Source organism: Gouania willdenowi, chromosome 17, assembly GCF_900634775.1.
Source record: "Gouania willdenowi chromosome 17, fGouWil2.1, whole genome shotgun sequence".
NCBI lineage: Eukaryota > Metazoa > Chordata > Actinopteri > Blenniiformes > Gobiesocidae > Gouania > Gouania willdenowi.
The window spans coordinates 23682196-23826374 of NC_041060.1; the positions used below are offsets into that span (position 1 = coordinate 23682196).

Genomic DNA, 144179 nt, shown 5'->3' on the forward strand with positions numbered 1-144179 from the left:
ATAATAATATTACTCTTACTTTTATGTCTTTAGGAATTATTATTATTATTATTATTATTTGCCATGCGTGTTATTTAAAATAGTAGCTTTTGTATTTTGTTGTTGTGTGGTTTTGAGACCGAAAACAATTTAAAAGTTGTCTAATTTGTGATTCCCAAATATAAAAACTATTGTAATGTATTTTAATGAAAAACAAAACCAAATATAAATCTACAACATATATAATTTCAAGGAATTTCTTCCGTTTTAATTTGTCACTTTATTTACGTATTAAGGTCTTCGGTTAGTTGTTGAACATTTATTTTTTTTTTGTGGAGACTTTTTAAAATGCAACAGTGTTTTGTTTGTTTTGTAGTGGTTTGTAGCAACAGGAAATACCAACCGGTTTCAAAATAAAAGCTGTAAAACCATTTAATTGCTTCATGGCTGTCTTTATTTTTCTTTATTTATTTTTTTTTGTAGTACAGCTGCTCTCTGATGGAGAATGTTTGGTTAGGTGAGGCCCGCTAATGGAGAGAGATATAGGACATACTTATCCAGCTTCAAAGTGCAGGCAAGAGAGTGTGAAAAACAACTGTAATGATAAATAGCTGACCCTCTATCTATCTATCAGTGCTTGGAAGAAAATGAAACAAATGACACAGAAACATCTGGAAGTGCATAAATAGTTTACAGTACTGTATATATTATATGTTCAGTTCCAGTACATGCTGCAATATTGTTTACAGTTGTGCACAGCTCTACCCACAGGGTGTTTATATTTGTTGTAAATAAGGAGGTTTGCACTGTGAACAAATTTGAATTTGTAGAGCATGTGCCAATATACATATTCAATGTTTTGTACTTCGTTACGTTATTACCTCAAACAGCAGTGTGTAACTTGACTGTAATTTACAAATGGCTGTGTAAATAGCATATAATGCTATTTTAAGCATTTTCTGGAACCGAGATCTGACTTCGTTTTGTATTGGAAAATACTTACAGAGTAAATTGTTATAATGAAAACATGAAAGAAAAGAAAAACATTTAACTATCTTGTATATAAACAACAGTTAATCTTGATGATTGTTGTTCTTATTAGATAGATAGATGCTTAATTGTCATTGTACAGCATATACAACAATAAATATAAATATATAATACAATAATACTCAGCACACTATATGCAACATAAAAATGTAAAACTGACTGTTGGTGAGATAAATAACTCAGATGTGAAGTATTGCACATATTGTACAACCAGGTTTTGCAATTTGTACTAATTGTTTTGACACGTGCATTAACTGTTGTGCACATGTAAATACTGATGTGAGAAATGCACCAAAGTGACTGTGAAAAACTGTGATGTATTCCTATCTTTGTCTCTATAGCTGTATCATATTTGTATATAATTTGTACATTTGTATTATAAATATTATTATTAGTATCATCTATCTTACTTTATTTTTTACTACTGTAATGTGTGTGTATCCGATCCTTATTTTTAACAGTCTTTTACTTAAAGGTGCAGTCCACAACTCTCAGATCCCTCTCTCCCCCCCCTCCCCCTCCCTCTTCCCCTGCCTCCAAACTTTCCAAAGTCCCTCCCTCAGAGAAGCGAACAAGCTAACGTTAGTCCGACAGCAACATCACAGTAATATGACATGCACTGTTAAAAGCATATTAATGCAACACTTCTCTCTCTCAATGTGCACACACCTCAGCAGCAGCAGCAGCAACAACACAGTGTCACTTACAGCAGCCCACACGGAGGCTGCTGCGCACACATGAACAACACATGCACCACAGAGTTCTAGTGTAACGATTACAAATTAAACATAATGTAAATCAAGCAACAGTAATTATCTTTCAAACAGAAAAGTCACTCATTCCATGTTCTACTCCTCCAGACCATACACTTGTGACAGGTGTTAGGTAGGTGCACTAATTAAGAACACTACAAATAGTGACCTGCAGGAAGAACACAGGTTGTTTAGCCATTGGTATGAGGACAGTGGAATAGGGCAGGTGCACACCTCATTCCACATGAGCATACAGAAGGTGCAGGAAAAGCTGGAAGGAAATTCTGTTTGGTGTGTGTATGGTATGTTGTGTTGGTGTCTTGCACATGACATTTACCATCTTTATTATTTCAGATGTGCTTCCCTGCTTGTTCTCTGCTTGAGTGGAATACAGCTGGTTGTTGGCAGACTACCGACAGACCAGGTATTTTAAAGTTTGTTTGTAGTTCATCTTTTATTGATATGTTTTTATGTTTTTTTGTATTAAAGTGTTTTTTATGGTTATTAATGTTTTCTTTGCAGAGCATCGGGGTCCATACGCTGCTCTTGCTGAGAATAATTTGTTTGTTTTGTTTATTAGTTCGGCTTTGTTTCCTTTGTTCTAGTCCGCCCTGACACGTGAGCCGGTCAGGTGCAAATAGCTGGGTTTTGCCCGTGAGGCTAGTTCCTATTTTTTTCTTCTCTTTATTCATTTTTTGTTTTGCGTTTTATTTGAACTTGTGCTCCCCCCTTGTCACCAATACCCGGTAAACTCTCAGTCAGGCATTCAGGTGGGGCCTTAAGGGTGTAAGTGTGCCGTGCATATTCATGTGTGTAAACTCGTTGAGAGAAATATTTGAATTGCAGTGTGTAATTGCTGTGAAACCATATCCCCCCCCCTCAATCCTGTTACCATAATTGAGAGTTGAACTGGGAGTCTGGTATGGTGAGGCTTATTAATCTTTATGAACTGGTTTTAATAATAAAGATTCTATCTCCCTACCTATTTGACTGCTTCTTTTGTATTGCTAAATCCTTAAGTGGGTGTAACACTGAGCCTGTTTTTTTCACACAAACTACTAGTTTGATGTAAAGCTGTCCTTACATAGTGACAACTTTAGCAAATATGACAAAAAGCCACTTTTATAAGAGTTGCAGACTGCACCTTTAATTATACACTTATTTAACGTTAATTCTTTTTTTCTTCTTTGTTAAACGTTTTTATTCTTATGTGATTTTAATTTTCATAAAGTGGCTGTAACAAAAGCAATTTCCACCTGGGATTAACAAAGAAACTCTGATTTTTCTCTAAAACTGAATGACTGAATGGAGCTCGTGCAGTTGCACACAGTGACCACAGGGTGGCGATGTCTGACGGTAAACTTCCAGGAATGAACACATGAGAACACTTCCAGGAAATGTCACATTACTGAGAGCTGTGAGGATCCAAAGTTCAGACTGACCAGCTGATATCTGTGATGATCACTGGTTGTTTTACGGGTTATCACTGCTGATAGATTACTGAAACATCTAAGGTCAAAGGTCAGGAAAAACCAGTCAAACAAACACAAACCAGCTTAACTACTACTTAGAATACAATGAATGGAGAAACAAACCAAAACTGGTCTGAACAAAAAGAAAGTATAAGTGAAAAACTAAGTGTTAAACCAGTCAAAAGACCAACAGCCAACTAGAAACCAGTAGTTTAATGGTGAGAAAACTGTCAAATAAGAAACAAACTGGCCAGTAGAAAATAACTCAATAGTATAACTGGTTACTGGTCAGCAATCAATCAAAAATAGTAATTGACTGTCCAAGCTCGTGATTAAACTGTCAAACTGGTCAATAAATAATCCGTTCAGCTGGCAAGTAACAGGTCAGCTAATATTCAGATAAGTATTTTTTTTTACATCAAACTAGTCAATATCACTGGTCAGTAACCAGTTCAAATGGTCAGCCATCAGTCAACACTGGTCAGGAAAAGGTCAAACCAGTGTGTCCAGTTCGGTTCTACACAGTTAAACCGGTCGATTAAGTCTATTTACACTGACAGCGCGCGTGCAGGTGACGTATCCCGACGTAAACATTCATTCATGCTGAGTGGTGGGCGGGGCTAAAACAATACCACGTGACCAGTGCGCTGGTCTGAGTGGCCCACGAGGGGGCGGCGTGCGTGACGTCAGGGAGTCCGATACAAAACAGAGCGCGAGAGCAACCTCCGCGTGAGAGCGGTGACAGCAGCCTGACAGGCACACACATACAAATACACACCCACAGACACACACTGACTCACAGAGTGTGAGACAGCGAGGCGCCTGCGCACACACACAGGATACCTGAGCACGAGGAGCTGTCATACCTGAGGGTGGCTCTCTTTACTCAGCACGCGGGGCCGTGGACAGGGTCCATGTGTGACACCTACAGCCGGGACTCCCGCTGCGTGTCCCCGCCGGCCTGGGCCCTGGAGCCGGCCAACTTCTACGAGAGCTCCGGGCTGTGCGCCCAGCAGCTCGGGCTCTGCAAACCGGCCGGAGCCCCGGAGGGTGGCGGCGGCATGGCGGAGCTCAGCGCCCCGGCCATGTACGACGACGAGAGTGCCATTGACTTCAGCCAGTACATCGAGTCCATGACGGCAGTGCCGAACCTGGAACTGTGCAACGACGAGTTGTTTCTGGACCTTTTCAACACAGTGAAGCAGGAGAAAATGGAGCTGTTGAACCTGCAGCCCATCAAGCAGGAGTCGGACTGGAGCGACAGCGACGCGTCCTCGTCTCTGCATTCCCAGATCCAAACCTGCGCCCAGACCTCCGTCAGCCTCCCCACCGGGCAGCCCACTCCACCCTCCACTCCAGAGCCCTCCGCCGGGTGCACGCCCCGAGCGTCCCCGCGGAAGTCGGGCCGGGAGAAGTCGGGGAAGAAATCAGTGGACCGGCTGAGCGTGGAGTACCGACAGCGGCGGGAGAGGAACAACATCGCGGTGCGTAAAAGTCGGGACAAGGCGAAGCAGAGGAACCTGGATATGCAGCAGAGGTTGGTGGAGCTGAGCAACGACAACGAGAAGCTCCATAAAACCATCGAGCAGCTCAGCCGGGAGCTCAGCGGCCTCAGAGACTTCTTCAAGCGGGCCCCCGGGGCCTCGTTCCCGCCCGGGGAGAGCCGGTGACCCCCGGAGGTCTTTGGCGGACACATACCTCAGAGACGTTTGCCATCTGTACCAGATGTGATGTAAGCTGACTGTGATGGCACTGGAATTATGGACATTTGTTGATGTTGCTGCCATGTTTTTGTGTATTAAATTATTTCTAAAGCGGTACCTGTTTTATAATCTTACCTTTGTATGAGAGCATGAGAACTTTTCTATGTTGTTACCACAGTGTCTGTTTTTAGAGCCTGGAATAAATACAGCTGGAAAACTATCTTTGTTTATGTTCTCCACACTGTAAACACACCTCAGTGTGTATCTTTAGTAATAACTATATACTTAATGGATTTGTAGGAAGTAAAGTAAAAGTTGACTAAACTGAGAGGTACATGCTTATTAAATCGCATTTATTCATATTTTGTCTCCTAAAAAAAACTGTTAAATAGTCTGGTGTTTGGTCCCCACATTGTTTACACCTGACAGTATAATAAGTTATGATCTTCATTCAAGAGCAGCTTAAAAACACAACCTGGTGTTTGGTCCCCAAACTACACATTGTGGGGATTACTTTTATAGTAAAGAGTAAAATACAAGTACATTTGATATTATGTGGGAATGTAGTGGCGTTAAAGTATCAGTTGTCTTCAGAAAGTGTGACATAAATCAACTAAAAATAAAATGCACATTTTAGAAGCTACTTATGTACTGTAAAGTATTTCTACTGGTATCTATTTCTAGTATCACTCCACTACTTAAACGGGTAAGAGTTATCAACTAAACCTAGCTTTAAAACTCTTAAAATCTCAACCAATCTGTGAATTTGAAGAATAGGAAACACTTTAAAATGTGAGTATTATTAGTACGTCATAACTGTTTATTGGTTCCTGTCATATAATCCCAGTTTACAATGTTACCAGAAGCTTCCAGACACTGTAACCTGCAAATTTAACTACTCTTGAAGCTCTGTATCCTGATTTTATGGCTTAATCCAAATGTTTTACCCCTTGTATCATCAATTAAATATCAATCAATCATAATCCCAATAATGTGTATTCTGTTATCTTCAATTCTAATATTCAAACTGCTTTCCTACCTATTCATTTCTCATCCTGATTTAAAGCCTTCATCTACCCTTTAATCTAGAAATTTTAAAGCCATTAAAATACCCGTAGAGATAATCTGCTATAATTCCCACTTTGTCTTTAAGACTAGTCTGCAAACGTAATTTCACACTTAGAATCTGGACCGTCAAACTGCAAAATCAATACTTGGACTCCTTTCATATCAAGTTCAAACCAAATATTCAGATTCATTCTCAATTTTGACTTTTACCTCAATCTAGCACTAATCCTGAGAAGTAAGATCATTATTGTTTTTAATTCTTAAAAGTCTTCTTTGATAGTAATCCCCACAACTTTACTTTGGCATTATTAGCACAATTTTTGAGTGATAAGTTTAAATATTGACACATTACACTTTTTTTTAATAAACCCAATAAGTAATAAACAACTTTGATCCAATATCATTGATTTATCTCAACTTTCTCACTAAAAATTTGCACCAAAATGACTTTTTTAACAGATTTAAAGCCACGAGTCTCCTCTGAGGGCTGTGTGGGATCTACTCCTGATGGGGTCTCTGATATGAACCCCACCCACTTTTATTTTACAGTAATCCTTACATTTCCTTTTAATTTCAGTGTGCTGACAAAAATGACTTTACACTTTATCATTGACTAATGATTTTATTCCTAAACGACAACATTTGGAGTGTAATCACTTGAAGGTTTTCACTCTCGTCACGTGAGACCTTGTTGAAACTGAACATCTTTAAACCCAAACGTTCCCCCTTCGTTTCCTGAACACAGGACGAACTCTTCCTCCTGCCAAGGTCTGAATCCAGAGCAGCAGGTCATGTTGACGGGCGCCGGTCCAGCCTCGGCCCAGGCCCGCCAGCAGGATCACGTATCAACACAAACATGCCGAGGCTGGCCTCAGAGGGACACGACCTCGTCCAGGCCGATCCACAGCGATGGCGTCCTGCTGAGTGCACGAACGAAGACGGGGAGAGGGCCGAGCTCCTTCCCCAGGACGCTGTCCACGTCTAACCCTGAGAACTGGGACAGACGGCAGACACGAACCAGACACAGAGACATTGGTTTTCACATCTGGGACAAAGTCTACATAAGGAGTGTCAGTACATTTCATTTTTATCCACTAAGGTTTAGAATAGCTACACAAACTAGAAGAGAATGAGTAAACAAACCTCAGGGCTGTGCACTGCTGCATCACTTAAAACAGACAGGATGGTCGTCTGCTGCAGCTGGACGAGGACATTTCAAAATAAAACTATTAGATTAGGCCAAATACTACTGGAGAAATTTCCAAAATAAAAGCATCAAGTTAGGCCAAATACTGGAGAGCATTCCTGTCTTTACACTTCTTTATGTTCACCTTCACTTTCACTATGCAGTCGGTCAGAGAAGGACATCTCAGAAACACCTCCAGTTGAATGTTTGTCTGCGGCTCATCCATCGATGAACGGCAGGAGACACAGTGAAAGTTCTGACTGAGGACAGGAAACATGTGAGGAGGAAAGGCCCTCAAAGTGTGCTTGTGTCAAATATCATGTTGACCTTATTTAAAGGTCTGCACAGCTCAAAATACTGGCTTTAAACCTGCAGCTCCTGAGCCACATGCGGCTCTTCAGCTCCTCTGCTGAGGCTGCACTTATTGTCCCTCCCTTTGAACCAACTATTTTGTGGAATCGCTGAATTTTCTTGTACTTTTTTTTACCAACCACTGTGTTATTCCTTCATGTGCTGAAACCTCAGTGGAAAACCTCAGCACTGAAAGAGGACATGCAGCATAATCCTACATTAATATAGGATCTTTGGCAGACACTGCAGCGCAACTGGTGTTGTTGAGTAGCAACTAGTTTGCCAAAATCTCCATAAAGTAGTTGACAGAGAAACAAACACGAGCAGAACTGCTGATGAGTGATAGTTGAAATCCAACTGGTGATCATGTTAACTGGTGACTAAGTGTGAGTGTTAACTGGTTGTGCACAGAAGTCAGTCATTACTTAAAATGGACACCAGTTTCACCAAAACACCAGTGAAACTCTGATTTGTTCATTATGTTTCACTGCAAAAATAACCCACGGTGTGAACGCTTTCCTCTCCATTAATGGCAGACATTATTAAACTAGTGATATCCCTCAGGAAATATGGCTTTAAAGCTGATATCTGGAGTTTCTGAGAAATCTATGTTTATGTATCATTCTTTTGAAATGCAAAAAAATACCTAACTAGTATTTTACTTTGGTCTACTGCCGGTGGTCAAACAAGGCCGCGCCTCACAACTATAAACAGGTAAATATGATTTTGGCTCTTACCTGACCCATAGACCTATATCAATGTGACCCAATGCAACCTTATTATGTCCATGATGCATGTGCAGAAAAGTAGAGGCGTAACTTCTGGTAGATTGGGAGAGGCAGGGGGAGGAAGTGAGGCTGTTTAGGGCAGGACATTGAGATGTTTCTTAGAAACTCCAGATATCAGCTTTAATGTTTATAGTGGTTTTACTGGTGTTCGTCAGTAAATCGGACACCCATGAAGAAAGGTTGATGACGTTTTGTGATGACGGTCTAAGAAAGTTGTGGCTGTATTTGTTATTTAATGCTTCAGTGATACATGATGAGCTTTTACAACCACCAGGCTAATCAACAGCACCCAGCAACACTCAGCACTACAGCTCATCCTTTATATTTATCATTATTATTATTATTGTTGCTGGGTTGTTTCTTTGTTTTGCTGGCTTGTTCCTTTGTTCTTGTTTTCTTTGTTTTTTGTTTCGCGCACCGACTCCCAAGCCAAAAAAACTGTACTTAGCCATTAAAACATTTCTGATTCTGATGTGTAGGTTACATATTATCATGTATATCATTGGAAAAACCCTCATTTCTGCACATGGTGGAACTTAACCAAATGAAACAAGCGTACAGTGTTTCAGTCGACATCTTCAAGTCCTCGCTACCACAGTGGCTGCACACCGACCATGAGAAGGCTGTGCTCTCGTCCACGCCCACCACCACTCCTGCACACACGTAAAAAATAAATAAAAAAAACCCAGCTTCAGTACAAACTGCTGTGGTCGCTACACAGACATCATCAACAGATCTCGATATTTTTAAGCTCTAAACGAAAAAAGGAGCTGTGTGTAACAGAGATAAACTCATCCTGTTCAGTGTTATCTCAGATGGAAACAGATTAAAGTAGCAGCACATGCTGAACTTCTATGACACGCACCCACACGTGCCACATACATTAAAGCTACAGATTTAGTCAAATGTTAAACATCATACACTAGACCAGGGGTGTCGAACTACTCGGCCCCTTGAACTAAAATGAGCTTGAGTGAAAGTGGAAAACAGATAACAAATGAAAAAACGAGTGATCTCAACAACATTGTGCCCTAGTTTGTATTTGCATCTGAGAAAGATAAGTATGTAAGGCACCGACAATAACCAAGCACACGACAGACATTGTTCCCTGCAGCATCTCCATGTCAAAATATTCTTGATTTTTTTGACCAATTTTAATTTCATTTGAAGTTATTTTCTGGAATAGTTTATAGAGAAAATATGAGAGAGATTTCAAAATCATTACTATTGTGTGATTTAAGCACGGGAAAACTTAGAGCCCTGCAAATATTGTGGAGTTTCATTAAACGTGTGTATTTGGAGGAGCTGAGATGTCGACAACTGAACTAGTTGGTCATTTACACAATGATTCATGGTTTTTTCTTTTAGTTTTTACTTACTCCTGTGGGCCACATTCGATGCTCATAAGGGCCAAATTTGGCCTCCGGGCCTTGAGTTTGACACGTGCACTAGACAAACTGCACTTCCTGGGAAAATGCAAGTGAGAATGACGTATGTACCTCGGTGGGCGGAGCAACCTTGTCAAACCCTACATGGGGAAATCAGGGCAGAAAACACCTTGTTGTTCCAGTCACTTTAAATGCATTAGTTGGCCAAATTTATACAGTGTTGCCATGGCAAAAGCTATATCATTTGATGTAGAATGATGCAGGGGCAGCATCCTCAGTAGGGAGGCCCAGACTTCCCTCTCCCCGGCCACTTCCTCCAGCTCTTCCGGGGGGACCCCGAGACGTTCCCAGGCCAGCCGAGAGATATAGTCTCTCCATCGTGTCCCGGGGCCTCCTTCCGGAGGGACGTGCCCTGAACGCCTCACTAGGGAGGCATCCAGGGGGCATCCTAATTAGGTGCCCGAGCCACCTCATCTGGCTCTTCTCGATGCGGAGGAGCAGCGACTCTACTTTGAGCCCCTCCCGAATGACTGAGCTTCTCACCCTATCTCTAAGGGAGAGCCCAGCCACCCTACGGAGGAAACTCATTTCGGCCGCTTGTACCCGCGATCTTGTGAACATTTAATGAACATTTAATTAGAAATATAAAACTTTAAGACGCCAAAAGACAGAAAATATACATTTAGATTTTTCTTTTACTTTTTGACGCCCTAATAGTTAAAATTAGTCTAAAACTGTGGGAAGAGTTACACGGAGAAAAATGTACGAAAAAAGAACAAGGGAGGAAAACTTCAAGTCAAGTTGCGTCAATTAAGCTCCCAGAGTGCTTACAGACATGTGTGTGCAATTTGTGTAGAGATATGGTTATATGGTTGTGTGTGTGTGTGTGTGTATTAATACATTGAACTAAACTGAACTGAACACCCGGAGCTGCCCGAGAGTGTTTCCCTCAGGTGCACCAGAGCAAAACACCATGAGAGTGTTTTATTTTGAAGGGCCACCTGAGACAACATGTCCACACACAGAGGGTCACAGCTTGACCTTTGACCTGAAGGCAGCAGATGCTCTTGTTATCGGCACCGCGGCTTCACTCCGACATTACGAGGGAGGTCGTACGTTTGAAGCATCAGAAACAGATTCAGCCTGAAAGATTCTAAATGTACTTATTAGACGATCTTTATTAATAAATGTCTTTTATTGACCCATAATCCTTACTATCTTTTAAAGATACGTTTTATTTAGAATTAAAGAGGCAGGAGGTTGCCATATTGAATGGCTCGTAAAGCATGATAGGTTGATGAAGGCCTTGAAGCACTGGGAAGACATTCAGAGACCTTCACCCTGTTCGTACTGCTGAAAATCAAATCCTCACTATTATCAGAGGTATGGTGCATCAAAAACAAGCAGCTCTGTAAGTGTGGGGGAGCGGATCAAAAAGTGTGCTGTGGACACAAATCAAACCATATCAAGGTGATAAAAATATCAGCTGTTTGTCGCTTATTTGGCCTGAATCTGGGGCTGTGTTCAAAATCCCATACTAACATACTAAATCAAATCAAATCCATCTTCATTTATTAAAAAAAAAAGTGCTTTTCATACAATAAAATGCAGCTCAAAGTGCTTTTACAGAGTTTAAAAAAAAATAAAAACCCACCCACCCCATACAAACCCCGTCCACCGCACACAGACACACAGGTTAAAATAAGGACAATGGCACATGGCTGGGTACTCATACCAAGTCAATCAAAATGAGTATGTAGTGCATTCACATTAGATAGTATGCAAAGATAGAGTACGTGAGAAACACCCAGATGTATACTATATACAGTAGCAGTGTTTCACAATCTTCTTTGTGCCATGTACCCCTTCTTAAGTACCCTCTCCATAATTTGACATGCTTTTTCATTTGTGGAACAGTGGGCTCCCCTAAACCCTTAACTGTGTCTAGAACATTGGTTCCCAAAGGCTTCATCTATGAATTTAAATTTGTGGAATTTAAAGTCAAATTTATATATATATGGTAGTTTGTGGTGAATTTGTCCAAATAAGAATTAGGAACATTTCCACATTATTTTAATTAGCTGTTAAATCTTTCCGAGTACCCATGCAATGTGCTCCTGTACCCCTAGGGATACACGTACCCCTGTTTGGAAACCACTGCTATATAGGGGCATTTTTGCACAGTGAGCACACTAGTCATACTCAACCGCCCCATGATGCATTGCGAGAGGAACGTAAAATCGTCTTGGGACCGGCTTCAAGCTAAAAGTCAAGCATCCCCCTTTTCAAAATAAAAGCATCTCTTCTTGTCTTCCATTAGTTTTTAACAGTTTTTGTAAATAGGGCTCTTGTTTTGAAGTTAACCAGAAGTTTTGTCAGCAGCACAATGTTGGTGTGAAATGTTTTTTTCTGTGAGTTTTATGGATGAAATGACCACATGTTGATATTCTACTTGGTCACTTTCTCACTTAAATTGTTTTCAGAGCTTTCAAAGGTGGAGAATCAACTCAGATATTTAGCCTCAGTGTTCTTCAGGTTTTTATTGTTGTAGGTTTGAAATGCATCTTGTGAAACTTGGAAGTATACTTCAGTGGGAACAGACATCATCCTAATAGTATATGGTAGACCAGGTTCCCCAACATGGTGCCCGCGGGCTCTAGTCACCAATGAGCTCCATCCAAAATCTGATTTACTTTCCAGGATTCAGACTCACAAAGATAAATACAGATGTAATTAGTATTTAGTAGAGTAAAATACTGCCATACTTGATAAAGTTCTTGTATTAAATTAACCATCTTTAAATGTTTATTATCACTGAAACATTGTGACAAATGTTATTAATTGCTGCGCATTTGGTGTATGGTCAGTGGTATATAGGCTATGTTAAATAGAATATGATTATATACTGTATATATATATATATATATAATGATTATATACTGTATATATATATATATATATAATATGATTATATACTGTATATATATATATATATATATAATATGATTATATACTGTATATATATAGATATATACATGTATTTTTAAAAACACAAGGTGGATTTTGGTAAAATGATGTCATTGTTACATTTTACAACGATTAGGTAAAAGCTGTTTGTTGCTTGCCAGTAAAATAGGAAGATGATAATTTTCTATGAAATCAAAACAATTGCAAAAATTAGGAGAAATAAAGTGTTTAATGTTGAAACTAAAACATTTCCAACCTTTTAAAGTTACTGCTAGACTCACTTATGATCTTAGCCTCTATTTAAAGAGAAACAGTGAAAATTTAATACTGAAAAAGTGCTTTTCTAATTCCTAATTTCAGACTATTCAGTACCTATGAAGTAGCTCACAGTTTCAGAAAGGTAGTGTACAGTATTTACTCACTGAGTGTGTGGTGTACAGTAAGTAAGTATGTGATTTTGAACACAGTCTGGGACTATAGTGGTATGAGAGATGTTCCTCACTAGGAGCTCATCTAGCTATCTCACAAGGACAACCACTGTGCTCGGACCGTGCCGATCCACTGTCAACTGTTACTTTTACGCCAAGGCTACACCATGCCTGATTTAGGGACACGCCTACAACAGTGCAGGGAAGTGACACTGAAGTATGCACGATCCCTATCGCTCTGATAAAAGCGTTTGTAAAGATAAGTAGACCTGATAACATTGACCCACCTCATTACCCTTTGACCCTGCTCAGCCAGCGCTGATATGTACTGTAAGACTGGTCACTTGTAAATGTTTTATGGAAATTAATATTTAAAAAATAAATAGCTGAACAAATAAGAAATATATGAAAAAAATATATTTAAAAGACAAAAAATAGTGGTATAGTAAATTCAAAGGAATATATCTGTTAATTATTCTTATAAAAAATATACAGTATAAATATAAAATAAAATAAAAAATTTCAATATAAAAATAGATAATGTTAACTACAATTGAAAATAATAGTGCATGATTCAAGTTACAGCAAACATTAACAGTGTATCTAATCTAAATTAATATATATATTCACTTGAATTATTTTGTTGAAAATAATATAAATCTGAAATGAATATACATTTATTTAAAAATTGAAAGGACAAAAACCATTGGTGCACACTTGAGAGCAAATATCAATACAATTTTGATAAATTTACCTAATTTATTTTAGAAAAAATATGTATCTCGAGAAAATAAAAACTAAACATGACAAAAATAACAGTAGTATCCATAAAATGTAATAAACTTTAAATATTATATGCACTTTACTTTTGTTACAGGACAAAATATAAATTAAAAAATATGATGAGAAACAAGTATTATTAATTAAGACAAATAGTGCATGAAGCTTGGAGAGTTTGAGAAGGTTTGGCACCCCTTGATCTCCCATTTTTAAAAGGTTGAAACTAATAATTAGTTAAATTTGGTGGATACCAACAGGTAGCACTCCTGTTTTGTTTTTGCTTTTTATTTCCCTTTGTATTCAGTCCAAAAAAAAAAAGAAAATAATGTAATGAAGGAATTGTTAGTTGATTGTCATGCTTCAAAGATTTAATAAAAATATTAGAATAATAGTGCATGATTAATGAAAATAGCGCAGTCAGACCTTTGACGGTGCAGAGCGAGCAGGGCGAGGCCTGCGGGCTGAGAGGATCCAGTCTCACAGGTAAAGGAAGGACGGGGGCTTCAGAGTCTGATACACAGAGATGGACCACTGACTGCTCAGTGCAGAGGAGAAGACCTGAGGAGACACACACACACACACTAAAGCTGTGATGGTGGCCACACACACACATTCCCACACAGAGGAGGGAAAACATCTTCCATTATCTGTCACCATAGAAACCACTTAAGGAATATCAAACAGCCACTGCACAGAGTGAAAACATATGAATAACCTTTTTTCACAATACTTCATGCTTATTTTTGTCAATTTAACCACATTCACAGTTTGTCATGCCCAATATTTGCCAGTTTCAACTCATTGTTCCAATAATAACACTCTGAACCCTTTTTTCATCACTTTTTTTGTCTGTTTTTGGCCACTCCAAGTTGCAATTTTAACTAATTTCTGTGGTTTTTCACCATTAATGGTCACTTTTAACCCATTTTATTTCTGATTAATACAAGGATTTACAATTTTAGGATGATTAGATGACTGGATAACAGTGGATATTATTTTTCTGACTTTATTCATCCTTATGGCCCTGTCTCCACATGACTGTTCTTCAAACGTTGTCTGTGTTCAACCACCTTCAGGTACAGTGGGGGTCCCCGGTCTCTGGAGCCTTTATTTTGGGGGTCATGGGCAGAAAAGGTTGAGAACCACTGGTTTGAAAAGTGTTTTTTATTGCATTGTGTAAACAAGTGGTTCAGAATAATCTAAACACTGAGTGACAGCAATACAGCAGACACCTGTTATAATGATCACAAAGTAAACCAATACACCCCATCCCACATAAACTAATTTTTTATCTCCTTCCCTCTTTGTGTCATCACATCTAGGGACAAAAATAGTCCTACAAAGATGCTGTAAGCATGTTGTTGCAATTGTCCTGCAAACTGTGGCTTTGTGCATAGATCTAACCAAGGTAGTGATGCTTAGTGAGTGAACAGTGTATACCGTGTTCTGTGAAAGCGTCTCTGAACACCATGTGGTGAACGGCGGTGGAGTGGAGTGCAACGAGGACGCTGGACGTCACCACGCAGGACGGTTTGATGCAGAGAGGCAGCGTCCGACGTGTCGGAGCATCGCTGTGATCTTCCTGCAGGCTAGAGTCTGTCAGCACCAACCACGCCTCAACACGGCCTACCTCTGACCTCTGACCCCCCCCACACACACACATGCAGAAAACCACACACACACACACACACATACATGCAGAGTTAACAAAAACAGTGTGACACAGAAACAGGAAACATTACACAACAGCTGCTTACAAAGCAGAAACCAGGAGGAAACACTTGTGTTCAAGAAGGAACAATTGTGTGAGTGCGTGTGTATGTGTGCGTGTGTATGTGTGCGAAAGACAAAGTCCAGCTCTTTAATGGGTGATGCTATCTGCTGCTGGTCAACGTTTCAAGGTCTGAGCGATTATACGAGTCTCTGACGTCAGAGCTGCAGCTTGTGGGTCACTGCAGGACAAAGTGAGTTTGTGTTCCACTGATAACGCCTGGTTTATGTTCACCTGAGAGCCAACACGCCCAGCAGCCATAACATTATGACCATTATGAATCAGACTTGTTGTGTTTGTCTTTTATCAGCAAACTCAACATGAACAACATGAGGAACACGGTCACCAGTTGAATCTCAACACCAATTCGTCCGACTGTTGAATACAACCAATTATCAATGTTTTCCAGGTTAAAACAATACAGGAGAAGGACGACAGACACATTTGAAGTGTTTCGGATGTTTCAGTGGTTTTGATGACCGGGTGTTTCAGATCACGCCATTACACGCGCGCGCGCGCACACACACACAGAGACAGAGAGAGAGAGAGACAGAGAGAGAGAGGGGGGAACTGTTTGCAGTGATAATTTTAGGACCAGAAAATAATACAAGTGAAAAGCAGGTGCAAACACACGCAGAGATCATCACTGCAGTAAATGTGGACAGAAAACACAGCGGAGATGAAAAAAGGCTCCAGTTGTGTGTGTGTGTGTGTGTGAGAGAGAGAGAGAGAAAAAAGCTCCTCCTCGGGTCACTGTCTCACACACACGTACGTGATCAGCCGCACACATGCACCCATCAGTCACATCCATGCACATTTCTCCACTGCGGGATGAATAAAGAATATCTATCTATCTACTGTAATTCATCCATTTTTTTTTATTTGTTTCCTCTACTAACACCTCAAATTCTGCTGCTTCACATTTTTAATTTTGCTTCCAAACACTCATGTTCACCCTCCATGTTCACGTACAAAATGTTTATTTAAATAAGGGCGGTCTGCACCAGTTCTGCACGTGCACTAATCATTGCTGCAATCTCAGTGAATTCCGCGTCGCAGTTGAGGAAAGTGCATCACTAAAGGATTTAGGGAAGCAACTGACTAGATCCTTTATTTTAGATGTTAGTGAATCCACCCCTCAGTGTTCACTTTAATCTGAACCACTTCCATTCATCCATCCATTTTTTCCATCCGCTTGCTCCTTTTTTCAGGGTTGCGGGAAATAAAAACCCACGACAGATGACAGACATGCATTAATTTCCAGTTTTTACAATATCTGTCATGACAGAATAATCACAAGTTGAACCATAACACCAACTGGTATAATTGCTCAACGTAATCAAAGGTCAGCGTTGGATGTGAGAACATGCATATCGCACCAATGACTCTGTCTGTCACTTCTTCCACAGTTTCACCACAGTTTCTTCTAGAAACTGACCACTGCAGACCAGTAACACCACCCAGGAGCTGCAGCTCCGGAGATTCTCTCACCATCACACTGAGGTCCTTCATTTAAATTGTTAGATTTGTGTTTTATTAAACTTTCAGAAAGACACGTGCACATGTTGTCTACAACGTAATTCAGCAGATCAGTTACCTTCATCCTCGTGTATAAAACAGTTGCCACAAAGCTGCAGCAGCGAGGTGTTTCCCCGTCGCCCTGAAAGAGAAAACCAATGTGAGATTTTAGATTTGCGTGTGCGTACTGAACGAGTGGCGTGATCTGACACACCCAGTAATAAAAACACCGTTAGACTTTGTTAGTCAAAGTAAAGTTTGATTAGTGATCATGTTATTTGTTGACAGATGTTTGAAAAATGAATGCAGAGCTGTCATTTGACATGTGTTTGTTGTATTGGCACTGACCTGCTGTTTTTGAGTACAACCTAAAGCGAGCCTTACCTGCAGGAGATCTCTGAGGTTTAGCTCTTCAGGGTGTCGGTACAGAGGCGATGTTGTCTGATCGTCCAGCAGCTGCACTGAGCTCTGGTGACCCGACAGCAGGTAACAGAAACTCGGTGCTGAACACGGAGAACACTGAGGAGAAAAAGCATCAGTTTTTAAATGAAAAGTTACAACAAAATAAATACCTTTGAAGGCAGAAAATAGCAAAAACAAATACAGGTTAAAGGCGTAGGTTGGCATGTGTGTGTATAGATTTTGTGCAGAAAATAAGGAATTTTGGTTGGAGAACAGGTGATAACTGTCTGTGGTCAAGTCGTAGAGGACGAGGAGTAAAGGAAGATAAAGGTTAGAGGTAAAAACCCACCGTTGAGGAACCGAGGGAGTCCCCGTGGGATCTGAGGGACGTCAGTGGAGGCCACAGGCTGTCAATAAGGCAGAAGAGACGACAGCTCCTGTGAGGGAAACGTTATGAAGCACCTTAGAATAGAATAAAATGAGCTTTATTATCACATACTGTTTGTACAGGTACGTACACAAAATATGCTCTCTGCTTGTGCCCCATCCCTGAGGATGGGTTAAGATTACGATTAATGCAAGTTTGAATGATTAACACCTGTAACAATTATGAACAGAGGTCAGTTTATGCTGTTGCCATTTTGGTGCAACCTTAAATTATGATGCATGGGAAGTGGAGGCCCAACATGTCTGGGAAGTGTAGACGTCTAGTTTAACACTGACCTAGCAGTGGCTACAAATGACCTGGTTTAAATCACGTTCAGATTTTCAAGGAGGAAACAGTAATAGATATTTGCTTCTTTGTAAAAAAAAAAAAAGATTTATTTCAGATATAAAATATAACAATATAAAAATATTAAATGCTTGACAGCACTAATATATATATATATAGGAAGGTATATGTGAAACTGCATTAGTTAGACTTTGTTAAAGCCGTTAAAGAGTTAATATGAAACACATTTGGTTTAAACAATGTGTGCGTGTACAGTATATATATAGACAAATACAACTTCCCATTCAGCTGACCAGCAACTGCCAGTTTCACCAGTCATCCATCAATCTGCTGGTCTCGCTCTCCTCCATGCCACTAAAATGTCACTGGTTTTAGTCGCCCAGTGCGCTTTCTCAGAAAAACTAACCAACACCTGATTTAACTCCAAGCCACGTGTTTTCCTGGTGCAGAGATAACACCATTCGTCACCCTCCGACTGTGGTGAGCCTCGGGTTGTAAACATAACCTGAATGTTCTACTGGCTGCTGCTAATCTGGGAAGCCTTAGCTCCGGATCACTTTACAAGTAAACAGTGTCGCTGCAGTAGGACGGCACAATCACACGTGGATTCCTTTGTGTTGGAGATGGGCTGCTGGTGTTTAGTCGGGTGCATAAGGTTTAACAGCGTGTAGCACCAACGCAAAACAAGGAAAAGCAGGCCCTTTAAAATCAGTCATACCTGGTTTTAAAAGTTGTCCTGAACAGAAATATTGTTCTAAACTAAGCTTTTTTTTAGCTCTGTGCCCTGATGAACAATAAAGATATTCATTTTTGCAATATATGCATTTTACCTGAAGTTGTAGAAATAAAAGTGGACCTATAGAGGAGCCCTGGGGAGCACTGATCTCAAAACTTTATTTAAGTAGCTCTCGTGAGTTGATTTGAATTATCATTAAGACTAAAAACATATCAATAAAATTGTAATGTGTACAACAACTTCAGGAGGAGGTTTTTAACTAAAGGGTATTTTGCTGGACAAAGATTGAGATAAAAATTCAGATTTTATTTTGAAAGAAGTAATTAAATACCCATTTATTGTTGGAGCAAAACATTTTTCTTTGATAAAATGCACATCACTTTAAAATTGTCTTTTGAATAATTTTCTTTGTGTGTCGCACAAAGACAGCAGGGGCAGTAGAAACAACCACAAAAAAACTCAGGTCTTTGATGTTTAATCATTCCTTTAGGTTGTTCTAAACAATATGAAGTGACGTAATCTTTATTTACATGCGTTTTATTTTAAAAAGCTGTAGATGCTAATATTGGGCCTGATTTATCAACCGTTGGTATACTCAGATCAGTGCGTACGACGTTACGCATCTACGCAACCTTCGATATTTATCAAAATCTCACGTCATGGATTTGTGCTGCAGCGGTAAATAATTAATAAACAAATCTCAGCTGTCATTTAAGCATAATTAGACACATTCAGAACAGATGAATGCAGATTATTAAAATGAAATTAAGAAGAAAAAAAAAAACACATTATTGATACCACTTTTTTGGTTTTCCTTTCACGGAATACTTAACCCCTTATGGTCCACCCAGATTTTGGAAAAACGCCTGTCCAAGAGATTCCCAAATTTGAATGATAACTGTGTTAGAAGCCTTTGGTGCACATGCATGGGGATGGTCCCTTTTATAACATTCTGAAGTTTGCTAGAATAATTTTGAGTTATTATAGTATGAACATGAGAGCACACATATTTCTATCCTCGCCTGGGTTATTTCATCATAAACAGTTAAAAGTGAATTGTGCGTATTGGCTTGAAAACCAGAGGAGAGCAGAGTTAAGGTGTTACTCCTTCTTAAACAACCATTAGGCATTGTTGAAGTTATTAATTGAGAATTTAATTCAAACCTCAGCCAGAGTCTGTTCCAATACGGAAAAGCTATTCACTGCCTCAGTTATTTTTTCTTCTTTAAATTAGTTTAGTAAGTTAGTTTAATTCCAGTTTCTACACAGCTGAAAAGCACATCTTTGTTTTGCTCAATTTTCATGTCGTAAAACTTTCTTTTCCTGCCAGTGTTTGTTTGAACTCAGTGGATGAGGCCTCCGAACCAGAAATATTTGAGAAATAATGACGATCAAATTCAGCCGCCACAGTTATCAACGCCTGGATTGGTGAGATGTGTCCTGTCGTACAACCAAATTTGCACTGTTTTCACATGAGACTGATAAATAGGGCCATTATGCCTATTAATTATGCATAATAATGAAGCGTCAGTGTGAACCTGGTTTGTTGTGCGTGTGGGGGACTCACCTCTCTCTGGTGAGCCTCTGCAGCACCTTAATGCCCCTCAGCGTGCAGCTCTTACCCTGCCACAAGCGACAGTACTGATGCACGTCCTCAGACCCAGACAGAATGTGGAGCTGGACCACACTGAACGTCCCGAAGTCATCCTGGACCAGTGCACACAGCCTGAGGAACCAGAAGCAAAGACAGGAAACACTGTTTAGAATCGGGTCAAGAGTTTGGAACAAGTGACTGAGACTAGTCCTGGACTCCTCCTAATCTAACCTGATAGGGTTCTTCTAATGTGGTGTGACGAGAACAATAGTCTAAAGTTAGTCTTTGTTTTATCAGAAGATACTGTTTTAAGTCTGACTGGTTTCAAGTAGTTATGTAACCGAAACAAAACTAATTACTTGTAACTTGGCACAGATTATGCCTATTAGTGGTTGGACTCGATTAAAAAATAATCTAATTGATTAAAGACTGTAATTAATGAATTTCAAATAATCTAAATTAATCACAATATATGACACGAGAAGCAACGTTTTTCCAATTTAAATGGATTTTGGTATATGACTGAACACAACTGGGCTTTCCATCAGGTGTTTTTAGAAACTAAAATTAACACTCCTCAGGTTCTCCCATTTCTTGTATTGTAGTCTGTGCATCAGTATTATGGGTATACTGTACTGAGAACTCGTGAAATGATGACAAAAAAAAGCGATTAACAGAGTTATTTTTCTGAAACTAATTAATCACAATTAACGCGTTAAAGTCCCAGCCTTAATTTATTATCGGCAGTGGCTGTCCGTACGGTTGCCGTATCAATATACCAATATTATATCCGTATGCAGCGCCCCTATTTGGCCAGTTTAGGTCACGTGACTAAATCTAAACCTTACCCTGAACTTAACTCTAACCCTAATATTTGTTGCGATATTGGGTTATAACCTAACCCTAACCCCAACCCTTTGTACGGCAACCATACAAATAGACACTTCATTAAATTATATCATATGCCTAATGAATGATATATTAATACTTATATATATATAACTAATCTGTTTTAACCAAGATTTTACAGTCAGATTAAAAATCTCTTTTGCAGGAAATGCCTGGACATGACAGCAGCAAAATACATATTCATATACAGCAATAATGCAAGATTATACACACATTTTCCCAGTAAAACCAGTACATTTACATGGTACAAGTGTATTTGGTGCACACATACAGTGAGAACATGAAGAGCTGCCTAAGTATTTGGGCTTCAGTGCTGAAGCCAACAGCTTTGACTCTGTTTAAGTAGTGGCTGGTTTGACAGGCTGTGGCTGTCAGAGGTGAACTTTGGCCCACAAAGAGGTGAAGCTGTGTGTGTTGGAGCGTGCTGCTCTCAGCCCGACCGGTCAGTCTGCTTCTGTCACAGCTGAGGCTCCTCTTTCACAGAATAACAGACTCCAACAGACTCTAAACTGCTCACAGACACTCGAAATAAGAAGGAAAGATCAAACTCTAGCACCAAACAGAAACCAACACACAAACAGGTTTTATAGAACCTAAAGGTGATATAAAAGTACAAAAATGACCAGTTCAGAATTAACTTTAGAAAAGGCTGAAACCTGATTAAACCTAGTTCAAATCTAGTTCAATACTAAATTAAAAACAACACTAACACCAGTTCAAATCTACAACAAACAACCATTAAACCAGTTCATAACCAGACTGAAACTAAACACTGATATAATCTTTAAAAGAGGGTAAAAAACAATAATCAAATCAAAACCAGTGTAAACTAACCCCTAAAGTAGTGCAAAAGTAGTCTACATTTTTTTTTTTTAAACTTTCAAACCAGATGAAAAAACCAGTTTAAATCCAAACCAGCCCAAACACCAGTTTAAAACGAGCAAACATTAATCTTAAAACTTTTCTAAACCAATCCTTAAACTAGTTCAAAACTATTCTAATCATTAAAATAAGACTAAAACAACATTAAAACCATGAAATCCAAACCAGTTCAAACTCTTCAAAACCAACGTTTAAACCGGTTTGAAAAATGACTGCAAACAACACCAAAAACCAGTATAACACTAATCAGGGTTAGGCCCTGGTGATGTACAGTAAGTGTGAATGTAAACTAACTAAAATGTAAAGCTGGTGTTAAACTAGTCCAAGTTAACCTAACCAAACCTGCCCTGCCCAGCTGGTTAGTGCACGACGAGTGTAAATAAACTAAAATGGTGATATTAGTGTTAAACTAGTCAGAATTTACCTAACCTGACCTGCTTGTGTAGAAATGGAGCTTTGCTTTGAGTCAGTCAAGCCCAGACAGCTCAACAAGGCCTTGAAGAGTAAACAATTTAACCACCGACTGTCAGCGGCTCCGTCAGACGTGTGCATGCACATCTCTGACACGCCAAACCTCTGATTGGTCCTATAAATGCTCAGGGTGGCCTCACTCTGAGGTTGTGCTGATCTGAGAATAAATCTAAATAACATTCCCAACATTACAGATTTTAGGAGGACACACTTTGACCAAGATCATCTCAGCTTTCTGCTTTGTTTGTTTCTGAAGGAGTCTGGGAAACCATTTAAAAAGAAAGACAGAAGAGGCCAGACTACAAAGATGAAGGCATCTGGACTACAAAAATGGAGAATAATGGAGATGGACACTGGATAACAAAAGTAAGTGATGTAAAACTACAAAAATGGAGGAGAATGGATGACAAAATGGCAAAATGAAGAATGACAAAGATGGACACAGTGGACCCTATTTATCAACTGTTCGTATGTTCAGATCTGAGTGTACGATGTGCGTTCGACCATATTCACGCAAGCTTTGGTATTTATCAATTCTGAGTGTGTGGATTTGTGATGCAGAACAGCAAAATCTGACTGAGTCTGAAAATCAAGTATTAACAAGCCTCAGCTGTCATTTAAGCATATGCAAACCGGGTTATTTAAACAAGATAAAATGTTTTTCAACTTTTATTAAATAAGACGAATTTCAAAACAGCCCACATTATTATTTATAGTTGCACTTTTTTGGTTTTCCTTCAATAAACCCACTGACAAACCCTGTTACTAGGTAGGTGTGAATAGGTTCAACAGTACGCAGCACGCACCCTGCTTCAGCTCTGTGTTAGACCAGCGGGGGAACGTTGCTGCATACTCCAGAGGAAATGTGTGACATTATTTTAACCTGTTTCACACAACATTGCATCAGTGAATGGAGCAATGTCTGATGTACGTACCAGTGCAGCGTGAGGAGCCAAAGCCAAACCAGTGGCACCACAGCCTCCACTGAGGCTTTTTAAGGGTTTCGATCATTTCTTTTAATGTGTTATTTTATTGCCATCAGCGTGCGTCTCTCCAGGATCTCTGCTGTAAAGTACATTCAGGGGGGCAGACGTCACCTATGAGCTCCTTAATACGGTGGCCGATAAGGACAAATGAACATGGAAGGTTTAACTCATTGACTACCAAAGACATCATTTGGTTTAGTAACGTTGACCGCCAAAGACGTCAATTGTGTTTTTCGGCTAGGGTTGCTAGGAGACAGTGTGACAAAGTTCTCCCGTGAATATCAAGCTTGTACCATGATGTTGTGGCCAACTGGTGACATGTAGATGGCAATGGCAGCAGCCCACCTTTGGATGAGAGATCACCCGTGACGGGCAGAGCTCAGAGGAAGAGGAAAAGAGCTTACAAGACAGAAAATGGCGCTACGAGAGTTGATGCTTAAGTTCCCTGCATCTCACAGCAGCGCACACTCGACCAGAGCATGTGTAGAACTAAGTGGACTATTGAGTGTGGCGATGGTGAGAGAAAACGATCAAAAAACGGGGCAAGCAATGAGACTGTCTGGGAGAAGGAGGAAGTTGCATGTGTACAGACTGACGGGGGGGGAGAGACTTGGAGGAACGCCAAAATACATTAAGCAAGCCATTCAATTCTGACCCAGATAGCATAATAATAATAATGTTGCCATCAAAAGCCCGGTCTCAGTGTTGTTTTAGTAGTTTTATAGAAGGAAACCCCTGTTGAGGTGTCACTAAAGAAAAAAAAAAAAAAAAAAATTGCTTCAAAGTCAATGACAGGTTTTTCCAGAAAAAGCCTGTTTTCTCAACTTTTTGTCACAAACTCGCAATTTGAGTGAACTTGCTTCTATTCAACTGCTGATTACAGAAGAACGAAACAAGCTAGAAACACAAAAAAATTCTGATGAAAGTAGAGAGTCTGATCTTTCAGAATCTGGTTTAAGATTTCAGATTGTCATAGTACAAAATATTCTGTGGTTCTTGAAAGATCAATGAAAACCATCCAAAACACCTGGCAATATGGGGCTGGCTGCTCTGAAAATGGCTGGGAGTGAATGAGTTAATATCGTAACATGTTAAGGACGATCGAATTCAGCCGCCGAATTTATCAACACCCGATCATTTATACGCTAGGATTGGTCAGATACGAATGTTCCATAAGTCACACATGATTCCTGTCGTACGACCAAATGTGCACTCACATTTGTACCCGTTTTACGCAAAGGTTGATAAATGAGGGCCATGATCACAAAGAGGAACGAACAAGAGACTACAAAGATGGAAGATGTTGGACTACAAAAATGGAGGAGACTGGCCAACTAAGGACTACAAATACAGAAAGGAGTTGACATAACACTAATAAAAAAAAAAAAAGAAGAATATTAGATGAAGCTGACAGGTCTACATCATTTGTGCTGACTTAGACTAAACTAAGAGTTTGTCACCAAAAGACGAATAATAAGAGTAAAGATCGAAAGGTCTGAAATATGAAATACACACTACCGGTCAAAAGTTTTAGAACATTACACTTTTTCTAGTTTTTTACTGAAAATTATTCAGTTTATTGTGTTATTGCACTCTGACATGAAAGCATAGAACAAATTAGCAATTTGAGTTGAATAAGAAATGATGGATCCATGAACAATACTGTTCACCTGATGCTCATAAGGGTCTGGTACCACAGTGTGTTCCAACACTACTTTTATGCAGACAAAGGAGGTTAAAAGTAACCAAGAAAAGTTGGAACACCTGTAGGAATTATTAGCACCAGCTTTCAAGGCTGATTCAACCTTCATTGCTGCAGAACAACTTTAAATTGTTAATCCACTTCCTGTTCCCTGAAAAAGGCCTATTTGTATGATTCTGAAATGTACATTATTTTTCAGTTTTGGGTAACGAAACCTTTTTTTAAACCTCTGGCTGTTCAGTGCTTACCTTTGTACTATTTCATGCAATTCATTGAACTTGCACGACTTGAATTACAATAAATAACTGGAAAAACAACAACAACAACAACACCCCCCTCAGACTGACCCTGTCTACTGTGTAAACTTTCACTTTCAGGCACAAACATGTTTGAACTCAAACAAACCGCAGCATGAAACCTGATCAGACACCCAACAGGCACGACACAAGACCTACGATTCCACACACATACACAAAAGCAGGAACTCCAGCTTCCTCAAACCCCCCTACACACACACTCACACATTTAAATCACGCCTCCCTGCGCCGCCTTTGAGGAATTTGTTTTTGCAAGTGATCGCAAAAATTCTGGGCAGCTTAGGTTTTCTTCCAGGAAGCAAGATTCACCAAGCCCAAGCGTGCACTCATACACACACTGACACACACACAGCAGAGAGGCCTCATTGGAAGGAGGGGGCCAACAGGCGGGAGTACTTCCACCAATGGGAGCGGCCGCTGCAGTAAACAGGCCTGAAACAGGATCCTGCAGCACATTGTGTTCCTTCACCCGCCGCTCCAAACACTTAATCTTCTTGTTTGTTCTCCCCCAAATTTACGGGAACTTCACATCTTCTTCAGGCAAAAAAGTCCCGGGGCCCCCTGCGGCCCCCCCCCCCCACCCGACCACCACGGCCAATCTGCCAGAGAGCAATGCGAGAGAGACAAACTGTCCCCACGTCTCCCCACAACCAGGACACACACATTCAGAAAAGACCTGGACTGACCAACAAACAGGGTCAAAGTTGGAAGTCGCACAGTGGTCTAATCTCCTGATTTAACCAATGTTTGCAAGGGTCTTATTGATGAAACTAAAAGTCTGACCTCAGGTGACAAAGGCAGTCGATAGAAGGGAAAGCAGGGGTTCTCAACTGGTGGGTCAGAACTAATAGTCAGGACTAATCATAGGGCCTTCACCAATATCAGTTCCGTAGGAGTTTTTCTGGGGTCAAGCCTGGCGTACCTGGGTCAGTCAATATACTGTGTGTGTGTGTGCGCTGAATGAATAATACTAATAAATGTTGAACTTTGACCACAATAAGCAAAATGTATAAGTTGATGTTGTGGTTTGTTTAGTGGTTGTGTTATCTTGTGACTGATAACAGATGTTGTAAGAACTGAAATAAATGCATTAACAGCTGTCATCTGAAATATGTTCAAGGTTAAAGCTGCAGTTTGTAGAATCCTCTTTCCGCTCCGTTTTGAAACCGAAACTCAACCTCCCATACCGCTATGTTTTGTGAACAGTTTTAGCAACTTTTTTCTCTATGTAGACTAGTAACAAATGTCGGGATGTTATCTTGTGTTAGTGGAGATTTTTCTGCTGTTTTAGAGACTCTGATATTACTCTGTAGTTACTGTCCCGAGCAGCGAATGCTGCCGTAAGCTCGTCCCCGCACACACAGAGGGGGCTGCACTGATCCCAGCTACTCATTCAGACTGTAAAATTAATTCACCTTGAATAAGCTTCTCTTATGGTTTACACACGATTTATCCTGTCTATTCTCGCTCTCCCTCTGAAGCCAGTGTGTGTTCGTGGCGGACCCTCCACAGTCACGGAGGTTCGCAAGGATGCAAAACGAAAGCGATCCGTTCCTCCTCAGTGTTTGTGACTTAATTTTTTTTTTTTATTATTTATCACCTCTGTCTGCCTTTTTCCTCTTGATTTGCTGTGTAACTGTTGAGCCTTACTTCTGCTGGGACGTCCGCAAATGCACATTTACTACCGAAGGTCCGTCAACGCACCTGACTTCCATCCAGCAGCCAATAGAAATGTCCAAAACAGATCATGGAGCACACGTGTTTGTAGAAAGATCTCTGATTGGCTGACATCCAGATTCCAGGAGTGTCACGCTGCTGGATTTATAAACTTAATTTACAGGGCCAGGGGTAGAGATTCACTGTCCACTCAGAACACTTTGGATTACAAAATGCTCAAAGATGATTATGGATTTTGATGCCAAAAAAAAAAAAAAAAAAAAAAAAAAAAAAAACTTACTGCAGCTTTAAAGCTTTATTTCTGCAGTGACGCTTCACCATCTTTAATGATCACCTAATGTTGTGGCTGACAGTTGCAGGTAAAAATGGGTTCAGCTGGTGCCTGTCAGAGCTGCAGGAGTCATTGTGGAGAAATTCAGAGGTGTGGTTTGTTCGGTCAGCTGACCGGGAGGCTCCTCCCCTTTAGCAAGGAGCCACGCCCACTTTACCCCCCAGCCTCTGCACTTGGAAGAGCAACACGTTTATTACTCAGCAAAGGACAAAAACAACCAGGGTGGGACTGAAGGTCAAACTGACTTGGAAACACTCAATAAACACAAAACAGGATCCAGATCCTCATCCCGGTCACTAATCTGCAGTTATTGATCACCATGTTCACATCTCCACAGAGGGGTTTATTGTGTTTCAAGCCTAGCACTCTCCTCGCCACACATGTTACCATTTAGCTGGTAAACAACAGCACAGGATGTAAAAACAAGGAAAACAGAGCGTTTCCAACTAAACAAGAACATGGAGAGAAGGAAAACAAAGTGAATCCAGTAAAAACTAAGACGTCTAACAGAAACGGTTTAGAAACAAAACTTAAAATTCCCGTATCCACCTTCGATGAGCGTTCCAATGTTTTAAGATCAATTATGACACACACTGAACATAACAGCATGTAGCGGCGCCATGAAGCCACGGCAATGCTGCACGTTGTAAAAGTGAAAACATCTTTTTAAAATCTGAAATGTTCATCTGACAACAATAGATGTTTGTCATAACCCTTTTTATCCCTAATAATCATAAACAGTGGAACATGTCGTTATAGCTATGCTCGATAAGCAGATACACCAGTAATCGTAAACTTCTCTTTCGGTTGGTCCATTAAGACCATTTGAACTCCAAGTCGACCTGATAAAGCCCCACCCCCTGACCTTTTGACCCCACTCAACCAGTGCTGCTACATGCCAAGCTAACCCAAACAATTGGGATTGGCCGCTGGTACAGAATTCCTCCACAGCTCATTAACTCTCTGCAATAGGGGGAACAGAAAGATTCACCTTCAAGTTTCCTTATCCCTCACAGAGAAAGATACATAACATGAGGCTGTTTGTAAGCAATATAAAATGAATAGACTGAAAGATGTGCACACCAATAGACAAAGACGAGCACATACATTCAAAAATAACTTGAAAACATTTCATTACAAGTACCCTTTAAAGCAGTTGTTCTCTTTTTGACTCAAGTACCCCTTTCTGTACTTTTGAATGTCCGACTCCAACATTTTGCTCAAAATTTTGTGAAAGAACAACTATAGAGAACAATGATGGAATGAATAAGTAATAACACACATTTTAAAGAATCTCACTTTGTACATAAGTGGAATGAAACAGTATTTAGTGCCTCCTGAATAGGCTTATTTCAATAGTTTTAATCATTTATGGTCATCTCCCTCCTAGTGTGAGACCAAGAGAGCCTTGTATTTTCAATTCATGTTCTAATCAAGATCATTTCTATCATCATTTTGTGTATTTTGTCGTAATTTTTCTCTTCTTTTGACTATTTCGTATGTTTTTCTTTCTTTAATTTGTGTGTTTTTGTTTTTGTGTTGTTGGTATTACTTAAATTATTCTGTGTGTGTGTTTTTGGTGTCGTTTGGTTGTTTCTTATGTCGTTTTCTATGTTTCTCTTATTTTTGTGTATTTTGTAGTGATCTTGTGTATTTTCACTCATTTAGTGTGTCTCTGTTGTCATTTTGTGTGTTGCTGGTAATACTAAGTATTTTTCTCACTTAATGAGTGTTTGTGTCATTTTGTTGTCGTTTGTCTGTTATTTTTATTATTTAGTATATTTTTCTCTTATTTTGTGTTTTTGTTGTCATTTTGTGAGTTGCTGTTAATATTTAGTGTGATCATTTTTAACAAATTTTTTTTAATTCTCTCTCCCCCCCCCTCCCCCCACACCCCTAGGGGTAGACGTGCCCCCATTTGAGAAACACTGCTTTAAATAATATGAAGCCATTTATCTTAGGTTCTTTTGAGTCTCATATTTACCCCCTTTACTTGACATTTTGGTATAATATCACAATCATTAATGGATTAATGATAATATGTTTCCTTGTATTTGGTTTTACGTTTTATTTTGCGTAATTAACGATACAAATTATATCATCAGTAATGACTGACTCCTCCTGAAACGTCGCTACACTCTTTAGTTGCTCAAAATCATCTTTAACTGAAACCTTAAACAAAAGTGACTCATTTTTATTCTGTGGCCGTTTTCCCTCAGTTTACAGTAACACATGGAGGCAAGAAACATGCTGACACATGTGAGTAGCAGTCGGAGCATGACCGTGCAGAAAAGGTGAAACTGAGGCTCACAGTGGAGGTTTACCAATGAGAGCCAGTGAAAACATCCCCTCAGCAGGCCGGGATGACGGTCAGGTCAGCAAAGAGAAGCTGTCACAGAAGTTTATGAAACTTGGTGATTAAGATAAATGTGCTTTTAAGAGGAGGCAGAGGAGGAGAGGTTTGGCAAAACTCACAGAGTTAAAGTCAGCAGACAGCTGGAGATACGTCTAATGACTGTGATAAACACACAGGGTTTATTCCACACAATGTTAAAGGAAAAGCTTAACTCATAGATATATGGAGGTTCTATTACATATAACAGATATTTATGTGTGTGATTGTAAGTATATGTTATATTAAAGGTACATAACATCACAGGTGCTGGTATATATTTGTAGGCTATATCAAAGGTATTGGTTTATGGAAATACCTAAAACTTTAGTCATGATTTTAATTAGGTTAAAAAAACCACAGTGCACAAATGTGACAAAATACTGCTTGTTTTTCCAACTATGAAATATTACAACAACAATAATAATAACAATTACATAAATAATAGCAACGATAACAGCAACACCACCAATCATAACAACAACAAAAATAACATCTATATTAAAAGAGAGGTAAGATGAAAAAATGTACTTTATAATAGTTTTGATACAGTGATATAAAGCGCTTTAGCCTCATTCAGAGGGCCAAAGTTGAAAAAGTTCCGTTTTGTAAAATTTCAGCTCCAAACGGGCGAGTTGGATTTTGCCCAGCATGCGATGTCACCTGCCGGAAACTCCTCCTCCTGACAATCCTCTCTCCTCCTACAGTGGACATAATACACGCCTCCTAGAATGTGAGCTCCTCCCTCTCAAACTATCTTACAGTTAAAACAAACACTGCAGTAAAATATAGAATATATATTATACTTTATTGCCATATATGTAAATGCAAACTGCACTACTGGACGCCCAAACTGCACTACTTTATCTGCTGCTTGTGTCTGCGATCGTTTTGGGAGTCAATGCTCAGAGCCACGGCCCCAGTGTTTACACCCATTAGCTGTTAGCACTCCGTGCTAATGCTATGCCAGCCTGAGCCTATGCAGCAAGACCCGACATCCCTCGTGAACTGAGGAGAAACGGCGGGGATGTGGCGAGCAACGGGGCAAAGCGACGAGCAAGGAGAAGATATCAGCCTGTCCACCCATCCGTCATTATGTGGAATGTTAGATCTATCTCCAATAAAATGGACAAGCTAGCGGCGCTAACTCGGCATGAGAAGCTTACAGTGCTAACACTGGACTCGGTTGTTGACGGCTTCCGACTTTAACGCGGTGACAGGACGACGAAGAGCAATTAGCGGAAAGGAGGGGATCTGGCTGTGTTTGTAAATGATAGATGGTGTAATCCGGGGCACATCACTATCAAGGTGCACTTTTGTAGTAAGGATATTGATGTGTGTGTCCCTGTGGAGGAAGAGGATGTTCAGCCGCTGAGAGGATGATAAAACATTGTTTGTCTGACTCAAAATCACAATAGCTGCTTAATTAGCCACGTGTTTTACTATAATGTGCAGTTTTTTTGCTGAAAACAACAAGAGTGTGTGCATAGCAAAATATAACAACAGTCTAAGCACATTATCTTTTTTGTAATTTAATGAATTTTCAACACGTCTTCTTCAGTTGTTTTAACGCCAGTGACAGAGAAAAATATTGCAAACTTTTTTTCTAAAGAGTAAAAGCACAGAGCGGGACACGTTACTGTGTGTTTGAATCACTATGAGGTTTGCGCTGTCATCTGATCAGCCTGTTTGTAATTGGCTTCAATGAGAATATCCATTCAATCTAATATAAGACAAGCTGCATTATCCTTTCATCACGCCAACAGTCTGTGTCTGGTTCAGGACGAGATTCTTTCCCACGTTGGATGTTCACAGCAGTGACAGTTTATCAGGTGAAACTAGCCTGAGGGGGACTAACAGTAAAATCAGAGGCCACTGCAGAACTGATCCACTCTGTGCAGTCTGAGCACTCAGCAGGCATTGGTTCAACTCTGGTTCTCTGCTGCATGAGAGGCCGATGCTGCCCGACCTAACAAATGTCTGGTTTCCATTAGAAATGTTTGTGTCCTCTGTCAAACGATGCCATATGGCTGCAGTGTGTGATCGCTTGGTGGGGTAAAGAACAATAGGTGCTTTTTAACTGCCTGAACTTTCCCCCGGAACTAAGAAGTTTCCCTCAGAACTAAGAACTTTCTCCAGGTATAAAAAAGTTCCCGAGAACTTAAACCTTTCCCTAGAACCAAGTACTTTCCTTAGAACATTACCTTTCCCCAGAACCAAGTACTTTCCCTAGAACTAAAAACTTTAGCTTTCCCCAGAACCAAGAATGTACCCCCCCAAAATGGAGAACTTTACATCACATTAAAGAACTTTCCCCTTCAAATCTGCACAATTTTACCAACAAGTGGATCAACTGGGGGAGAGACAACAAGGTCCAGGCAGCCCTGGACAATTTTGGAGAAGTCGGGTACATTACTCCTACTGTAATTGGCTATGTCATAGGTCATAAGTGCAAAGTAGCATGAATTCCAAAATGTGGTGAAAACACAGACAACAAATGGCCACAAGGCAATGTAGTTTTCCAGGTAGACATCTACCCTGAACTAAAAACAATAAGAACCTGTTGGAAAAGCCACTAATATCTGCACCACTAAAGAGCAAACAAATCCAAACACACCTGGTCCCGCTGGTCTCTGCCGGAGGTGGAGCTGTCGAGGACCCAGATCGTGCCTTAGACCGCAGGACGGATGCAGCTGAGCAGCCGTCAACAGGGTCCACAGAGACAGAGTAAACCCTCTGTACAACCACCTGCACATCCTGGTCCACTGATCCTGCCTGGCCCAGGCTCTCAATGACCTCAAGGAGGGAAACACAGTGTCTGTGGAAAATCTCACCCAATCGGCCATGGGAAGATGAGGCCTACGATGGAAGAAAAAGAACAGGGGTGATTACTTATTTACCAGGATGTGAAACCAGGTCACCCAGTTAAACAACCACTTTCAAATCATAACCTAGTGATTTAAAATGATCAGTCTGGACACAGACTCACCTGCTGCGCGTTGTCTTCCTCATTGGTATTCTCGCTGGCATGCAGTGGTCCAAACGTGTCACACAGAGCGTACGGTGGATACCGGCGAGCCAGGTGCCCCTCCACAGGATCAAGATCAGGGGACGAACTCACTTTCTGAATGAAGTGTGTGTTCAAAATGATGGGAGAGTTGAAGGCCTGCACACACAGACTCTGCCTAACACACATACATGGACACAAGAACACACGCACATAAAATGAAATTGTGGAACTTCATGCAGCAACATTTGTGCATTTTTTGGCAACTTTCTCCTATTTGGTTTGCACAATGGGTTACTTTGTTTGCCAATGATAATTTCAACAAACGCTCATAACTTCAGACAGAATTCTATCAAGATCTTTGTCAAATTTTCCTTCCAAAATTCCACCTAATCTTATTCATTAGTAAAGATGCATATTACACACATTTGGAATCCCTTCTAAATCTATTTTTTTTATTCACATTTCTAAATAATTTATTTCTATTGACACATTTTTTAAGCTATTTGTCCTTTCCCATTTCCTAAAATATTTTTTAAGAAAAAATAACAACCCATCATACTGCTCACACTGCTACACCCCATTTACACTGATGTCCACCCCATATACTGTATCATTACGTGCGACCAGTACAAGACAAAACCTTGTCTGTAGTGGTAGCATTTCAGAGCATGGAAGATGCCGCAAGACGTTTAATGTTAACCAAACCACTAAGAACGAGTGTATCATGTTTTTCCTGCAGTCTGTGCCTTCTCCTCGCCCTCCGCTCTCTTTTCTGTTTTAGGTGTCTTAATGCTGGAGCTGGCGTTTCCTGATCAATGGTTCGCAGCTCAACTTGTCTGGGACACTTGGATCTTTCTATTCTATTCTGTTTGCCCATCTCTTCACTAACCCTAACCAGTCAAAGCGGATGGCTGCCACCTCTGAACCTGGTTCTGCTGGAGATTTCTTCCTATAAAAAATAGGGAGTTTTTTCTTCCCACTGTCGCTAAATGCTTAATCATGTGGATCTTGTTGAGTTCTTTCTTTCTTACTATAAACTCTATAATTTTTTTGTTAAGTGCTTTGAGATTGCTTTGTTGTAATTTGCACTATATAACTAAAGTTTAATTAAATTGAACAAATGCTTCCCCACCCCATGGTTTTTTTTTTTTTCCTATTTCTTTATCTTTTTTTTAGTTTATTCTTGTAAAATCCTACTTTTTAAAATTCTATTTCACATTATTTCTTTAAATCTTTTAACCTTTTCTTTAATTACATTTTTCTTATCCTTATTGTTTTGCCAATTAAAAAAAAAATATATCCAATTTTCATTTTTATTTAAACTTATTAAATGATACCTATTTTTTAACCATTTTTAAAAACATTTTATTCATCACTATTGTTCAACCTAACTTGGAACCTATTGTTTATTCCTATTTTCAGCTTGAATTATTTAACCACTTTTAACCTTCTATTTTTATTCCAATTTTTTTTTAATCTTTCTTGAATCATTTTCAACAACTTTTATTTTTTTTCTATTATCAAAACTTTTTCTTCAGTCCTATTTTTAACCTATCGTTCAATACCACTTTGATTAATTTACCACCCCTGATCTAACAGCATTATACAGTAACACTAAATAAATAAAACATATATGAATTTCTAGAACTTCGATGAAATGAACACATTGTATGTATCCGACACATATAACAAATAGAGCTTTTGTATGTCATGAGTAGCTTCTGTTTTAAAATTGTTTTATTTGTCATAAATGTTTTTATTATTATTTGTTCAGGTAGGTTGTTTGATAGTTTGTGTCTCAGAGTTTGGACTATGAAGACACCTGGAAACTCTTTTAAACTTAACTGCGAACAAACACACTTTGCAGAAGTAACAAACACTACCAGGTGATTATAATGAAGTTTATCTAAAGTTCAAGCTGTTTTTGTTTAACTATTTGGGTGTCAAAAGAGGACAACAGAAGAAACATGAGACTGCCAAAGTTAGTGAGCGCCCTGATTGTGAGCAGCTCTTTGGTCCGTGTGTGTGTGTTCATGTTGGTGCATATGTGGTTAAACTTAAGGTGGAAAAGGTCGAGCTGCATGACATCACACTGCCTGTGTTTTCCTGCAGGTTGGTCTGAAGTGAGAGGTGATGGAGCAGATAACGGATGCCAGTTTGTGGCGTTTGAATGTCAGATGAGACACAATCCTCCCCCTCAGGACGTTCACCTTCCTCATGAAGCCTTTCTTTAAACACCGACAGGCGTCTTAAACCTGACCAAGGGTCTATAGACACCACAGCGTATACAAAGCTGCCATTACAACGGAAACACACCCACAGCTACAAAACACACTGTAAAATGATTCTGGGGTGCACGGGTTATTACGTAGGCTAATGGATTGTAGTTTACTTGCATATCTGGGTACACAATAGTACATCATGCCTTTTTGATTTACATTTTGATTAGTCAGTTCTTTCCTCTGTGAACTAAATCACAAGTAATGAATTGGCGACATTGTCATTTGAGAATAATTTAGAAAGTGACTATTTGTACGATTGCCGTATGGACAACCCCCGGTGCTATTGGTATGTTTACCAAAGTACACATACGTACACAGTGTTTTAGGGTTAGGGTTAGGTTATAACCCTATATCGCAGCAATTTTTAGGGTTAGGGTTAGGTTTACGGTTAGGTTTAGTCTTAGTCACGTGACCTAAACTGGCCAATGACTGACCTATCACGTGACCAAGACTAACCAGAGAGGGCCGCTGAATGTCGGTATATTGATATGAAAACCGTACGGACAGCCACTGCCAATAATTTATCCATCTCTATTAAATATGTAAAAAACACATCGGTTGGCAAGTAGAAGTAAGGATATTGTATGAAAAATACAGAGTTTTTTGGTTGGAGTTATAGGTGACAACGGTCTGGTGTTGACAAATGATGTTGACTACGGGACAAAATCCCAAGCCCTTGTAAGAAAAGTGGACACATTTACAGATTTCTTTATTAAAAATTAACCTGACCTAAGGGTCTGCTCTTTGGGGCAAAAATCTCTGAGGTAGCAAAACGACTCTGCGGCTGTGGAGCCATCATGGTTATCTTGAAAGCTTTGAATATTGCTGACACGACTCTTCAACACCACATGGAAATCAGGGGCAGTGTGTGTGGAATGCCAAACGGGAGTAGTGGGGACCAGAAGATGTGTTACAACTATAGGAATGTGACACTCCTCAGCCTCCCTGGTAAGGTCTACTCCAAGGTGCTGGAGAGGAGAGTCCGGTCGATAGTGGAACCTTGGATTAAGGGAGGATCAATGTGGTTTTTATCCTGGTCGTGAAACTGCAGACCAGCTCTTCACCCTGGCAAAGATGCTGTAGAGGGCATGGGATGTGCCCAAGCAGTTCACATGTGTTTTGTGGACTTGGAAAAGGCTTACGACTGCGTCTCCTGAGTGCTTAAGGAGTTTGGGGTGGATGGCTCTATACGCAGTCCCTGTACCCAAAGAGCAGAAATCTGGTCCGCATAGCCATAGTAAATCAGACCTGTTCCCAGTGAGGATTACATTCTGCAAGGACATCCCTTTGTTCCCAGTTCTGTTTATACATTTTATGACAGAATATCTAGGATGTTGCAGGAGGGTCAAGTTTGGGAACAGAATTTCATCTTTGCTGTTTGCAGATGACATTGTCCTATTGGTTCCATTGAACAATGAGCTCCAGCTCTTGCTTAGACGATTTTATCCGCCGAGATGAAGATCAGCACCTCCAAATCTGATGGTTCTCGGTCTAAAAAGAGTGGATTACCAACTCCAGCTGAAGGGAGAGGACTTGCACCAAAGGGAGAAGTTCAAGTATATTGAGATCATGTTCACAAATATACCTAGAAATTCAACCTTTCTACAGAACTAAAATCTTTCCCTGACAATCTGTACAATGGAGGCTTCTACCTGCAAGGGGATCAACCAGAGGCAAGGACAAAAAAATCGCAAAGGCAAAAATCCTGTCCCCCCTTAGATAAATGAACAAAAAACCAGTCTTTTTTTTCTTCATCTAATGCCAAATTCTAACCCTAATCATAAAAAGAAATGTGTCAGTGTAAACAAGTGACTGGGATTTTAGCCACTTATCTCAACAAAGATTGTTGGGATTTTTTCCGGTCACTGCTGTTTACATGTATGCATATATTGCGATTAAGTTGGACTGAAAACGTATTAAACATTCTGCCCAGGTGTTTGAGTCAGGCATAGGTGTCATTTAAGTAGTTAAAAAAAAACATATCAAGGGCACATCAATTTAAATGAGTAGAATCTACAGGTAGTGCTTTATAGTGTAGGCATGACCTGAAATGTTCCTGAGCTGCTGTACATTAGATGTTGCTCTAACAAGCAGCTGCTGAACGCCTCACACGTATGTTTTTACAGGAGAGTGCCACACCTGAGCATACTAGATCTAGTATATCTGTCGGGAGGATAAAGCACGTTCTCTTCTCTCCCACATGAATGGAGGCGTGACGGCCTCAGGTCCCTGAATCGCAGCTAAGTTCACACCAAGAGCGGACGCGTCCCGACTTGTGTCTGAGCAGCAGCCAATCAAATGCAGGAACACAAAGAGTGTGTTTGGCTGGGAAAGTATTCAGAAAACCGCAGGACAACGGGTCACAGACTACAAGGGATTAACGACTTTTACATGTCAATAAAAACACAAAACAACTTGAGTCACGAATACGACTGATGGAAGACATCTAAACATGCCAGCTACAGTCAATGTGAGCTGCAGGAACCACAAACTGAGATAGAAGATAAACCAAAACATTACTACATGACTACAGATGCACCATGATCATTGTATTTATGATCACTTTTCCAATGATAATGTCAGATTTCATAAAATTAGACAATTTAAAGCTATAAATTCACCTGATAACATAGTTCGGCCCGTTTTGATCTTGCACAACTAGAGCAGCCATGTGGTAATCTAACCAAAACATGTGGGATGTTGGTGTGTAACACAAACTGTAAAAAAGGTGGATGGGACATCCTGCAATAACTGAAGCTTTTTTTTTTTTTAGAGCTCCCCCTGCTGACTGGCTGCAGTATAGGTCATAAACCCCGCCTCTTCAATGATAACAGATAGGATGTTGGTCAAACTGTAAAATAAAATACTCATCACATAATTTTTCTCCAAACCTCAACTCCGCTGTGATCATTAGTTATTATCATCCTACATTGTGTTCAAGTGCTCATTTTTCTGTGAAGTTTGTTTTAAATAAATTATTTGAGGTTGAAAAATAGGATTTGACGTCATATATGACGATGATTGATCGCCTCGAATCTTGCGTAGCTCTCTTGTTAATAGCATAAGCAGTTACGTCGTGAAGGAAAGCCGAGATGCCATTAAACTTTTACGTTCAGTTTTTTCGTCTTTTTTGAGCTACTAATACTAGTATTAACCTCTATGATCTGATTATCTGAACAAGACAGTGTTAGTTAAGTTTGTGACGTAGCTGAGCTGCATAAGTCATCAGGGCAAGGCAAGGCAAGGCAAATTTATTTATATAGCGCATTTCATACTCAAGGCAACTCAATGTGCTTTACATGATAAAACATTCAATTGTTTAAAATCAATAAGAACATTTAAATCAATAAGAACATTTAAAATCATCAGTAAAATCAATTAAAATCATCAGTAAAATCATCATTACATCAACAACATGACAAAAAATCTCTCTCTCAATCATATGCAGTAGAGAAAAAAAGTGCCTTTAACTTTGATTTAAAAATGTTCACATTAGATGCTGACTTCAGCTCCGCTGGCAGTTTGTTCCACTTCTTTGCAGCATAACAACTAAAAGCAGCATCACCATGTTTACTGTGAGCTCTGGGCTCCACTATGTGACCTGTGTCCATAGATCTGAGAGACCTGCTGGGTTCATACCTGACTAACATGTCACTGATGTATTCTGGACCAAACCCATTCACAGATTTATACACCAGCAGCAGAACTTTAAAGTCTATTCTGAGGCTGACTGGGAGCCAGTGTAAAGACTTTAAAACTGGAGTAATGTGTTCTGACCTCTTTGTTCTGGTTAAGACCCGAGCTGCAGCGTTCTGAACCAGCTGTAGCTGTTTGATGCTCTTTTGGGGGATTCCTGTCAGAAGACCATTACAATAGTCCAGTCTGCTGGAGATAAAAGCATGGACCAGTTTCTCCTGATCTTTCTGAGCCATTAAACCTTTCACTCTGGAGATGTTCTTTAGGTGGTAGAAGGCTGTTTTTGTGATAGATTTGATCTGACTGCTGAATGTAAGATCTGAGTCAATCAGAACACCAAGGTTTTTGACTTGGTCTTTAGCTTTTAAAGATCGAGACTCAAGATAATTGCTGACAGCAGTCCTCTTTTCCTTGTTACCAAAGACAATCACCTCTGTCTTGTCATGGTTTAGTTGAAGGAAGTTTTCACTCATCCAGCAGTTTACTTTTTCTAAACAGTCACACAACACCTCAATGGGACCATGGTCATCTGGGTTCAGTGATAGATATAATTGTGTGTCATCTGCATAGCTCTGATAATCAACCTTACAGTTCTGTAAAATTTGTCCTAAAGGAAGCATGTAAAGGTTAAACAGAAGGGGTCCAAGAACAGATCCCTGAGGAACCCCAGAGGACATTGGTAATCTGTCAGATTCAAAGTTTCCAATGCTTACAAAATAGCTTCGCTCCTCCAAGTATGACTTAAACCATTGCATTACTTTTCCATTTAGTCCAACCCATGTTTGCAATCTGTGCAACAAAATTGTATGATCTACAGTGTCAAATGCAGCACTTAGATCCAACAGAATGAGAACAGATACTTTTCCTGAATCAGTGTTCAACCTTATGTCATTGATCACTTTGATAAGAGCAGTTTCAGTGCTGTGATGAGAACGAAAACCTGACTGAAATTTATCAAATATTTTGTTGAATGTTAAGAATTGACTCAGTTGGTTGAAGACCACCTTCTCAATGATCTTGGCCATGAATGGAAGGTTGCTGATTGGTCTATAGTTAGCCAGTATAGAGGCATCCAGTGTTCTCTTTTTTAACAGCGGTTTCACAGCAGCTACTTTCAGGGATTTTGGTACAGTGCCTGATTTGAATGAGCAGTTAATTATCTGACACAAATCAGTGACAATTGACTTTACAACAGTTTTAAAGAAGTTTGAGGGTATTGTGTCAAGGCAACACGTTGATGGATTCAGCTGCTGAACAGTCTCCTCTATTGTTTTTGGGTTCACTGTAATAAACTCTAACATTGTAGTTGACTCATCCCTCAGTGGTTGAAGCTGTTCAAGCTTTTTGTGATTTTGCTGGTTTGTTCTGATGTTTGACCTTATTGATTGTATTTTTTCATTGAAATATACAGCAAATTCATTGCATTTTCCAGCTGACAGTAATTCAGGGGCTATCTGATCTGGGGGGGTTGTGAGCTTTTCAATTACAGAAAACAACGTGCGAGAGTTGTTGACATTTTTGGCAATAATTTCAGAAAAGTATTGCTGCCTTGCTTTGAACAAGCCATCATTGAATTTTCGCAGACTTATTTTGTACAGTTCTAGATGAATTTGGAGTTTTGTTGATCTCCATTTACGCTCAGCTCTTCTGCAGTCAGATTTCAAATTCTGCATTATCTCAGTCCTCCTCCAAGGTGTTTTCTGTGTGTTTGGTTTTCTCTTAGTTTTGATTGGAGCCACCACATCTATGACATTACAGACGTTTCTATTATACTCATCCAGAAGATCATCAACTGTCTCAGCACTCAATGTTGGTGTCATTGCTATGGCTTCCATAAACTGTGCACTTGTGTTCTCATTTATGTACCTTTTCTTTAAACACACATAACTAGGGGGAACAGATGTTACAGTCTCTAGGTCAAAAAAGACACAGAAATGATCAGATAGATCTAAGTCTCTTACATCAACAGCAGAGATATCAACACCTTTAGAAATAACCAGATCCAAAGTGTGACCTTGAGTGTGTGTCGGACCAGTCACATGTTGTGTAAGACCAAAAGTATCCATTAAAGCATACAGTTCTTTGGCAGTATTGTCCATGTTATTGTCTACATGAATATTTAAGTCACCTGTTATTATTAAAAGTTGTATTCAGTGCATACAACTGACAGCAGTTCAGCAAACTCATCCATGAATTCTCCAGAATATTTTGGGGGTCTATAAACGACTAAAAACAGAACTCTTGAATCACCCTTCAGTAAGAATGACATATATTCAAAGGAGATAAAATCACCAAATGTTATTTCTTTGCACTGAAATATTGATTTAAAAATGGCAGCAACTCCACCACCTTTCCTGCAAGTACGACACTTATTTAAATAAATAAAGTCTTGTGGTGCACTTTCATTGAGAATAGTATTACTGATACCATCATTCAACCACGTTTCATTAAGAAATAAAAAGTCCAAGTCCATTTAGCAGTACGCTAAATGGGCGAGGCGTGTTACCACGTGTTACCTCCCTACTGTGCAGACTCTGGCTCCAAATTACGTCAAATTTGCAAAGCGCTGTATTTTGGCTTCAAGATCATTGTGTTACTAGGCCTGGGAAGATAACTTTTGCAGGACAATATATTGTACGAGTGTTGAAAAAAATTAATTCGGCGATATAACGCAATATTACGTCTCGCGAATCTCGGATCGATTCAGAATGCATCAATATTGATTTTTTAATTAATTAATTTAGTTTTTTACCTTTATTTAACCAGGAAAGTATTTTCCACTGCAGGATACATTGTAACTGCACAAAGAAGTAGAGTTGTCAAGATACCAAAATGAGTAACCACAATACTATACCAGACAAAGTATCAGTATAGTTCCGGGTTATAGCCTTTTTTTTTATTATTATTTTTAAGAACTGCAATGTATTTGTACAAGTTTGAAATACTTAATAATTACTTATAGTCTTGTTTGGTGCATGATAAGAGTACATGAACAAAAGCATATAAGCAATGGTAAATGGACTTGATTTATATAGCACTTTATCACCACACTGAAGCAGTCTCAAAGCGCTTTACATAACAGCTCATTCACCCAATAACTCTCACATTCACACAACAGTGGGACAGGACTGCCATGCAAGGCGCTAGTCGAGCAACTTAGGGTTCAGTGTCTTGCACAAGGACACTTCGACACATAGCCAGTTACTGGGATCGAACCCCTAACCTCTCGATCAGAAGAAGACCCTCTACCACCTGAGCCACGGTCGCCCAATATTTAACAAAAAAAAAAAAAAAAAAAAACTTTCCTTTGCACATTAATTTATATTTAATTCTTTTTTCTTTAATCTACTTGACAATAATGCTTCTTCTCCAACATAATAAACCAGGATAAAATACAATAAACAGGAACCGATTCCCTGAGAAAACTATATTTGTATGCATATATCTGGGTGACATCACTGGTGTTTTATGAGATTGGATGTGATCCCTCCTTTGTAAGCAAACTGCTTCTCTCGTCTCCTTTTTCGGCATGTACAAAAAATGTAAAAAAAAAAAAAAAGTGAATGTAACCATGTCGGAAATAAACTGAATAAATAAAAAATAAATAATATGTATCTAATTTGTAAATATTGTTTGTACATTGTAAATATCTCTGTAAATAAAAAAAATACAAATAAAAAAAAAGATCGCTCTGAGTCCGTGCGGAAAAAAACCCAAAAAAGTGTTCATCCTTTGGCTACTGCAGCTTGGTGACAGCGCCTGCACAGTAGACCTCCTATTGCTTTACCATCTCTGCCTCGTTTAAAGCCAAAATAGTTCCAAATGGGACTTTTGGAGTTTGGTTTTTTTGAGCAAAATTAGTGATGCCACTGACAACACCGCCGTGGCAGACCCGCTGCTCGGGCCCAGTGCTTGCCATGTGTTGTCTCGCGTTTGTGACCGTAAGCTGTGCACGCGTCCAGGCGAGACAGAACTTTAGCTGTTTGTTTTGAAGCGAGTTTCTGTCAAAGCGGGGCTGTCTTCATGGAGTTCGTTCTTGCCGGCAGAAACACGCTAACGGTCAATCAGCTACAGACGGGCGGCCTATCATATCTCCGGACGTCACCAGTAACAGGTGAACAGCCAATCATTCAGCAGCTGTGGAGTTCGGTTGCCATGTTGGTATGTTTTCAAGTGAGTCGCGTGCAGTGAGTTTAGACTGTGCAGTGAGAAGCCGGGAGGAAAGTAGAGGCAGCCGCTATGTAGCGGAAACTGGCACCGGTAGTATCGTAATCTGCAGTAGTACCGTCGTGTAGAATCTCTAGTATAGGAGGAACGTTACAATTTGGCACCGCTGGGTACTGGGGGTATCATGGGTATCGCGCAACTATACAAAGAAGTGTGCTAAAACCTGGGCATGTTGACCAGCTTGTGTTTTTTCAATAAAATCTAAAAAGAAAGTACTAACTTTCTGAATTCACTAAAGTCATGTTTCACTAAAGTCAAAGTTGGTTTAAAAGCCACAGGCAGATTGTATGTTATTATTTTATTGTAAGTTGTTGGTACATTGCATGCTAAAGCCAATGTTTTGAGTGTAAAATGTGCCAATAAAATATATTTCATACATAGTGTTCTCATGAAGGTGTACACATTTACAGATTCGTTTTCTTAAGTCATATATATATATATATCGCAATAATCGCCTTATACTTTAATTTTGGGATATATCGTATCGTGACCAATGTATCGGGATATGAATCTTTTCGCCAGATGCCAGGGAGCACCCGTAATATATTATATAAAATTAAATCTAGGGGGTATACTGACAAAAAAGGCTCAGTTGCCCACACCAAAAGTGTTAAAACCTATATTTTCATTGATTAGGAAACCTAACAAGGTAACCAATAAATAGGAAAGAAACTAGATGAGAAATATTCGTTCTTAGTGTATTTTACAGCTGATTTAGGACCCATTACCATAAGAGATGCTAACAGAAAGCTAACACAAGAGGAAGTTTAACTTTTATTAGGTTATTTATTTCAGGGTCAGTAATTGCGATTAATTGTAACTGAACTTTAGTAATTGAGAAAATTATAATTGGAAAAAAATCCGGTTACTATAATCATAATTGATTGTGATTAACCTCAACCCTGATAATGTCCCACAAATTATTACCAATAATTATTGGCAACATTTTTTTAGATCGCAATAAGTAAACCCAGTTTCTACCATTGTTCTTCAAATATCCAAAATAAATGTAACAAATAAGAAATTATATATATATATATATATATATCACAACCAAAAACAATAAAATAGTCCCTGTTTCTGTTAAGAAAGAAACACTCAAATTACACCCCACACAACCAATACGATAAATAAAATGACCAATCAAGTCTGCACAAAAAGGTGTATAGTTGTACATTCCTTAACATGTACCACTGCCAATCCAGTCAAGATCTGAGATTTATCATCTCCGAAAAAATTGTTCAGGTTGGTTTTAGTGAGTTTGTGTCAGTAATACTGTAATTGTCCTTTTATTCCTCTGATACATGAACATCCTATGTCCCCTTCGGATGATGCCCAGCACTTCCTGGAGACATTTAAAGTCACGGTGAGGGCGGTCACGGCCTATGCCTTTAACGGCCAGCAGCTTCACGAGGCAGCTAGAGCTTCCTTCTGAAACCGTGCGAGTATCCGCTGAACTGCTGCGATGGCGTGAGCACTCGCGAGGGGCGTGCAGCTGCTCATGGCCCGGTGGCTTCACGCAAGTGGCTTACACATTTCAGTATATGGAGACCAGAAAAGTGATCAAGTTTGATTAACTCTTTAACCTGATTTCTTGTTTTTCTTCGCCAGACAAGGAAGACAGTGATTCTCGACACCATTTATGTTGCAGTTTTCTCCCGGTATTGCCCATGATATTAGAATGAAGTAAAAATATTTCTATGCACCCGTCTCCCGCATCCCACAATGCAACGCGTGAAAATTTCAACGAACAAAGATTACAGTGGAGATGAAAACTAACTTACAACAGGTAATTTAAACCTTTCTCCTTTTGGAGAAAATTATGTTTAACTCATTGACCCAAAGTTTTACAAGTTTACGTAGAAATCTTTCAGACTTGCGTAGAACTAGAAACTTACTCATGCTGATATAACTTGACCTTTGCGTAGAACTTTCTTGCGCTCCCTTCAAACGTTCTCTTTCTCGCATAAGACATTTCTTGCACACACGCAATAACTTTCACACACTTTTACATAAAACTGTTTAAGTACATATCTTAATAGTTTTACGCAAACACGTAAATGTTTTACACTGTTTTATTACTATATTTTAGATTAAAGCCAATTAACATTTGCATTATTATTAAAGCTGAAAATGAATCTCTACTTTTGTACATTAGACATGCTTTATTTACTTTAAATTTTGAACTTTTGCAACATTCTGGCATTCTCTTTATAAAGAAGTCCAATTAAAGAAAAAAAAAAAAAAATCAACAAATTTTAATCTTGACACACATTCACATCATAAACGAGGAACTGAGTGGGACAGGTACTAGTTTATTGCAAATAAAATAAATGCTGTTGTGTCATACGTACCGACCAGGCAGGGATTAATATTAGCCATCTTCTGTTTCCGCTGTTGTTCGGTTGCATAGTTTTCCTAATACAATAAAAACTTAAGGGTAACTTTATCTTATCTTTATCTGAGGATCTGTAAAACTTTATTCAACATATAAAAATCGTAATCCTGCTGACCGTGTTGTGCATGTCAAGCATGACTCAGACAAATGTTTCCAGGCAGTACATTCAGATTCAGAGCTGTCAGTCATCGATCATGGCCGATGCCAAGTCTGTGATCGACACATCCGGACAATGCGACAGTGACTCATTCTTTAGGTACAGAGTGTGACAGAGAAATTAACTCTGCATAGAGATAACATGTTTACTACTGAGCTCTGCTGGTGCCTAATTATCCAGTCAACCTGTTAACAATCAACAGAAGAGCAGAAAAGTAACAACACATTTGAACTCAAAGCATTTTAGCAAAAAAACAAACACAAAATGAGACTGCAGAGCTATTATAGTGAATGACTGACATTTCAGCCCAGCAACTGACCAACTAGCCGACTACCGGTAAGTGACTGACAAATCACTGTACCTTATAACCAATCAACTTTCATAAAACAAACATATTTTACAGGTGAACAAATGAGCAACAAAACCAAGCGACCATTATGAGAACAACAAACCGACCATCACAACTAATTCTGACCATATACACACAAAGCAACTAATCCAACACACACAGCTAAATATCTATTTCTATGTTTAAATCCACTCAAAAACCCAACTTTCACATAAATCAATCTTTATATGATAGATATTTTTATTGGCATGTCGTGCACAACGAGTGCCCAACCCACAAGACACCAGAGATATAACTGCAGTGTTCCTCAGATTAAAAGACAAAGGAAAATAATTACAGACACAAGGTTGCATCTATTCACAGCTCAATAGTAAACGGTACACACTTTACTTTCTTTAGTCTAGATGATTACTACTAGAAAAAATGTGCAGTTACAATATCTGATTAAGGTCGATCCTGCATTCATTATGCACATATATACACTGTACATCTATACATGTAATTGATGTAGTGCTCCACAATTAATCACATTTTAATCATGATCACGATATTGGTTGAAACAATTAAATACATGTGATCATTGGCAATATTTACATTTAAAATAATGTATTTATTTTGTTAGCCTTTGGTATAGTTTACAGTTTTAGTTTGATTTAAAACATGTTTTTTGTATAATTCTTATGTAAAGCTTCATTTTGCACTAAACTACACATGTTGTTTGTTGTGTAACAAAGAGATTTTTTTCCCCCAATATGATTAACAATAGTGATCAAAGTAATCGTGATTAACATTTTTGGCTATAACCGTGCAGCCCTAAATTGAGGTTATTCCTGCATTCATTTTGTATGTATATGCATATACTGTACATGTATATATTACATATACACACACGCATCTATTTATCTGTCTATATTTTTTATGATATTGTTATATGACAATATCTCAACTTGTTTGATAAAGTTGTTCAACTCAACTTTAATTCACCAACAAACTAATGAACTATTCAACTAAAGGACTAATTAAGCATCCAACGAGCTATTCATTTCCCAACCACAGTATGTGTGTAACACTATGCGTATAAAATTCAACAATGGAGTATTCAGACCACCTGCAAGCGGCTGTTTGACACTTAAACTCTAGTTGTACACCTGCCTATATCTCCAACCTTCATTCACACAGTGTGACATCATCATCATCAGATATTTGAGTTTAGGGAGCGGCGGCCTGCGTCACACCAGCCTCTGAATGGTGCTGCAGGTATTTCCGCCCTGAGCTGGAGCAGCGTGGGAGGAGGGATGAGCCGACGGGCAGGAATGACGTGGGAGTGAGCCGGAAACACAGCAGGAAATTTACCCGTGCAACTCACACTCTAGAATCTGGGAATTTTCCACCATGGGTCGCTTGTTTTACCTGCCTGCAGCTTTGACTGTGACCGGACGACAGCAGGGGAAACAAAGACTTCCAGGGTCAGATTAAAGCACACAAAGGAAGGAACAAACGAGATACTACTCAGTCAATGCTAAATATCTCTAAAAGACCAGGGAACTTTTTCCTATGTTTTTGAGATGTACAGAATAAGAACAAAATTGTTTTGGGACAAGAACAGTACAAGGTTTAGTGCAGAATTGGTCTTTGTGACACAAGTATAACAACATAAGCACACAACCTGAGCATTAATGTAAGGAAATGACAGCAGGAGAGAGTTTTTCAGCTGATAGAGGAAAACAACTTATTGGAAGCACTGAGGAAGAAGACATGTGTCCTCAATCAAGGCAACAAACGAGGAAAAGCACTCGTAAAAAGGGCACTGGCTGTATTCGTTCAACTGGTGATCATTATAAGTAGTGATGTGTCAAACATTTACTGGCTCACAACAAATGTCCTCAGATGACTAATATTGTTTAACACAAACTCAATGTTTGCTTCAAGATGTTTAAACCATTACATCAGCAACCAAGTGGGTCACTGGTTGAAATGGACACCAGTTAAACTAGAACATTGTAAAAAGGAATAGAATCCAGATGGAAAGAAACTTCAGTGAAATATATAGGCAATAGCATAAACTAAAGTTTGAAGTAAAACTGCTGCTGACATGCAAATTGTTACCTTTACTTGTTCATTAGATTACTGACCAATCACACCGACAGTCTGTCAGAGAACAAACTGGTATAGGAGTTATTAAACCTTACCAGATTGAGTTGTGTAGAAGGAGTGAGACATGACTACAGTCCTCTAGGACTTTAGTACTCAAACTTTTTTGGCTCAAGTACCCCCGTTACTCTTACTATGGTCCGACTACTACATTTGCTCAGAATACTGTGAAAAAACAACTATAGATCAGTGGTTCCCAACGTTTCTTGGCTTGTGTACCCCTCGAGCCTTTTTGTCATACCATGAATACCCCCTCACTCATACGTGTTAATGATTCTCCAAAAGTAGAACATAACACAACTGAATATTTAACGCAAGTCATTTTATTTCATCTTCTTAAATTGAAAATTAATATTCAGGCTTTATATTCTTATTTAACTCAAATGAAACATAATTATGTTGCCTTCAAGGCAATAAAAAATGATTATAAGAAATAATCTTATAGTAAATATTTGTATTATTAAAACTAATAAATTATGATTATATTGTTATTAAAGAAAAACAATAAAGTTGAAACAGAAATGAAATGAAAAGTTTTATGACATTTACCACAAAAGGAGCTTCTTTGAAAATGTGCCCTTTAAACAGGCATTTCAATTTTAAAAACAAGCCAAATAAATTCTTAATTTTTCCACATACCCTCTGCAATGTGCTCACGTACAATGAGGGGTACGCGCACCCCTGGTTGGGAAAACACTGCTATATCAGCATAATGATGGAGCGAATAAGTGATAGCACACATTTTAAAGAATGTCATTTTGTAAATAAGTGGTATTTAGTGCCTCCTGAAGAGAACTATTGCTATATTTATCATTTCCAGTCATCTCCTACCTGGTGTGGGACCAAAACTCACCTTGTATTTTCAGTTCACGTTCTAATCAAGATAATTTGGGATGATAATCATTTTTAACTAAAATTAACATCATAAAAACCCTATAGTTTTAATGTATTCATTTCTAAATTTTAGTCTTTTAATTAAATTTAAATACATTTTAGTCCTTTTTTAGAGACAGCACAGAGTACATCTGTGAAACGGCCAGGAGATTTGTTTACATGTACATGACCAGAGGTCCAAAGGCTTGGACACACTTTCCCATTGAATCCTTAAAGCTGAAATCCGGAGCTTCTGAGAAACGTCTCGATGTCAGGCCCTAAACAGCCTCACTTTCTCCTACTGCCTGTCCAATCTACCAGAAGCCACGCCTTTACTTTTCTACACATGCATCACGGAACATAACAAGGTCTCATCGGGTCGTATTGATATAAGTCTATGGGTCAGGAAAGAGCCAAAATCATATTTACCTGCTTGCTGTCGTGACGCGCAGCCTTGTTTCCGTGCAGTGTTTTTCACTTTGATTAACAGTCTCAAAAACAGGAAGTCGAAGCCTATTGGCTGCGCGATCACAGCGCTTGTTTCCATTTGTAAAAGGGTCTATAAGATGAAGGAGGGACTTGTATACATTAATGTATATGAATGACCACCGGCGGTAGACCATTGTAAAATACTAGTTAGCTATTTTTTTCACATTTCAAAAGAATGACATAAACAGATTTCTCAGAAACTCTGGATATTTTACTGGTAGTGTAGAATTTTTAACATAAGGGTACAGTAATGTAGAATTGTCAGTTTTAATGCCAAAGTTTTGCCCTTTCAACCTTTATGTTTATGTTAAGTTACATTTTTGTAACGTTTTTGTCATGATTGGAGTTTTTTTAACGTGTTGAAGGAGATAAACTGTGTGTTTAGTTCGTTCCCTGGCATTTCTCCTGAAAAGCGATTCTTTGAAAGCGTTTTGGACCGTGTTTGCTGTGAGTTTAGGAACAGAGTGGGCCAGTGTGGGCCCACCATGTGTTTTCCATCTCCATCTTGCTGCTCCCAAACGCTCCAGAAAATGATCCCACTGTGTTTTTTCCCCGGCTTTCTGGAAATGACTTCAGCGCTCCAAGGAGGCCCCTCGGTTCCTCCTCCGACTCCCAACAGCTGGAGCCGAGTTGGGGGGGGTGGGGGGTGGGTGGTACTTGCACATCTGACAGCGAGTCGTGTCAAGAATCCCAATTCAAAATACAGCGCTGCTACGTGCACAAAGCTGACTCATCCATCAGGTGTAAGGACTGGCTATTTTGTGTCAGATGTGTGATTTATCCTGTTTAATCTCTCAATTCCCTAAACAATCACCTGAAAAGAGGCTGTAAAAAAAGACAGCATTTGAAAGGAATATAAAGTGTCAAATCAAGCTACAAAAGATGTGGAGGAGATGCAAATAATGAGGTTCCAGTTTCAGAAAAAAACAATCTAAATATTTTCTCTATTGGTTAGTTTAAGAAAGGGAGGAATTAAAAAAAAAAAAAAGCTTGAGAGGTAGAAAGAGCAAGAGAGATAGGAAAAAGAAACACACAGTGAAAGAAAGAAAGAAAGATGAAACAGCCGCTGCCCATGAAGTCAAAAAAAAGCTGTATAAGACATAGATGAGTATTTCACTGCAGCTGAGTCACACTAAGGCTGCTTTTATTGTGAAGGAGCTAAATGAAGAATAGCTGCTCTCAGCGGTGACACCGGACAGCAGAGCAACCCTAAAAAATGGGATTTTAACTCGACACAGACGCCCAGTTGCACTCCAACAGAGAAAGTCCCTCACACTCTGATTTTAAACTCAGGCCTGCTGCTCTCTTCCACCTTCTTTATCTATCTATCTATCCATCCATCCATCTATCTATCTGCCTTTGGATGGAATATGAAACAGCTGCTGCACAAGCCGTCAAAGCCGCAAAAGCTGTGGAGGAGCAAAGCCGAGTCAAACAGTGACTTTCTATATAATAAAGGCAGTACCATCGATTCTGATCAACAGCCACTGATTGATTAGTACGCTGACTAGTTTGGACTGCACGTGTCCTCCTACCAGGGTGGGTAGATCCTCAGGACTTCTCCGGATGCAGGAAGCAGCCGAGTTGACGTCTCTCTGCTGAGTAAGACCCAAACGTGCTCGCTTTCCTCAGACACGCTGGGATCAGGCTGAGGCTCGCCCTCCGCCGGCTGCAGCCGGAGCCGCTCACAGAGAGCGAACTGCAGGCTGCACTCATGGTGGACCTCCAGGACCTGCAGCCGAAGCATACCAGGCCTGTCAGCTGCAGCACAGAAACACAAGAACACAATGTGAACCATTCAATGAAGCCAGTAACCTGCAGTAAGGACTAAGGGTGTAAGAAAAAGATCGATTCGGCGATATGTCGCAATATTTCACTGCGCGATTATTGTATCGATCCAAATAAATGTCCAAATAGACTTTTTTTTAAAATCATGTTAACAAAAAAACATTTAATTGCACCAACATATACCATACTCCTCAGTGCATTTCAGCTTGGAAGTTGATTGCACTTTATTTACATCAAACATACCCTGTACTTTTACAGATGTATGTGGTTAATTTAAGAATTTAATAGAATCAGAATCTGTTGGAGAAGCAAAAGTTAAACTTTTTTCATATTGGTACTTGAATTACAGTTAGTTATCATTTACTTGGTCTCACAAGTTTAAAAAAGTGTATTTCATTCCATTTTGTACTTTTAAAGGTGAAATTTGTAATTATTGATATTGCGATGTATTTTAGTATTGTGATATATCGTATCGGGACATGCAAATTCGTCAATCGTATCGTCAGATTCATTCCAACTCACAACGCTAGTAAGGACAAGACATGTTTGTCACCGTGGTATAAGCCTGATATAAGCCAAAGCCATGGTCATGTTAACACTACAGGATTCACATCACATCAGTGGTACTGTAGGCCTGGAGAAGTAAAGTGTGTGAATCAATCTTCTTCTCTATCAGAAAAATTGCAGGGTTAGGTAAAAACACATTAAGAAAACACAATGGTTGGAAATCACTGCACTATGCAAATGCAGAGGGAATAATTTTCTCTTTGAGCAGCCATTGTGTGACATAATTGTAGGTTTCTGTAGATACTAATTAAAAAGGGAAAACTTAATATAATTAAGTCATTAAAAAGAACAGTGTTAAAGATAACAAATAACTCAGGTCGGTGATCTCCCTCAACTGTCACCTTCAAGACGAAACAGGAAACCAGCTTCCTGTCACCTACATTCTGAGCTCATAGAGCGGCCGTAGTATGGTGTGTGTGTGTGTGTGTGTGTGTGTGTGTTCACCTGCTGACAATGCAGATGAAACTGAGGAGGAGGAAGAATCTGATTGGTGTCTCCAGAAGCTGATGGCCGATCTCTGCCTGCTGTGGAGGCGACTGAGCCGCTCCGCCAGGCCTCCGCTGTCACACACACACACACACGTGACATTCAGCTTCTCCGAGTGCAGTTTCTATCAGATGTACTGAGGTGGAAACAAACGTGCACCCACTGTGTGGCACAGGTGCACACACTTTCCCAATCACGCATACGGACAGACCCATATACATTTTACGGTATTCAGATTTTAAAATACATGTTCATTGCCATGGCAGCAAACGTTAAGGCTTTCGCCCTCCCACCTCTGAAACTTTCTCCTCTTCTTGGCCGAGTCTTCGGGGGTTCTGATCTGCCTCTCCAGCTGTTTCTGAGGCGTCTGCAGCATCGCCTGTGCAGATTTCATCCAGCTGCTAACGGACGGTCTGCCGCCTTCACCCGGCTGGAGGGGAGAGCTCTGCAAGTTCAGTCGGCTAGAGTTCAGGGAGACGCCATCGTCGTCACCGTCAGAGCCGTAACCTGAGATCTCCACATCCTTCATCTGCAACACAGAGACAGTCGCATGCACGGAGGATGTTTGACGGGAGTGTGGAAAGGCAATAGTTTACATGAGCATTTATGGATGATGGTGTACAGAAGAAATGTGCATACAGTAGATCAGAGTACACACATCGTTTAGAGGGATCACGTAGATTTACAGCAAAATATGCATTTTCTAATTTAGGGTGCACAGTGGAATAGTGATTAACACGTCTGCCTCACAGCAAGAAGGTCCTGGGTTCAAGCCTCTGGGGGGACACTTGGGTCCTTTCTGTAAGGAGTTTGCATTGCACCTTCTCCCCATGCTTGCATGGGTTTTCTCCCTGTACTCCGGCTTCCTCTCACAATAAAAAAAAAAACACAACTGTTCGATAGATTGGTGTCTCTAAATGGCCCATAGGAGTGAATGAGGGTGTGTGAGGTTGTTTGTCTGTGATGGACTGGCGCCCTTTCCAGGGTGTACCACTGCCTAGCACCTGAACAAAGCTGGATATGGGCACCAGCAGACCCCCATGAGTCTCACGACCCTGAAAAGGATCAAGCGGGTCAGAAAATGGATGGATAATTTCTTATTTGGCACATTCCAGTATCTAAATACAAATCACTAATTCATATTTTTCTCACCAGATAGCACTGCTGGCCTTAAAATGGACATGGATGTGGCTTTGTGTATTGGTTACACTATAATATTTAATTGGTAAAAACTCACGACTTATACCACAGAATGTTTGACTGTAGAGGAAAGCATCTCCTCCACATCTTTTAGGGCTATTTTTGACACTTGCAAAACTCACACAGAGTTCAAGTAAAATACATTTTAATTGAACATATATGATAATAAAGCAAAGACAATACACATTTTTGATCTTTTGTTCCATTTCAAAATAAAATTGCTGTATCAATCTTGTAACCAATTGTATCATGAACTCAGTCTATAACGCCATCCCTGTGTGTGTCAACATGTGTGACTTCATATATTTTATAAATAAAATCAGAACTTAAATGATAATTTAAATCTGGTGTTTGATGCTACCCAACTTCATCCATATAACCTAAATATATTTTGATTCAAACTACAAATTATTTGTTTTGTTTTTTTATTTTTTTTAACTATCCTCTTTACACATTTTCTGAGCCTTACCAAGGACACGAGGAGCATAAATAAAACCAGCAGATGAACAGCTAAGACAGGTCACTGTTGGAACAGTGCTGCAATGAAAGGGTTAAAATGTTGGCTTGTTCTAGACCTAATGGAGGATAATGTAGAGTGTAAATAAACTAAGTGCTGGGCGAGTGAATACGGCACACATGTGGGCTGTCAGGCGGATGAATCAGGGAGATCTGGTAACTAAACAATGCTTTTTGCTGTCTCACTGCACCTGAGGGAAGAAGCTCTGATGGAAAAATCCAGCACAGACAATTAGTTCCTGTCATGTGCAGACATGACCAGAATACCAGCCCGTCAGCCAATGGCTCTCGTGGATAAACCTGAGCCTGCTGGGAGGCGAGCCAGCAGACGTCACCATCCGAGGGAGAAAGAGAGAAAAAAAAGAGAGGAACGCTATGTTCCTGGCCCGCCATGTTCCTGGCCCGCCCTCAAAAATGTTTTCAGAGCCTGGTCCGTGCACGGCTCCGGCGCTCACGCCCTCTCCTCCGCAAACAGTAGTAAGTGTGTTTACGGGCTGTGGCGGGCAGCAGGTCGTTGACCCCTGTGCACACGCCACAATATCAGAGTGACCTGGCAGAGACGCTAGCGGTGACTCAGGCCGTGTAATAAACTCTTCTTTGGACAGAGCTCTTCACATTCTGTGTCTAATTTGGTTCAAACATCCTGTGCTTTCACTTTTATAGCAGTGTTTACTAAAGCACGAGTCTATCCATAGAGCTGCTCTGACCCAGTCATAAAGCACTACTGCTATTTCTCATTGAAGCCCTGCAGAAAACACTGTTTACCAACTGTTCATGTGGAAATAATGGAAAGTTTCATCTATTACAGGCTTTTATTTATTGGCAGAGAACGTGTGATTCTTACACGGCCTGTGATTGGTTACTGAGAGAACGACCTTATTAACTCAATACCTGTTAGTTGTCTGAATATCGAAGAAAAAGTCACAACTTTAAAGCAAGAACTTGAAGTTGCAAAGATATTATTTTAAGTTCATTTTGTTTTTTTAAACAGTTTTTAAGTCGTCATTTACATTTTCGTCACACGGCACGATTAACAGATATATGATCAAAATCAGATTATTCATTGCGGGGGATTTTTTTTAAAAGACTCTAAATCGGAAAATTGATTTTCTCGTTTAATCATGTGTAATCACGCCAAGAGTCTCACTCCATTTACAAACTGTTGTTAAACATGTGTTTGAAACTTGTTTTTCTTAATAGACCTCCACTGCAACCTCTTCTTTTTAAAATATGAATTTTGTGTGAGTTGTGTGGTTTTATTCTAATGCAAGGTTCTCTTTTTAAAAATGCTGAGGGATTCATTTTTGGAAGGGAACTGGATAAATTATTATTTTAATCAAACCCACAGGGGATTAGAGAAAATACTAATTCAACCCAGTGTCTCTTTTTTTTTTTTTTTTAAAGGGGGGAAAAAAACAAAACTTGAATCGGAATTGATAATCAAGTTTTCAAAGTAAACAAATCTGGATTTTGTTTTGAGCTAAATTGGTGCACGTAAAAAAAAGTCACCCCTTACTTTTCCCAGCATCTAACAGAGCTGGACACAGTGACCCAGTGCTACATCTCTGTATCTGACTGTGGGCCGAGCCAACATTCACGTCTGAGACATTGTAGACTTTGCGTATGTAGCGGCTGTAACAGACCCAAAGAAGTCCAAAAGCAAACCTTCAGGATCAAACTGTGAAATGTGTGGAAACACAAAATGTGACTTCAATGGTACAGTTTAGAGCAGTCATGGGCAACTGGCGGTCCGGTGGCCACATGCAGCCCTCGGTCTAATTTTATGCGGCCCCCAAAGTAAACGTACAAAATGATGGAAAATTACACAAAACAAAAGTAAGAATACATAAAAAAAAATACAAAGAAATATATGCAACACTGCAGGAAAGCACAACAAAATTACAAAATTACTAAAAAAAATATACAAAATTACAGAAAATGACAACACAAACAATATGACTAAAAACCTACATATAGGAAAAATACACAAAAGGACAACAGAAATGCACAAAAGCCTCATAACAAGCAAGACAACAACAAACATACACAGAATGACAGAAAACCACAAAATTCCGATAAAAACTCTGTTCTTTTCTGTGTTAATGATCAGATTGGTCATTATGTTATTATGAATGTTGATAATGTGGCCCTTTGATCAAACAAAAACATTTTTGTGGCCCCGCTGTGATGAATGTTGCCCACCTCTGGTTTAGAATCTGAGTTAGGATCAGTTTCACACCAATTTAGACTCGTTTTACACTGGCTTTGGAGCAGTTTAAAACTACTTTTTAGAACAGCTTACACTATCATACTGATTCTAGACATGCTTCACACAGAATTTAAATATGTAAACAGTGCAGCTGACTGATTGCTGAGGCTTCTCTGATGCATTACGAGAGCTCACGATAATGGCTTCACACATTTGCAAAGTAGCTCCAACACACATCCTTGTGTTGTTAGCAGTAACAAATCAACTAATATTAATATTAAACAAAAAGTAGATAAAAGCAACTACAAAATTCTACATTAAAAAGTAGGGATGTAACGATTCACTCAACTCCCGATGCGATTCACGATACGATTCTCTCACGGTTTATTTTACAAAATGACGACTGAAAAATATTCCTTTATTTTTTTTGGGAAAAAAAACTTGAAAATACTGTATTATTTTCCTTTTATTTTTAATTGTCAAAAGAATCCATTGATAAACTATTCAAAACAATGCAATTTAACTAAAAATAAATCTTGAATGAAATAAAGGAATAATACAAATGAAGAAGAAGCATATTAATTTAAATTCTGGTTCTATAGTAAACAATGAAAAACTGCATAATAGTTCTTTTTCTTATTAAGTGCAACTGAAAATTTATTTTGTGCCTTAACAATTGGACTGTCATTGCACTTATGTACGTCAGATATTTGTTTGCAACAGCAGAGGGCGCTGGTAACCCAGTGGTCAGTTGGCAGTGAAGAAGAGATGCTATGCTAGCAGACAGAGCTAATAGAAAAACGTGACTTTTACAGATATTCACGTAATATTACAAATATTCTTTCGGTGCTAAAGTAATGAATCATTTATTAACCTGTAACATTAACATGTAAGAGTAGAAGGCGGCCAGAAAGAAAATAGTAGCAGATTCCGCCCGCCGGTACACTGCTGGACAAGAGAAGGGATAAATATATAAAAAAGTACTGTGATTCAATTTTCAAAGTATCGATGTCAATCGTGATACCTATGAATCGATTTTTAACTGCCTTACGATTAATCGTTACATCCCTATTAAAAAGAAAATCTGAAAAATCAGGTTGGACTGTACTGTATATAAACACTGCACCGGAATAAACGTGTTCACGTCACATATAGCTGAACATGGCTCCCCATGGATTCTTTTTTATTTTTATAAATGTGCACAAACATGTAATAAATATTGACATATTTATTACTCAGAACTATTGTTTTCAAAAGACTCATTGTGAAGGAATGGAAAACAACAACAATGGCACTAATGTTAAGAAATTGGCTGTATATTGTTTAAAAGCATGTGTGTATGCATGTTGCTGCTGTATGAAAAAGGGATAAGTATGAATTGACCTATATGTCTTATGAATTGTCTCTATATCTGAGCTTAAGAATATTGAAATACAAATGTGCACAGACCTTTTCATTTCATGCATTATACATTTCCACTTCAGGTATTCTTTAAGGTTTGTAATGAGCGCTGAACGCTGCCTGTGTGGTCTTTAACCTGAGCCACTCCCAAAAATGTTCCCTCCTTCAGACACACACACACGTCAACACAGAAATACGTTTAGAAAAAAAAAGGAAAAAAAAAATGAAAAGAACATGACATAAAATGAAACTAAAAGAAAATCAAACAAACCTCAATAACAGCATTGTCCTGCACATCAAAAGAAGGCATCAAGCAGGGACATAATTTTACTAATAAAATGAAATATGAAAAAAAATACAATAAATAGAAAATAACATGACTAAAAAAAAAATAAGAACAAAAATCAAGTGAATACAGTTTTAAAAATAGACTAAATAAATAAATAACAGATTAAATAATAGCAGAAACATCTTTTCTGCACATCAACACACATTGAGGAGTTGAGTAGCTTTAGGTAACATGGATGAAATATTGAAAACAAAATAAAATAGAATAAAACTACATTAATAAAAAGTCAATTGTTTAGTTATTAGTAAAAAAAAAATTTAAATGACAGATTTACCTGAAAATATAATAATTCTGGTAAAATAATTTACTCTTTCTTTCAAGTTTTCTTTAACATTCATTTCCTTTTATTTATGCTATTATTTTGATATAAATCATCCTGAATTATTCTGATTACATCTGAAAAGAATTAGTGTTCTTTCACTGTGGAGCTTCATCAGCTTGCTGTGTGACCTTTGACCTCACATGAGCCAGAAACGTGTGAGTGCAGCTGAGTCTGAGCTGCGCCCCCTGGTGGTTCAAACACCGCCCAGCAGCGGCACAGCAGCGTAAACACGAAGCACTGACGTCAATCACACAGATTCAGTCACTATGGCAACAGCGCAACCTGCAGCTCATTTAAAGTAATTACACGGAGAGACGAAAAACTAGTGATTTTTTTCAGGGTTTTCTCTAATGTTCTCCTTTTAAGCTCATTAATGGTGAGGATCAAAAACCAAACGGAAAATAAAACTTCAAAAATTCACACAAAACATAAAATTCGAATTCTTTTTAAATAGCAGTTTCAAACTTTTAAATAGTAGCCTACAAAAGGATCGGGCACTGGCAGTGCTAATGCTAGGAAAATGCCAATGTGATTGGCATGAACATAGCATTGGCAGTAGCCAATGCTAGGAAAATGCTACTGTTAGGCAAATGCTAGCTTAATTTTAATGCTAGAGACTAACGCTAATGCTAGGTCCATGCTATTGCGAGGCTAATGCTAAATTAATGCTATAGCTAGGTGAATGTTAATGCTATGGCTAGAATAATGCTAATGCTAGATTAATGCTATTGTCAGGCTAATGTTATTTCTAATGCTAGGTCAATGCTAAAGCTAGCTGACGTTGATTTTAATGCTTGAGACTAATGCTAATCCTAAATTAATGTTATTGCTAGGCTAATGCTAAGTGATCACTATGTGAATGCTAATTCTAGATTAATGCTAATGTTAGGCTAATGGTATTGCTCGGTTAGTGTTAATGCTAAAGCTAGCTAATGTTAACTTAATGCTAGGTTAATAGCAATGCTAAAGCGACACAGGCCAGCACCTGCATTCTCACTTGCATTTTCTTCAGAATTACAAATGTTCTCGTTCTGAACTATTCTTAACACAAAGAACAATTCAAACTCGTGTTATTTTAGGAATAAGAACAGTGATGAAATGGCAGCAGAAAGCAAGTGATTTCACATCAAAGACTCACATCTGAGAGCTGTGATGTCATGTCCTCTGGCTTCAGCTCATCTTCAGACTCACAGTCAGAAATCTGCGGCCCAAGGTCGTCTTCGTCCTTCTCCTTCACTGCGTCTGCACCATACTCTTCCTCCTCACTGTCTGCGTCTATGTGAGGGAGGTCCTCTGAGATGGTACAGATAGAGAAGAATCATACATTTCAAAATTCAACAACTGTGAGATTTTAGTGTTTTATGAGAAGTTGACTTTCCCGCTGACCTCTGTTGGTCATGCTGGAGAGAAGCAGCCTTTTGCAGGATGGGCTGGACTCTGCAGAGTCAGACTCTTCACCTTCACTGGAGCTCCAGGTGATGTGGACGGCTTCATCGATGCTGCTCACCGACACTGAGACACACAATGATTTCAAACTGAGGGTTTTCCTTTGATGCTCGTGCACACTTGCTCAGAGCAAGGCCAACACATGACCATTTAGCTAAGTTGTGTTGTTGTTATGTGGTGTGTGTGTGTGTGTGTGTGTGTGTGTGTGTGTGTGTGTGTGGACAGACTACCTGCAGACACACACTGGGCCAGTGTTCTCCCTGCTGATGAAGGTCTGGTCCCTGAAGTCTGAAGGTTCTGAAATACGATACTTATGGTTAACTGTTTAACCGATAAGAACTTTAACAAATTCTTTTTTCTCATGATTTAGCTACTTATGTCAGTATACGCATTGTTTAAATCAGGCCCCAATATGACAAGGAAGTACCTCACGTGCATGTTTTGGGACAATAGGTGACTGAATGTTTAGTAAATGTACCAAACAGACCAATATGACAAATCTCGCTCATAATCCAGTTCAGAATCCATCGCTATAATCACACGGCTGTGTGGGATTTTGTGCGATACCTGATTCACTGTGAGGCAGTAGTTAAAGAATTCACAATGATCACATGGCAAAACAAATGAATGAATCCCATTTCCATGGTATTTTCTCTGTAAAAACAGCGTATCATCACTGCAGGGCAGCGTCATCATCGTCTGCGTTAAACAGTGTTTTGTCAAAAGTGTGACTTTGCTTAGAATTCTTGCTTCTGGAGTATCACATTTAGCATATACCAAAAAAATAATAAAATATTTAACAGTAGTCAGCTCAATTAACCCTATTCAGCACGTGTGGCACAATTTTGGTCAGTTTAATAGCCAGTGAAGTCCTAAATTGACATGGAAAAATGCAGAAATAGGTATACAATTAAACCAATTGGAGGAAATTTTGAAATGGAGAATCTGAGGCCCTATTAAAAGTTATTAATCGGTTAAAGAGCGTCTGTTATTGTTATTTTTTTAATGTGCAAGCAAGTTGCTTCAGCCCAATCCCTTTTTGGTGACTGTGGTTTTTGTCAATGTACTGTGCATCAAATGAACAACCAAATAAAATGTATTAATTAATTTATTCATGCGTATCGGAGCGTTTATTTGCACACTTAAGTGTATGCGGTATATATCGATTGCATGTGCTCTGTGTGTATTGTATGTGTATACTCTGTGTGTGCGTGTGTACATTTAGTGAATGTATACATGTACTTTGGGTGTGCAACTGTGTGTGTGTGTGTGTGTGTAATACTGTTAATATGTGTGTATATGCATTGTCTCTCTAGATTGTGTGTACTGTGTATATTTCGTATGTTTTAGTGTCACTCTGTATGTACCATATGGTGTGTGTTTTAGTGTATGTGTATGCTTTGCTTGCAAGTGTGTTGAACTGTGTGTATGTGTCCATATTTATTGTCGATACACTGTTGTGTGTACTCCACGTGTACTGTGTATATTCTTAATATTCTGTGAAAATATGCTTGTATACTATGTATGTGTACACAATGCATTTTTTTCTATACATTTATTATACAGAAACTCACCCAGCTCACAGTGCCGGCCTCCACCTGTCAGTGGATCACCAACATCCTGACTGACAGGAAGCAGCAAGTAAGGCTGGGAAGCATCACATCTGGCACCCGGTCACTCAGCACTGGCGCCCCCCAGGGGTGTGTTCTCTCCCCACTGCTATTCTCCCTCTAGTCTACACCAATGACTGCACCTCAGGGGACCCCTCTGTGAAACTCCTGAAGTTTGCAGATGACACCACCGTCATCGGTCTCATCCGGGACGGGGACGAGTCTGCCTTCAGAGGGGAGGTGGAACAGCTGGCTCTCTGGTGCAGTCAGAACCATCTGGAACTGAACCCGTTCAAGACCGTGGAGATGACAGTGGACTTCAGAAGAAATCCCCCCCCCCTTACCATTTTAAATAAGGAATTGGCTACCGTGGACTCCTTCAGGTTCTTGGGATCCACAATCTCACAGGACCTGAAGTGGACCTCCCACATAGACTCAACCAGGAAAAAGGCACACCAGAGGATGTACTTCCTGCGTCAGCTGAGGAAGTTCAACCTGCCTCAGGAGCTGCTGACCATGTTCTACACCTCCATCATTCAGTCTGTTCTGTGCACCTCCATCACTGTCTGGTTTGGATCTACAACCAAACTAGACAGACACAGACTACAAAGGATAGTCAGGACTGCAGAAAAGATCATTGGTATCGATCTGCCCTCCATCCAAGACTTATACCTGTCCAGGGTCAGGAAACGGGCAGGTAACATCACTGCAGACCCCTCTCACCCTGCACACAATCTGTTTAAACTCCTCCCCTCAGGCAGACGCTACAGATCACTGTACGCAAAAACTACCCGCCATGAAAACAGTTTCTTCCCCCAGGCTGTCACTCTGATCAACTCTAAACAGTCATAGAGTGTCAGACCTGGTTCTGTGAAAAAACCCTGGAACCAAACATAACAACCCTGGATCAATCTGACACTGAGAATGTTCATGTACATACCTTTAATTTAAATGTTCTCCTGCACTACTGCACTATTTTCCTTTTAATATTATATTTTATTATTATCTTTCTTTTCTATTATTTTCCTTCTTTTTATCTTATTTTTTTATTTTTTATTTTTCTTATACTATTATTATTATTATTATTATTATCTTGTTATTTTATCGAGTTTGCACATTCTAGTCTAACTACTGTTTATATTTATACTTATGTTTATACTTATTATCATCTTTTCTAGTTGATTGTTTATTATTGAATGTTTTCACTATTGGAGAGAGCACAGTTGACCGAGTCAAATTCCTCGTGTGTACAACATACACTTGGCGAATAAAGATGATTCTGATTCTGATACAGTGTGTGTGTGTGTGTGTGTGTGTGTGTGTGTGTGTGTGTGTGTGTGTGTGTGTGTGTGTGTGTGTGTGTGTGTGTGTGTGTGTGTGTGTGTGTGTACCTTCATCAGCGGTGTGTTCACAAAACTCTCCCCGCACCTCTGCCAGCTCCGGGAGGAGGAGGCGGAGGACAGAGCCGGGGGGTCTCTGCTCTCTCTGCGGGGCTCGGAGGGTACATCGTCGGCGAACAGAACAGACTGAAGCGCCCTTGAGTTCTTCTTCTTCTTCCTCTGCGGGTGACACATGTGAAGTTAGTTCCCCGGTGTCACCGCCGCGAGCAACTACTCAGTCTTCATAGCCTAGCATTAACTAGCTGGTTAAAATAACTAGCTCTTACCTTTATAGGAAGCATAGTGGCATAACTAATTAGTCCTCAGGTCACCCTGTGATATAGAAAAAATAGTTATCCCCGCATTCAGCCAATGAAAACGCTGAGCGTGAGCCATCCATGCGTGTTTGCCGGGACGCCCTGGTCTTAAAATCCAACGATTCTAAAGTCTACATCACTTCCGCGATATAGGCGAGGCGGACCTCATTACAGAACCAGCGTGTCCCGATTTATTTATTTCTTTAGAAAAAAAAGAAAGATTTTAAACCTGAAATGTTTATTTAACTTATTTTGGCATTTTATTGTGTATTTATAGACTTTAATGTACTCTTAAGAAGTCTCTATTTTTATTTTTATTTTGTCAAGTTATCTGTATTTTTTTTTTTGATACAATCAACCACCCACACTATATATATATATATCACCTTTTACATTTCTAACAGTACTTTAGCAACATAAGTTATTTCAGTCTGTCTGTCTGATAATGTGGATGTTTGTTCACAAGATAACTCAAAAAGTTCTGAACAGATTTAAATTGACTTTGGTGAGCTGATTGACGATGTCAAAATGAAGAATGATTTGATTTTGGAGATGATCCGGAAGGTACTGTAGATAGAGTATCCAGAAGTTCCTGAGCAAGGATATTTGTGTGTGTGTGTGTGTGTCTGTGAGAGAAAAAAAAAGCTGGTCATGCGGCCCCGGCGGCTGTGGTGCAGACGGTCGCTGTGTGCAGAGGTGGATATATGGATATCACCATGGATCGATTTAGCTTTGAACGCACTGCTCCAGTCTGTGTCTTTCTCTCCATGTTTTGATGCCTCGTGTCGTGTTGATGTCAGGCCAGAATCAGCAAGATTATTAAATGTTTGTGCAGCAGACAGAGAAGTCTATCTGCCTCAGATTTGACTTCCTCAAATGTCAGTGTGCCTGTGCGCACTCATGTCTTCACATTAAAAAAGCAAAATGATCATTTAAATGGGGCGGTCTGCACCACTTCTGCACGTGCACTAATCATTGCTGCAATCGTAGTGAATTCCACGCAGCAGGTGAGGAAACTGTCACTAAAGGATTTAAATAAGCAACTGTATTACCACCCATTATTTCAGATCTTTGTGAATCCGCCCCTCTGAGTGCTCATTTTCAGTGCTCTTGCTGTGGTTTTAGTGTATAATTATGACCATTGTCATTTTCTATATTCTTTTTGTTTTTGTTGTCAGTTTGTATGACTCTTGAGTCATGTTGTGTACCTTTCTAGGTGAGGGATAAGGAAACTTAGAGGTGAATCTTTGTGTTCTATGTATGTCAGATGATAAGTGTGCCGTCTTCATCTGAGACTGTGGAGGAACTCCATACTAGTAACCAGTCCCACATATTTGGTTAGCTTTGCCCTTAGCAGCGTTGGCTGAGCAGGTTCAAAGAGTAAAGGGGCAGGTCAACATTATCAAGTCAACCTACAAGTTTGAATTCTCCTGGACTGTTAATAATCCCTGGTAGAAAAGAGTTATTAGCATGTTCTTCTCACAGCAATAACATTTGGTAAAGAAAGACACCTTGTAGTTTTTCAGCCAAAACACTCCCACACACACACACATAAACCTGCTCTGCATCCCGGACTCCAATCTTTTGTAAACTCAAAATGTTTTTATTACAGCAAACCAAGCCGAGCCTGCGCCTCCTTCAAATCTGCAGGTTCAACATTACAAAAGCTCACGGAACATTTCGGGATTGTATTAAATACATAAAAAGCAGGTTGAGTTATTCACAAAATAAAAATGCAGACATGCAACAGTCTTCAAAAGGAGGGGAATGCATAACAAGTGAAAACACTGATCGTTCATTAACGACGGACAGAGCGTGTTTACATTCTTTTTCTTTGCACTGTGATATACGACCCGAGGGTTGGTTAGTAAATGCATCTCTAATAAAAGTTAAATATATGAGGACAGTGAGGGGGAGAGCTCAGTCAGCCCAGAGTTTCTATAATACCTTTACTTTAGCACCAACGCTCTGAAGTGACGCTGTCATATTTAATGATTGAGATTTTCTCTGAACTCTTAGTAAGCAGTCGAATATGGCGTTTGATTTGTGCCACGATTCTGCACCAGCATAGACAAAATCTTGACAACAATGACCGATTACTTCATTGTAATCAACACTGCGAAACGTTACACATGTTCCACGATCATTAATTGAGCAGGAAACTAGAGCTGGATTTTAAATCCGTGAGTGAAGCAAGAGAGTTCACTGAGCAGGGAAACATGGTAAGAATTGAGTGAAATTTGCAGGTTTTGCAGAGCAGCAGAACTCTAACCCAGTTCTACATTCAGTCAGTCATTAAACATTTGCTAACGTGTGTAGCACTGCGCAGGGGGGATGCTTGGAGGGAACGCGTTTAAGTTCAAAATGTTTTACAAAATTAGAAACTGCTCATACAGATTTTGTCTCTTAGACTCTTTGCACGTGCAGAATTGCGGCACAGACATGACGCCATAGTTTTTTCAGGCCTGCAGCAGCTGAAACATCTTCATGGAAAACTCCAACAATTGGTCTTAGTATGTGCTTATATTGTCTGAGGGTTTTAATTCCTACACCGTTCAACGTTGCTTCCCAGCCTGACTTCTGTAAACACGAGATTATCCTGAGCTCTCCGCCTCCTGTGGTGATAAGACCCGCCCACAGTGATGTTTGCTCAGCACTGAACAGGCTGATTATCTGACATCTGAGGACGGCGTGAGACGTTTCATTCAAAGTTCTCCGAATGCTAAGGCTTAATAAAAATAATAATAATAATAATAATAATAAATACAGTCTACAGACAGATTGTCCCATACAGTGTCACACGTCAGTGCCACAGATGGAAGAAGTGAATGAGGAAATACGGGAGGCTCGGCTTATTGCGTCCTGGTGGTTGACAGCTGCAGTTGATATGCAAATAATAAAAAAAACCACAGGATAAAAAAGTGAAAATGTGGAGGCGGGCCGACAGCTGATCACATCCAAAGTCTGTCTGTGATGCTCTGAAGTGGAGGAAACTGCCGCCGCCGCTGCTCTTCATCCAAAGTCACCAAACACATCCAACAGAGAGCAACGGACACTGAAACCAAACCCTGTGATGGACGGTGCTCCGTGTGGAACCATGAGGGGAACTAATAAAATCCAGGGATAGTTCTGACGGACAGAGGGATTGTGGTGGTCAGTACTCGTCCTGCTCCTCCTGCTGGTCCTCGCCCACCTCCTCCTGAGCCTGGCCTTCCCCGTCCGCTCTGTCGCCCTCTGCTCCGTCCTGAGGACAACACAAACATGTATAGGGAAACTGTGGACGAGAGCTTCATGTTTTAATCTCGCCACACAGAGGGGACCCACAGACGGGGGGGACTTTTTTCCCCAGACAAAAAAAAGAGCAACACATAAGTCACGTTACTGATAAACTGCTGAATTGAAACGTTAATGATATATAAAAATAAAAAATGAAAATGGATTTACATAAAACATGCACATGATTTGTGATTAAAGGAACCAGAGGTGATGTAATGAATCTACTGGTGCTCCTTGCCTTGTAATCAACTATCGTCTGTCTTGACGGCTGCCTTTAGTGGCTAGCGGTATTATAACGTGCAAAAAAAGTAAATTTTTTACTGCCGTCAAAAATGTTGTAATTGTTTTAGTAAAAGTGTCAAGTGGTAGAAGTTCTAACATCTATTGTTCCTCACAGTCAATAGTCAATCACCAGTTTATCTGAATACTATCTGCCAACTTTACTGTTCGGTAATGTTGGCAGGTATTCACAGTTTCGGACTTCCAGCATCAATTACTCTTTAACGAAACGTTATCGATATCGAATCGCAATCAAGGTTTTGACTACTGCAATAAAGTACTGCTGAAGAGTTCCGGTGCATTAGTTACAGAATTAAAGCTTCACATTGATTCAGAGGTTCAGAGTTTTTACTAACACGGCACTGACCTGTTCGTCCGAGGCGTAAAGCACCTCCATCAGCTGCTCCACAAACGGGGCGCTCTCCTCTCCCTGCTCCTGACATAACAGCTCCACTTCTCGCAGTTTACTAAAGTAGTAATCCCGCTCCTTCTCCACGCCCTCCAGGGCCAGCTTTAACGTGTTCACCTGAGACACAAAGAGCATGATCGATGGCATCAGAGAGAGCAGGAGTGAAGCACAGGAGGCACAGAAAGCCTTCGCATTCCTAATGTTTGTTTCTTCACACAACAATTAGTCAGAAATCCTGTGTGGACGTGGGTTCTGCTGTTTTTGTTCTGGGCCAATCAGTGAATGAACAACGTGCTCTGACACACACAGTCACCAAATCCACTAAAACAGACCAAATGCATTTTTAGGAAAAAAAAAAAAAAGATGCACTTTGCACTGATACCCATTGGTGTTATGATTTAACAAGTCAACATGTTATCTTGTGACTAGTTTCGCTCATTATAATGTCATGTGTTCATAAAAACTGCAAACAAAAGCACTGAGAGAGCGCAAAACTTCCAAGCGCCAAATATCCTCTTTGCCAGATATTAACAGTTATCTGGAAGAAAATTCCATCCCCATTAATAACGACACAGGAGGTCCAAATGTTTAGGCACAATGAAATGCGCAAACCATTTCTGATCCGGATCAAACTAAATGGGGTAATTGAGCCAAACCTGACATAATGAATGAAATTTCCTCAAAAAAAAAAAACATTTAATTACAAACCCAGAAAAATAATATTTGAAATTTTGCCAATAATAAAATTTAGAGATTTTTCAAACTGACCCAGAATCAGCATATTGATCCGGATATCCTCCCAATTTTAACTGAAATTTCCATGGATTAAGGTCCATCTTTGGTTAAAATATTCTCAAAATTAGTATTCTTGACATAATCCTGCTAAAAGACAAGCAAACCAGTGAAAAGATATGCATGTCTGTCATCTGACGTGTGTATTTATTGCATTGTGGTGAACAAAAGTTTTAGTTTAATGTAAACACTGAGGGTTAGTTATGTTTCAGTTGTTTTTTTTTTTTTTTTTACAATATACAATATTTTCTGTAGATTTCTTATGTTTAAAGTGCTTCCATACAGTTTCAAACTCTTATCTTATGTCTATATATATATATATATATATATATATATAATAAAATCATATTTGAACTAAGAAAAATAAGCTGTAGTGCTGAAATCCCTTTAGGCTGCCCAAATGTAGAATCCACACTGAGGGACATCATGAAAGCCTCTTTTCTAACATGACTCATCACCAAGTATAACGACCACCAGTTGAACTGATACACCAACAGACAGGGCTTTCAGCGTGATGATTGATGTCTCGGCTGTTATTAAAGCTGAGGGAGTGTCAGCTGATCTAATCTACTCTGACTTCAGTGAAACAATAACAAGTATTGTCACTAACTAAACTACAACATTCTTGTTTCTTACACCTCGACAACAAAAACAAATTCTTCTGACTCCCACCTGGTCGGTCAGCTGTGTGACCTGGACCTCCAGCTCTTTCTCTCCTTTGGCGGGAGTCGCCGTGGCGATAGGGATCTTTTTTGCCGACGACGGTCTGGATGTGGGTGTTGCAGACTTGGGCGTGGTGGAGCTCGACCTCGACGCACCTGTGGGAAGATTTTCACCTTTATTGTCAGTCAAAAGACTTATTAACACATATGATTAGATACAATCAACACCAGTGTGTATCTGACCAAACAACAGGAGACTGAGCCACAAACCAATCATATTATTGATATTATTAACACACACTGAAGCCTGAAATAACAAATGCAGAAAACTTTCAATATTGTCATCAAGTACGTCATCAAACTAAGGAATACCAGTATAAACCAGCATGAATAATTATGCCAGATTTACTGAGAAATACCAGTATAATCCAGTATGAATAATTATGCCAGATTTACTAAGGAATACCAGTATAAACCAGTATGATAATTATTGTCAGATTTACTGAGGAATACCAGTATGAACCAGTAGAATTATTAACGTATGATTTATTGAGTAATACCAGTATAAACCAGTATGATAATTATTGTCAGATTTACTGAGGAATACCAGTATGAACCAGTAGAATTATTAACGTATGATTTATTGAGTAATACCAGTATAAACCAGTATGATAATTATTGTCAGATTTACTGAGGAATACCAGTATACACCAGTATAATAATTAACGTATGATTTACTGTGGAATACCAGCGCTAAAATTAGAATAGTTGCATTGTGGGTAATTTCCACCAGTGTTTTGATCAAACTGGTGTCCATTTTGATTGATGACTGACATCTGAACACAACGAGCTATGGCTCAGACTCAGTCACCAGTTAACATGATGCCCAGTTGATTTAAAACATCACTGAAGTGACTCATCACCAGTTGAGTGTCTCAGAATGTGCCCAGTGTTACCCTATCAGCTGCTTTATGGAGATTTTAACAAACTAGTCAACACTCAATGACAGGAGTTGTGCAGTAACTGAGGGGGACAGAGCAGGTAAAGAGCCAAACAAACCCTGTTTGTTGTTAAATGTGCTCTATACATAAAGTGAATAGGATCATGGCGTGTTACATTCACTGTCCTCTGTTTTTCTGGGCGTTACCTGCAGTCGGGGAGCTGGCGGCGTGGACGGACTTCTTTGGCAGGTTGAAGATCTGCTCGCCGGGATCAGGAGGAGGAATGGCGTCCTGGCCCTGCCTGGCATCGAGCGGGTCGTAATTTTTACCGTCGTAGTTGGCGTCGAAGAACTTCTTAAACCACTGGATGAAATCCAGGTTGTCCTGAAATCTTCCTTTGACCAGTTTCTCCACAGGAATGATCTAAGCAATGGAGGAGGAGTCAGACGCGAGGAAGCAAGGAGGACAAAAAGATGGAACACACACACACACACACACACACCTTGTCCACGTTCATCCTTTTGAAGGACGCCTGCAGCAGTTTGAAGTTGTGAATGTACTCGTGCTCCAGCTTGGCCTGGAACTTGACCTTCTTCAGGCTGATGCAGCCTGGGAAGAGCAAGTCCATGAACTGACAGTAAGCAGCTCCTGCACGGGAAACATCACACGGTTAGAAACAAACACACTGCCTTTACAGAGAAATGCTGACCCAGCATGATTCTCACACCCCCGAGTGCAGTGGATCCCAGTCTTTTTAAGGTCGTGACCCCGTTTGGAGTCACACATTTCTGCTGACCCCAGAGCCTTTTTTTTTAAATTACTTATTGATCATGTTTGTGATATAATTTATACAGTTTTTTTATTAGATTTATATTTGAGGACGTGAAAGTAAATAATACAGTTTGAAATTGTGTGTAGTGTTTTCATTTTAAAGAAATAATAAATTTTAAAAATAAAAAATACATAATTTTAATTATAATTATTTAATATTTACAATGTTTTGTTTGTTTTTAAACTAGATTTATATTCGAGGAAGTGAAGGTTGTTTGAGATTGTGTGTGGTGTTTTAAGTTTAAAATAAATCTAAAAATGTTTTAATTTTAATTATTATTTATTTTTTAATATTTACACTGTATTCTTTTAATTCAATTTATATTTGAGAAAGTAAAAGTACATAATACTGTTGTTTGAGATTGTGTGTAGTGTTTTAATTTGAAAAGAAATAATACATTTTAAGAATTACAAAAACACTATTTTAATTATTATTTAATATTTACACTGTTTTTTTTTAAACTAGATTTATATTTGAGGAAGGGAAAGTTTATCATACAGTTGTTTAAGATTGGGTGTAGAGTTTTAATTTGAAAAGAAATAATACATTTAAAAAATTACAAAAATAAAATTTTAATTAGTATTTAATTAACTATTTATTTATTTAATATTTACACTGGTTTTTTTTTTAACTAGATTTATATTTGAGGAAGTGGAAGTATATAACACAGTTGTTTGAGATTGTGTGTGGTGTTTTAATTTGAAAATCAATAATTTCAAAAATATGTATTTTAATTATGATTTAATTATTTAATAAACTATTTAAATAACCATTTAATTATTTAATATTTATACTGTATTTTTTTTTAACTAGATTTATATTTGAGGAAGGGAAAGTATAGAATACAATTGGTGTTTTATTTTGAAAAAGATTTTTTTTTTCTAAATTACAAAAAATATAATTTTAATAAACCCGTCACCCTGAAAACAGGAACAAGCGAGTCAGACAATGGATAGATGAATAATTTTAATCAATAATTCTTAAAAATATTAATTACTAGATATTTTAGGTGACCCCAATGAAATTACGGGTGACCCCACATGGGGTCATGACCTTAAGGTTGAAAAACACTGTCCTAGTGGGAGGCTGTACAAAGATGATGTGCCTACAGCCATGATTTATTATGATGTCACAGCCATACCCTTGACCCTGCTCACAGTGCCGCTACGTGCTAAGCTAACCCAAACATGTGGGACTGGTCATTGATACAGAGTTCCTTCCCAGTCTCAAAGGAAAACAACACATTTAGCGTCTGAAATACGTGGAACACAAAGACTCATCTGCAATATTCCTTCTCCCTCACGTGGGAAGATGTGATAAATATGACCAGTGCTGGGAACGTTACTTTAAAAAAGTAATTAGTTGTAGTTACTCACTACTTGTTCAAAAAATAACTGCGTTAGTAACTAAATTACTCTATCATAAAAGTAACTCATTACCAAGGAAAGTAACTATTTGCGTTACTATTAAAAAAAAAAAAGTTGCTCTATGTCAAATAATTCACATTTTTTAGATGCGTGTGTTGTGAGGTGCTTCATTAATTTTGAGTTTCTTACAACGGATGTGGACAAAGTCTTCACTCCTGGATATAATGAACACTTCACATACACGTTCTTGCCTTTGACCACAATTAATTTAAAGTAGTGTTTGTATCGTCACCTTAAAAATGTCAACTTTTCATCCAGACTTCATCCAATCTGCTCTGTGTGTGTGTGTGCGTGTGTGTCGCGTGTGCTGGCACGTCGCCTTAGCCAATCATAATCACTCACCTTGTTTTTAACTCACCTCCTCACTACAGCGGAGTCAGAAGCCGGGGATGCTTTCGGATAACAGTTTATTCAATCAATGCATGTAACGCACCGCATTTAACGTTCAGTAACGATAACGGCGTTGTAACGGCGTAAAAAGTAATTATTTAGATTACCCCGTTACTGAAAAACAAACGCCGTTACATAACGCCGTTATTTTATTATTATTATTATTTTTTTTTTTTTTTTTGCAAGTGCCGCCCCCAAGAGCAGCCGCCCCCAGCGCCACCCCCATCCCGGACCACCCCGTCCCGAAGCCACGAACCCCACCACCCCAGGCCCCCAGACGAGCCAACCCCCAAGCCACCCACCCAGCGCAGCAATGCCCGCCCCCCAAGCGAAGGCCACAGCCCCCCCACCAGCACCCCGGGCCGACAGGAGCCCCCCACGCCAAACCCAACGGCGTTATTTTAAACGCCGTTATTCCAAACACTGCATATGACTATGTGTCTAGAAAGAGACAAAAACAGCTGCTGCACAGACTGTCTCTGAAAGAAGTGAAGGAGACGTTTTTCATCTTTCCAGTTAAACAGCTGCATGTTACTGGGTAATTTCATTCATGTTTGTATCGGTTTTACATTTAGTCCTTTCACTTCAACAGGAACAGATCTATTCTTTATATGTCTGTAACAACGGACAGGAACAGATCTATTCTTTATATGTCTGTAACAACGGACAGGAACAGATCTATTCTTTCTACGTCTGTACTCTGTAACGGTGCATCTGGTAGGTCCGCCCCACGGCCCTAAGCCCTAGGTCTCTGATCTATGCTTGGCTACTAAATAGATAACTAGGGGTGTGCCAAAATATCTACATAATATATATATCACAATATTTCCTCTTGTCATACGGTATTGATTTACTGGCGCCAAATATAGATTTTTATATTGCAACATACAAGAAAACCATATATATATGTGTGTGTGTGAGTGTGTGTTAAGAAGAGCCACGATACACTATATATATAGATAACGTGATGTATCTTGGATGAAATTTCTTGCGATATATTGATTATTATTGTATCGTGATGCTATCATTATCGCGGGCAAAATATCATGACATATCGTATAGCGAGGTACCTGGTGACACCCAGCCCTAAGACACCTTTATAAAAAAATAGTTTATATTTATTTGTGTAAGATAGTCAAATGCAATGGCAGCGCTGGACACGATTGCGTCTCAGGAGAATAGCAGCCGAGTGCTGAGACATTGTTTACCTTTCATTTTTCACAAATGGCCAATTCAGCAATGTGACACGAGGAACCAACCTCTGTGCTGCCAAACTGTGTGTCCATGTGGATGTGTTGAACGTGGTAGCTCTGTGTCTGCTCTGTGAGAAAGGCTGTGTGAAAGGCTCCCAGGGAACTGAAGGACAGGTTTGAGACCGCATCCTAGTGCCAAACAATACAATAATATGCTGATTCAGCGATTTGTGTAAGTGTAATCAAAGCCAGCGTTTCTTAAATGGGGGTACGCAATGGCACTACAGGGGGTACATGAGAGAGAGAGAGAGAGAGAGAGAGAGAGAGAGAGGAAAATTAACAAATAAAGTGTCAGTCTTGGTCCCAGCCCAGGCGTGAGATGACTGGAAATGATAAAAACTATAGAAATACATCTATTCAGGAGCCACTAAATCAGTGGGGATCACCTGAAATTTCTGAAAAAATTAAATAAATTTCAGAATTTTTTGAATTATTATTTGTATTATTTTTTTTTTTATTAAAACAACACACAATCTTTAACAACTGTATTTCTATACTTTCACTTTGTGAAATATAAATCTAGTTCCACTAAAATGAAGTAAAAACATGACCAAAAACAAATTATTTGGGGTCACCAGAAATTCTTGATATCAAAATGGGGTCACGATCCAAAAAAAGGTTGGGAACCACTGCACTAAATACTGTTTCTTTCCTCTTAGTTCCAAAATGAGATTTCAAATGTGTGTTATCACTTGTTCATTCCATCATTATGCTCTATAGTTGCTTTTAAGTTTCTATGCAAAATATTGTAGTGGGACATACTTGGATTCAGAAATAAGAAAAAGGGGGGACTTGAGGCAAAAAAGTATGAGAACCACTGATCTAAACTAACAGCTGTGTCTAAGGTTAGGCAAAAAAATGTCAAAGCACAAACCCAACACATCACTAATCTGCTCAGGTACCAACCTGAGGAGAGCTGCTCCACCTTGGTGTAGTTCAGGCACAGGATGTCGTTGACCCAGGCCGTGATGTCATGCCTGCTCATCGTCTCCTGCGTGATTGAGGTAGAGTACACGTTGACCGCCATCCCCCAGCTGCAAAACAGAACAGGAACACAGGTGAGACCACTACACACAGTAGGGCTGCTCAATTAATCAAAATTTGATTCCGATTATTACACCTAGCGATTACAAAAATAACAATCGAGAAATAAACGATTATTACAAAAATATATATATATATATTGTACTTTTTTATGTTTTATTCACTAAATAAAACTAGCCTGCAGGCTAACACGAGGAAAGTTGTTGCAAATGGTCTTGAAACATGGAAGAGAAACACTTGGTAAACAAGTGGCAAGTCAAATTCTCAGTTGATGAAGATCTAGAGCAAAGACACGTCACGTGCAAGAAGTGTTTTGTTTTGTGCAAAAGTGAACATACTTGATTTTAGTGTTTGGAGGATTTTATTTATGTTCAAAGAATATATTTTGTGCTTTTTTTGTACAAAAATTAAATAACTTTTTGGTTGACAAATAATCATTTGAATAATGGTGATTTCAATTATGACAAAAATAATCGTGATTATAATTTTTTCTAAAATCGAGCAGCCCTAATGCTGCGTTCACACTGAATGCGTCTTCTGCGGCACCGGACACATCTGCTGAACGAAACGTTCCGCAGGATCAAAAAATGTCCCCATTCGCATGATGCGCACGTCTGAAGCGAAGCCCCGCCCACCAGCGACACATCCAACTCGGTGAGTTTCACTGCCTGCTGAAGCGAGGAGCTGCTCTCCTTTTTCTCCTCTCATAAACATAAACCACCAGTGAAAAAAGCCGGTGTGATTAGCGGCTAATGCTATCCTCGCTCAGTGCTACGGAGATAACTTTTACCTGCTACTACCACCTCCTCACTGATTCTCCTCCATGCCTAATCCTTCCTAATCCCTTTTTCCGGTTATAAAGGCCCTGTCATACAGCTCCAGGTGATCACACACAGCTTCTACTCCATGGTTGAATGGGTGAACAGACCGGTGTCGGTGTTGACGGCCTGACGTCATCATCAACACAGACTCTGATTGGCTTTTGTAATGCGAAACATCCGCAGGAGTTCAATATTTACAACTCTTGCGAATGTGCGGGTGTGCGGATATGCGTAAAATCGGGAGCGCGGTCGCACAGCCGAACGCATTTGACGTGTGGATTGCACCGCACCGCCAAAATGGAAAGATTTTGCATCTGGGACGCATCTATCCATTGACTTTGCATGTAATCTGGATGTACGGACATTTCGTGATACATCCGGGGTGAACGCAGCAATATCAAAGCACAATGACCTTCAGTCATATGCTGTAAAAAAAAATCCCCTCAAAGAACCAACAACATGTGATACAAGCCCAACTACTGGTCAAGAGAAGTGTTTCAGCCCTTTGAGGATGGAATGAGCTATATTACACACATTTACTCAATTAACGTCTAGATCCTAGGTTCCCAAAGTGGGGTACACAAATTGTCATAGGGGTTACATGAATAGAAATGAAAAACAACGTGACAACATTGGAAACTAGTGTATAAATCAACCAGCAGTCAGGAGCCTCCATGCATTGCCACAAATTACACATCATGCAGAGCCCCCTCATGCAGCCTCAGACAGAGAAATAATTTAGTCAAAAAAAATGCAAATATTAAATTCAGCCAAACATTGCAGAGTCCGGTGCATCCTCTCATTCTCACCCTTCTCATTAAAGTTGTAGCAAGTTGTGTTTCACAGTTTCAGGTTGACGAATATGTCGTATTACTGCTATATGTTCAATCAACACATGTTTGGTAGATTGGTTTATAACTGAAATAGGCTAATTAATTGAATAAAGCAAACAAGTGTTAATTCTGGACAAGATGTCTTGTGTGCTTACAGATATATATTTTTTTAATTATATATATTATTCATCAACAGAATAGGTAAAAGTCACAGACAAATTTCACTGCAGTGCTACATTTTACATGACATTACATTATTATGTTTTTTTCAGTGTGCAGGAGCAGGGGGCACAAGGATTCAGCTTAAATGTATGAAGGGGTACGGGACTGTGAAAACTTTGGGAACCACTGGTGTAGATTAAGAACAGAGGTTCTCTACTTGTGGGTTGGGCCTTGTTTTGGTGGGTAATGAACATTTGCATAACAATATTCCTACCAGAGGCCTACTGTGTTAGTGTACATTTTGTGTCCCTCAGTTGTCTTTGTTGTATTTTTTGGCTCCAAGTAAAAGATTGAAAATAAAAGCCAATTTAATTGTGCTGTTTCTAAATCCTTTAGAGAACATGTAAACGCCTCACAGGCCTAGAAAGATAACACTTAGATTCTTTGGTAACACTTTACTTGAAGTTTTATACATAAAGGTTGACACCTGTCATTAGCATGAATACAGTGTTATAAAGGCTTCCATTAAGAGTTGTTTGTTACCCTAACCCTACCAAACCCCACTAGATCCCTCCACCTAACTCAAAAAATGCCAACATAGCTCCAAAGGTGTCATAATTTAGCAAATGACACTTAATGACAGCTTAATACACAAATAATGACAGGGTAATGACTGTGTAATCAAACATTTAAGAAAGTGTCCATTTGTGGGATTGCCATAAAGACAACTCCCCGTGCTATTGGTATGTTTACCGAAGTACACGTACGTAGCATCTTAGCTTTATGTTTAGGTTTCGATTAGGTTTAGTCTTAGTCACGTGACCTAAACCGGCCAATGAGGGGCGCTGCGTACCGATAGAATGTCGGTATATTGATACAGCAACCGTACATATAGCCACTGCCAACATTTAATGAATTGAACTGTTATAAAGTTACACAAGGTTAAACTATAGGGGTGTTGAAAAAAAATCGATTCTGCAATATGTCGCGATATTACATCACGCGATTCTCGGATCGATTCTAAATGCATCCATATCGATTTTCTTTAATTAAAAAAAATAACATATTTTTTATTTTTTTATCCGTATTTAACCAGGAAGGTCTTTTCCACTGCAGGAGACATTGTAACTGCACAAAGAAGTGCTCTGAAACCTGAGCATGTTGACCAGCTTGTGTTTTTACAATAAAATCTAAAAATAAAGTTTCTGCATTTATTTATTGTTCTAGGCATATACCTCAGTTAAGTTGCACTAAAGACAAAGTTGGTTTAAAAGTCACAGGCAGATTGTATGTTATTTTTTCATTTTAAGTTGTTGGCACATGGCATGTTAAAGCCAATGTTTTGAGTGTAAAATATGCCAATAAAATATATTTCATACATAATGTTCTCATGAAGGTGTACACACTTACAGATTAGTTGTTTCTTAAGTCATATATGTATTAAAAAAAAATCGCAACAATCGCCTTATACTTTAATATTGGGCTATATCGTATTGTATCGTGACCTATGTATTTTTTATTTATTTTTATTTATTTATTCAGTTTATTTCCGACATGGTTACATTCACTTTTTTTTTTTTTTTTTTTTTACATTTTTTTTTTCTTTTTTGTACATGCCGAAAAAGGAGACGAGAGAAGCAGTTTGCTTATCCGGGTCCCGTCCCCTGTTTTACCATCGCAAATTTACATGGGTTTACATGTCTCTCTGGTCAAAACATTCTTGATTTCTGTAGTCAGTGTTGTCCTCCTCCTCTATCTTTGTTCGCGTTGGCCTTGTTCCCTGCCAGACGTTGTTAGCGTTCCTCCAGTTCAAGAATAGTTCCTCTTTCGAAGGTGTTTGGAAGGTTCTTCCCTTTTCATCCACAATGTCACCTTGTTTTGTCTCTACATCAAGGGTAATCCAGCTGTTGTTAGTTCTATTGGCAGTGTTGTATTTTCCACTGTCTGATGATGGGATCAGATCCAACTTGTATAAACACCACATCCCAGTTCACAAGCAAGGTAGTATTTTAATGTAATATATCTTAGTTCATAAGCGTGTTTCTAACTGCTGTTGTATTTTCCACTGTTAGATTTAACTTGTACATTATTATATCTTAGTTCATAAGCAAGGTAGTAATTTCATTGTATAAGAAAACGTGTTTCTAACTGCACATATGACAATAAACACTTTGAATTTATCGGGATACGAATCGTATAGCCAGATGCCAGGCAAGACACACCCCTAAACTAAAGTGTCCACTTAGAGTCTCCAAACAACTGGACAGATCAGTCTTATGGAGCAATGGTGGGACCTAATGCCACACCAGTATAGAACCAGTGTGTTAGAGTACAGGAGTATTGACATCATTTAAAGCTGTAGCCCTAATGGAAAACAACTGAGTTGAATGTTTGTAGTGACTGTCCAAATTTGTCAGTTTATACCGAGTCTGATCCAGTTTGGTCCAGTTAGGGCCCGTGCACAGCTGAGGTGAGCCCAGTTTATATTGAACCAAACTGGGATGAGGCAGAGGCTCTGCAGAGAAAACATGACAGCAAGAGGGAGGGAGAGGGCAGACCATGGCCCCCCCTGCTGAGCCACACGAGACCTCACAAGAGACATCAACACCAATAAAACCTAGAGATGGGTAATGGTTAAAAACCCGTAAAAGGTTGGTTAATTCAGGGTCGGTGGTAAAAATCACAGTAATAAACAGCATGTTGCATGCAATTACATCTGATATCAGATCTCTGTCCTGTTCTTTGGTCTGACTGATGTAGTAATATACTTAATGATCATGACTTCATCAGCAATGTTGGGGGTTTGTTTGGACTTCAGGCTCAGTCAGCAGCTCCAGCTCTGACCTCCCACGCTCTCTATATCTGAGCAGGCAGTGATTAAAGCTGCAGTCACAAGGAAAACACACATGCACGCGCACATACACCTGTATCAGAAGACAAACTACAGTAATCTAACCTTGATAATTGGAGCTCAGGTGATATTAATACATGTTAGAAGTCAGCAAACTACTTGCAAAAATGCTGAAACCTTAAATTTACATTGGACTATTTGATCAGCGTTCAAAGTCCACACAGACCCTCTGTAAGAGATACAGTTCAACAATACAGTTGCACAGTGTAGTGTAGATGGCAGACTATACATACAGTATGTCTATTTTTGTATATATCTGAATGGATATTTGAAAAGTTGTATTTTGTCCTGAATAATCGTATTTCATCTGTATTTATGAATCAATGGCCACGGTTACATGTTTTTTTTTAATTCGGTATTAAAGTGTTCTGCTTCGTGTTTACATAGAAATAGTAATTCCAAATGGAGGTTTATATGGAAAACAGGTTTATTCGGCTTCATTCAATTCCGCTTTAGGTCTGGGGGTTGGGAAGGTTCTGATTGGACAGTGGGTGAACATGACGTATCACGTCTATCGCGAAAAACACACAACAATCCTTTTAATGTCGGCTATAACACAGAAAACCACATGAGAACTGTTTTCACCTTTATTTTGATTGTAGTTTTGAAGCAGCAGCTCAACAACAACACAGTGTTTCAGTTTGGACCGCAGAGCAGAAGGAGAGATAGGAACTAATCACCGGTAAAAAGCCCAGTAAAACTCTGGAAAACAATCAACAGGAATAAATAGCTGCTCCCTGGTAAAGATAGTAGCTCTAACAACAGGTAAAATGATAAACTGTTGATTTTACAGCCTGAGAATACAGTACGGAATGCATTTACTCCGTCTAGTCCTAGTGCCAGCCGTCCGGTGAAGCCTGTTCCGTTAACCAAAGTCCGTGTGTGTTTAATAAATCCGCGTCAAAGTCTGCATGTTAATGCTTCCGTCCATCCACTCTTAATTATATCCATTTATTCTAAGGCTCTTCCCAAATAAGGAAGTGTCTATTGATACTGAAATGTATCAATAGCCCCAGGACTATGGGTTCGAATCCCACTTTTGACATTTACATTTTTTCATTTGAACATATTTAACCTGGCAAAATTCCACCTTTAAAAATAAATATACAAAAAAAAAAAAAAAAAAAAAAATTCTGGGTTAGGGATAATATTAGGGCTAAAATAAAAGAGTTAGCGGGGTAGCTAAAAACAAATATAAGCTAAAACAAAACTGAACTTTAAGTCACGTGGTGCGCCTATCACGTCACCTAAACTGGTCAGTGGTCAATGAGGGACACTGCGTATGAATAGACTCGCAGTCTATTGATACGTTTCCGTATCAATAGCCACGGCCATTAAATAAATAGTCTCGGCTCTAGTCCGGGCAGCCATCCTGGATTATGTCATCACCAGCGCGTACAGTGGGGCAAAAAAGTATTTGGCAGCCACCGATTGTGCAAGTTGTCCCACCTAAAAACATGAGAGGTCTGTAATGTTCATCATAGGTACACTTCAACTGTGAGAGACATTGTGAAAAAAAAATCCAGGAAATCCCATTGTATTGATTTATAAAGAAGTTATTTGCAAATTATTGGATCAAATTTGGCACCTACAAACAAGCAAGAATTCTAGATCTCACGGTTCTGTGACTTCTTCTTTAAGAAGATCTTCTATCCTCAACTCGTTACCTGTACTAATAGCACCTGCTTGAACTACGTTATCTGTACAAAAGACACCTGTGTCATATAGTCAGACTCCAACCTCCACCATGGCCAAGACCAGAGAGCCGTCTAAGGACACCAGGGACAAAGTTATACAACTGTACAACACTGGGATGAGCCAATCTACAGTAGGAAATGTATGTTTTCCTTTCACCTTGTTATAATTTCTACTTAGTGCCACTGTAACAAATGTTATTTCCCCCTGATATTATTGAATAATTCTTGATTCTGATTCCTACTGATACATTAAAAAAAAAACAAATGGTGAAAAGATATAATTATGTAAAAATAAAAAAAAATTAAACAACCACTGCACAGATAAAAACAACAAGAAGACATAGTCATCCTCATCCCCCGCCAGATTGGTTCTCATTATAACTCACAACCTTTTCCTAAATGTCCTAAATCTAAGAACTTAAATGTATACATAAAAACATATTATCACATCAGAATATAAAATTACTAACTATATTAAACGGCTTCTAAAAGCTGTTCCCTTTGAAGATACCTCAGAAAAGAAAAAAAAAAACGGTACAAGGGCAATAACTCCGGAAAGAATAATTGTACGCTTCCCATTTTCGAACTCCATCAAGGTCTTGATACCTTGAAGCCACACACCAAATTTGGTTATCCTCTCTTAAACAGTTTCTGAGAAAAGCTGTCCCCTTTAACTCCGACGCCTGGTCGGAGCTCAAACCTAAATCCCACTTCCACATTTTGTGGCAGGGATAATAAAACGACCCAAACGTCATTTAAATCACCAAAAATACTTCAAAAAGACACGTAACGACAAGAGAAATACACAAACTGACTACAAAACAACATCAAAGACACAAAATGACATCAGAATCAAACAAAAACACACTAAACGTGAATAAAATAAGCAAAGTGAGTGAAAATCTACACAAAACAACAACAAAAATACACAAAATAGCTAGAAAAACACACAACCCAGCACATTTGTCTGGAACTCAAAGATTCCCAGAGGAAAAGAAGAGGAAAACATCTTCTTTATGCCGTAAAAATGATGGCGTTCGGAAGAAATATAAAACAGCCACTGCACAGGCTGCCAGAAAAAGGCATTTATCAGATCGCAAATAATCCATACTGTTGAAATCATATCAAGTGTTGTTCAGTGTTACACAATTAGAAAAATTAACAAAAAACTCTGGTTTCTATTTAAGATCCACTGGAGGAATTACCTGTTTTTAATCTTTTAATCAGATGTGGATTTGGGAGTGAATTAGGCTGGATGTAAACAGAATTTGTGTAAAGACAGGAGCGACACGTTCTAACAGAGGGACTGAGCACTCATCTGTTTATACAATAATAATAATAGGTGTGAACACGCTTCAGTAATTAATATTATAGTAAATTATAATAACAATTATATTAAAGCTGTAATAAAAAAAATAATACCTGATTTTTGTGGTGTTCTTCACCTCAATGGGAAAAATGATTAACTAAAAATAATAAAGTGTTGCTCCATGAGAAAAATCTATCTAATAATAGCTGAACCTGTCTCTGCCCAAAGGGAGAGTTTACAGATAAGCTTGAGGTCTGGTTTAGGTTTAGGATTTGTTAATCCTCCTTCTTGAAATCAACCCGTGGCGTGGACTAGTCTACCTCTTTGAGGGACAAACTGCACCCACCGACACCTTCAGGTCGGTGTTTCCTTCATCCTGGATCTGAACTGTTTGTCTTCACACTGTGTGCACATGGCAACACAAACACACACACACACACCTGTGCTCACACAGTGTAGACAAAGCTTCATGTGATTCAATAAGGTTTCATCTCTACATAATGATCAGGTTCAGGTTGAAGATTATGGAGTTAAATTCCTACCAAAAACCTGCACAAACACACAAAACATGTTTCACACATACAAAGAAGCATGTCTTCAGTTACCAAAAATATATACTGTAGGTAAAACAGGACTTGAAGCAGTTATTTGTTGCTATAGAATTGGTTTTTGTACTTTGACTACTGTTTTTTAACCATCTTGTGACTTTTGGCACAAATTCTCCGCCATTCACAATAGAAATGCCAGTAAACCTTCAAGTGAAAGTGTAAATAGTATTTATGGGTTCTATTGTATTTTTTCTTCCTTTCTTTAATTATTGTTTGACGCTGTTATATTTCCTGTTTTTTTTTTTTTTTTTTTGGAGTTGCTGCAACATCCAAATTTCCCCCATTGGGAGATCAATAAAGTTGATCTTATCTTATGAAATGTTTTATAATTGAAGAATATTTTTTTTTTGTAATTGAAGACACGTTTCATTGTATGTGTAAAACATGCTGTATTTGTTTGATAGATATGTTTCTTATTTGCAAAAAACCCAAAACACATTAGTTTGTGAATGAAGATTTTTTTATTTGTAATCCATACGGTTTGTGAATCATTGTGAGAAAATCATGATTTGTGTCTTTTGGAGGATCTGTTACGATTTTAACTCTATAGAAGAAGAAGTGAGACATTAAAGTGGAGGAACAGCAAATCAGCAAGAGTTATGGAAATGTAATATGATACAAATAGTTAGATTTAAAATATTAGACACCTATAGCCTCAAAGTAATTTATTTATTTATTTGAACATATATTTTTGGGGGAAATGTGTTTTGTTCCTAATTATTTGTAATTAGTATTTTTTTCTCTCAGAATTAAAATCAGTAATTCAGGCTTTAGTGTGAAGTGGATTTTCAACATTTTTGTAAGAATATTGTGAGGATTGTAAGGATTTTTTTTTTAATTTTATTTATTTTTTGGTTGGATTAAAAGTGTGTCTGGTGTTTAAATGTATGGACCAAATCCGGGCACAAGCATTATTACGGTATTATGTGTCCGGATTTGGTCAGCGGGCCAAGAATAGATGGAAACCTGTCTTTGAATGAGGACCAGGTCTGTGCATCTCTTCTGCGGGGTGTGATGGAGCTCCGAGGACTCGGAGACCGGGGTGATAGAGCCGCAGAGCCCGGGGCCTTAATCAAAGATCCTCCGGGTAGTCAGGGGCTCGATAACCAGGGCAACCCGCTTTCAATATGTCAACAAAGCGGATGTAAGCTAGCACGCTTTGTTAGCCTGGTACGGATAGCCGATCAACACCAGGACCAGGCCGGGGACTTGGTCCAGGGTGTCCGGGATGGGATTCGGACATTAAATCACGAAACAAGGTCAGATTAAAGAACACGGAGGGATTAGACGGTGGCTGTGGAGAGTATTCGCGATATCTGGTCGGGTTTAGTCCCGGTATTATCCGTTCCGAACCGAGCCGGGCCGAGTTTTTACAATGAACCACCAGACTGAAAACCAGCGGGGACGGCTGACGTCTGAGGCCGGGCGGAGGAGCAGAGTAAGCGGCTGAGGCTTCGCGGACAGTCCGGGAGAAAACATGACAACCGGGGGAGGAGCAGGCCAGACTGCGGCGCCCTGCTGAGCCCCACCCGGTGCTCCTTTTACCAGCACGACCCTCCCGGTGTGACCACCCCGGTTTCCCTTCTTTTATCCCCGGTTATCCAGGTCCCTACCTGTAGGCTCGCTCTCCCCGCACCGTGTTTTTCCGGTAAGGGATGATGTTGGATCCGTTATCCGGGTCGATGTCGTTGTTGTTCTCTCCATTTGGGGACAGGGCTTCGGTGGGACCGGGCATTTGGGTCTGTGGTGGTTCGGAACAGGCGCTCTGTTCGCTCGCAGGCCGGGACAAAAGGCGACAAAAGCGGCTGCGGGTGAAGAGAAGGCGGCGCACCTCCGAGCGAGCTCCGTCAGTCAGTCAGTCAGTCAGTCTGCTGATCCTCACCGACACGCTGACGTCTCCCACACGTGACCGAGCAGCGTCTTCCTCACTGTCCTCATCACCAGGGCCAATCCCATCATCACCATCTTCTTCATCAGCGTTAATCCCATCAGCATCATCATCAGCACTGCTATATCATCCTTATTATTATCGTCATGGGGGACTTTTGTCCTCTAATAATTACCATCAACACCATTAGAACCATCATATTTGTCATTATCACATTAATCGTCTATTATTAAATGTCATTTGCATTCATTTATCTTCCGACCTGCTTATAAGGGTCGTTGGGCTCTGTTGGTATTTATCGTCTATTGATTATAATAAGCACTGGGTGGGGGCACACCCTGGACAAGGCGCCAGTCCATCACAGGACAAACACAAACAGACAGAAAATTGAAAATACTTCAATGTACAACAACTCTCGATGGGGGAAATCCACAGTGAGTATCCACATCCTCAATGTGCAATAAACAGGAACATACAGAAAAAAGAAAAAAAAATACAAGTTCGAAGCAATTAAGGCCATCAACATGTAAGGCATGACACAAAACTATCTACGGATACACACACACACACACACACACACACACACACACACACACACACACACACACACACATATATATATATATATATATATATATGACTTAAACAACTAATCTGTAAATGTGTACACCTTCATGAACATTATGTATGAAATGTATTTTATTGGCATATTTTACACTCAAAACATTAGCTTTAACATGCCATGTGCCAACAACTTCAAATAAAAAAATAACATACAATCTGCCTGTGGCTTTTTAACCAACTTTGTCTTTAGTGCAACATGACTTTAGTGCAACTTAACTGAGGTATATGCCTAGAACAACAAATAAATGCAGAAAGTTAGTACTTTCTTTTTAGATTTTATTGAAAAAACACAAGCTGGTCAACATGCCCAGGTTTCAGAGCACTTCTTTGTGCAGTTACAATGACTCCTGAAGTGGAAAAGACTTTCCTGGTTAAATAAAAGTAAAAAATAAAAAAATAAAAATCGATATTGTTTAGCCCGACAAGTGAGTATGTGTGAAATTAAAAGCATATTCGGTCATGAGTGACAGTTTGTGCATGTCTGCATCCAATACTTTTGTTTAATAGATTCATAAGGTTTAGGAGGATTTAGAAAAAGTGTTGTACTTCATCCTCTTACATACATTGAAAAACACTTTGTTAGATTAATATAAAGAAATATTGTTTATGTGTCAACTACAACAGTGATTCAACGGGAGCTTTTATGCGCACATCACAAGGCTTTTAAACGACGTACAACAATGCTAAGTATTGTGCATATATGACACCCCCTGTGTATGTTATTATTAATATATTAATGTGTTATTAGTGACTGATTGATGGCTGTCTATCAGCTATTGTTGGTAGGAGGAGCAACAATTCGAAATGTTCTTCCTCTCAGCAGTTTTTGACCACACACACGGTGCCATGGTGATGTGTCGCCCCCTGTAGTCACAGATTATAACCAGTCATACATTTCTGTAGAAAACAGACCCAGAACCAGCTCCTCTCAGGTTGAAATGGGTGAGATAAGGGTGAGATGTGGACATGGGTCGGTTTGTGTGGATTACAGTGAACGGTGGGGGAGGTTTTAAGGAGAAGCGACACCGCAGAAACTAACGGGGAGCACCTGAACGCAGCACGGAGAAACCTGAACGCCAATGAGGGTCCACCAGAACCAAGGCAGTCCTTCCCACACACAAACCAGCTCCATTCATACCAGTATACCGCAAATAGGACGTCAAAACAGGCGGACTCACCCTTAAAAGTCGCTCCTGACCGAACGAGTTGCTTTAAAACGCTGTTTTCCGGCTGAGTCACCCCGCCCTTAAACACACCACACCTCTGTCATTGGCTCGACCAATCAGGAAGCGGTGCGTCGATCATTTGCCACATCTGACCGCTGAAGTGTCGCCTTCACAGACCCTCGGATGCGTTGGAAAAACCAAAACTATTTCCCAAATCAATAACACATTAAACAGACATAAACCTAAACACTGCAAAAAAGAAAGGAGAAAAATAAATAAAACACAACCAAACGTTATATACGAATAACTGCAAGTCCTTTTTATTATTATTAATGTGTGTGTTGAAGGGCAGTCCAAAGACGAACACACATTTCTTTGTGGATATTGTATTCCGTATTTTACATGTTTTCCCCCACAATTTATTCAAAAGTTAGAATTTTTTTTAAGTCGGCATGTTTTGTGAGGTTTTGCATAAAAACACTAGTTACAGAAGGCTTTTCTACATTCAAACCTTTTCTATTTGTTGGAATTGGCTTCAAATAATGAAATGAACATACATCCTGTAATGCTGATCATTACAGGATTGCAGTGGTCTTTAATCACACATTGTGACTCACATTAAGATTATTCACGAAAAACTGTCACAAATTATTATTATTTTTACAAGTTGGCAGATTTTGTTTTGTGATTCATGAGTGAAATAAAACTGACAAGGTCCAACTATTTTTTATTTATTTAATTAACTCAAAGTGAACCCTAAAAGATTGTTGGATTTTAAAAAGTTACGCTTCAGTCTTCTAATATATTCTACTTTGACATGCGTCCAATTCCAACTGAGATTGGACACTGTGCCATCTAAGTTGGTGTGGCACGATTCGAACAGATGGCAAAAAAAAAAAACTTTTTCGGTGAAGATCTTTCAATGTATTTTCTATGAACTGAGTGGGTTCACATCTGATTACCTCATGAGATTAGGTATCATGTGATGGAATGCACAGTAGAAAGCAGTGCATCGGAACAAAAAGACACTAAGTTGTGTTAAGCAGTCAACACTTTATTTCTTATCATCACCGTGCAAAAAGCACAAAAAGGTCAGCCTTCATAGAAATGTGTGTCCAGTGTGTCTGAGACCAAATGAAACACGAGGTGAAGGCAAACATTGATATTTTGATGTTGTAGCAGCGTTAAAAAGGAGTGGAACAAAGACGTGAGCTGGAGTTCAGAAACTCAGAGACGATACAGGAACGTTTGGTAAAGTTGCCAGAAGAAATGGGACACTTGCTTCACAGGACCTCAGTTCATCTCCATATTTAACAAAAGAAAAATGCATCTAGAGAAAAATTGAAATATATAGATAATATGGAAAAAGCTGAAATCAAAATCTTAAAGTTTTCCAATATCTACACTTTTTAATTGATGTTAACCTCTGATTTTGTTTATTATTTAAAGAAAATTCCACCTTAGAATGAGCAACGTTTTTCTTCCCAAATGTGAGACTATTATAAGAAATCATTCAAAGTAAATGCACCGAAAGAAAACTAGTGCTAATCAGATAATGTGAAAAGTATTCAATAATAATATCTAGACTGGGGGTCTCCATGCATGGCCGGCCCTGGAGGGCCCTTGTCCTGCATGTTTTGGATGCTCCCCTGGTCCACTACAGCTGATTGTAAAGGTTGGCTAGTTATCAGGCTTTCTGTCACAGTCATTGGATTCAGCTGTGTTGGAACAGGGAGAGATGTAAAACACACAGGACAGGACCAGGCGTAGACCCTAATAATAAGTATTTTCCTAATAATTTGTGTAATATTATTTTAAAGGCTGGATTTTGACAGGCTTTGAATTTGACAACTGTGTTGTAACTATTGTGTATTGTTTTGTTATTGATTTATATATAAAAAAAAAAAAATGTTAGATTTACAGGAAAAAAAATGGTAAGTTCATAAGACACACCACAAGAGGTACAGCATGCACCTTTTGTCATTTCCCATTTGGGATGTTTTTTTTTTTTTAAACGTCAAATCAACAACACTGAAAACACTTAAAAAAAAAATACAGAAAACTTAATTTACTCCATGCAAAGAATAAACAGGCTGCTGAGTTCAAGTCTTTGAACCGCAGTAAAAATGTGAATTCAGCATGTTTTGTTTATCAAATGATTGAAATGATAAAGAAATGTCAGAAATATGTTATTGCACATGTCAGTGCATGAATAACATGTTTATTATATATTGTAGAGGTGACAGAAGAGGATCTGCCTCCCAATCGAGGTCACTGGGTTCAAATGACAGCTCGTGCGTGTGTGCATGAGGTTGAGTGCGTGTGTGTGTGTGTGTGTGCATGCGTGTGTGGTAATGGCACTGAGGTTTCACAGACAGCTTCGTCTCCTCACAGCGTCAGTGTCTCCAACTGGTGCTGATCCCCAAAAGACCTGCAGAGGACCCAGGCACTGTTACACACTTATGATACGGGACACACACACACACACACACACACACACACACACACACACACACACACACACACACACACACACACACACACACACACACACACACACACACACACACACACACACACACACACACACACACACACACACACACTTGTATGCCTGAGGGCTGCTCTGAAACATCAGTCATATTCTATTAAATTCACATTACACTAAACAAACATGACAGCACAGCATCATCTTTATTATTACAAGTCGTAGTAGTTTCTTTTCTTTTTGATTCCATTGTGAAGAGTTTGCTGCTGTAATGATTAACTTACATTATCCTGTCTTACCTCGACTTATTCTACTCTTATCTTATCCATTTCTTATCTGATCTACTTATATTCTATATTGACTTATTTGATCTTGACAAATATTACATTTAATTGACTCATCTTGCCTCCCATTTATTTAATTCCTTGCGTTTCTTACCTTATCTTGGCTCATCTTACCTTACTACCTTGTGTTTACAAATCTTGCCTTATCTTAACCTATCTCATCTGTACGTTGTCTTGACTCATCTTAAATTATCATTCCTATTCTATCAACTTGGCTTATCTTTACTTATCTTATCTATATATCACCACAGAGTACTCAGATTATACACAACAAAACATCGTATCATGGTCATTATAATACTTATAGTGAATCATCTGATCCGGAAGTACACAGAAACGTGTCGTCATTGCAGCTCTCCATTTCTAGTGTCTTCAATAATCCTCCATCAGTCCAGTTTATCTCAGAAACAAACTAAACTTGATCATATGATGTGAAATGTCTGATTTGGTTCATGGCTGATAAAGAAGGAAAGATCGGTTGCCTAGGTTTTCATTGTATGAGTTGAGAATCTTGGACAAAGCTTCCGTGTTTTACGACCTGAGTGGAGTTTGCATGTTTTCTGTATAATAAACCAATTCATGTGATTAAAGTGTAGGTTTAGCTTATCTTAACTGAAGCCAAACGTTCCCGCAGATACAAACTCACCTTGACCTGAGACGCTCACTCCCGCATCATCACCTGGTTGATGACATCACAGAGCAGGTCAGAGCCTCTGATTGGACGCGTGTGATCTCACCTCCAGACCACTCACCAGTCCAGCTTCGTCCTCATCCAGTTGGTGCTTCAGCAGCTCTTCCTCCAGACGTTGCTCTAGGTCCGTCTCAAAGCTCTCAGCCTCCGTGACGCTAGCTGACCTGCGACAAGGAAGACTTCAAAACCGATTCAGTTTCCAGATGTTTCCCAAATGTTTTGGTCGTTACCTCAGCGTGTAGGAGAGAGGATCGGAGGAGTTTGTGGCCAACAGATCACAGCGTCCAATGTCTGAGTCCACGGTGCTCTCCGTCTCACTTCCTCCCTCTGAGGAACAAAAGGAGGTTAATGATGCACAGACATGGATCGATCCACCCTGAACTTATTCATCAAAATGCTGTTTTTTTTAACTGAAGAAACAAAATGTGACCTTCACATCTTTGACAGTTTTTTTTTGTCTGTGCAGTGGCCGTTTCATATTCCTTCCAACCTCTGTGGCTAAACAAAACTTTCAACATGTTTTTCCTTCCACTTATCTTTGCGTTCCACATATTGTAGATGGCAAAAATTGCTTTTTCCCATCTTTTTTGGGTAGTTTTGGTTTCCACCTTTTATTTTTGTAGTCCTTTTGAGTGTCTTTATTGTTATTTTGTATTATTTTATTGTTGTTGTTTTTAAATTAAATTCTGTGGTTTTTGTTTCCATTTGCTATGTTTTTTTTCACTTGTTTTTGTATGATTTTGGGTGTGTAGTCATTTTGTTTGCTTATGTTGTCGTTTTTTTAAGCTTTTGGTAGTTTTGTAGTTTTTTGTGCATTTTTATGTAGTTTAGTGTGTGTTTGGTATTATTTTTGTGTTCATGCTTTTTTTTTGTATGTTTTTCTAGTCAGTTTGTGCGTTTTTTATGTCAATTTTGTATTTTCATAATCATTTTGGGTGGTTTTTGGAGTGTGTTTCGGTAAGCTTAGTACGTAGCAGCGCTGGCTAAGCATGGTAATAAGGTAAAAGAGTAGAGGTATGGTAGAGTGGACTTATCGGTTCATATTGTAATATCGGGCCAATTTGAGAATGTCTAATTTATTGGACTGATCCTGGTGCGTGATCGCCCTGCCTGTCATGATGGTACCTGAGTTCAGCTCTCTGACCAGAGACGACATGGTGTGAGTGATGGAGTCCGCAGCGAGCAGCAGGTCGTTCCTCAGGTTTCTTCTCGGACCTTCGATCAAACAAATGTCTTTGAGTCAGAGGGTCTCGACAGGAAGCTGTGAGCGTGAACGATGTTTTACCCTGAGAGAATGCTTCCAGGACGTCTCCTCCCACGCCTGTCAGAGAGTCCTGAGGCGTGTGGGTTGGAGTCGTACCGGCAGACGGTATTGGACTTGGGATTGGTCGGATGCTGGTGTGACTGGGAGACGAGCGAGGAGAGGCGGGACTCTGAGTCTGACACAAAGAGAAGAACGTGAGTTTAGAGACAGACCGGTTTTTGACAGGTTTAAATTGTTGTATTACTGATTTCTACCTAGTTTATGAGATGCTAAACTTAGTTTTAGAGCCTTTTTAAAAACTGGCTGGTTACTGGTTAGCGTTAGACTACTGAGGACTTCCTGTGGTGAGGGTCACCTTCAGGAGCGTCATGAGCTGCTCCAGCTGCACCATCAGCTCTCTGCGGCTCTCCTGCAGGGCAGACATCCTGTGTTCCAGCTCGTCTTTGCGTTGCCTGACATAAAACAAGCAGCCGTCATGAATCCGAGCACTAGAGAAGCTAAGAGCGGGATTCAGAGACGTACCGAAGGAGCCGCAGCTCGGCGAGCAGTGCAGGGTTCTGCTGCTCTCGGTTGGGAAGCGGCTGCGATGCTTCCTCGTGTTGGAGACGTAGCTGCTGGATCTCCTGCAGAATCTCTCTATGAACAAACACACAAGCATCAGGATTAACTCTGGACTCGACAGGCCACTAAACACCTTCATTAGAACACGTGAGGAGCTGCAGGTCCATCCAGATGCTCAAAGAGCTACAAAGACACATTTACTCCAATGAAACCATGAATATTCATGACCAGACTTTAAATCGGGAGGACATAGTCAAAGAGATACAAAGATGTATGGGAAGGAACTACCAAAAAAGCAGAAAATGACTATTAACTGGTAACATCTGGTAATATCTTGAGGCCTCCTGTGACGTGATTTAGGATGTTTGGTGGTCTCTTATCGCATGTAAAGATTTATGGAGGTATCTAAAAGTGTCCCTCAGTGTCATGTGGTCCTTGAAGGTGTCACAATTTGTTTGGTTATCTCCTGTTGTGTCTACAGTGTGCCTAGTAGTATCTAGAAGTCTCATTTGGTGATCTGTGAAGGCCTCTGAAGGTCTATGAAGGTTTCTGGAGGTATGTGGAGATTTCTGGTTGTCTCCTGTTATCTCATGTATTTAGTAAAGATGCCTGAAAGTATTTAAAATTGTCTGATGTCATCTAAAGATGTCTGGTAGTCTCCTTTGGTCTCATGTTGTCAGTGAAGCTGTCCCAAGTGCTGTGAAGTTCTAGTGGTGTCTAGTAATTTCCTAATGGTGCTGGAAGGTCTCTGAAGGCATTTGAATGTAACTGTATCTGAAGGTCTCTGAGGGTGTCTGAAAGTGTCTTAAAGTCTTTTAAGGTATTTGGGTTTTCTGGTGTGTATGTGGCTGTCTCCTGTGGTCTCATGTGATCAGTGAAGACGTCTAGAGGTTTCCAAAGATCGGTGAAGTTGACTGGAATTCTATGAAGGCTTTTAAGGTCATTAAATGTCTCGAGCAGTATCAGAAGGTCATCAAAGGTTTTTTGAAGTCTTTGACGGTAGTAAAAGGTTATCTGAAGTCCTTCTGTAGGATCTTTAAATGTGTCTCTAGAGGTCTTTAAAGGTCTTTGGCAGTCTCTGAAGGTGTCATATAGTCTTTAAAGCTCATTAAAGATCTTCAAATAATTCTGGTGATTATTGGTCTCTGAAGTCTAGAGCTTTTTAAAGGTCATTGAAGATGTCAGGTATTCTTTAAAGCTTTCACAGTGTCTGAATGCGTCCGTAGGACTTCTAGAAATCTCACCTGTTTTTGCTCTCCAGCTCAGCAATGAGCTGCCTCTGCAGCTTGTTGGCATCAAAAGGCAGGTCTGACGGCACCTTCTGCTGTTGAACCTACAGGAGAATCCAGCACTAAGGTCACATGATTGTTCAGCCTAGACCCATCTACACCTCTCATTGGTCCAAAGTTTTTTCATTTGAATGAGACATCTCACCGCGGCCTCAGCGGCCAGCCGAGCAGCATAACGAGCGATGAGGCTGTGCTCTTCATCCTGATGGTTTCTGCTCTCCAACAAACTGAGGAGGAAACATTGAGATGCAACGATTACACCTACACAGATGATCTAAGTGTGTGTGTGGGTGGGTGTCTATGTGTGGAGTCCATCCAGTCTTCACTGCAGGTTAGTGGATGTTTAATAATGATTAAGAATTAAATAACATTCAATAGAAACATGAGGTAGAGACATGAAAACTTCTCAGATGATAAAAAAACCCCATCACAATAATGTTTCATATCTCAATCATTTGATTCAAAGAACAAGCTTCACGTTCCGTAAACACATGCAGCTCAAAAATCCCAAGATCCAGGAATCAGAGGCTTTCTCACCCACAACCTTCACACTAACAATAATCTGTTCAGATTTGACTGACGTCACAAAAATTGGGTTAGGTTACACATTCCACATTGAACACACATTTTTGTTACATGGATTTGTGATGAATGGGAACATTCAAGACTTTTGGTCTGGGAACATTATGAACATGTAGAATGCCTGAATAAATGGAGGACATCAAAAATGTCCCCATTTTGTAAGATATAATAAATGATAAAATGTCCTCAAATGTAATGAAAACACACTCGCGCACACACACACACACAAACACATGCACTCACACTAACGCACACACACTGACCAGGTCTGTGGCCTCTTTTGGAGCAGAGACACATAGAGGCCAATGAGAACGTGTTCATCTGCGAGACGATCTGCCACATCTAAGTTGTAGTTCAACCTGAAAGGATGAAGTGTTACACAACAGGTATCTACACACACATGCACACACACAAACATGGGAAAGCCGAAGGAGGGCACACACAAAGGAGGAGATCATGGTTGGCTGCAGAGAAACAAGGACTCTTTGTGCAAGGCTGCAGAACAACAACACCACAAACTGCCACAGTCAGCAGCAACATAGTGCTCCACCCTCAGCCCACCAACAGGTGGTGCTAAAGTACAGTTAGTGCATATGGAGTGAAGAACCAGTATCCTGGAATCCATCCTAATCTCCTTGTATTATCCAATTTTTAATACAGGCGATTCTTATAAAAAAGTAAGGAAGTGGGTGTGGCTTATTGCCAGGCTATAGAACCAGATCCAACAATAAATGCTGGTTTGTTTAAAACATTAAAGGGAACTAAAACAACTATAATAAATAATAATATTAAAACAAATAGGTGCTGAAATGGGTCATAAAGAACAATACTATGGTTGCTTAAACAAATTACCTAAAAATGAAAATATTCTTCAGCCAATTATGGATCTATTTATTCATCCTTTCTTCCCATTTTGAGTTTTTTGTTTTATTTAGTTTTTTTGACATGAATGAAAAGCTGCAAGATGAAATAGAAAAAAAAAAATCCTAATCGGAATTTTATAAATCCAAAGGTGGCGAATCTGAGCAAATCAAATAGAATGAACTGATTTATGAGGATAAATATGAAATTGACTAATATGTCAGTAAACTAATGCCTGATAACATGTTGTAGTTTATTTGTAAATAAAATAAGTAAATGTTAAATATTAAACAAAATAAAAACATGAAAAATAAACTAAATACAATAAAGAAAATGAATTATATATGTATGCATGTAAATAATTATTTGTATACATAAATATTAATACACTTTAAAAAGCCTAATAAACTTTAGTTAAATGCAATATTTCATAAACAAAATAAAAGTTCTCACCATTTAAATCCATAAACATGACATAAGATTGTCAGTTGCTCCATTTATTTTTATTCTGTGACCAAATATGCAGCTTGTTTATTTATTGTTTATGCCTTTTTTTTTTTTTTTAAATTTAATACAATAAATAAATAAAATAAAAATAATTCATGTTACCAATATTTTTGGATTCAGCATTTATTATTAAAACATCTGGAGAGACTAACTTCGCATTCCAATGTGTTCAAATGATGCTATGACCGAATAACCTTCTTCACACGCACTCCTTTCAACAGATACACGTGCACACACGTGCACACACACACACACACACACACACCTTAAGCAGAGGAATGCTGCCCATTCTCTGTCTCGTCTGCATGTTTTCTATAAGCTGCAGTTTATGAAAGAGCCCAGTGTTCTGCTAACAGCAGCTTTAATCCTCTGATGCAAGCAGGTGCACATTTGTTTTCCACATCACTAGAAGCACTAAAAGCCACTTAAATGACACAAACACTGAGAGGGAAACACTGGAAATATGCCGGAAACTGCTCAAAAGTGCAGTGTAACCACAGCAAACTGGAATGAAACCCGTAGACACTTTGTTGGGATAAGTCAGGAGGAGGAAAGATGAACACAAACCAGCAGCAGCTGTGTGATTGTTGTCTGCATTAGTCTACACGTTCACTGCATAACCTTGTCCACACTGGGTCACTCACCCTTTCCCTCTCAGCAGGTGAGAGGCTGGAGGTTTCCTCTGCACGGCCTCGGTACTCCTGCTGCAAGGAGACGCCGTCACACACATTCACACGCAGCAAACACAGAGTCACAGTGACACCACAGATCCCAGTGTTCCCACAGCTGCACTCACTGTTTGCTGGAGTAAGGATTCCCTGACGAGGGCATTGAGTGAGACAGAGTGTAGTCATTGGAGAGATTTACAGGTCTTGGAGGCCTGACAGAGGAAACAAACAGTTTGTTGTATTTTATATACACTCCTAAAACACCTGTACAAATCAAATATATTATCTATCTATCTATCTATCTATCTGTCTGTCTGTCTGTCTGTCTGTCTGTCTGTCTGTCTATAAAACAAAGAACCTCTGTCTGTGCGTGTGTGTTCCTCAAATATCTCTGTGAATCAGGCTCAGATTGAGCTGTCTTAAATGCAGCTTTGCAGAACAGCTCAATGTTGACAAGTAGTCATGGTAACTCAGGATAAGTTGAAACCTGCATAGAATCTACAGGAGTGACTGCATAAAGGGCTTTTAAAAATGACTAAAGTGGGTCTAATAGCCTAAAAAAAAAACACCTTGTCAATATTGACCAGCAGGTGTCCTCAGTGAGCAACATTTGTAAACTAAGGTGAGTAATAAAAATAATAATTGTGTGTGTGTGTGTGTGTGTGTGTGTGTGTGTAATTCAGAATTAAATTTGCATTAGGAATTGAGTGTTTACAAAGTCAGTTTAAGGAGGATCTTAACTTTTATTCTGAATTAAAGAGGAATTAAAGCTCCCATGTAAACCACGAAAAAGCAACTAAACCTCCCACTTTTCTATAGCAACACATGCTTGCACTAGTGTAATATAATATAAGATAGTTTCCGATTATTTCATCATTATTCATTCTATTTGCAAATTGTTTTAAAATATTTAACTACATATACAGATACTAAGAATGACGTTAAAATATTTGTGAAATAATTCATACATTATGAAATGATTAAAAAGACATGAAGTGCAATGAGAGGCTGCCAAGTGTCCCAATGGGTGGATAAGGGCTGGACGATGCATGGATGGAAATTTTCTCAAACAATATTGTTTAGTGCTGGGCGGTATGACCAACAGATTGACAGGTTACATGAGAGGTTTTATCAACACTGAGCATGAATGAAAGAATGACTAACTTTAAAGCTTGTAAATGAGTTAAAATGTCAGATATAAACAATGAAAACAGAGCAGAGAGGAACTCACCACGTGTCACTGGGAAAGCGTTCAGGACAGAAAGAAGATTATGACGAACTCAGATTATTATCTTTACTATTAAAATCATAAACATTCATTATTATCTCCTTCATCCTGAGGCTTCAACCCTTTAAAACATTTGATCATTTAAATCAGAGTATCCCAAACATCCCCGCGACCTTGAAAAAAGGAGCAAGCAGGTCAGAAAATTGATGGACGGAAAGGTTTCCCAAGCATGTTTAGCTCCAGAAAAAATGTTTGTGCCTACTTTTTATTTTTGACGTGTTTCAGTTTCCTTTCAGGTGTTTTTTTCTGATGCCGAATGCTGTGGTTTAATGTTTAACCACAAGCCTCAATTGAAGTAGCTCTGCATTTGCAATAAAACTGACAGAACACCAAAGCAAAGCCTCGAACTGACCAGCAGAGGGCAGAAAAATACCACTGAGCCTCTCCAAGCCTGACTGACCTAAAGTATGGTTTTTAATGTTAGGCAGCAAAGTGATTACTTAACTAACTAACTTAACTAACTAACTAACAGCACTTTAGTTTGATGAGAGTTAGGACGTGGGTTTGGGTTTAGGAATATTTTGACTTCCACCAAGGTGGTAATGTTTTCACCGCCGTTTGTCCGTCCGTCCTGTGATGTGGATTTTTTTTCATAGAGTGCATCTCAAAAAGTTTTAAATTACATTTGTTGAGCTGATAGACAATGTCAAAGGGAAGAACAAGTTTGATTTCGGAGATGATCCGGGAGGTATTGTGGATACATTATCCAAAACACGTTTTGGAGCATAATGTGGATGTTTGGCTGGTTCTACAGCACCACCTGCTGGTGACTTTGTGCCTCTAAAATTGGTGGTCTGAGTTCTCTTGTTATAAAAGTTTCCCCTCGTTTTACTTTAGTTAATTTTGCCTAACCTTGGACTGGTTTGTATATTCGTTTTGAGGCTAGTTTTGGTATAAGTTTTATGGTTTATGGATTACTTTAAAATAGTTTTTCTTAATTTTAGCATAGCTTAGCCATTATTTTTGGACTGTTTTTTTTAGCTTGATTGTATCAATATAATTTTATTTTATTTTCACTGTTTTCAGACTATTCTCATGGTAATTCCACACTGGTCTTTAACTGCTTTGTAGCTTGTGTGCTGGTTTTGATAATAGTGTTTCCTAGTTTGAGGGAAAGTCATTTTAACAAACTTTGGACAGATTAGTAACTTGATTGTGACCTGGTTTTCACAATGACAGTTCTCATGGATTGGTTTGTCTGTTATGATTGTAGCCCTATACTATTCAGACTCATTTATTTCTGTTCTAAGCTGGTTTATAACTTGCTTATGGGCTGATTTTAGGACTAGCTTAATTCTAGTTTCCCTGGGTTTCATGGTGGTTAATTTTGGCCATCTTTGGACAGTTTGGTGTTACTTTTGGACTGCTTTGTAACTTGTTTGTCAGCTGGTTTTGGACCAGTTTAGTTTTCCTTAATTATTTCCTCCATTGGTTTTCCTGAATTTTGCACTAACTTTTGCCTGTTTTGTGGCTTTTTTAGGGCTCTGTGCTGGTTTCAATATGTTTTTATGGTTTTAGCACTAGTTTAATAAAGGTTATAACTGGATTCATGGTGATTTTGGCTAACTTTGGACGTTAGATTTTTTTTGGTCTGCTATAAAAGTAGTTTTCTCCTGTTTCCAGAGTCATTAAAAGGTAATTTAATACTGGATCTGAGCTTGTTTCCAATCCTGTTCCTCAACAGCTCCCACTTTAAATTAGAAACATGAATAGAATATCAAATCAATGTCTACTACTTTCACAATTTTTTTAAATATTATATTATTTTAGTAATATAATACTACATTCTACATACCTGGGATTATATCTTGAATTATTTTCCCCGGGATTAATTTAGTTAATATTGTTATACCACGAGCTCGGGCCGGGTTCGGATGCTGCGCAGTCAATAAATGATCAGGTGATGTGTCTGGGATTAACGCGAGAAAGACACACATACTGTCTGTAGCGGCACATGAGGCTGGTTGTTTATAGTTGTATGCAGAACGAGGGATTGGTAAATAAAGCTGATATTAAAGCAACTCGAATTGTGTCATTTTTGCTTGAGCACGGATGTGTCGAGTTGAAACGGGTTCGAGTTTAAAGAGACATCGGTCGGATGGGTTTGGGTCATGTTCTGGGCTCTATTCTCCCGTCTGGATTTAAGCGCTTTTTTGCACGCCTGCAGTTACGTGCTTCTCTCCTACATGTATTCTCCAGTCCAGGCTGCTGACACACCCATCGCGCGTAAGGAGCCAAAAAGCGCGTATGTGTGAATGAAGGCGGATTGAAGGAAAGGAGGCGGTGATGTAATTGGTTTGGGCTGTCTAGAAATTACGGAACCTGAAGTTTTCCCAACGCTTGTAAATGTCATTGAAATTTATGAAAAAGATAAAGTTCACTTTTAATTTGAAACACCTTTGTTGATAAACAATTCAACAGGTTGATTTGATCAAATCATTGATCAGATTATTGCAGTGTGACTGAGTCACAGTTAAAATCTCTTTCCTTGATCATGATGATGATGATGATGATGATGCCACAAAGCAGGACACTCTGATGCCGCAGAGCATCCTGCTTTAATACAGAGGGATATTTGCAGTGAAACAGAACTATTGGCTTCCATAATACACAGTTTTAAATATAACTAGTTTAAAGCGACCTGAGCTGAGCCTCAATAAAATATGTGCGGGAACAGTTTCTGGTCTATCCTCATCTGCATATGACAGCTTGTTTCACTCTGTAGTGGATCAAATTGTGACCTTACGTTGGACATCGTATGAAAATAGTTGAATCACTGTGACCAACGTGGACAGAATCTGCATCTCTCAAGAATTTTAATTAACTGCGTAGCAGCAGCTGAGTGATCACAGGTGCTGCTGCGCGACGCATGAGTCCGTGTGGCTTCAAATGTAACTAAGTCCATATTTCTAGTGCAATATAATGTTTCACCTTATGGGGGCGCTGCACTTATTCCAGGGTTATAAGTGCTTAAGAGGAAAAGGATTTACGCACAACAGAGAATGCACGTAAAGCCAGATTTGAATTAGAACACCCACAATTCAGGGTTGCTCCACCCACAGTGCGTAACGGGGATGAAGGCGCACAGCGACTGACTTAAGTACGGGGGAGAATAGCACACAGCCAAAAACAGAGGACTTTGGACTTTGGAAGAATAGACCCCTTAATGAATAACACGTTTTTTTTTTATTGAGAACTGTCTTTGTTCACTAAAAGTGAACATTTTAGGAAAGAATTGTGATGTATTTGCAGTAAAACAAAGAGAAAAGGATTGAATGGTCATTATTTGTATAGGTTCTTATGTTGTGATTATATTTCAGTGAAGTGTGAGCCTGGTCTTTTCTTCTGGAGTCTGGAGGAAGAAACACTGGGACTTACACGATGTGAGCGAGGTTCAGTGGTTTGTCAGGCATGTTGGGGAATAGTGGATGGAGCGGCTCTCTGCTGGACGCACAGCTCAAAGACTTACTGAGGGCATGAGACAGTTTCCTAGCCGGAGATTTCTGTGAGGGCGACACAGGAGAGGAAACGTCCCATTGCATCAGGCTGGGTGTGGGTGCAGTCAGAAACACAACATGAAACACAACGTGGCACATAACACGATACACAACATTACGTACAAAAAAACATGATACACAACAAAAAAACACGAAATAAAAACTTATAGATAGATTCGCGTGACGTCACATCCGGGACATTTGACCTAGTAACTCGCCTCGTCATTTTGAGTGGTGCCAACAACTACACAGTTACACACAAGCCCTCACATCCCCCTTCTTTTTGAGCCCCCGTAGAACGTTTATCATGCCTAAAAGGTGTGCTGCTTTTGGATGCGGCAACCACTCGCTGCAAGGCAAGAAGGTATCGTTTTTCTTGTTCCCAACAGAGTCTAAAAAACGATCAAAATGGGCACCAGCTTTGAGTATAGTCGACACCGACGGAACTCGATTTGAAATGACTTATATATGCGACAATGGCACTGAATGAGTTAAAAATGACCATGGCTTTTAGTCTTACCTCAAAAAAGATGTACTGTATGCCTCAAGACTTTTGTACGTTTGCATTTTCTCTTTCGTGAACACACCAGGAGTCTCGACCAGGTACTCGTAAATAACCGGCCACTCTAGATCAGGCCACCAGGTTGGGTTGTCATTCCACGAACCGTGAGGAATTTGGTACGGACAACACTCTAAACCGAGCAAGGACAGCTTCTTTTCATACTTCAGTTTTTCTGGAGGATCTAATCCCAGTCTATATTCGTAAGACATGGTGTTTTCTTCACCAGTCGAGTGTAACTTGCTAGTTCGTTTGTTGGCACCTCTCAAAATGGGGGGAGGAGTTACTAGGCCAAGTGTCCCAGATGATGATGTCATCGCGAACGGTTCTATAGCAGTTCTTTAAGTTGTCTTACCCACGACGTGTACTCCTTCATCTGGTGCTGGTTGCTATGGGAACCGCTAGCGTGGCCCCTCCAGAAGCAGTCCTGGCAGAGCTGGTAGCTGTGGCAGCGCTGGCATCGATACCTGAAGCCCATCATGCTCTCAGCGTGACAGTAGGAGCACTCGATTGGGTGGAACACTGCAGGGGGTGGGGCAAAAGGACAAAGTCATGTTTGTGTTTTTGTGTAAGTGTGTGTGTGTGTGTGTGTGTATGTCTGTCTCACCGTTCTCCACGTTGGCGAGACGATGCATGAGCGATAACCACACCAGGCACTGAGGAGGAGGGTCAGACATCAGCGCGTCAAGGAAGGAGTTGAGGGACACATTTTTCTGTTGGTGAGGACAGAAGATGAAGGACAGAGGGCTAGGGACAGGATACAACAGTAGAAGGCAGAGGACAGACGATGGATGACAAAGGACCAAGGATAGGAAGTAGAGGACAAAAGACGAAGAGGTTCAATGACAATGGACAGAAGATAGAGAGTAAAGGACCATGGGCAGAAGGCAGACAGCAGAGGACAAAAGAAAATGGATGAAGGATAGAGGGTAGTGTACAGTGATCAGGGCACAAAGGAGAGACGAGAAAGGACCAATGACCAGTGATGGGAGTAACACATTAAAAAAGTAACAAGTTACAAGTTTCAGTAACGCAATAATAAAACCCATTACTGAAACAAAAATCAGCAATATATTACTTATTACAATCTCAGTAATGCAAGTTACATGGAGACTTAAATGGATTCCACTGATATTTCAAAGAAAACGACAAAAAAAAAAAAAAAGTCAAAAAGTGTTGAAGACACCACCGTAAATTCTAATAATATAATAAAAATGCATTGGATTTTATATAGCACTTTATCATAGAAACTCAAAGCGCTTTACAGAATTAAGGCATTATTCTATCACTCCACACTTACTTAGTGGTGGTAAGCTACTATTGTAGCCACAGCTGCCCTGTGGCAGACTGACGGAAGCGAGAAGAAGACCCTTGCACCAACTTCCTTCATGCGGAGCAGACTGCTGCAAATCATAACGCGTAGCCACGTAAACGGACAGCACATTTGTAAGGTGGAATTACTCCCACTATTTCAAATTCGGTCATTCATACCTAATGATACCTGGACATTAAAGCTTTCTTTTGTGTTTTTGTTCAATGGATGCATTTTTGTTTGTATGTTTTTATTTATTGAACAAGACTAAATTGACTCTTGATTTTGTCATTGTGATATACTATCCATTTGGCTATGCTCAGGTCCCTGCATTGATTATGTATTTACATTGTTAAAGAAGAAGGTCAATAAAATATTATAGGAAAAAGGCAAGTGTTTAGTGGTGTCACATTTGTAGACATTAATCTGTAATGGTATCAATCAAATCCAACTTTATTTATAGAGCGCTTTTCATATATAAAATATAATTCAAAGTGCTTTACATGGTTAAACCCTAAGAAACCCCAACAACATCACACAAACCCACACACACAGACACATGTAATAAGATTAGTTTTTTAAAATGATTTCATTCAACATAAATGTGTGATTAGCTAAAAGTAACTTAAAGTAGTGTAACTCAGTTACATTTTGGAGATGGAAATATTGTAATACAAATATGTTACATTTTTATACCTGTAATTAGTAATATATAATGTATTACAATTTTAGAGCAACTTGCCCTAATATGAATTATGATAATGTTAGATTTCAATTTTAAATAATAATTCAAAACACGTAAAACTAAAAGTGTTTTTAAACAAAGCAAAAAAGTATTTTTGTGTGTTATTTATTACATCTTTCTCCCATTTTGTGTTTTTTTTGTTTTTTGTCGTTTGATGTGTTTCTAGTGCTATCTGTAATTATCTCTCATTTTGTGGGTTTTTGTTGTCATTTTGTGTTTTTAGTCATATGTTGTATATTTTGCTTATTTTGTATGTTTTTGTTGTGATTTTGCAGATCTTTGTCATTGTGAGATTTTGGTACCATATAGTGAATTTTCTCAGAATTTGTGCATTTTTGTTATGATATTATTATTATTATTATTATTATTATTATTATTATTATTATTATTATTATATAACCTACTTGGAAAAGCTAACAATATTGTGGGTCAAAACTGGGTGTTCAATGATAAACTAGTTCAGTGAAATATAAATGATGATAAACAGGTAATAGTGTTTTGAACAAAGCAAAAACTAAAAATCTATATACAGTATCTATCTATAAAGCAATGAATCTGTCTGTGTGTCTGTTCCTCAAATATCTCTGCGAATCAGGATCAGATTGACCTGAGACTTTCAACATGGCCGCTGCTTGGTTCAAGGGTGTGCAACATCAGATTTCTTTGGACTGCAATGATACCGTTCATAAATGATTTCATAAAATTGTCCTAAACTCAGTTTTGCAGAACAGATCAATGTTGACAGGTAGTCATGGTAACTCAGGATAAGTTCGATGAATAAAGATAATGGAGACAGAAGGTGAAGGACAAAGAACAGACCATAGAGGAATATGGCTTAAGGACAGAAGATGGATGGTAAAGAACAAATCAAAGATCCCAGAGGACAAAGGGCACAAGACAAAGTCAGAGGACACCATGTCTGTCCTCTGTCCCACCTGCTGAGTGAAACATGTCCTTGCCGTCTGCTCCGAGTAACCAAAGGACGGTCCCTCGAACACAGCCATCGGCAGTCGGAGCGCTTCCTTCAGAAACTGGTCAAATTGGGAGTAAACCATTGTCCCTGTGCAGTCTGATATCTGTGAGAAGACATCTGAGGACACCAGGAGACAGATTAATCCAAGGCACCGGAGGAACGAAGGACGTCCTCACAGTAGAGGGTTCTTACATCTGAGTTTGTCCAAGAGTTTCCCTCCACAGAGACAGGAGACAGACGTCCTCACCACAAACACAGACAGAATCTGCTTCTCCTGCCTGAGACACCGACCAAAGCAAAGGTTTAGACAGGGCAGTGATTCACACAGACACCAAATACAAGGTCATTTATCAAGTGTGCATTTTTTTCTTCGTTTCAGTGCAAATAAGGCAAAGTTTATCCTCCAAATGTTCACATTTATTAAATACAGAATATCTTCAGTTCAGAACACTGACCTTAATAAAATTTAGTTTTAAATTTTTTAGAATTTTTACTGTTTTATGTCATTTTCTTAAAATTCTTTCCATTTAATTGCGCCTTTTTCCAACTTTGCTTTTTAAATTACTCTAATCCCAGATTTGGGACAAACTCAAAACTCAAGGCCCGGGGGCTCAATCAGGCCCTTCAGAGCATCCAATTCGGCCCGCAGGAGAAAATGAAAATGACAGAGAAAACATGAATCATTGTGTAAATTACCAAATAATTCAGTTGTAAATTGTTGTTGAAAATAAAACTCCAAATTTTTCCAAAATCCTGCAATTTTTTCTCAAATTAATCCACAAAATCACCCCAAATTAAATAAAAATTGGTCAAAAATAAATAAAAACATCAAAAGACATTTAAGTATCTGTCTTATTACTTAGATATTGTTGATGCCTTCCATACTTTATAACTGGAACTGCAAACTAGGGCACATTAATGTTGAAATAGTTCGTTTTCCCACCTAAAACCTGAGGCCCACTTGTGATCAGCAGCTCCGTATTTGGCCCTTGAACTAAAAGGAGTTTGACGGCCCTGACTTAGAGTCACAACACACCACGGGTAGAGTAGCAGTAACCTGAAGAGTGACAGGAGAACATGAGACACCTAAACAGTGTGCGGCTGATGCTCCAGTGGCTGAAGTACGTGTTTACTCGCAAAATTCTGCCACCAGAGCCAGGGCAACCAGAGCCACCATTTTGTCGGGACAGATTTTGTAACAACACCTTGGGGCATATTGATGGATACTTTCGCTCACAGACGACACAGTCTTTCCTTCTCCTGACTGCTCTTAAAGTACTATAAAAAAAATGATTGATAGCGCTTGCGATTAAAATTCCCTAAGGTACCCTTTATGGTACATTTTGGGCATCAAAATCGTGCCTCACGTGCGTAGTTGGACGCTTGTGCTCATTGAATACAGACGCTTGTCGCCAACGTCGAAGATGCTCGCAACGCGCGTCGAGGGGAGGCGCTTCTCTGTTAGCTGGTGGTGTTCATACAATGGATGATATTGTGGCGATCAGTTACGTTCATAATTCACCCAGTGACTGTGAAATGGTGGGGAACATTGTGTTGAGAAGGCGGTGTTTCCGGTCAGATGTATTCTGGTGTGACTCACTGTGTGCGTTGTGATGTCAGAGGGCTATAGAGAAGTGTGGTTGAATGGAGAATAAAGTTTGGAGTTCCTTGCTGAACACGCCGCCTCCGACTCTCGTTCATTGGCTCTACTTTACCCAGAGAGTGGCTTGGCTTTATTTGCGCCTCAGCGCCGTTTCTGGATTCACCAGAGCTGCGCTCGGACGAGAGTCACTTTCATCGCTACTTCCGTCTTTCCACAATATGCCCCAAAAGTTCAACAATCCCAACTCCAGCGTCGGTGTGAACATGCCACTGAAGTTACAATGATCATGACTCTCTATTGTACTATTCAAAAAAGAAAAACAATGTATGGTATCCTATTGATGAGGGATAAAAAAGCACTGCTCACGCGTCGTACGCTGTCAGCAGAAAGCTGAGCAGCGTGGTGACGGACTGCTCCACGTTGATCTGGTGCGTCGTGGGCATGCGTTTGTTGAGCTGGTAGAAGATGGTGGATAGAACCATGTGGAGCTGCTGTATGGACAGCTCAGTATTCATCTCCATTTGGTTCAGCCCGTTTTCACGGAAAGCCTCGATGACATTCCAGATGTTGACCAGATGCACTGAACCAACAGACCGAAAACAGACGGTCAACAATTTCAGCGTTTAGGCCTTGTGCGATGTCTATAAATGTGGTGAGACGTACTCACGGTTACATCTCTTCTGCACAAAGCGCAGTTTGCAGGCTGTCCTGTAGGTGGACAGTCTGATGGAGTCCAGATCCTGAGCTCCTGAGGAGGAATCAGACACATCCATCAGGGACGCCGCGTAAAAGGAAACTAACACAAACTGCATTTCCAAAGAATACTGCGTGATAAAATGGCCGTGGCAACAGATAAGTTCAGCAGGTTTCTTCTTTTGCAAGCTGTTTGGCTTTGAAGATGAGGTCATGGCTGTAAACAGAGGGTGTGAGCACATCCTTGATACTATCAGGAGGATAACTTTTACTTGAAACAACATTTATACAAAAAAGGCACATTTAATTTTTTTTTTCCATTACATTTTTAAAATAAAACACAGAAAATTATGTTTTCATTAAAAATACAATATAGTGCAGTTTATTGACTCGTGGTGTAGATTTATTTGACATGTTAACAACATCCAAAGGCCGACAGGATCATGTGTGGACTCATTATACATGGTCCTCCAGGTTTCAGATCCTAACTGTGCAGGTCAGTTTAAGTGTTAAAACGAACTAATAAACTCTTTAAACAACAGTGTGATTATGAAATGATGCATTAAAGCTTTGTCAACTTGTTTTTAATATCCTACATTATAAAGATCTCAGTGTAATATGAGTTTCTTCCAATAATAAATGATTTAAAAAAAAATGTTATTTAAGCTTTTTTTTCCTCCAGGTAAGCCAAACAGTCTTTATTAAAGAGCACCTATCCAACAATAATAACATTAGAGGAGCTCTTACTCATCTCCACAAATAGCTGCCGTCGGTCCACCATGTCGTCCTCGCTCGGCCTGTAGTCTTCAATCATCCTGGTCAAAAAGCAGAGAGAGAGAGAGAGGGAGAGAGCATCACATTATGTGGTGCATTAACACACACTAAAGTCTGTCTTTAGTATCCAAACCCAGTCACAGAAGTTTTATTTCTCCCTGCTATGATGTCAGGCTGTGGTGGCCCTAAAAAGGTCGACTAGTGAGCAGGGGATTACAGGTTCAAATCCCACACCAACCTCCAGCACTGGATCATCACTGAGCAAGGTCCTTAACACCCATAATATGCCCAGGGTGCTACACTGGGGCTGCTCCCTGCTCCTTATGGATGGGCTGAATTATATGTTTCTTGTACAGTACGTATACGACATGAAGTTTCTTCTTCTAATAAACCAAGCCTGAAAACTATTTTAAAGCTGTTATTTTTAGTAAACACACATTTTTGTCCTCCACAGTGGACATGTTGCTATATTTAAAGTATAATTACGGTACATTTTTAATAAATTTTTATTAAAAAAACGTTTTAATCTACTATTTACATTTTTTAAATGTATTTCTTAATAATTTAATAATCCCTTCCATTGTCCTACCCTGACTCCATCTTCCCTGTTCCCTTCCCCCTCACCTAACACTGCTCCCTATATATATATATATAATTAGGGGTGTCCCGATCCGAAATAGATATCAGATATCGGTCTGATATCAGCCAGAAAACTAATATCGGATTTTATCGGACTGCATATAAAAACTAAGATATATATTATATTTATTCAATTGTAGAATACTGTAGATATTATGTTGAAGGTTAAAATGTATGTAACCTATTAGTTAATAATAAATGGGTCAGTTTTTCTCATACCTACTGTTGCTGACTATTGTTCTCTGTTTGAGTAACATCACTAGATCAAGTCTTTTCTATCATTTTACACTACAAAATAAGTAATAAAAGTATGTATAATTCGATATCGGTATCGGCCAATACTCAAGGCTGCAATATCAGTATCGTATCGGAAGTGAAAAAGTTGTATTGGGACATCCTTATATTTTATAGATCGGCTCCTGCCAGAGTGAAATGACTAAATGCACCAACATGAACTAAACCATCCACGCAGGCACATTAACATGCAGATGTTTAACAGGAAATATGAGAAATGTCTCCTTCACATATTTAAGGTATTTTCCTGACAGTCTGTGCAGCGGAAGTTTCATATTTCTTCAGGATCTTGAGGGACACCTGGAGATCCTTTCCCTCCTCGGTCCAGCAGCATTTTCTGAACACGGGGTGAAACCGTGGACTGAAAGGCGCTGAGAGAAAGCTCAGGGCATGCCTGGCTGCACAATGTCCCTGGCAATCTAATACAGCCGGTCATGTGTTGGGTTTCCATGGCAGCAGATATCCCTGACACACACACAACCCCTCCCTCTGCAGACACGCAGAAGTTAGAGCAAACTTTATCCTGCTGAACATCCCTGCAGGTTGTGGGATTTGACACTTTTTGATGCTCCCGATCTGATTTCTGCTCCGCACACTCAAGCGTGACGTCTCCCATGACTGACAGTAATTGCTAGAGATGAATATTAAACTGCTGAGGGCCACGGTGCAGAAACGAGACCTCACCTGCTGCTAACAGCCAAACTACAGCTCTGCAGTCCGTGCAGTCGCTGATTAGAGCTGCAGAAATTTGTTCAAACCAAGTTTATGAGAGGACGACTAGACACAAAACTAGACACTATCTACTGCAAACCCAGACAAGAATTGAGCAAGAAACTTAAGTGTGAATGAAATAAAATGATGTTACAACATTACACGTCAGAATATGCTGTTATACATCTTTTTATACATATAGATATGCTGTACTACAGGGCCAAATGTAGTCCGACATTACATTTTTACTGACCCGCGGAGAAGATTTAAACAGTTATGGACCTAAAACATGTGATTGTCCTGCAATTCCTGGTTCTAACAATAAGTAGAGCTACCATGACCAAGGCAGGTTATGTAAAAACAAAACTAATAATATAAGAAGAAACATTAAGGCTGTGTTGGAAATCGCATACTAACGTACTATACGCTACACACTCAATGAGTATATACTGTTTCCTATATACTCTTATTAGTATGATTAGGAGTATCAGGATTATGACCGTTCCCACTGAAGTATACTTCCGAGTTGATGCATTTGGAACCTACAATGACAAAAATTGGAATCACATTGAAGCTAAATGTCTCCGTTAATTCTCAACCTTTGAAAGTTCTGAAAACATTTTCAGTGAGAAAGTGACCAAGCAGAATATCAACATTTAAGTAAGTACATTTTAATTATATAAAATCACAAAGTGCTGTGCAAAGAAGGTGAACTAACACAACAGCAGCAACATCCTAAAAGGATAATAAAACACAAGATAATTTAAAACAACAGGAGGAACATCATAAAAAGATAATAAAACTTAAAAGCAATTTAACCAAAAGCCTTTCTGAAAAGCGCCGTCTTCAAATGTTTTATAAAAGAGTCCACACAGTCAAGCTCACGGAGGGACTGGTGTAGGTTATTCCAGAGTCTTGGTGAACGCCAGGTCACCCCAGGTTTTAAAATGAGTCTTTAAAAGGAGACCCTGGCCTGAGGACGGAAGGGAAGGGGCACAACCTGAAGTGTAGGGGCACAACAAGTCAGCGATGTATTGAGGGTCTGACCATGCATCGCATGGAAAGTCAGGACTAGGATTTTAAACTCAATACAAAAATTAACTGGAAGCCAATGAAGACTGGAAAGAATGGGGGTAATGTGGGCTATTCTGGGTGCACTGGTCAAAAGTCTGGCAGCAGCATTCTGAACAATCTTTAGTCTTTTTAGAGTCGACTTGTTAAAACAGGACAAAAGTGAATTACAGTAATCAATGCGTGACGAGATGAACGCGTGGATGTTCATTTCAAGATCCGATTTAGACAGCAGATTCCTCACTTTGGAGATATTTCTCAGATGATAAAAACAATTTTTGATCAATTGATGACAATGACACTCCACAGACATTGACTTATCAAAAACAACCCCAAGGTTTCTGAGGCTGGTTTTAACAGATGCACACAGAGCACCAAGGGAGTTCTTGATGAGAGGGAACTTTTTTTATCAGGAGCAATGATCAGAGTTTCCGTTTTGCTAGAATTAATCTGCAGATAATTTAATGTCAACCAGTTTTTGATAGCAGATACACATTCCAGGAATTCAGATCAGAAGTGAAACTCAGAGTCATTGAAAGAGCAATACAGCTGAATATCATCTGCATAGAAATGATAGGACACATTTTTAAAACCAGGGACCAACCGACCAAGAGGCATCAGATACAATAAAAACAAAACAGGCCCCAGAGCAGAGCCCTGGGCTACTCCACATGACAGGTCAGACACATTAGACATTACATCGTTAAAAGCAACATTAAAAGTTCTTCCATTTATATAAGAAGTAAACCATGTGGTCATTTGATCCATAAAACTCGCTGAAACCCTTTTCATGCCGACATTCCCAAGATTTTCAGAGACTCGCCATTGTACAACTGACTAAACTTCCGGTTAACTTCAAAACAAGAGCCCTGTTTACAAAAGTGTCAAAAACTAATGGAAGACAAGAAGAGATGCTTTTGTTTTGAAACGATAATGTTTGATTTTTAGCTTGAACCCGGTCTCAGGTCGATTTTACATTCCGCTCGCAATGCATCATGGGACGGTTGAGTGTGACTAGTGTGTCCACTGTGCATTCTTTAAAAATGTCCTGATATAGTATACATCCGGGTATTTCTCGCGTACTCAATTTGACGTCAGACTTAGTACGAGTAGTACGTTCGTATGCAATTTCGTACACAGCCATCTTCACCAAATGTCATGGATCAGGTGATCAGGAAAATTGAGCCAATCACTTTCTGATCCTCAATTTGACATTGACCATGGTGTGTATGGAGGCAGCTGTTTGACTGCAAAGCGATGGTTGAATGAATTTACTATTACTTCCAACACTATTTAGAAATAATGTGCCATTGTAAACATTACAGTTAAACCACAAACCAACAGAACATCACAGGGGTTTACTGTTTATGATCAATTATTTGGTCTGATAACCTGTCAATAATCAGTCACTAGATAGTGTTGGGTGTTACAGACAACACACAGAGTTAAAATAACACTCGTATTTCTACTGTGAAGACCCAGTCCGATAAACAAAAAAAGTACTTGTAAAAGTATAATACTGAAACATTATACTGTAAAAATGGTTGTGGTGTTGTTGTGACACTGTAACTGATAGATGACTATTACATAGCAGTTAAAGTCAAATGACTCAATTTGGTCCCAGCATGTTTTGCAGTGTTGAGGATAACTGCTTTCAGATTCCATTCAAGTTGTGGGTAACTTGAATTATTTCATCTGTCCTGATCCTTTGTGTGTCACCATGAGTTACTATAGCAACAGTAGAAATGACATCCTGCTAATGTTCCATCCTAAAAGCAAGGATAAACGATTGCTAAGTAGATATAGTACGGCTTTATCAGCTGAGTGACACACAACACAAACATATTTAATATGAAAAAACTGCAGAATTTGCCTAACATTACCTAAGAAAAAAAAGGTAGTTTTCCACTGTCTATTTTGGTACGGATATTATTAGAGGAAAAAGTCTAAAAGCAGGTGTTTTTTTAAGTTTTAAAAGTAGAAACAAAGTGCAGAGGTGTCCCGATCCGATATTGATATCGGATATCGGTCCGATATCAGCCAGAAAATGAATATCAGATTTTATCGCATTGCATCTAAAATCTAAGATATATATAATATATTTATTCAATTGTATAGTACTGTAGATATTATGTTGAAGGTTAAAATGTATGTAACCAACTGGTTAATAATAAAAGAGTCAGTTTTTCTCAGACCTACTGTTATTGACTATTGTTCTCTGTTTGAGTAACATCACTTGATCACGTCTTTTCTAACGTTCCACACCACAAAATAAGTCATAAATGTATGTATGATTCGTACTGATATCGTATTAGACTGATATCGGTATCGGCAAATACGCAAGGCTGCAATATATGTAGTGAAAAAGTTGTATCGGAACATCCCTAATAAATTGAGTCAAATGCTTCTGGGAAATGTAGTGCCGTAAACGTTTTCTTTAGAAATTGTAGATAACTCAAAATAAAATATAGCAATAATGTGCAGTTGTTGTTTTTATGGACTCCAGTACAGTCACAGAGTGTTTTTACTTTATTATACACACCTCTGTGGATAAACTTTGCACTAACTATTATTTCTATGTATATTAGGAGACTTTATTTTGCTCCTTTTGTGATGTTTCTGAGTGTGAAACCTGATGAGCAGCAGCTTCAGACGTACAGTGAACAGATGTAAAAAGCAGACAAACACAGTCCTCAGAGCGTGCACTGACCTGAGGTAAAAACGCCGTTCTAACACTAACTGCAGCTTGGGAAGCTATCACTCCCAGTAGATCCAGGCTTCGTATCTCCTGTGCAACACCATGTTGGAGCTCATCAGCAGCCTGCGATCGCACGCAGACAACACGGCCTGGGACGGAGAGCGGAGGGAGGCCGAGGAGAGGACCTCTATCTTTAACCACACATTAGAAGGCGCCACATTCCTGCATGGATCTCTGGTTGCAGGGCTTCCATTCTCATTCCTGGCATGTGCCCAGCAGACACCAGCCGTCCCTCTGTGCCACCGTCACATGGACAGGACGAGGCTGAGGTGGTCATGTGACAGCAGAGGTCATCGGGGTCAAACTCTGACCGACAGCAAAATCACCAGAGCTAATATTTTAGTGTTAGTGCACACCAACTGGAATCTAGTGTTAATATAACACCCGGTGGTTTCAGACTGACACCCAGTGTTAAAGTGACCACGACAGTCGTTTTTTTTCTGTCTACAGCTTCTCTGGGTCACTGGGGCAAAATCCTCAGCAAAGAAGCCCTTCCCCCAGCCACAGGGGCCCCAAAGTGTTCCCAGCCCAGAGATATAATCCTATGTTTGTGTGTTCTGTGTGCGCGCATCAAGCCTGCAGAAATAATGAGCGTTAACGTAAATAAAAAACATAATTTTAAAAACATATTTTTTTCCAAATGCTCAATGGACTGGTGCTGGTTTAGGACCACTGATCTACACAATCTCTCACTGCATTTACACACAGAACAATGGGTGCAATACACAAGAAAGGTGTATAACAGATGAACAAACAAAGAGACTCAAAATAGATTAACCATGACAGGAAGTGAGGGACTAAGACATAACAGGAAGTGAAGCAAAAACAAAACTCGTACTTAAAGGTCCAGTATTATACTATTTTTCACCCATCGCCATTTGTTCTAAGAACCCCAACAACATAGTATTTGAGAATTATTTCCCGAACTCGCCTGTTTTCCAGAGTTTTAGCCCTCTGAAAAGTCACTCTCTGACCTACTTATGCATATTCATGAGTAGGCATGTCAGTCGACGCTGACTCCACACAACAGTTTGCTATCCACACCCTCTTGTTGTTGTTTTCAGCCAAAAAACTGCACATTACAGTAAAACACATGGCTATTTAACCGGCTATTGTGATTGTGAGTCAGACAAACACTGCTCCATGGTGTGTGTGTGTTTGTTTTTGTGTGGCAGCAACAGCACAGTTAGTGAGTTAGTCAGCTGCTGCTGCTGCTGCTTCAAACTCTCACCGGAGCTGCTACGTCACTTTCTTCTCCTCCTCTCCACTACTGATAACAGGAATAGTCCATTCAATGTGATAATCCACTGTTTTGTTAAACCGCTGCACCCCATTGGGTCACAAACACGTCAGATCAAGTCAAAAGCGATACGAGGCAATATAACGGGTACTAAAAATGGAGCTGCAGGTGCAACGTGGCTACCCACTGCTCCTCAGGGAGGGGTTAAATGCAGAGAACACATTTTGTGCATGTAGCTTTACATATATGACAATAAAGTATAATGTATATACTATATTAAACCGCAGTGTTTGTTTTACCTGTAAGGTAGTTTGAGAGGGAGGAGTTGACATTCTTATATAGGGGAGGAGGAGCCAGGATTGTCAGGAGGAGGAGTTTACGGTCGCTGACGTCACGGAGCGGGGTAAGTCCAACTCGCCCGTTTCGAGCTGACTTTTTACAAAATGTGTAAGAACAAGGGAGGGAGGAAACAGAACTTTTTCAACTTTGACCCTCTGAATGAGGCTAAAGGGGTGTATATCACTGTAGCAAAACCATTATGAAGTGATTTTTTCATAATACTTTAAAGGGTACCTTTAGTGAAAATGTATATAACAAAAAATGTGTTTAATGTATTACCAATAAAGAAAATATGTGCACCATTTTATAAAAAAAACGCATATTAAAGGGACTTTTTTTTAGCAGGATTTTATACCTTCTGATATAAACTATGGAGATATTTGAACAGGATATGACGCACTTTCGTTGGTCGGCTGTCGGTTTTAATAAATGGTGCATTGTGGGAGGTAGAGGCACAACAGGTCTGTTTACATTGTGGGAAGTGTAGTTTTTCTTTTGGCTCTTGGCGCTAAGCAGCAATGTGTATCCTCCCCTTCAGTAATAAAAGTGCACCATCCAGGTTGTATGCTACGGGAAGCTTAAATACCATCTTTCTCACCAACTACCTGCTTCTTATCTGCGGCACTGCGCCGACTCAGCATGCCGAATTAGCCATCATTGTTCAGAAACTGTAGACCAACGGAACACTGTTGCCTAGCAACAGCTAACAGGACTCAACGAAAGTGCGTCATATCCTGTCCAAAATGGCAACTCTCCATAGTTTAATCCCTGAAGGTATAAAATCATCCTAAAAAGTCCTTTTAATGTGTTATTTTATAAAAAAAAGTGCACATATTTTGTTTATTGGTAACACATTTTTTGTTATATACATTTTCAATACAGGTACCCTTTATAAAAAGTCACACCAGGACTTGAACCCACGACCATCATGAACATAAACAATGCCTGATATAAATGTCTTTGTTATTCTGCAGTTAATAAAGTGTATTGCTAATAAATGATAAATAAATAATAAAAACATTAACTAATGCCTTCTAACCCACATAATCTGTGATTCTGAACGCTAACCGCTCCATAGTGTTGGCCTGGCTTGGGTCAAAAGCACGCTGCAGCAGCTGCTCTGATTGGCTGAGGTTATTTTTACATCACGGCAGGAGTTGAAACACCAACGGAGCGCTGAAGGTTAATCAGCACTGCTGTTTCAGCTGTTTGCTCTCCGGGTACCGTCGGATCATCTCCAGAGGGAACTCAGTGCTGCTTTTAAGGCCCAGAGACTCAGTGGGAAAACTCATACACATCAACATCACCAGTGTTAATAACTCAATGTTAGAGTAAACAAAAACAAGCCATTACAGAGTTACAGATAAAAACAATTGTAAAAGCATAGATGTAAACATTTTTATACTCCCAGTGTTAAACAAACCACATTTTTACTTTATTTATTTATTTTGAATAAATAGTAATGGTTCCCAAAGTGGGGTACGAGTACCCCCAGGGGTATGCAAATTGTTACGGCGGTACATGAATATTAATTAAAAACAACATGACAATATCAGAAACTAGAATATGAATAGACCAGCAGTCAGGAGCCCCCATGCATTGCCACAAATTACACACTGGCCTCAATCAGTTTCATAATAAACAATTTCAGATTTTTTGTACTTTAAATAAATATAAAATATAAATTTTAAAGCACAATAAAGCAAACAAATCTGTGGCTTTACCTCTTCAACATATCTAACTAATTTCACATTTCATGATTTAGATTTATTTCTATCATTTTTATAATTTACGGTCATTTCGTGCATGATGTAGAACCAAAACTGACTTCAGTTCATGTTCTCATCAAAATCATTTCTAACATTATTTTTTTTGTGTTTTTTGTGTCATTTTGTGTGTTTTTTGATGTAATTTTGTGTGTTTTTGGTGTAATTTTGTGTTGTTGTTGGTATTATTTAAATTATTCTCTCTGCGCGCGTGTTTTTGGTGTCGTTTGGTGGTTTCTTATTATGTCGTTTTGAATGTTTCTCTGTTATTTTGTTGTGATCTTGTGTATTCTTCTCTCATTTATTGTCATTATGTGTTTTGCCGGTGACAGGTCTGGTTGTTTTATTATTCAGTATATTTTTCTCTCATTTCGTGTGTTTTTGTTGTCGTGTTGTGCGTTGCTGGTGTAACATTTAGTATGATTATCATTTTGAACTAAAAATAAACATTATAATAAAACTCCATTTTTTTTCTAATGCTTTCATTTGTTGATTCCCCCCCCCCCCCCCCCCCCCCCTCTCTCTCTCTCTCAAGTACCCCCTATAGTGTATGCGTACCCCCATTGGAGAAACACTGGTGTTGCGTACAATCAGCTCTATAAATAGTTTTAACACTTTCAAAAGTGTTAAATTAACAATAAATGGTGTGGTACACATTTATCAAGGGTTACATTAAAAACTCTCACACTTGAGTGTTGAATTTTAAGATTATTTTTTTTGGAAATAACTAAACGTTTCACTAATTGTCAGTATTTATTTTTAATAAAGTGACCTATAGCTACTTTCTGAGGCCTCTGGTCGGGATTTTGATCGGATTTTAACTTTTGTGGATCATAAAAATCCTACAAAGACGCAGAATGACGAGGTCATGAGTTGCTGTACATGGTCACACTCTCAGATGGTTCTTTAATGCTCATCATCATCATCATCATCATCATCAGAGAACAATACAAACCGTTAAACGGGCAGGATTGCGGTAAAACCTGCTGCACGCGGCGGGTCAGAGAAACCGCAACAGGCGCGCGCCCGCATCACCTGTCGTGCACCTGGCAAAGTGCACGCGCCTTTAAAGCCTGCAGACACACATATATACATAGGCCACACGAACTGCATAACACGTGCACACGCACACTTACCGAGTGTCGCTTCGCCGCGTCCCGCCGCATCGTCTCCTCCCGCAGCGCTGCCTGTGTGTGCGCGCGTGTGTGTGTGTGCGTGTGGAGGTTCCCGGTGGAGGCTCACACTGAGGTGACGTAATGCGTCAACGTTGAAGTTTGAGAGTGGAAAAAAAATAAACAAATAACAAAGAAAAGAAAAGAAAAACACGCACAGAAAAACAGGCGAGCAGGAAAGAGGACAGAACGCGCACGGACGCGTGCTCCCCGTTTTCAGCTGTTTACATCTGGAGCAGAGCTAGGATGACGTCATGCACTTGTGTGAACAAAGCGCAAAACAAACACGCACACGCAACAAATTGATGACGTCACACAGTGAGACAGTAAAGAGCTTGAAAAATGTCAGAATTGCACATTTCTACATTAGATATAGTTATATCATGTATAGGCCGGGTATTCATGTATGACAGTTTCACAGTGTAAATGTCCTAAAATTATTTAAAGTAGCTTAATTATCCTCTTATTTTTATTTAATATTTTAATCGCAACTGTCTTTTTTCCAAAGGTCTTTTTGTTAAATTATTTTTGTACTTTAAAAGGAGAGAATTACAAAAGTGAAACATCGATATACAGAGGAGTTTATTTACATCAGTGATTTTAATCAGTTTACATATACCAAAGATTAAGTTACAAACTCAACATGGACTGCTTATTTTTATTTATTTATTTTTTTTTTTATCATTTTTGCATAATAATTAGAGGACACAATTATTATTATTATTATTATTATTTTCTTTTTTCAGCATTAAGTGAATAATCTAGAGTGTGAGCCAGTTTGAGCAGCGTTAAAGTCAAAAATAATAATCCTTATCTTTTAATCAAATCTATGTCAAATCTGTACGGATTTCTATAATTATCCGTTCCTTCCTGAAAGCAGCACGTCAACACACTCTGTCGTGTGTTTTAAAGCTCGGATTCACAACTGTCCCTGAACGCCACTCACCCAGGCAACTCCCTGTTGCTCAGCAACCAAAGGGTCGCTTCACTCAAACGAAAATAGTAACAAAAAAACGAAAATCTCAAGACAAACACAGTCTGTTAGAAGTTACACTTTTAAGATCCACAAATAAATAAATAAACAACGGGAAAAAAATCTAGATAAAAAGAAAATGTTACGTATATTTACAATGTATTGTCGAAAACTTGAGTTTTAACTTAGTCTACACCATATCTCAAATCAAAGCATTATCTTATCAGTTTTTTATTATCAGGAGAAAATCCAATATTGGTAGTTTATACCGTAATATCAAATTATATTAAGGGGATTCATTATTAACATCAGCCAATCACATCCATATATTGTAACTGAATGACTAAATACTGATTTCTTGATTTATCTGGAGAGGAAAAGCAATAGAAAAAACAAAATGAAAGCTAACAGCATGGATCTGTTAAATAAATAAGTAATTCACCTTGGATTTGAGAGTATAACAGGTGTTTTGACTTATTTCAGTCTATTAATAAGTCAACTAAACATGAATTTAAATTGAATTGAAAATAAAACCAAAAGGCATAGGGATTGTGGATTAGGATAAATCTCTGGTTTTCAAAAAATACCGTAATCTCTTGCATTAAAAAAACCAACAAAACAAAAACATTGTAAACCTTTTGTTTACATCATTTTAAAACACATCTGTATATATTCACTCATTCCTTTTCTATGACTGACACATTAAAACAGATATGGACGCCCAACTCGTTCTCTTTTATTATATATAGTTATGATTCAAACTCTGTATAGCGTTAACTTTTACTGAGTTAAAAGCTATTGCATTTATATGTTTATTGACAGTTTTTAGATGTTTTTTTCAAAAAATGAACAATACTGAGAGCTTTGAATTAAAGAGCACTACTACATACAAAAACAAAACAAAAACTAAACGATAAAGATTCAGTTGTAGGTTTTCAGAATTTTAAAATAACATAGATTATTTGTGTTATTCTATTATTAGTTTTAAAAAGAATAAAAAAGTTTAACAAAGACCAAACCTTTAAATATTTCACACTCACACAAATGCAATTCGACATTCCAAATGTAATTGTTACAGGATAAACAATTTCTGGGGAATATTCACCGTGTCGTTTAAAACACACGATGAACAGTCCGATTTGCAATCGATCAGTTATCTTTCTAATCTATTCACACCTCTAGTTATGATATGCGTGTTTGCAGTATAATCTGAAGTTTGGCGCCACAACATTTCAGTTATTACAGTTTTAAAATGAGAAATCCTGAATTGTTCACCATTGTCTCCACCAGGTGGCGCCGTCACACCGCACTGGTTCCCTGCAGAGTAAAGGAAGCGCCTTTCCTCACTGATGTCCTAAAATTTAGGATGTAGGAGAGGCAAAAAGCCTTCAGAAAAAATAGTAATAATTGCAAATAACTAATTAAAAAAGAAAAAAAAAAATTAAATTAGTTTTGTTGCTAAATGTCTGGACTTGACACCAGTCTTCCATGTGTTCACTTTATTCACAAATCTAGAGGTATAGGTCTAGATAAAGAACACTTTAATATATAGAAATATACTAAATTACAGAAATACATTCATATTCAAGAATGGAGCTGCACGGTGGTGCAGTAGTCTTCACATGTGCCTCAGAGCAAGAAGTGTGGAGTTTGCATGTTCTCGCTATTATTCCATTGGTGTTCTCCCACCATCCAAAAACAAACACATGTATGGTTGAGAATGGACTGAGAGGAAAAAGAGAAGGAAAGCACTTCTTAGTGTTTCTGTTCCTTTATACACCACTTACACACAACACCCATAGCAGCTCATCATTTTAACAGCTTTGTCATGGCTCAACAGTAACCATAACATCATGTTGTCAGGCTTGTAGCAGCTGAATACAGTGGTTATCATAACGCTCAGCAAATGATAACCATGATTTGATTCAATGCTGAGAGTCTAGAGGAGTGGTTCTTAACCTTTTCAGGCCGCAATCCCCCGAAATTAAGGTGCCAGAGCCTGGGGACCCCCACTGTACCTGAAGGTGGTTGAACACAGACATGAAAAGTCATGTGGAGACAGTGTCATCTATAAGAGGGGATAAAGTCTGCAAAATGATGGTCCATTGTTCTATGAATCTGTGATAACCAATTTATTTATTTATTTATTTATTTATTTATTTATTTATTTATTTATCTATTTATTTTTATTTATTTATCTGAATAATATCCACTGTCATCCAGAAAGTTTATTTTTATTTGTACCACTGTATATAGTAGGAGTGTGACAATATCTCGATACGGCAATATATTGCAATATTTTATTCGCACGATTGATTATCGTTATGCTCGCGCTAAGTATGGATTTAAATTTCTTTTTTTTTTCTTCTTTTTTTTTTTTTTTTAATTTTGTCTACTGGAATATTGCACTATAATGGTGTCACTGGTAAGAAATACCCTATTTTTGGTTTACAGAAAGCACTATTGGAGATAGTTATTTGTTTACATTGGTATGTTGACACTTATTTACAGAAATGTTTCACTAAAATAGTGTCACTGTTCATAGGACACTTTTTCAATTTATTGTCTTTCAGAGATATAAAATAAAAATTATATTTTTTTCATTTAATCTCGTTTTGATGTCATAGATTATCGTAGATTTCTGACCAATATATCGATAATCGCAATATCTTCATATCGCGAGATAATTGTTATCCTTGTTTCAATCAGAAATAAAATGGGTTAAAAGTGGCCAAATATGGTGGAAAAGGTGGTGAAATGTGATTGTAAAAAACACAAAATTTATTTAAAAGTTAGCAAATTAGAATGGCTAAAAATGGACGGAAAAAGTGGTCAAAAGGGTTCAAAGAGTCAATATTGGAACAATCAGTAGAAAAAATTAGTTTAAACTGGCAAATAATGGGCATGATAAATCGTGAATGTGTTTAAATTGGCCAGAAAAATAAGCATGAAATGTGGTGAAAAAAGGTTAAAAGTGACAAAAATAGGTCAACATATGCGACATTAGGAGGGAAAAGTGGAAAGGGTTTATAGGTGCTGTAAAAGTCTTGAATGTGGAAAGGCAGAAAAGGGAGTAGAGTGGCAAAAATGCATTAAAAGGAGCAAAAATATGGCAAGAAAAAGTAATAAAAATACGTTAAAAGATGGCAAGTTTGGTGTAGATGCAGAAAAAGAGTAAAAATCAGACAAAATGGGCTCAAATTGTTCCAAAAATATATGATTTGTTCCTTGAAGGCATCTGGCGACCCCCTCCCAGTGTGTCGCGACCCCAAATAGTCTATCACAAATAAGTCTTTATAGATAACTTACTAATAAATTATTACTGCTTACAGGTAAACCTGCTGTTTGAGGGGAACCATGAGGCCCCTGTTTCCTTCCAGGGTTGTATATAGTAGTAAATGATAATAAAGTCATGGGTGAAGAACATGGAGTCCCTCTACAGGCACACCTTCAGCACCAGGCTGATAACAGAAAGCCACAGGAAACCATTCCTGCCTGCTGTGGCCATCAAACTCTACAACTGTTCACTTTAAACCAACAGACTTTAATGAACTATCGTCATACACTCAACCTGAGAATATAAGGTAAGTCTTCAATTAAAAGTGCAATAATTCCTATATTTTAATAGTTATTCAACATATTTGTTGCATTAAACCCTATGTTCATCAATATGTTTATACATTATTGATCTCTAGAAGTTGTTTGTCTAACTTATGTTTTTTCACATTTTGCACTATTATCCTATGTTAGTATTTATTTCAGTTCTTACTCTCTGCTCTTATATTGTGTTGCTGCAAATGTGGATTTCCCCTCTTTGGATCAATAAAGGTGGATTCTTTTCCATTCAATTCATGTTTTTTTCATGTTTATTTTTTGTTTTTTACTCCACAAGCAGCAATTTTACCAAAACTTTATACAATCCGAACAGCTAAAATATCACTCATGTGATATCCAGTCTCCTCGCTTCTTTTCCTGTAAAAACAATGATATGTTCAGGGAAACTGTGGTTTTGTAGGCCTATATGTTCAATGTGACATAAAAAATAATCCACATGATAAACTACATGCCAGATTACTAGGGTTGGCTTTTATGTTTTTTTTTTGGTTGATAAAATGTGCTATATAAATAAAAGTTAATACTCAGTAAGTGTACGTCTGTCCAGAGTTAAAGTCAAATAAAAGCATGATTATTTTTCCATCTGAAATGATTTTTTCTTTTCCAAAAATATCGTATCATGTCATCATCGTCAGCTCATTATTGTCTCTCATATTTATTGTGAACTCAGTTACCCACCCCTATTGTATATACTTCACTAAACATGTAGATGACTATGTCTGTTGTTCTATTTATTTCCATGTTTTTCATCTTTCCAGTAAAACAGCTGTATGTTAATGTGCCTTCACGGATGACTTGGTTCACATTTGTACATTTAGTCATTTCACTTTGACAGGAACACATCTATTCTTTATATATCTATGTGACAAAGGACAGGAAAACTGACGAGCGAATACGCTTTGCTCGAGTCATTATCATGCTTTATGTAAAAGTTTATTGACTTTTTTTTTCTGATAAAGCTTTGTGGGAGATGAAAAAGTGAATAAAGTTTGTGTCGTTGAGTGAAAGGTTAGTGACGCGTCCTCAGGTTTGACTGTTGCTTTCTGTTTGTGCAGAACTCCTCAGTCCATCACTCTCCTCCTGTCTATGCGTGTGTGTGTGTGTGTGTGTGTGTGTACAGAGGATTTTGGTGTGTGTCTGTGTGTCATTCGGCCGTCCCTCCGACTCTGCTTTCCAACAAGAGAGTGGTTTTCCATTAAAGTCGCTGCAGATATTCCCGTCCCCCAGAGGATGAATCCTAATAGCTGCACTTCATTTTCATTCAGCTTTTCCACTTCTTAATTTCTTTAGTTTACAACGTCCTCAGATTAACACACTGATGTGGAGCGTGCACACACACACACACACACACACACACACACACACACACACACACACACACACACACACACACTCCACTGATTCTGACCATGTTTTGGTATTACACAATGGGTGTCTTAGTTAAGTGAACTTTATTCCAAATCATTGAGTTTACAAACTTTCTGAAGTCGGAGTGTTGAACTCATATGGCATCAGGGGCCATACGCACCTCACTTTGATCTGAAGTGAACCATGTGTGGTTTCCTATCAGTAGGAAAATGGATGTATTTCCACCATATGGTGTCCTATGTATCACGCTTCCTAATGTAAGCATTTTATTATTTCCAACATTCTGTAGAAGATGTTTCATATTGGAAATTATAAGATTTGACTTCAATTTCATTTAACACACGCTTTTATCCAGATACGTACAATCCGAGCAGTGAGGGTTAACTAACACTTTAAAGGTCCCATATCATGCTATTTTTCACCCATCTCCATTTGTTCTAAGAATCAAAAAAACATAGTATTTGAGGTTTATTTTCCCAAATTCGCCTGTTTTTCAGAGTTTTAGCCTCTGAAAAGTCACTTTCTGAGCAACTCTACACAAACAGGCTGATTTGCGGCCTACTAATGCATATTCATGAGTGGGCGTGTCTATAGACAGGACACTGACTCCCTCCTCCCCGCACGGTGACGTAGGCCCAGAGGATGGCTTACGCTCCTCCCACCCACTCAGTAGCTGAGCTCATGCTGCTTTATAAACACGAGACAGAGCGTGGGGGCGGGGCATTCACCGGTACATACATAGACTGTAGAAAATACACACATAGTACTGCGTGAAGGACGCTGACATGCTCACCTTCGTGGGCGTGTCTGTTTACATGTCAATCACAGCAGAGAGCTTCCTGGAGGCGCGGCTTCTCCAGCTCAGTGCCGCGTCACATTCATCATCAAAGTGGGAACGTGTCATCAAATTGGAGCGATGTGTTTGGGCTCACCCTGCAGTAAGAAAGGAGCAAATCACCCTCTAACTACTTTGGACATGTGTATGAAGCCCTCATAGTACTTTTATGATGTTTAAAGCAGAGAAAAGTTGATTTAGCGTTACACCACGGGCCCTTTAAGGGTCAACATCCCACAGTGATGGACCAGGTTGGATTCAAACCGGTGACCCTCTGATTAAAAACTCGCTTCCTTAACCGTTACACCACCACTGCCCTTTCACTCACTGTATGTGTGTCTTTGGACTTATTTTGTGTATTTCTGTTGTCACTTTGTGTGTATTGTGCGTTATTTCTGGGTATTTTCTGACAGTTTGCGAGGTGGCTGTTTCATATTCCCACCATTTTTCCAGGTGAAGAATAAGGCCTCTGGAATGTTTGTGTTTTTTTCTTGGGCTCTTTTAACTCCTGATTGTTGTTTATTTTAATTGTAAATCTGTGGAATGTGTTTTGTCTCATTGAGCCATTCTGCCTTAGGACAACAGTTGAAATTTAGCTATTGTGCTAACTCAACATATTTATGTTGAAGCTTTTTGCTGACACATTGATTAATATGTAATGTTCGAATTCAAATAAATAAATAAGCATAGTGAAAGGTATGGCAGGCTGTAAACATGTTTTCATTTTGTATGTTTGTCATCATTTTGTTTCATTTTGTTGTCGCATTGTGTGTTTTTGTTACTATTTTCTGCTTTTTTGTTTTTAATTTACATCATTTTGTTGATGTTTTGTCTGTTTTTAGTCATTTTATGTAACTTGCACTACTTCAGGGTTTTTTCTGACAGGCTGTGCAGTGTCTGTTCCACGTATTGCTGATGGTAAATGATGTTGTCTTCCCCTGAGACTATGAAGGAACTACCTACCAGTGACCAGTCACAAATGTTTGGGTTAGCTTAGCATGTAGCGGCTCTGGCTGAGCAGGGTTGAATGGTAATAGGGCACAGTTTAACTCAAATGATCCTATTTGCCATAATTGGCCAATGACCAATCATGGGTCTCTGAGGTCTATGACATCAATAACTTGGAGTTGAAGCCACTTATTCACGTATTCCTGACATTTTTGGCTCTTTAAGATTCTCTGGTCCACATGTTTTTTGTTTGAAAAGGTATATCTTATTCATAATCATTGCTCATGGGCCCCTGGTTGGGAATTACTGGTGTGGAAGGTCCTGAATGGTGTTCATCCAGTACCTATCAGGTGAAATAAGGAGTTCTTGACTACTTGCACGTTGATCTCTGCTGGTGTTACGGCACAATGTTCTGATTGCTGGTAAACTAAGCCGTCTGCTTGTTTATTTGTTTGTTTGTGGATTAGTGTCAGCACAACACTTCCCTGAAGATGCGGAGGAAAGCGCTGCATGCAATTAAAACTACAAGCCATGGTCAATCTGCTTTAAGTGCTTTCTCCACCATCGTCCTGTGTGACAGCGCACCGCGTGTCTGTTGTTACCTGTAGGCTGACGTTCCTCAGCGTCTAATCAGCGATTCCTCATCTTTGTGTGCTGAAGGAACGTGACACCCTCAGCCCCGCTCATTGTGAGCCTTTTTTTTTTTTTTTTTTTTTTTTTTATCTGCAGGATTATCAGCCGCAGTCAGAGCCTCTCTGCTGATGGGGGTTTCACATGGCTTATCTAATGTGAAATCGCCATGTGGTATATAGTTTCATTAAACGGTGATCAAGAATGCATTAGTTCAAAACAAGAAAAGGCAATGGAGCTTACGCCGCCACGCATCCCAGAGCAGCAACTTTAAAGAAGTTGTTGGCGTGAGACAGTTGGAGAATTAGAAGTCTTCCTCGTAGACACGACTCCCATTAGCTGGAGCAAAGTTGGCCATGCAGAGACGCCTCCGGTCGTTTCAACCAAAGATAAGATAAGATAAGACAAGATAAGATAAGATTAGATAAGCTAAGTTAAGATAAGATTAGTTAAGATAAGATAAGATAAGATAAGATAAGATAAGATAAGATTAGTTAAGATAAGATAAGATAAGATAAGATAATAAAACAAGAAAAGGTATAAGAGGAAAGAAGACGTCACAAGACAAGTTGTGGCAACACAAGATACTTTACAACACTACGTTACAACGCGGTATGATACAACAAGACAAGGAAATGGAAGACACGACAAGACAAGACAAAACAAGACACAATAGGATAGGACAAGACGGGAAAAGACAAAACATGATTAAAAAAAAGGCATGCTAGAGCTGTTACGACAAGACGAACCAAACAAGATACAACGTGACAGATCAAGACAAAAGAAGACAGCACAAAACAAGACAAGAAACAATAAGACACATCCAGACATAAGGGGCCTATGTTACGAATCTATAAATTAATGCAGGAATTGATGAGTGTTAATAATAATTACATTAGTGAGATTATAAACAGTTTCACTTTCTCTTCTCTTTTTAACTTGTTTATGGCTCTCATGCTGCATTCATACAGATCAGCCTACATCATAAGGTGGAATATGTTATATTATCTACAGGACTGAGGCTCTTTGCATCACCACAGAATACATGAATGAATGAATGAATTTATCGGTGTGAAAGCGCCCGATGCATGCAGGCTTTATCAGCTGACTTATTTTATTGATTTTACTCTATCAGTCCATCAGATATACTTCTCTATGTTTCCTAACTGATGTCATCGGTAAATGAAAGGATTGCATCAATGTCTAAATATTCTCTGTCTTTTGTCAGCTGTCAGATCAGATCCACACAGTGACGTCTTTTATTGGACAGGTTGCTTTCTAAGAGAACTGATTGGTCAGGAGGCGGGACTTTCACTCGCTCAGATCCTAGCTAGAAAAAAACCTTCTCGCGAGCAGGCTAGTCGTTCAGTATAGGTTTCCATGGTGATTTAGCTCCGTAAGACGTTAGCGATCTTTTTAGTCCAGCACACAGTGATTTAATCTAGGAAGTTAGTGCGATAAGAGGAAATCTAGATTCATAACATACCCCCAAGATGACAAGACAAGAAAATGCATGGAACAAACGTAAAATAAAATAAACCGTTGAATATAGGACACCCACATTGCATTATGAAAAATGTTGATGATTAGATTGATAAATTGATCAAAAATTCTTCAATAGGTAATTACTGGAAAACCCTGGGAAAAACTACTTAATCTTAGATCTATTGTAAGATGATCCAGCTCTATACTGTACATGTTAGATAAATCAGGAAATCCCCTTCAAAATAAAAGCTCAGGCTCTTTGTCTCGCAGATACCCACAACCCACTGAATGCAGGAACCAGTGTGTGTGTGTGTGTGTGTGTGGTCAGTGGGAGCTTGCACACTTTAATCTAAAGCACACATAATGTCTGCATTAGCATACTGTAATCAGCAGAGTGAGCAGAGTGCGTGAAGCAGAGTTACACACCTCATCTGCTGACCCACACACTGCACAGGTCACGTTATTACACACAGGACGCTCCTCACACCTTCACGTCTGACCAGGATCAGCTCAGTAATACAGAAACTGTTCCAGGATAAAGATTAGAGCATAAACTTAGGCAGCCATTAAACCTTAATAGCTGCATGTTTTCCTCACTGTTTCTAGGGAATCCGCTACCCGAGTCCCGGGTGTCCGAGACCTGATCGAGTCTTTAATCCAGATTGTATGAGTCTTGGATCATTTGAGGCCTCCTATATTTACTGGGAGTACATTAACTGAGTTTGTGACATACCTTTGCTACAATTTAGTGGTGGCTGGTAATTTTTTTGTTGGGTGGGGGATGGTAAAACAAAAACAAAAAATTCAGTCCAAACAATATATTGCCTTAAGGCTCAAACATACTCGGGCAGACACCCGCAAAGCGGAGTCCGCAGAACCAATTAAATGCAAAGCTCAGATTTTACTACCACGAGGACTCCTCCGCGTAGTTGGTGTCACACAAAACAACTGCTCGACTTGAATCAACCTGCATTAAATGTAATTCCGACCTGTATTTCACCCACCTGGTGAAACAGAGCAGGAGAGATGAACACGAGCTCAGAGGAGAGGCTGGTAGAGGAGTGACGACAGTGGGAACACCTTTAAAACACGTCCCAGGAGAACAAGGAATACAGAGAAGCGCTAAGAATCATGGGACATGGAGGATTTTAATGGAAACTACTACACAGCGGGGCGCTCGGGTATGTGAGCTATGAGGAGAGTGAACAGTCAGCGCAGGGTCCATTGTGCGCTAGTATGTTTGAGCCTTTAGTGTTTTAAAGCTCACCTATGAAGAATTAAGTAAGCAGTTGCTTTCCCTGATTTCACCTTCTCTTCCTTTTCTTTTCTTCCATTTTTGGTCTATTTTTCCTCTCTTGAGGAAAGACATGGTTTCCTGCTGCTGTCTATCTCTCTTTCCTCGTCACATCCACAGTTCAGACTAAATGCCACAACAGCTGCAGCAGAAGCACACGTGGGTCGTACCATTTGTACTGTTTTAAATGCATTTTCATACATATAAATAAAACAGACTTCTGAGGGCCCCCAGGCCCCCCACTCCCTGCTTTGGGCTCTGGGTTCCCCCCGCTCCCCAGTCCGACGCCCATGTTTGTTGTCTACTGAGAGGACTCAGAGGGTCTACTAGTCCAGATTCAGACCAAAGAATCAACTCTTTAACCAATATTGTTCATTAATCCTTCAGTCCTGGTGTAGATATGCTTTTATACATCACTTAGAGATATGCTGTACAGACGTAGCCTATACTCGTGAGGGTACTTTGGTTCCTTTTGATTATGTTAGTTGTTGATTTGTTTGGTTTGCCTCATGCCCTGTTAGTGGGTTGTCATATGCCATCATCAAAGCCAATGTTATATATTTTTTTAAGAAACTAAAATAAAACTAAACAAAAACTAAACGGACAGAGAAAACAAAGTGCAGACACCATCAGTTTCCAATGGCTAGTGAAGTGGAATGTGTTGGTTTACACTTCAGCGCGGCGTCAGACGGGCTTTGTCAGAGCGGCGTGGAGTAATTAAACCTGGAATCAATAGCAGGCATTTGTCATGTTTACAGCCGCTCTGTCTGCTGGGTTAAACTCATCACTTTACTGCTGCTGTGTTTTACTGCAGAGACACACTTCATTATGTCTACAGGTACAATGGGCACACGCACGCACGCACGCACGCTCGCACGCACGCGCACGCACACGCACACGCACACGCACACGCACACGCACACGCACACACACACACACACACACACACACACACACACACACACACACACACACACACACACACACGCACGGAACACTGCTCAGGTGGAAAGATGTACATTCAACATCAAAGATCCCATTTAAGCTCCTCCTACCAAACAACATGAAACAGCGCGCCACCAATAATAATAATAATAATAATAATAATAATAATAATAATAATAATAATAATAATTTCATCAGTGCATCATCATCGTAGACAACATTTCTTCTTCCTGCTCCTGAGCTAATAAGCATTGTGTGTGTGTGCGTGCTGAATGAACGGCGTGACCTAATGCACACAGTCATCAAAACCACTGAAACTTCCTGAAACAGTTCTGATGTGTTCTCTCGTCCTTTTCCAGTGTCTTTAGGTGCAAGAAGAGGCTAAACTTTGATCAAACTGAGCACTCATATCAGTATGTGTAAAGGTTTGACTAGAGACAATGTTACCTCCTGACTGGTTTCAACAACAAAAAACACACAAGATGACTACAAATCAATGAATGAAAAAGCTACAAAACTACAAAAATGGCTCCGAAACACACAAAATAACTCATAACACACCAAAACAACACTAAAAACACACAAAACGACAACAATACATTAAACAACAACAAAAACATACAAAAAAAAAGAAATAAAAACACACTAAACAATAACAACAATACATTAAACGACAAGAAAGAAAAAATGTTCGGATGAACTACGGCCAGGCCCGCAAAACATCTCCGCGCCAAATAGAACGTACCACGTTCCCGAGAATTCAGTCAAATGACTTAAAAAAGGTCTCAGAGAGGCTCTTGACATCCACTCAGAATATCCATGTCAAATTACAGCTTGATTCAATGAGCATTAACAGAGGAGTATTTATTTGAAAAATGGGGCCCCCGGGCGCCGCCTGGCGCCCCCGTGGCACATACGGAGTAATAGGCCCCATTTATATATTGGTATGTGTCAATGATTCGGTACCACCAACTGTAGCAATATTTGACTTTGACAAATAAATGAGAAATCGACTTTCGTTTTTTTTTTTCCTTTTGGGCCCCCCTGGGCCCCAAATCAAAAATCGGGCTCTGAGGGTCGATGCGTACACATCCATAGATTATACCTTCCGATCTATTCACGAATAACAGAGGAGTAACGATTTTAACTAGTGTACACAAGAAGAAGAACAAGAAAAAGAAGAACAAAGTGAGTGGCGTTTTCATTCTGGTAGCCCGGTGTCATGTACTGAATTCACATTGTACTGAGATTGTATATGCGCATGCGCACTACCGAAAAAATGAATTTTTGCTAAAAAAAAAAAATTAATTTTTGTTTATTATTGTTTTCAAAGTGAACAGACACGTTTTATTTGTTTATTGGATTATGTTAGGTTTAGGGTTATAATCTCAGTATGGAGGTGAACTCAGACCGTGACATCGGCCTAAAAACACAAAACAACAACAAATGAGAGAAAAACATACAAAACAACAGCAGCAATACAGAAAAAAACAACAAAGACATGCACACTGTTGTTTTCTGTATTAATGCTCAGAATGGTCCTCATTCTAAACGATGACATGAATGTCGATAATTCCTTTTTGTGGGACCCCCTGTGATGAAAGTTACTCATCTCTAGTGTAAACTCTGAGTAACAGCATTAAAGCTTCACTTTCGTCACGATCTGTCACCAGTTATAATGATCACTAGTTAAACTGATTCTCCTCTTTCTCCTCAGTGCTTCCAGCCAGTTGTTTTCCCTCCAAACAATAACTCTGCCATTGTCTCGCCTCTGGTTTCTAGTTTTGACTGTCATAGATCCAAAATACCTTTTTTTCCCAAAACCAGAACTTAGTTCCTTGTTTTCCTGAAGTCTGCAGAAAGCCTCAGCAGGTCTGCCTCGGCCTTGCAGCAATGAGGAAACCAGTGTGATCCAGTGCTGATGAGGCAGTGCATGGTGTGGAGGAGGCTGATGGATGTGACATCATAGAATGATGCTGATGACCATCCAGGGGAGGAAGAGTGGGAGAAAGATTGGACATGTTCACAGTGGAAGTGGGACATGGTCCTGATTACGGAGGATTGAGGCGTGTGACTCCTAACTCTTCTCTCCTCTTGGTTTTTCATCTGCATTTTTCAGCAGACACGTCTGAACCAGTACCTTGGGAAATGTGTTGAATGTGAACTTTTCCATGAATCCCCAGCAGTGTGCTCACATCCTGTGCCCCTGGTTAGGAATCAGTGTGTTACGGTACATGCTGCTGCTCTTCCTCTCCGATCTGCAGGAAGTCACACATTTAAACCAGAACCAGAACAAAAACACATTATTTCTCCCAACAGAAATGAGCCCACGCCTCCACCCGAGCCGGTACTGCTCTAACTACAGGAGCGTTATGGAGTGGGAAATGCAAAAATAAAATCCGGCCGACGGGATTTTCCACGCTTGTGATCAAAGCCTGATTTCCTTTTGCTAAGGATTCAGTCTGCTTCCCATTTGTTTGTTTCTGCCTTTTCTCTGAGTTTAGCATTTTATAACGAGCTCACAATCAGGCAGCTGTGTGTGTGTGTGTGTGTGTGTGTGTGCGTGCGTGTGTGTGTGTGTGTATGCCACTTCAAACTCACACTCTTTGGTCAGTTTATTAACTGCTCATTAAACAATCAGCTAATCATCCAATAAGCAGTTGCCTTAGTGCCTTTGAGCTTAGCAGGTTTGCTGTTTACTGTTGGTTGGCTGGGATTTTCACTAATATCCATTTCAAGGGTTTAAATTGTGGCGTCTGATCTGGACCCAACATCTTTGTTATTGTCTCTGTGTGTGTGTGTGTGTGTGTGCGTGCGCGTGTGCGTGTGTGTTAGGGGTTGAACGACTTCATAATTTTAAAAGTTGACTTCATGTGCATACCAGTTGAGTCGACGTCGGCTAGTCGATGACGTCACCAAGAGCCGAAGCTGAGCCGCAGCCGATTGCCGGTGTTGTGCCAAAATCTGTGACCCAAAAAAATCTGTGACCGCAGGTGGCGACAGTTCCAACCCCTGCGGCTTCTCGGCGGACATTTACTCCCCCTTAAACACGTTTGTAATTCTTCTCCAGTCTGCGTTTACTTCATCTTCCGGAGCGTCATGTTTAAGGGGGAGTAAATAGCTCTTTAATAGCTATGAAGAGGTTTACGCAGTTGACGTAGCACTCTTCCTCTCTACCACTGATAAGCCGCAGCGGTCATGAAGTAAATGCAGACGGGAGAATAATCACAAACGTGTTTAAGGGGGAGTAAATGTCCGCCGAGAAGCCGCAGGGGTTGGAACTGTCACCACCTGCGGTCACAGATTTTTTCGGGTCACAGATTTTGGCACAACAGCAATCTTGCCCCGCTAACGGAGCCTCCGTCCTGCGCTGCTGATGTTTTCCAGATCTGTTTAATACACAGACATGTTACCACTACAGCTAACGTTGGCATGTATATTAGCCTTCGTATCTGCCTACCAGCTGCAGTTTGAGCACAAACAAGGAAGAAGCGAGAAACACTTGATGTTGTGCTACCTTGCCGTGCAGGGGTACTAACACCCTCGTTTGCTGTGTTGCATCGCCATCTTGGGCAAAAGTCAGGTACTGCGAATAGTTGACGTCACGTGGACAGAGTCACAAGACAACACTAAAGTTGACGAGTCGACTAGTCAACCCCTAATGTGTGTGATGGTGTCTCTATAGGTCTGTGATATTTTTGTGAATCTGGGATTTATTTTTTACTTTTGGTGCGTCTGTCAGTGTCTTTGCTTTTTTTTTTCTCTCTATCTTCTCTATTATATTATTTGATGCTTTTGTGTGATATTTAAAGTTATTTTTTAATATATTATCTTTTCTTTGTGATTTTTTTTGTGTTTGTGATACTTATCTGCACTTCTGTAATATTGTTTGTGTTAATGCAATATTTTCTGGGGGGTTTTCATTTTTTTTTGTGTGTAAAATTTTGTGATTTTCTGGGATATATACAGATGTTTGTATGACACATTCTATCATATTTTCTTTTTTTTGGGAATTTTCTACTTTGTTGTTTGAATTTTCAGTTTTTTGTCTGAATTTTCTGTACATTTTCCATATCTGTTATTTTTTTGCTTTATTTTTTTGTGATTTAATTATATTATCTGTTTAATAGTGATACTTACTCTATGATTATGTTACATTTCTGAAGTTTCTTTTGAAAATCTCTGTGATTCTATGATTTTCTCAGTGCTTTTTTTGTGTCTGTGTGATATTACACTATGTTGATGTGATGGTCTATACCTCTCTGTACGTGTCCTCTGTGATGGACTGGCGCCCTGTCCGTGGTGCTCCCTGATTAACGGCTGTTTCTCTTCATGCTGCTCTGTTAAGGCCTCATCAGCAGCTTCTTCCTCAGCTAATTCCCCTCAGCTCTCACTGCTCTGAAGAGGAAGAGACGCAGCAGCATCCATCAGCCTTTAAACCTCGGTGCTGAAATAATAACAGGAGCAGCATGTCGTTCCTGCAGACGAGGAATAATTTCTGCTTTCGGTGGGGGGTTCATGACTCTGTGTGTATGTGTAAAATATGTCTGCAGGGGATTGGTATAAAGTTAAACTGGGTGAAGTAGAAATATTTTACTCATCAGCTTTGCAGTCACAGAGTTTGCCTCGGCTAGAACAAAACCGCTGAAGCATTTAGAGAAAATTAACCCCCCATCCTGGCAGCCAGATGTGACTGGTTTCTGCTGAGTGCACACGAGTGGGCAGAGAAACCAAGAGACTGTGAAATTCCTGTCAGGCCCGTGTACTGCAGAATGGGCTATTGACTGCTTTCTCTATTCCCCTCCATCATTCTTCTTGAACACTGCCATTAATTTCCTCTCCTGCCTTTCCAGTTCCTTCTCCCTGCAGCTCTCTTTTGTTGCTCGGTGGAAACACTCGTAGGGAATCAGCGGTGCCAGCCTGGTTCTGCACAGACCCGGTCCGGGTAAAGACTGAGGACAGGTACCGGTGCGTTTCTGCGTCTCCTGGCAGATGGCAGCCTCCTCTCGGCTTTGTTCGAGCCGGAGACGCTTCTGTCTCCTTCTCTTTCAGGCAAGAGCAGTCACGCAGACATGGAGCACACTCTGCTCCGAAAGGGGGGTGGGGGTGGGGGGGCGGGTTGGTTAGAGGTGAGGGGATGCTTCTCCTCTGCAGAGACATCTTTGTCCTAAAGACCTAAAGGCTGTTTGTCCTCAAAACAAGAAACAAAACCAACGCTGTGAACACCCAATAGAGCCAAAATAACACCTGCATCCACAATGAGCTTATCTGTGACATATAACAATCAATCATATCATCGATTCACTGAAAGGAGCTCAATCTGATCATCACACTTTACATGGAGATCAACCAAAAATCCAAACTGGTGCTTTTTAAACCTGATTCTACAACTTAGAATCAACCAGGGCGTCCCCGTGAGCCTTTTGACAGTAACAGAACCCTATGACTTCTTTAACCACCCCAATAAGACAATTTGAACCCATAATTACGCCTGATAACATAGCCACTCCCCTTTACCCTTTGACCCTGCTCAGCCTGAAATGTTTCCTGCTAATTGACACAAAGTAGCACTACAATTAACAAAACATCTGCAAAAAACATCTCAAAAAACAACACATAAAACACCAGAAAGACACAGAAAAGCAACAAAAAGACACAATAAACTACTAAAATACACAAAATGTCTCTAAAAAACCAACAAAAGATTGATAAACCTACACAAAGGACTCGTAAAACACCTCTAATCTTGCATCTCTTCATGTCTATGTTTATTAATGTGCCTCATCCTTATGCATGACTGAATCTGAAATCTTAAGGATAGGAAGTCGTACGTGACGAAAAAGGAGCAGGTCTGTGCTCGGCTGAGTGACCCCGTTGTGTTTCTGTTGGAGTGTTTCTGACTTCCCGAAGGCACGTCGGAGACTCCTGCTTCTTCTTCTGAGTGTCTGCACCAAGACGAGCGACTCCTGCAAGGTTGAGGAGTTCGGCTCTTTCTTCAATTAGAGGATAATCGCTGTCTAATCTGCGCTGCGATGTGCGATGAGGTCGAAGCGGACGGAAGGACGGTGATGAATCTTTATGAAAAGTCCCGTCCTGCTGCCTTCACCATCACCTGAGCTGGTTAGAAAAGTAGAAATACAGAACAAACGAGGTTGATGTAAATTTCATGTTGACATTTGTACACTGATCTTTTACTCATCATTTCAATGACTTCTTAAATCACTATTCTTATTAAAAATGGCAGAATTCTCTCATTTCCTGTGCTAATTCATAAAAATACTGTAAGAGATACAGTGAGCTGACCTTGGATTGCAGAATTTCTGACATCACTCACATATTACACATACTCACAGTGTTTCATGTTGTGTTTGGTCTCACTGATCAAATATAAAACCGCTGTGAAAAGTGTCACGTGAACAAGGCAGTACTGTTGTCACATGTAGGGAGCATTCATTAGCCATAATAATAGTTTTTTTTACAGTTCACAGTTTACAGAGCATTCCCACTGAAGTATACTTCCAAGTTTCCCAAGATGCATTTTGAACCTACAACAAAAACCTGAAACACTCTGAGGCTAAATATCTCTGTTGATTCTCCACTTTTGAAAGTTCTGAAAGCATTTTAAGCAAGAAAGTGACCAAGTAGAATATCAACATGTGGTCATTTGATCCATAAAACTCGTGGAAACACATTTCATGCCACCATTGTGCTACTGACTAAACTTCCTGTTAGCTTCAAAACAAAAAGCCCTAATTACAAAAGCATTAAAAACTAATGGAAGACAATGAGAGATGCTTTTGTTTTGAAAAGGAGATGTTTGACTTTTAGCTTGAAGCCGGTCCCAGGACAATTTTACGTTCCGCTCGCAATGCATCATGGGGCGTTTGAGTGTGACTAGTGTGCCCACCGTGCATACTTCAATCAAAAATATCCCAATATAGTATACATTTGGGTATTTCTCGCATACTCAATCTGTCCAAACTATCTAATATGAACGCACGACAACGCATTTTCGTCAGACTTAGTATGAGTGGTACCTTAGTTTGACATTTTCGACCACAGCCAAGAACTGTTTCTAGTTAGTGACAGCTTTCAAAATAAAAAGTCCTTATTCCATCAAAAGAAAAAAAAAAAAAGGAGGCAGCTACAATTTACTTACATTATGTCAGAAACATTTTTCACATACAATTTTTGTTGTTCTGGAAATTTTTTAAAAACTAGTGTTTTTTGTTGCAGATATTTAGCTTTAACATAAAGAGTTTCAGACCTTTCTGTCATAACCAATGTAACAGACATTTTTTTTATGTCAGCGATTTTGTTGTTACGCACATTTTTCTCATAAAAGTTAATTTTGTCGCAACCCACATTTTTGTCTCAACAGATGATTTTATGGTAAAGTGGCGAAACATTTCAGAGCGTTTTGGTCCGATTTCTTTTGATCAGAATGTTCTTTGATTTAATGAGAACTAAATCATGAAGTGTTTCCCTTTCACTCACTGACATGTTTTGTTTTTGTTTTTCTGCTCTTGACGTTTCTGCGGAGCAACAAGCACCAGTCTCAGCGCTCAGGCCTGGAGGCCCCTGCAGATCTGAGCTCCAGGCAGAATGGTGTGTGTGTGTGTGTGTGTGTGTGTGTGTGCGCGCGGAAGGGTGGGGAGGAGCTATCAGAGAGCTGCAGAGTGTGAAGGACAAAGGAGCCGGAGTGCTGAAGCGCTCACACCGTCACCCGTCACACTCCTGCTCAGAACCCATCAGAGCAGGCAGCTCACTTTAAACAGGCTCCTGATGGAGGGGCCACAAAGAGGGGCAACGCACTCTCTCTGTTTCACAAATACACAGCAACTGTTACACAACAACATACATCTCAACCCCAGACTGTTTTCTCACCTGTAATCTCTTGTACAAAACTCCCTATTTTTCATACACAATCTGTGCTAAGATGTTGAAAAATAACTTTGTACTAAAGCCTGACTTAGTGATGATCATTGTTAACTAAATAACTGTATATTTGAAAGCTGAAATTTGAAAGCTGATATTTGGAGTTTCTGAGAAACGGCTCGATGTCCCGCCCTAAACCGCGCCACTTCCTCCCGTGCCTCTGCCAATCTTTGAGAAGCCACGCCTCTACTTTTCTGCACGCGCATCGCAGAACATAACAAAGTTGCATCGAATCGCATTAATATAGGTTTATGGGTCATCATTGGTCTTTTAGTGATGGATATTTCTGAGCCAAAATCATATTTACCTGTTTGCTGTTGTGACATGTGGCTTTGTTCCGTGCACAGTTTGCATTCACTTTGATTGACAGTATCCACTACAGGAAGTCAAAGCCTATTGGCTAGGCAATCATGGTGCTTTTTTACATTTGTAAAGGGGTCTATAGGGCGGAGGCGGGACTTATATATACTAATGTATATAAATAACCACTGGCCATTCATTTGATTCAGGTATGTTGGAGGGGGGCAACATCTAAAAGTCTCAGGAATCTGGAGTTGCCCACCTTTGACATATAAAGTGTTGGTTCCCTGTTTACACGGAGATGGAGAGGGAAATGTTCTCGTGCAAACAGGGCCTAAGAATGTGAGGAAAAATGTTAAAAGGCCACACGAAAGTATTTGACATCTTTCCATTATAATGGTATCCATAGTGACTTTGGTGGAACTCTCGACCAGTGTTGTGCTAGTTACTGAAAAAAAGTAACGAGTTACCGTTACTAGTTACCTCATTCACAAAGTAACTCAGTTACTATTTTGATTACTTACACCAAAAAGTAATGCGTTCCTGGAAAAAGTAACTTTTGAGTTACTTAGAATTAAAGAATGTATTATTTATTTTGGGTCATTTGTGTCCATACAGCTTCATATTAGTGATGTAATAAGATAATAATCCACTGTTGATCAACTGCTATAAAACAACCATAAATGATGTGCATATAAAGCACAAAACAGCTGCTCCAAAATTAAAACAGTAATTTTTCAGCCTTAGCACAGTAATGTAAAGTAAGCTGTGCATATTCCAGGTGTATATTCTGCTGTTGAAAATGCTTATGAAAATAAATGTAGAAAAACAAATTCACAGCATTTTTCTCAGCTACACAATGCTAAACATATCAGGCTAATGAGCTGCTGTTAGCAGTAGCGACTGGCTGGATATTTACAACAACATACCGTGCAGGCTGACCTGTCCCAGTCACAGTTCGTTCAAATCCAGTCGCAGCGTTAGCTTAGCTTCACTGATGCATCTTTTGGAGACACAAATAATGCGCGTATTTCCACTCTGAGAAGCTCGTCCTGTTCTCGCATTGACTCGTCATGATTGGCGCACGTGATGTAAAGAGAAACACGCTGACAATGCTTCTTCTTCTACTGTTTTACCATGTTTGGCACGGCATCCCGCAAAAATATGTAGCGCCACTGTAAACAGGAAGTACACTGCAGCTAGCAAAGTAACGGACAAACGCACCATATTGTAACTGTAATGCCGTTATTTCTTTAGAAATATATTGCGTTACAGTACTAGTTACTGTCAAAAGTGACGTGCCAACACTGCTCTCGACCAATGTAAAATTTCCATTTCAACTTTGTGGGTTTTGTTTTTGGTAAGTTAGCATGTATTAGTATCTGGGGTAGGTACACTTGACTTGTCTATGTGTGTCAACAAACCTTATCTTGTCATTATGTGCTGAGAGAGTGCTTAAGTTCCCTTGTGTCTCCATTCAGGTGTTCCTAGTCTCCTGATTGCCTTCCCTCACTAGCGTTTGATCACAGAATATTTGCTGGATCATTATTGTTGGAATATTCAAGTATCCCTTAAATAAAAATTTATAAAAAACTTAAGTTCCGTTAAAAGTTAGTTCTTAACATAAGTTTCAGAAAATGTTCCTCAACAAAAAAAAGTACTTGTATATGTAAGAAACAAATGAAAGTTAAGAAAAGTGTTTGTTTGACTAAAGTGCAGCTGTATTAACAATAGTATAAGTAGTGTAGTATTGTAGTTTAATATTATCCTTGATAAAATATCTGTTCCTGTCAAAGTGAAATAACTAAATATACAAACAAGAACCAAATAATTCATTAAGTCAAATTTGAAGGAAGTTTCTCACGAGTGGCCATTACATTTTTCTTCCGAACATGTTGTGTATCTTTCACGGTGAGGAATAAAGAAACTTGAAGATTTTTCTTTGCGTTCCACGTATAAATGTGTTGTCTTCCCTGAGACTGTGAAGAAACTCCATACCAGCAACCAGACCCACATGTTTGGGTAGCTTAGCACGTTTTGTTAGCTTAGCACATACAGTAGCTACGTTGGCAAAGCAGGGTCAAAGGCTGAAGAGGCGGGGCTATGTTGTCTTATTGATAAGTTACCTGACTAATATTCATGTGTGTGCTGAAGCTCTATATGATATCACAAAGGTTTTTGGGTACTGAGACAGAAAACCAAACGGCGCTCTGCAGTGAATCAGTCAAACGGAAGACCAGGGAGCCCTCGAGTGGGTGGAGGGGGTGCGTATGTGTGTGAATGTGTTGGGGGGGGCTGTCATCCCGTTACACTTCTGCCAGAACAGGCAGTTTGGTTTTGTGTGCTGGAGTTTACACGAGGGATGGCGTAATTGACAATGGCTAACAGCGGCGAGCCGAGCCGTGCTCGGCTGAACGGCCGGTAATGATTGGAGCAGACGCCCACTGCCCGTCTCTGGGGACGCTGGTCCGAGATCCTGTTTCTGATATAATTGTTAGTCAGAGTATTTCTGCATGGATGGGCTGCTTCAGATTCCCTGGCCGGTTGACAATGCCGGGCGATTTAATAGAAAACTGGATGCTGAGTTCTTTAAAGCGGAGGAGCGTTGAACCTGGTTCACCAGGAGTACCTCGTTCTTCTTCCCCATTAAAAAAACAGACACTAACATCTAACACATCGACGCACACATGCAAATGGTTTGTAATTCTCCTGTTTTTACATCCTGATTGTCCTCTCATGAATAAAAAGTTTGGTGTTCATGAAGGAGAACAAACTTACCAAGTTAAAGGTAATTTACAGATTTGCAAATGTAAGTTTTCCAGGTGTTCAACAAGAACCAAAACACTGCTTTGTCACCCAAATCTACAACATCACAAGATTAAACATCACAGTAGCTTAAACAAACAGGTTTCTGTTTTCTGTGTTGGTGCAGTCCCCTCTTGTATAAGGTGTAAAAAATGTTCATGAGTTTCAAGATTCTTAAAAGTGTTTCACAACTTAAAGGAGAACAGGGCAGGATTTGAAAAAAAATAAACATTAATTTTAAGTCTTTTAATGCTAATGCGTGATGAAGCGATGAAAATCACCCTTGAACAGCCTATGTGATGCCTTTTGTTCTGCAATTCCAGGCCAAAATTTCCCACATAGTTCTGCTGACGTGACGTCAAATGGCGCTGAAGCGCGTTCTCGATGGCTTGGAGAGGCGTCCACTCTGCCAGAAGTAAAGAAGTAGAAAAAGAAGACGGCTTGGAGACTGAAAGAAGACAAGCGCGGTGGACCAGAAATACTGTTTGGTTCCGCGAAGGCATGAAGAGGCATGAGTGGAGGTCTTGCAGTTAGAGTGCGGATCGGGCCGCATTTCCTCATCCGAGTCCAACCTGAACGTGACAGAGCAAAACTTAACCCGAGAGGCATTCAGATGTTTATATCCGAGCCAGACCCGAATCCATGTTCTTGTGCAGAAAAAGGATTGATTCAACGGTGGAAGGCTTCAAAGCTGTCCTCTTCTGCAGCGCTAAAGCTGGGCTTACTGCTGCTGGCAGGAATGCCAAGAACGCTGCATGCAAGGACACTATGTGACCGAATAAACCAGCACCCACCCTCTACTTGCAGTGAACAGTCACGTGAATGGGGAGTAAATAAATAACCGTGTCACAGTATCAGGTATGGTGATAAAGAGTTCATGCACTCTCCCGCGCTGGCTTGGCTGATGACTGCAGTTACCCAGATGGCCGTTGTGTCACTATGGAGTCTGATTTCTTGATCCTGCCCTATGCTCCTTCAAAAAGTTAAATGTGCTTCAAGTTCATGATATTTTCAATTATAATTTTTGTTTTACTGTAGATCTAAATGAGGACTAAATGAGCCTTTACACTTAGTGCAATGTCTTTAAACTAAAAAGTTAAAGAAAATAAAATTAAATGAAATAAAACTCCTAGCAAATGTCTATGTTAGATTATGTAAGTTAAACAAGTTTAGCTTACATAATCTATTCAATTTCTTTTTTTCTTTTTTTACTGAAAAATGACATTAAATCTAATGTTTCGTTTCAAAGGTAAGTAAACATGGTAAACAAGAGCCAAGCCAAGTGTTTCCTTAAATGTTTGGTATGTTCCACGAAAGACTAAATATATTGCTCTGATATTAAAATCCAGAGGAAAGTGAGAGGCTCTCTGACAGAAAGAAAGACACTGTCTTGTCAGTATATGTGTGAGAAAGTGTGCTGACTCCTGTCTCCACTCAGGTGTCCCTGATTGCTTTACTTGCACTAATCACAATATGCATGAATATGGTGGTGTGTTTTTTGGCTGTTGTTTTTTTGTTTTTTCGAGTTTCGTGTTTAGGGACTTTGTGGATTTTTGAGTTTTACTAACCTGACCTTCTGCCTCCCCCTCATCCCTCTACATTTGTGTCCACCTCTACACCAATAACACACCCTGACAAATGGTAGCTCTGTCCAACATCTGATATTGTAAGAGATAGAAAAGTACAATGTTCAATGCTGAGAAAAGTAAGAACTGAATGACGTGAAAATATTTCAGCTTTTTGTCATCCTCAATATAGTATCTTAAGTTAAATAAAAATACATATTTGTAACTGGATTTTATATGCTTCTGTAGTAGATACATTTTATTGGAACTTGGCGTGTGTTTTCATCTGACCACACGTTTGAGGGACCTCGACAATGCTCACCTGTACCATGCACCTCACTTACCAGCACGCTTCACTCTCTCCCCTCCGTCTTCACTCGCCGTAGATCCATAACAATGAAACAGGTGACTTTCATGCTGCTGTCAGGACTGATCTAATTTTAGCTGGGTGAATGATTGCAATTGGCTTTGCCTCATCAGATAATTAATCTATGTCACCATTAATTGGAAAAGAGAATAATTACAGCCAGTGTTGACAGAAATTCTACGCTTCTCCAGATTCCAAGATCTAATTACAACCCCGTGAAACGCCGTGATCTTGACTCGCACTTAGCACACCTCGGACACTTCCACCGTGTTGGACCAGCATCTTCTGGACAACAGAGGAATTAGCGCGTCTGCGTCCTTCAGCTTGGCTCGGCTCGGCTCGCTCACTCAAAGCTGTCTCTCTCAATCACTTTTCAATATTCAATCTTAATTTTGTGGAAGTTTAGCATTTTCAATGAGCTGGAGATGAATGATTAATGAATAAATTTAAATGCTTCATTTTGTCTACGGATCATTAGTTAAGTCCTTTGTGGGAAGGACCTGAGAAAGGAGGGAAAATTATTGAGACATTAGCCGGAGCAATCCAGGGTAAATAGTGTGCACAGAAGGAAGTTGTGGGTCTGTGTGTGTGTGTGTGTGTGTTGTGTGTGTGTGTGTGTGTGTGTGTGCGCGTGTGTGTGTGTGTGTGTGCGTGTGTGTGTGTGTGTGTGTGTGTGTGTGTGTGTGCACCATGCAGAGGCTTTCAGAAGAACCCCGGGGAAACACTGTTTTCAATTTGGACTGCATTTAGTGCTGCTACAAAACTGATTGTTGTTTCATCATGTCTAAACAGTGATGCTGCACAACCACACGGCGGAAAAACAAACATATTCCACACCACTGCGTCGAATATACATAAAACAAGGAGGAAAGTCACTTCACTCTCTAAAAAAAAACCTCCCGATGTTGCTGCTCGATGGGATCTACTGCAGTGAAGGTCACAGAGGGACAACATCCAAAGTCAGATTTTGATTTAGGCTCCTCCCACATTTTTCCATAAATCAAGCTCCGCCCTGTCTTTACTTGGGCTCCACCTTTATGTTACCCGCCACCTGAGAGTGTAGATTAAAGCCCCGCCTTGTTTTGATAAGCCTATCTGATACCTGTTTGATTTTTAGCCCCGCCCACATGTATTACACCTGTGTACATTCTGAACTAAGCAGAGATGTACTGATATATCCTACTCAAGTAGAAGTACTGCTACCTGATTGAAATAGTACTCAAGTACAAGTACATCATACATAAAATACTGAAGTACAAGTAAAAAGTAGCTGAATTAAATAGTACTCAAAGTAAAAGTTACTAGTTACTTTCACCCCATGTTTATTTTTGGTAATAAATGTTGCCACGGTTTCCTTTGCATACAGTAACATCGCATGTATAAACTTAAAAAAGAAGAGATCAAGTTTTGCACAATTGGAACTTACAGTAATTTATTCTTCAAGATTGTCAAAAAATGTACAATTATTAAAAAAAACCAAAAAAAAGAAAAAAAAAATTGATTCAATTCAAAATAGAAGCATTCTCAGGCTGAAATAACCTCC

At 39.4% G+C, this 144179-nt stretch overlaps 4 protein-coding genes and 1 long non-coding RNA gene across 12 annotated transcripts; 2 read left to right on the forward strand and 3 right to left on the reverse strand.

Annotated features, from left to right (window-relative positions):
• The first annotated feature begins 3965 nt into the window (after positions 1 to 3965).
• cebpd (CCAAT enhancer binding protein delta) lies at positions 3966 to 5176 on the forward strand. The gene has a single exon (XM_028473695.1). The coding sequence runs from the start codon at positions 4168 to 4170 to the stop codon at positions 4921 to 4923; it is 756 nt and encodes a 251-aa protein (XP_028329496.1). The 5' UTR covers positions 3966 to 4167; the 3' UTR covers positions 4924 to 5176.
• Positions 5177 to 6626: 1450 nt separating this feature from the next.
• On the reverse strand, positions 6627 to 63684 carry spidr (scaffold protein involved in DNA repair). 2 transcript variants are annotated; one of them, XM_028472826.1, is made up of 20 exons: positions 63526 to 63684; positions 63251 to 63418; positions 60480 to 60546; positions 60190 to 60315; positions 59942 to 60096; positions 53100 to 53335; positions 52765 to 52880; positions 51501 to 51726; positions 33323 to 33518; positions 32951 to 33192; positions 20640 to 20798; positions 17953 to 18040; positions 17586 to 17720; positions 17281 to 17343; positions 15353 to 15551; positions 14336 to 14470; positions 8909 to 9002; positions 7356 to 7470; positions 7168 to 7224; positions 6627 to 7018 (listed from the first exon to the last, which is right to left on the reverse strand). In XM_028472826.1, the coding sequence occupies exons 1-20, from the start codon at positions 63538 to 63540 to the stop codon at positions 6896 to 6898; spliced, it is 2715 nt and encodes a 904-aa protein (XP_028328627.1). In that variant the 5' UTR covers positions 63541 to 63684; the 3' UTR covers positions 6627 to 6895. The 2 variants fall into 2 exon arrangements, with proteins under 2 accessions (XP_028328627.1, XP_028328628.1); XM_028472827.1 differs by lacking the exons at positions 59942 to 60096; positions 60190 to 60315; positions 60480 to 60546; positions 63251 to 63418; positions 63526 to 63684 and adding an exon at positions 54714 to 55105.
• A 1451-nt stretch (positions 63685 to 65135) lies between these two features.
• On the reverse strand, positions 65136 to 87008 carry mapre2 (microtubule-associated protein, RP/EB family, member 2). 2 transcript variants are annotated; one of them, XM_028473798.1, is made up of 7 exons: positions 86892 to 87008; positions 74723 to 74850; positions 70417 to 70562; positions 70121 to 70337; positions 68984 to 69129; positions 67478 to 67636; positions 65136 to 66799 (listed from the first exon to the last, which is right to left on the reverse strand). In XM_028473798.1, exons 2-7 carry the CDS (start codon positions 74841 to 74843, stop codon positions 66710 to 66712), a joined length of 879 nt encoding a protein of 292 aa, XP_028329599.1. In that variant the 5' UTR covers positions 74844 to 74850; positions 86892 to 87008; the 3' UTR covers positions 65136 to 66709. The 2 variants fall into 2 exon arrangements, with proteins under 2 accessions (XP_028329599.1, XP_028329598.1); XM_028473797.1 differs by lacking the exon at positions 86892 to 87008 and adding an exon at positions 84815 to 85116.
• LOC114479876 (uncharacterized) lies at positions 72450 to 89279 on the forward strand. The gene is made up of 3 exons (XR_003676027.1): positions 72450 to 72466; positions 80431 to 80437; positions 89197 to 89279. It is a non-coding gene; the product is annotated as an uncharacterized LOC114479876 (long non-coding RNA).
• On the reverse strand, positions 88766 to 117788 carry dtna (dystrobrevin, alpha). Of its 6 annotated transcripts, none has more exons than XM_028473792.1 (23): positions 117533 to 117788; positions 107552 to 107619; positions 106779 to 106859; positions 106478 to 106691; positions 104701 to 104786; positions 104471 to 104625; positions 102086 to 102191; positions 101834 to 102000; positions 100801 to 100925; positions 97366 to 97374; positions 96263 to 96346; positions 96111 to 96170; positions 94362 to 94457; positions 93662 to 93743; positions 93472 to 93560; positions 92189 to 92302; positions 92022 to 92118; positions 91688 to 91841; positions 91528 to 91617; positions 90633 to 90729; positions 90464 to 90566; positions 90358 to 90390; positions 88766 to 89310 (listed from the first exon to the last, which is right to left on the reverse strand). In XM_028473792.1, the coding sequence occupies exons 2-22, from the start codon at positions 107616 to 107618 to the stop codon at positions 90373 to 90375; spliced, it is 2094 nt and encodes a 697-aa protein (XP_028329593.1). In that variant the 5' UTR covers position 107619; positions 117533 to 117788; the 3' UTR covers positions 88766 to 89310; positions 90358 to 90372. The 6 variants fall into 6 exon arrangements, with proteins under 6 accessions (XP_028329593.1, XP_028329594.1, XP_028329592.1 ...); XM_028473793.1 differs by lacking the exon at positions 117533 to 117788 and adding an exon at positions 113004 to 113183 and having other exon boundaries at positions 96111 to 96167; XM_028473791.1 differs by lacking the exon at positions 117533 to 117788 and adding an exon at positions 113004 to 113182.
• Positions 117789 to 144179: the final 26391 nt, after the last annotated feature.

Coding starts and splice junctions, on each gene's coding strand:
- cebpd (XM_028473695.1), top strand. CDS start 4,168: ATGTGTGACACCTACAGCCGGGACTCCCGCTGCGTGTCCCCGCCGGCC.
- spidr (XM_028472826.1), bottom strand. Junction 60,316..60,479: donor GGCCCAGTGTGTGTCTGCAG/GTAGTCTGTCCA, acceptor TGTGTGTCTCAG/TGTCGGTGAGCAGCATCGAT. Junction 17,721..17,952: donor ACTCCCTCGGTTCCTCAACG/GTGGGTTTTTAC, acceptor TTTTCTCCTCAG/TGTTCTCCGTGTTCAGCACC.
- mapre2 (XM_028473797.1), bottom strand. CDS start 84,936: ATGCCCGGTCCCACCGAAGCCCTGTCCCCAAATGGAGAGAACAACAAC. Junction 74,851..84,814: donor CGGGGAGAGCGAGCCTACAG/GTAGGGACCTGG, acceptor TCTGTTTTGCAG/CTGGGGGATGGCGGTCAACG. Junction 70,338..70,416: donor AAAGGATGAACGTGGACAAG/GTGTGTGTGTGT, acceptor TCCATTGCTTAG/ATCATTCCTGTGGAGAAACT.
- dtna (XM_028473792.1), bottom strand. CDS start 107,618: ATGATTGAAGACTACAGGCCGAGCGAGGACGACATGGTGGACCGACGG. Junction 94,458..96,110: donor CACCTGCTGAGAGGGAAAGG/GTGAGTGACCCA, acceptor TCATCCTTTCAG/GTTGAACTACAACTTAGATG. Junction 90,730..91,527: donor GGTCAGAGAGCTGAACTCAG/GTACCATCATGA, acceptor TTTGTTCCTCAG/AGGGAGGAAGTGAGACGGAG.